General features: G+C 33.2%; 3 protein-coding genes across 7 annotated transcripts; 1 reads left to right on the forward strand and 2 right to left on the reverse strand.

Annotated features, from left to right (window-relative positions):
- Nucleotides 1–30,042: 30,042 nt before the first annotated feature.
- On the reverse strand, nt 30,043–42,548 carry LOC143045547 (stearoyl-CoA desaturase 5-like). 3 transcript variants are annotated; one of them, XM_076218129.1, is made up of 5 exons: nt 42,444–42,548; nt 39,305–39,532; nt 32,947–33,077; nt 31,981–32,186; nt 30,043–30,730 (listed from the first exon to the last, which is right to left on the reverse strand). In XM_076218129.1, exons 2-5 carry the CDS (start codon nt 39,528–39,530, stop codon nt 30,310–30,312), a joined length of 984 nt encoding a protein of 327 aa, XP_076074244.1. In that variant the 5' UTR covers nt 39,531–39,532; nt 42,444–42,548; the 3' UTR covers nt 30,043–30,309. The 3 variants fall into 3 exon arrangements, with proteins under 3 accessions (XP_076074244.1, XP_076074243.1, XP_076074242.1); XM_076218128.1 differs by lacking the exon at nt 42,444–42,548 and adding an exon at nt 42,299–42,443; XM_076218127.1 differs by lacking the exon at nt 42,444–42,548 and adding an exon at nt 42,100–42,175.
- Nucleotides 42,549–42,622: 74 nt separating this feature from the next.
- Nucleotides 42,623–84,166, forward strand: LOC143045544 (spermine oxidase-like). Of its 3 annotated transcripts, none has more exons than XM_076218124.1 (4): nt 42,623–42,747; nt 61,929–62,054; nt 66,516–66,665; nt 83,059–84,166. In XM_076218124.1, the coding sequence occupies exons 2-4, from the start codon at nt 61,936–61,938 to the stop codon at nt 84,011–84,013; spliced, it is 1,224 nt and encodes a 407-aa protein (XP_076074239.1). In that variant the 5' UTR covers nt 42,623–42,747; nt 61,929–61,935; the 3' UTR covers nt 84,014–84,166. The 3 variants fall into 3 exon arrangements, with proteins under 3 accessions (XP_076074239.1, XP_076074237.1, XP_076074238.1); XM_076218122.1 differs by lacking the exon at nt 83,059–84,166 and adding an exon at nt 70,482–73,598; XM_076218123.1 differs by lacking the exon at nt 83,059–84,166 and adding an exon at nt 67,035–68,344.
- Nucleotides 84,167–84,406: 240 nt separating this feature from the next.
- On the reverse strand, nt 84,407–87,999 carry LOC143045543 (uncharacterized). The gene has a single exon (XM_076218121.1). The coding sequence runs from the start codon at nt 87,134–87,136 to the stop codon at nt 84,482–84,484; it is 2,655 nt and encodes an 884-aa protein (XP_076074236.1). The 5' UTR covers nt 87,137–87,999; the 3' UTR covers nt 84,407–84,481.
- Nucleotides 88,000–123,658: the final 35,659 nt, after the last annotated feature.

A 123,658-nucleotide genomic window follows, 5' to 3' on the forward strand; every position in this document is an offset into this window, starting at 1 on the left:
TAGTGTCGACTTCAGCAGTACTAGTACTTAAAGTATAATACTGCACTGTCACTATATTTAAATCTAGTCATAAAAAAATCACCAGTCTAAGCACAATACAAGTCAAGAACAGACAGAGAGATCGGGTTCAATGATTATGAGAATTACAATTTTTGCTTTATCCTACATCTTCCAAAACCAAAAAGTCTATAATTACAAAGAATCTATGTTTTTGCTTTGAGACCAGAATATTGTCGAAAAAAATAGCCAAAAACTAATTTCTTTTCGATGTAAGAAAGAGTCCGGGAAACGCTCAGAATGCACGACTTTGCGTTATTTTTCTCATAGCTTCTGGGGCCTCCAGCGGCCCCAGACCTCTCGCCAAAATTTGTTCGCCTCGCTACGCTCGACAAGGGTGTGTTGCCTCATTATTAAAAGATGCTAGTTACGGCCCTGAGCTGCTCTTAGTCTACAAGTATGTTTTATGATCATGAACTATCAACGATTTGCCGGTTAGATTTATAAAAAATTGTCTAGTCTCAAGTTTTGATAAACATAAATAATGAAAAATTAATAATAAAAAAAAACCCGATAAATTCAAAATAATTTAATTTTGTTAAAAAAAATTCACAAATATAACTCTTGCAAATATACATCATGATTGAAAAATAAAGAGAACAAATAAAACATTATTTACTTTACCTTAATTTTGTATATAAAAAAATACATCTCATAAATGAACATCAGAATTATTATAGCAATTCATGATTGATGTGATTCTGATTTTTTAAAAAGTTTTTGGAGGTATTTTTATGTGTTTTTGTTTTGACAAAACTTCATACCGATTGAAGAATCATTCAGATTGGGAAACAGTGTTCGTGTGTCACCTACTGAATGGGTTATCTGCAATGTCAAAATATAAATAAATACAACAATAATAATGTCTGTAGCAAGTTTTGATATGTTTATATGTTTTGATATATGGTATCTGTGGTAAACATGCATGGTAAAAAGACGCTCTACTGAAACATATTTCTTGATCACAATGCAATGCAAAATGAATTCGAAAGCGTTCTTTATTGGAACTTTAATATCAATATATTTATCTTTTGGTAAATCATTTTTGAAGAAAACAAGACAAAAGAAAATACTGGCAGAAATATTTAACATTACAAAAGAAGATTTTCTAGACTACTGCTATTTTTAAGTATCCCTTACGTCCATGCATTGTAACCGACATTACGTACGTCTCTGAAGCATTGTCGGTGGCTTGATGCTGCATGCGCTCTAAGTGGCACTGAATCCTGGATAACGAAGGTCAGTGCGCAGTAAATTATATCTTCTCGAGGCCATTACTGCCTGGCTTTGTTTGTTCAAGTTCAAAAGCTTTATAAATAGACGAATTCCATGATGCAGAACAGAAACCTTAGCTCTATTGAGCTTTAAATCATCTTATTACAAAACTGGAAACATTCAAAAACAAAGCAAACATACCAATCACACTAAATCAAGACTCGACAAGGGCGACACCAAGCATATATATAGTACTATAAAAATTATAAATATTTCTTTTTTCCAGCATTGTCCGTTTACTATCCATACTTACAAATCCTATGGATAGGATAGAAAACTGCACATTGCTAGAAAACAAAGAAATAGTGATGCCAACATTAAAAAAGTTAATAATGTAAGAAATACGAAAAAAAGATTAAATGAACATTGACAAACAACATTTTTTAAAATCTGCTAATTGAGTCCCTGTAATACAAATGACATGAAAAAAGCAATTACCGGGTCTTTTTTTCTTTATTCTACATTGGCTAAAGTTATAGATTCAAGATTCAAGATTCAAGATTCAATAGTTTATTAAAGTCTCACCACATACAACATGATTAAAACAAGATACACTTATAAAATTAAAAAAAAAATTTATACATTAAACATAATTAAAACAATTAAATATATGTATGTGCCATTCTTAAAAGAATTATGAGAGACTATTAAAATACATATAATACTTATTCATTTTATAAAATACTACAAATACACTGTAGTTAATGATATAAAATACTGTTTCTCATAGGGGAGAGTTGAGATCTCACAAAAAGGTTTAACCCCCGCAGTATTTTTGCGCCTGTCCCAAGTCGGGAGCCTCTGATCTTTGTTTCGTCTTGCGTGTTTTGGTTCGTTCATTCGTATGTTTTGGAGTTTTAGTGTGACGTCAATTTTCACTGAACTAGTACACAATTTTATTGATTTGGGTGCCAGCTGAGGACCATCTCCGGGTAATACTCCGGGTAATACTGTAAGCCATCATTATTTTAATGAAACATATAGTAAATAAGCAGATTAAACCACATAAGCAGTTACGTCATATTATACAGAAACACATCAAAATAGAAGAATTTTAAACTACTAGTTGCTAAATATGTTATGACGAAGTTTGTATTCAAGCTGAGGTTGCGCCTCGTGCAAAGAAGGAGTGGTTAATCATCTGTAGAGAGTAGTTAGAGTTACTGCTCGTAGAAAGAATAAGTGGTTCAGGGCCGTAACTACATTGAGGCAAATGAGGCAAATGCCTCATGTAAAAAATTTCAAAAAAAAAAATGAAACAAAAGGTTGTTTTCATACTCAAATTGTTTTCACGGAAAGTGTCTTGCAAGAAGCAAATTCTCTTCACTCCCTGGTGTATCCCCTGGATGTTTTTTCGTTATCCATGTTTCTATTTTCCTTTTAGTTTTCAGAGTTGATGGTCTATTGTTTGTACTTCTGTGTTCCGGGTTTGTCTTTTGTTCATTTATTGTCCTCCTTTATGACTATAGTCTGAGCGATGATATTCATTTGTAAACGTGGTTTTGCAATGTTACATGTCCAACGATGTCCAGAATTGTTCGATAAATATATTTTGGACACAAAAAAAATGTCCTTTCTGCATGAATAATTGAAATTGATATCAAAGAATACAAAACAGTTTGTTTTATTGTAAAAAAAAACTAGATAGCTGACATGGTTTGAATTAAAGTAAGGTCACATATTTCCCGGTATCAAATAATTTGAAGAAAAAAAACAAGGTATTGCCATATATGACCTTTTACATTGAAAGTTTAAACTTGCATTAAGTCGTGATGAGACCCTTTAACAGATAATAAAGGAGTATGGGGACATAATCGCACATACAGTCAATGCATAGAAAAAATACAAATGATCAATGGTCAAAGTTTGTGTTCCTGCTCTTCATCTTGATAGTTGCCGGATGGTCTTCAACAATACTTTTAAAGAATCATTAATACCGTAAAAGATCGTAAAACAAGGTGAAGATGGTCCCTAGTGTGGACTTAAGCAGTACTAGTACTTACAGCTCTTCTATAAAAGCATGCAAAACAAACCATTGATTAACTTGCTTGCAATATTGGTTTGGATGTTTGTAAACAAAAGGTAGGTAGTCTATTTCAGTCTGTTTACTATTTACTTGAATATGATTGGACAATAAACATTAAATTCATTTCATGTCAATTCTTATTGTCCAATCAAATCCCAGTATGTATAAAAACAGACTGAAACTCCGCCTACCTATTGTTTGCAAACAACCAAGCAATCATAGCAAGCAAGTTGATCAATGCTTTGTTTTGCATGCTTTTATAGAAGAACTGTAAAGTATAATACTGCAATGTCACTATATTCAAATCTAGTCATAGGAAAAAATCACCAAAGTCTAATCACAATACAAGACAAGAACAGACAGACAGATACGGTATTAATAATTATGAGAATTACAATTTTCGCTTTATCCTACATATTAGTCTTTTAATGTTGTCTCTAATACCTAAAAGTCTTAAATTACAACAAATGGAAGTTCTAAAATTACTATTAATATTTGTTTTTGCTTTGGGACCTGATTGTCGAAAAAAATATCTAAAAACTAATTAAGCCGTTTCGATGCAAGAAAAAGTCTGGGAAACGCTCAGAATGCACGATTTTGCGTTATTTTTCTCAGAGCTACTGGGGGCCTTGAGTGGCCCCCAGACCCCTCGCCCAAAATTTTTCGCCTCGCTCCGCTCGGCGAAAATATTTTGCATCACTATTAAAAGAGGCTAGTTACGGCCCTGTGGTTAATTATCTTCAGGCATTGGTTGGGTTACACCTTGTGAAATGAAAGATAAGTTAGTTATCAACCGGCATTAGTTGAGGTTACTCCTCATGGTAAGAATAAGAGATTGATTATCTGCAAGCATTAGCAGGAGTTACTGCTCGTGGAATGTAAGAGAAAATAATTATCTGCAGGCAGTAGTTTGGTTTACTTCTCGTGGAAATAATAATATTTTGATTACCTGCATGCGTTAGTTGAGCTTACAGCTCGTGCAAAGAATTAGGGTGTGTTTGGATATACGCCTGAGGCGGCCTATGGATTTGATATTTTGTGTATAAGATATCAAACCATAGGTACCTATGGGTAACCATAGGCCACCTCAGCCGTATATCCAAACACCCCCTTAGATGTTTTATGTATCTGCAGGTAACTCCTTGTGGAAAGAAGGAGGAGTTAAATATCTACAGGCAGTAGTTGGGTTGTCTTTTCGTGAGAAAGAATGAGTTTTTGATTATCTACAGCCGTTATAGTTGAGGATGCTGCTCGTGCAAAGAATTAGGGACAAGTCCTTGTAACATGTTGAAAGAAGAAGGAGTTAATTACTTGCAGGCAGTGGTTCGGGTTACTTCTCGTTGAAGTTGGTTAATAATCTACAGTCAGTAGTTCTCCTAGTATGAAGCAGAATCGCATAGGATTGTGCCTTTTTTTGAAGAGACGAAGTGATGTTTCGTCTTGAAAAAAAAACCTCTCTGTCGTTATTGACACTCTTTGCTACGCTGTCATACAGAGATGTTATACCTAACTGGCACGATTTTCTTTGATCTTGGGGCTTAGATACTTTGCTAACTTTACATATGTGTAACTACGTCAATATGTAAAGGGATATTTTAAAGTTCAGCGGTGACTGTCGTATTGGATCTGTTTTGATACACATTATTTACCAAATTTAACATTTTAGTTATTTCTGCGTGTTCACAGTCCTTAACTTTACCATAAAATGAAAACCCTTTTTTACTTATATTTATAACACTCCATGCAGTTTTCACGTCCATATAGGATTATTGGTTTTATAGGTCAAATTAATGGTGTAGACTGCTGACAGATAGTGATGATTTAAGACCCCCATATATAATTTGAAGCTAAATTTCAGTCCCTTTTAATAAAGCTTTCAGGCTTTGTTAAACTTTCCAGTTTTATCCATGGATATTCCCAAATATTTATGGAATTACACAAAATCAGTATCATTAACTGTTAAGTTTTCTTTCTTCCTTCTACTAGTTTTGTTAAAAAATATAACTTTTTAGCTCACCTGGCCTAAAAGGCCATGTGAGCTTTTCTCATCACTTGGCGTCCGTCGTCGTCGTCGTCGACGTCGTCGTCGTCGTTAACAATTTTTCAAACATCTTCTCCTCTGAAACTACTGAATGGATTTGAATGAAACTTAGCATGATTGTTCCTTAGAGTATCCTGCACAAAGTGTGTGCTTCGATTTTTGATCCGTCAAAAAACATGGCCGCCGTTACTTAAAATAGAACATAGGGGTCAAATGCAGTTTTTGGCTTATATCTCAAAAACGAAAGCATTTAGAGCAAATCTGACACGGGATAAAAATGTTCATTAGGTCAAGATCTATCAGCCCTGAAATGTTCAGATGAATCAAACAAACCATTGTTGGGTTGCTGCCACTTAATTGGTTATTTTAAGGAAATTTTGCAGTTTTTGGTCATTATCTTGAATATTATTATAGATAAAGATAAACTGTAAACAGCAAAAATGATCAGCAGAGTAAGATCTACAAATAAGTTAATATGACCAAAATTGTCAATTGACCCCTTAAGGGGTTATTGTCCTTTAATGACAATTTTTCACAATTTGTTCATCATATTTGCTAACTTTAAAAAATCTTCTCCTCTGAAACTGCTGAATGGATTTGGATGAAACTTAGCATGATTGTTCCTTAGATTATCCTGCACAAAGTGTGTGCTTCGATTTTTGATCCGTCAAAAAACATGGCCGCCGTTACTGAAAATAGAACATAGGGGTCAAATGCAGTTTTTGGCTTATATCTCAAAAACGAAAGCATTTAGAGCAAATCTGACATGAGGTAAAAATGTTCATTAGGTCAAGATCTATCAGCCCTGAAATTTTCAGATGAATCAAACAAACCATTGTTGGGTTGCTGCCACTTAATTGGTAATTTTAAGGAAACTTTGCAGTTTTTGGTCATTATCTTGAATATTATTATAGATACAGATAAACTGTTAAAAGCAAAAATGTTAAGCAAAGTAAGATCTACAAATAAGTCAATTTGACCAAAATTGTCAATTGACCTCTTAAGGAGTTATTGCCCTTTAAAGACTTTTTTTCACAATTTGTTCATGATGTTGACTTACTTTAAAAAATCTTCTCCTTTGAAACTGCTGTATCAATTTCAGCCAAACTTAGGCTAAATGAGTTTTAGAGTTTCAGAGTATCTAGTATAAATTTTATATTTCATTTCCTTTGTATGTCAAGAAACATAGCTCCTATGGCTAAAATAGAACATAGGAGAAAATGATTTTTTTTTTTGCTTTTGAAGAAAATAGGACGATTCAAAGAACATTTAAATAAATTGAAAAGCCAAAATAATCATTGATGAGAGATTAAACCCAAAAAATTCAGGTGAGCGATTCAGGCTCTTGAGAGCCTCTTGTTTTCTGGCGGATCCACAAATTTTCATAATGTTAATGGGGCACTGACTGCCTAAGAGGGGCTCATTCCAGTCATTCTCCATTTATTCCCTTAATAAACAACCAAATTTTCCCACCTCTGCCTGTAGGCATCAATCTTTACAATTTCTAAAGAGTGTTTAGTTTGTATTTGTTTTTGTCTGATATTACAAGCAATTCATCGGCATATAACATGCAAGGGATGTTTTGTTACAGTTATTTAATGTAAAACATTTAGTTCTAATAACATAGGTGTTTCAATACAGTAACATCTGATGTAATCAACCTGATGTTACTAGCTTTGGAAGGTAGTTGAAATATACAAATGTATACCAGGACTGTTCCTTAGGGTACTCTGAATGCTTTTGTAGATGTTGATTGTTTCTCCGGCTCATTAAATTCGAAAATATTTAGATCTTTCAGATATGAAGACGGTCGGCTACTCACTGGAAATGAAAGTATCGAAAAATTAGAAAAAACAGGTGGCTCAGATTAAGATAAAAAAAAAAGACATTCTGTGTGTGCCTGTCCCAAGTGATTGATTGATTGTTGGTTGCAAGAGCCTGCAATTCAGTGGTTGTCGTTTGTTACTGTACATGTGTTATATATTTGTTTTTCGTTCATGATTTTGTACATAGATTAGGCCGTTACTTTTCTCGTTCGAATTGTTTTACATTTGAAATTTCAGGGCCTTTTACAGCTGACTATGCGGTATTGTGTTGGTCATTGTTGAAGGCTGTACGGTCACGGTGCCATATAGTTGTTATGTCTTAATTTAAACATATTTTATTTTCAAAAGTATATAAAAAAAGATTGAATACAAGTTATAACAACACTAGTGACCTCCTCTCCCTATATGATTGTTAATTTCTGTGTCATTTGGTCTCTTGTGCATGGAGAGTTGTCTCATTAGCAATCATACCACATCTTCTTTTTTGTATATTTATATTATGTTAACATCACAGTAAAGTGTGACATTTAACAAAATAATTAAGAAACAAATTTTAGTGGTTAAGTTTTGTGGTTAAGTTTTGTCTAGTCTAATAGTCTTTGCTGATGTTGTCTTTTGTCGTCTCTTCCTTATTTACAATGGTATTATTTGTTCTCTTCGACTTATGATTTTTGATTGCATCCTTCGTATATATCTTCTGTCTCTTTATAATTCAGCGGAGGACATTTTAGCGCCAAAGTAGAACCCGTGTTGGTGCCCGATTTTTAACCCATTTTAGCAAAAATTAAAATTGTCAATGCACATTTTACCGAAAAATTTTATGATAATAAATAATATATAATACATGATTTTTTTTAATAGACTCAAGACAGCACAATATAAACATATGATATCCTAGATAAAATACAGCACTTAAAGTAAAAGATTATAAATCAAATATTAAAAGTCCGTTCTAAACTGGAATTTATATCCTAGAGAACGTACGTATTGGGTCTGGATATACCCCCTGTACATTAATATTTTTTTAGTGGAATTGCACTATGAACTGTTCTTTCTCTTTACCTTGTCTAGATTGTGGTGCATATTCGTCTGTACTTCGTATTTGTATATATGTTGTTGTTTGTGATAATAGTACCAAGAAAAACGTAAATAGCTGAGTGACAACTATAAAATTGCTCATTATAAAGCCAAAAGCTTATGTGGGAATATAGAATCTTCCGTTACATATAAGTCTGTCTACACATTCACCAGTCTGTTTACATGTTTAGCAGTCTGCCTATGTCCACTAGTCCGTCTTCATTTCTATTGGCTTTGAAATAGCTTTCAGTATAAATCGTGAATACTTTTATTTCGGTGCTTTGTGTCTAATGTTTTTATTTGAGTGATTATTGCACCGTACCAACATTTTAAGTGAAGTCAATTGAAACTGATAATTTAGTTTTTACTTGTGGTGTGCTGTCCCAGGTTGGGGTGTTGAGTTTAAGGCCGCCACATTCTTTATGTGTCAGTTTCTCATTGTTGAAGGCCGTACAGTGGCCTTTAATTACTTATACTACCACGTCTTATTTGTATCATAAGTGCTGCTGGATGGTGGCCAACCCTATGCACCTTTAGTACAGGCTGAATATTTTTGTAGATTTTGTATAGCTCACACTAATGGGGGTAGACTAGTTCCTGTGCTTCCACGTCAATCATGCTGGTTTGTGCGGATGTACATATCTCCTCTAGGTTTGATGAAGTTTCATCCGTATCGGACTTGTTCTCATGAATGAAAGCTTGAAGTCGTGGAGTATAACTCCATCCGTGCTTTCTATGATTATTTTTTTTTACGTGATGGTACAAGTGTGCATTGCATGATTTATCATGTGAACATGTGGAGTCATGTCACCATATCACGTCGGAGACATCATAGACCTCTGTCCAGGGAAAAATATACTAACTGACCTGAAGTGGTTTAAATAGTTTAGTCGAAGATACCAAGGGTTCACGAATGAGAATGGATGTGAACACCACATCAGTATGTGCTTCGTGTGTATAAATTTAACATGATTGTATATATCCATTGCTATAGATAATTTAGCTTATCTGTAAAAACAAGAGGCTGTCACAACGACAGCAAACCGGATTTATTAACATTTATTTGTGTCCCATCAATATCACAAGAACCATTACTGATGAATGGTGAAAGTGAAAATCGTCAATATCAAATTTGACGTCATCAGTATCAACATATTAAAATTTGAAAAGCTTAGATTGAATGGTTCATGAGTAAATGCAATAAAGTGAATGGAAACGCCATTTTACGATCTTTCAAGAACCATAACTCCTGAATGGTAAAAGTCAAAATCTTCATTATTGAACTTGACCTCTATTTTGTCATCAGTAACAACATATAAAAAAATTTCAAAAGCTTTGGTTGAATGGTTAATGAGAAAATGCACGGACACGACTGGAAACACCATTTTTCAATCTTTCAAGAACCATAACTCCTGAACGGTAAAAGTCAAAATCGTCATTATTGAACTTGACCTCCATTTTGCCATCAGTAACAACATATTAAAATTTCGGAAGCTTTGGTAGAACAGTTCATGCGTAATTGCACGGACACGACTGGAAAAACCATTTTTCAATCTTTCAAGAACCATAACTCCAGAACGGTAAAAGTCAAAATCGCCATTATTGAACTTGACCTTCATTTAGTTGTCAGTAACAACATATTAAATTTTTTAAAGCTTTGGTTGAACGGTTCATGAGTTAATGCACGGACAACATGTGATTGCCGCCCGGCCGCCCGCCCGCCGGCCGTACATCCCCAAATCAATAACCGACATTTTTGTTACAAAAATCTGGTTAATAACATCTTCATGCCTTATATATCATGAACTGTAGTACGACGCTAGATTAAAACTGACGTGGAAAGGTAACACCAGGCCACCGAAAGCTTCATTTTTATGAAGCCCAGGTGGTCGTGTGGTCTAGCGCACCGGTTAGAGAAGATTTAGAACACATGTTTATTAATTGTGTCAATTTGTCACAAGTAACTGATTTTTTGAAGGATTTTTTAATAAATTTTATGTGTAATGCTGATGATAACTTTGTAAATATGCTTGATTTTTACCAAGCGATGCTTATGGGTTTTTTTGAAGAGAAGTAACGGATTTAATTTTTATTTCGCTAATTTTTATGAGTGTAGAAAGATTTAGTATCTATAAAAGAAGAAATTTCATATTGTTGAATCCTCAAGCTAAATTCAATTTAGTAGACTATTTTAAAACATTATTAGAAAAATACATCTCTCACTATTTTTATCTTTTAAATCAGAGAAAAGAACATTTCTTAATAGAAAAATATTTTATATTGGACAATCCCGTTATCAAAGTAACAGATAACCATGCAGAAATATTATATTAATTAAACTGTCAATTGTTCTTGAACAATTGAGAGGTCTTTCCTTTTGTAATGTAAAATACATGTTCCAACAGACGTAGAATGTATTGAAAAGGTCAAGGTCAACCATAAAAAGCTCGAAAACACACTAAAAATCCTTTATATAAGGTTAAAAACACTAAATTCGCACTCTGGGACATGACCTTGACCTTTGACCTTTTGACCTTTGGCAAGGTCATTAATCCCCAATGCCATTACTGAAGACCCCAAGGGTCTAGGACCTTTGGTTATATAATAAAAGCTGATTTTGTGTTTTCAGAAACCTAAAACAGGCTTTATGCCCCTTAAAAAAAGGTCAAATCTCTTCGGTCAAAATGTAACAAAAATGCACGGTAATGACCCAAACATTTTCCACTATTTAAAACTTCTGTAAGTATAATGGTTGCTGAGATTATTCCATAACAAGGTGTAAGGTCAAAGGTCAAGGTCAACATACAAATTTGACCTTGAGATATTTTTCGAAGATACATGAATTGAAGATGAATGGTGAAGATTCTAGGTCTCTACAACTTACGGTTTCTGAGTTTTGGTGGTCCACCGACACCGGTTAATTTTCATAGGGGCATAACCCTACCAATGAGTCGTTGAATCTTTTCGATCCAAATGTAACGAAGAACCGGGGTCTGGTCCTGAACAAATTTCACCCTTTGTTTTTTTTCTACCTATTATGGTTACGGTGTTGGAACGATAACAAGGTTTTTTGGTTTCGGAGGGATTACTCCGAACCGACAAAATATTTCGACTAACAGGGTGAGTTCCAGATAGGTATTCATGACACCGATACAAAGTGTGAACATGAAAGCGACACGTCTTACGGTTTAGGCTGCTAACTTCGTCAAAGTTTGGCGGAAGAATAATAATAATAATAATAATAATAATAATAATAATAATAATAATAATAAACAGAAGAAATACAGTAAGGTCTTTCCCTTTTGTAAAAGGAAAGACCTTAATTATAAACATACTAGTATCTGAACTTACATTGAATTTCTATATGTTTGTAACTGATTATATTATGTAACTGTCTGTTTGTGACACCAGGTACTGTCTGGTGAATGTTTCATTGTACATATTTGAATAAAATTTTATCAAGAGAAAAAACGCGCCGGTTACAGTGCAGGCGATTTGGTGTCACGATATCTCAGTAGCATGGGTTCCAATCCCGGCGAGGGAAGAACAAAAAATTTGCGAAAGCAAATTTACAGATCTAACATTGTTGGGTTGATGTTTAGACGAGTTGTATATAAATACGATGAAGCTTTCGCAACTCTAAACTAATAAAAAAGATAATATTTCTTTTTTTTCATAATTTTTTTAAATGACGTCGCCGAAGTTCCATTACAAGGGGGGAATAAGCTTCTCATGCCACTACTTGCAAAAAATTGGCCTGATCCTTGTTATCCCCTAAGGAATCATGCCAATTTTTCCGGGGGGAAATAATGGATCGATCTAGTATTTCACCCCGGAAAAATGACAAGGGGAAAATGGCTATAGCCTATGACACCGGAACGTCACAGAAATCAATGAAAATATCGTATGCAAGTCATATGAGTACGATTTTTGAAAGGTGACAACAAAAAACACAATAACGTATTTACCAGAGTAGTAATAAGTTTTGGAGGCAGCTTTATACCTGGAATTAAATATGCCAATATTTTACCATTATTAATAAATGGGAGAATCCCTTGTCTTATAGTGAAAATGCTTCATAATATAGTGAAAAGGGCTACTTAAAATTGATTTCATCAGTTGCTGAATTTGACTAGGAAGTAGGACCTTTCATAGATTTAATAACAAAGACATATTGGATAAATTGTAATAAATTTATAGTATACGTAGGTCTTTACAGTTCAAAAAAATGTATGCAAGAACGGAAGAAAATCAACAATATTCTGTTGCAAAATCCTAAAATCCAACCGTATTCATCAAACACGTTTTCGGTTAATATTCTAAATTAATGTACATAGTTTTGCAAACTTCAACCATGGCCCAAAGGAAGAATTTATGAGTGTCGTCATGATAAACCAATACAGGATATCCCTGATCATATATTATTATGAATTCTTTGGATACGCAAATACGACACGACATTTGTTACATAAGATACAAGTGCTTCGAAGAAGAGTCGATGTACTTAAAAGGCCTGGGGGTCTTTTCCCAAAAAAAAGTCGTACGATAACAATTGATCGTACGTTATGCTGACATGTTCTTGACCTACGAGTATTATTTTTCTCGTAAGATTTTATGTGACGATGTAGGATATACTATCTGAAGTACAAATCCTAAAAATACCCATATAAAATTATAAGATAAGATAAGAATTGTATCCATGAAATTAAGACACAAGGACGGGCATGTAACACATATTACCGATATTATTAGAAAAATTAGCAGAAATTGAATGTTTAGTTATATACCAGAATAGACATTTATCATGAATGTCCAAAGAGGTCGTCAGAAATATTTATAATATGTTCACTTCATTGATTGAACAGTGTGAACATTCTATATGTATTTAAGGAAAATCAAACACTTCTTATGACAGTTTTCTCTAGATCGACGTTAATTTGTTTTATAGAAGGTTTTGTAAAGAAGGTACTATAGTATACCCTTTAACTTTGGTACGGTTTTGGTTTAGAAGTTTTTAAGTTCGAATTGGAAATTATTTGGTACCGCATTAATTGATATGTAGATCAACACGGTTGTTCACCTTTCAAAAACTTTCTGCACTAAAGACTTTTAATGTAATTTTCGAAAACCAATTCAGTATATCAAATGTATTACACTGTAGATGTCTTTGGTAAAATATATTTAAACTTTTAATTTAATGCTTCACATGCTGGTATTGAGGTCCTTTAAAAAATTGATTAAAATTTACTTGATAAATCACCGAGCTCGTATAAGAAAACATCGCCATTAAATAATTCTTATGCCGAATACAAAAAAAAAGAGCTATAACACTACTTTTTCAAAGAACCCATGAAAATAACTCGATCAACGTAGTTTCCCCCCTGTAGAACCCACAGTGATAAGTGTGTAAAAATCCCCATTTAAAATTCGAACCCCTAATTAGATAAAAGAAGAAGTTGTATGAGTGCCAATCAGACAACTCTCCATCCAAGTAACAACTTATAAAGGTCAGCCAATGCCCATTATAGGTTAAAGTACTTCAAAACGGAGCATTGGATCGACGCTGTGAACGTTCATATAATGCATCAATAAGGAACAAATTAAAAGGCTAAATAGTTCGATTCCGAAAGAATTTTGGAGTGAAATTAACAAGCTAGGTCCGAAAAAGGTCAATCAAAATATTGACAGTGTTATAAAAGAGGATGGTGATATCAGCTACGACCAAGAAGTTATACGTGAACGACGGAAAGAGGAATACTCATAGATCTTCAAATCAGATACAACGCTAGTTGACGATGCTTTCATTAACAATTTACAAGAAATGAACCGCAAGTTGGAAAGTGAATACGAAAATTTAACGACTCATATTGATGAAATATTAAAAGCGGACGATATGAACAGTAACATCTCATTAGAAGAAATCGAATCAGCTATGAAACACGCCAAACTAGGAAAAGCTGTAGGTATTGACAACTTGCCAAATGAAGTATTGCGAAACACCAGCTTATTAAGCGTGCTACAAAAGTTATTCAATGTGTGCTTCCCAAACGGTATAGTACCATCAATGTGGTGCAGTAGTATAATTCACCCAATATTAAAAGACGGAAAAGACTATAGAGATCCCATGGGTAACCGTTGTATAAGTTTGATGTCGACAGTTGCAAAAATGTTCAGCTTTATCCTTAACAAAAGACTTGTAACATTTTTTGACCGTAACAACACTCTTTGTGAAGAACAGAACGGATTCAGAAAACTTCGTTCTTGTCTGGAACATATATTCACGCTTGGTACTATTCTAAGAAATAGAAAAACTATGAAACTAGATACTTACCTTTGTTTCGTGGACTTTAGTAAGGCATTTTACTCTGTCAATCACAACTTTTTATGGCACAAGCTATTGGCGGATCCAGGGGGGGGGTTCTGGGGGTTGGCACCCCCCTTTTTTTGGACGATCAATGCATTTGAATGGGAGCATATAGTTGGAACCCCCCCCTTATCTCTGGGTTGGGACCCCCCTTTTAAAATGGCTGGATCCGCCCCTGCAAGCTCCTTTGCGCAGGGATACATGGGAATATGATTAAGACTATCAAAAGTATGTATGCAAACTTGCAGAGTTGCATAAGATTGAACGGAAATGTGACAGATTGGTTCTCCGTAGATTCGGTGGTACAAGGGGACAATATGGCACCTACACTGTTTGCCCTGTTTATAAATGACTTATCGTTTGATATTAACTCCTTACATTGCGGTGTCAAACTTAATGAAAACTTAGAGATCAGTATATTAATGTATGCGGATGATATTGTCTTGATTTCTGACACAGAGGAAAGTCTACAGTGTCAATTGTCGAAGCTTATGGAATGGTCCTCTAAATGGAATCTATATGTGAACTGCGATAAAACGAAAATACTTCACGCTCGAAAGTCTTCAACTGAACGGTCAAATTACAAGTTTGTCCTTGGCAATAAAACTGTTGACTACACATCGAGATACAGGTACTTAGGATTTACGATATCAGAAACGATAGACTATGCAGACAGTGCGACCGAATTGGTTACTGCAAGTAGCAGAGCTCTTGGTGCCCTAACATCAAAGTATTACCAGATTGATGGACTAGATTATGAAACGTTTACTAAGCTTTTCAGTAGTATGGTGAACCCAGTCATGGACTATTCATCGGGAGTGTGGGGCTACAAGATATATGATAAACTAGAGACCCTTCAAAACAGGGCTATAAGAACTTTTCTTGGTGTCGGAAAAAGTGCACCGAATCCAGCAATTTGTGGTGACATGGGTTGGACAAACTCCCTATATTCGTAGGCGGTGTAATATCATTAGACTTTGGCATCGAATCATGAGAATAAATTCCAAAAGATTGCCACACAATTTTCGTATGGGACTCCGTTTTTTCCAAAACACATAAAAACACTTGGTATAACGATATAAAACAGTTGATGGCAAATTGTGAACTAAATAACCTGTTTAATACTAGTACAACTGTTGGACTAAGCGCAAAGTTCTTAGCTAATTTTGCCGAAAATGTGATGATGGATACTTTCTTCGAAAATTGGAAAAGAGATGTCAACAATATACAAAAGTTACGAACATTTAAACTTTTAAACTCAAACTTCGAAGCCCAATCGTATGTCAGGTCAGTGTTGTCAAGACAACAACGTTGAAGACGAAAAACATTTTCTTATTTAGTGCCCTCAGTACTTATCAAAACGGAACACTTTTTTGCTGACTTTCATAAGATAAGATAAGAATTTTATTAATCTAATCAAGAACCCATAAAGGGCATCATTTTACAACACAATATGATTGGAAAAAGCAAAACAGAAAACTAATACCTTACTATAACGTTATGGACAGGATCAGAGCCTAACACAACATGTGTTTTATATAACTATTATATTAAATCTTATAACAATAAAATACTAAATTACTTCATATATTTTGTTTACATCTGGATCTTATTTCTAAACCTTTAATAATGTAATTTCCTAGGTACATGAGAGTTGGTAAATGCTCATTTGTGAACAGCCAGAAATATTTCTTATCATTAGGTAGTTCTTTAAAATTAGTACAAAAAGTGATTACTTTATCAAATAATAATTTCCTCTGTTCATCATATAATGGACAATTTACTGTAAAATGGGTCTCATCTTCAATGATGACATAGACGTTGAGTTCTCTCTGTGTATTTTTTACTATATCTATCTTTCTCAATTTTAAGATCATGAGCACTTATTCTCATTTTACATATAGCTCTTCTTATACTAAAGTATTTAATTGACAAATAAGCCTCCTTTACCAAGTCAGTCTTGAGGTTGAAATAATTCTCTAATTTACTATTACCTTGTGATAAGGTTTCGGATCTTTTGACCAACCAAAATGTTTTAAAACTATTACAAAGTTTACATTTTACAAATTTAATTAATTTATTGAGCTTTGTATTTAAATTTTGTATATTAAGTGATTGAAGTACATATTTCATTATACATAGATGAATACCAACAATTAATGTTTTCTGCATCTAAAATTTTATTACAAACATAAGCATCATAAAGTAACCCTTTGTCCAACTTGTTAAGCCTGTGTACATATTTTACCATAGATATGACAGAAAAATAAAAGAGGAAATCTTGCAACCTCGGATAACACTGCTTAATTTGAGGCTTTCTTATTTACACCAAGAATATACTTTAAATATCTGAAATGTGATTTTTCCAAATAATCATTTATGTAGATTAATTCAAATAGATAATCACTTTTTTTCTTGCAAGCAGCAGAGTTAATTTTAAATGAACCCCAAATTTCACTACAATATAATAAAATTGGTTTTATTGTGTGATCATATAAATGAATTGGAGTATCAATACTTGGATTACAAGCTGACATGGATTTTTGTAATTTAAATTTTGCCTTTAAGGATATTTTGAATAGCTCTTCTTTCCCCTGTTGAAAAAGACCACTAGAAGTAAAGACTATCCCTAAATATTTACATTTATTAACACATTCTATAGCCTCTTTATCTAAATAAAATGATTCCTTCAAAAATTTTCCAGGCTTGTTAAAAATTAAAACTTTTGTTTTGGACAAGTTTACATCTAGACACCAGTCAATACAATAAGTATGCAATATATCAAGTCGGTTTTGAAGACCTTTTTTAGTGTTTGATAATACAATAATGTCATCAGCGTACATAAGACAATCAATTCTACGACCATTGATATCAACAGCATCTGGACTTGGCTCAAATTTTGGAGGCAGATCGTTAATGAAAAGCTTAAATAAGTTTGGACTTAGAACATTCCCCTGTCTTACCCAAACTAGTGAACCGAAAGATGGTGTTAATACATTGGCAACTTTCACAGACATTTCATTCTTGCTGTACATATCTTTTAAAATAGTATAATATTTTCCAGATATGTTATTTTCATATTCGCAAATCTATCAATTTATCAATATTAAATGACGATGAAATACTCATTCTACTACTTACAACTAACAGTAAATTTGTATCGAATTATATAATTGATATAACACAATTTAGAGAACAATTTGAATTTATAGAACTTAGAAATTACGTTAAATATATGTTTTTTCTTTTAAAAAAAAAAATCTTTTTGGCATTTGTAATTATTGTGTTAGAGTTTAATATTATAGCAGTACATCATAAGTCTTTGAAGGCTGGCTGATATGTAAACAATGCACTTAAATATGTTGGATTATTATGTAATATCAGGTCGCACTATAAAATAAAACATATAAATATAAAGGGCCGCAAAAATGAAGAGTGTAAAACCATTAAATCCATTAAAACGGGAAAACCAACGATATAATCTATATACAAAAAAAACGAGAAACGAGAAATACTTGTAAATCACATCAACAAACGACAACTACTGAACATCAGGTTCCTGACTAAGGACAGATGCAAAAAATTCAGCGTGTTTAAACGTTTTATAGGTACCAACCTCCACCCTTACACGAAACAAAAGTGTAACATAATAACATTCCTGTCTGAATATCTCGTTGGTGGTCAAAATAATATCAAAGTGGCCATACTGTTGTAATTTGTATTTTAGTTATGCCTTGTATCTGTATAGATATTATTATTACAATTATTCGGTGATTTGTCTTTGATATAGACCCTGTTTATGTTCACCAATTTATTCTTGTTTAGCGGACACGGGATGATTTAGTGTACGACATACTTTATCGGCACCTGGTTATTGTTGACGTATGTTGACATCTAGAAGACTTTTGGGTTGTGTATGACGGTCGTCCGATGCATGGCTGTGTTATTGATGTAATATTACTAGTAGCCGCACCATATGGCCCGAGAACACAGTTATTTCGTAGTGCATTTCTTTTAGACAATAAATTCAAATTAAAAAAATCGCACCTGCTCTTTCTCAAAAAGATTTTTACAGTGTAGTGTACTACCAGTGAGACAACTAATATCAAAATTATAGAAACTTCTTCCAGCTATAACTCAAAATATTGACAATTCTGTGTTAAGGGGGTGTAAAATTCAGTTTGACAGCTTCAGACGTGATAAAATTTGACCTTTTTGAACTGGACCAAATCACTACTTAACATAAAGATTCAGCACCCATTTTTTTTAGCATGTAATTACATCCCCCTACTTAATATTTCATGCATTTAATATCAAGAAATAAATTGGGAAAGTGTATTAAATAAAACATGCAATTTATACACTGTTTGCACAAGGGACTATATTCGTCTGTGTCCTTGGACCATATACTTATACACCACAGCTCCTTTCGTTGATAATTATAACTTATGGTTTATAATAACAGTTGAGATAACCTTGCGGTAGTTAGACCGAAGTCACCAATTTACTAACGGTTTACCTATCCGGAGCACATCCAGTTTTTGGTGTGGTCAATTAAAAAAAAAGAGACATGACCTTCATGGACATTGTTGAAGTCGTCAATCGATCCTTTAAATAATCCATGATAAATGATACATGTCACCCTTTCTGTGGTTATAATCTTCAAAATCATACGTTGCTGGTTAGTTATTCAATCAATTTGATATATTTTGAGGTTTTTGTATTTTTGTTTAGGTATACACAAATATGATCAAATATGATAGCATGCGGACAATCTCTACAAATGTGTAATGTATGTGTTCAGTGAGCGACCGGTTCGTCATTCGTTCGATGACATTCAGTGTCCAGTCACCCGCCAGTACACAGTTCGTTATTAGAAAAAAATCAGTAAAATATAATAAATTCTGGATATTTAAAGGAATTTTTAAATTGAAAATAATTCATATTTAAAAAAAATAGATATGAAGAAATAAAATCCGATCGAAACCTTCCCTGGACTCCTACATCTATCTTTACTATTAAACGAGAAGACCTCATTTTGGGTGTCGCTTCTCCTCCTTCCACAATAAATTAATCATCATGCCTCTGTGTCCTATAGGTAACATGTATAGTCGCATTTGTCATCCATTCTTATGATCATTCAGTTGGGGTTATTTTGGGATAAAAACGAAAAAGAATGCGTCCGGATATTTCCCCGTCATTGGACAAAACTTTAAGTCAGATTAGACTTCCGGTTTGTATTTTTCTGTACTTTGAACATACAAAGACTATGAATAAAGTATATAAATTTGCTTTCTGCTGTCATTTTGAGTTCTAGCATGTATCATCCTTGCTTAACGTGTTTCAGTTTGGGTTATTGTGGGAGGAAAACGAAAATGAATAATATTTGCTATTTACTATCAATTAGTTTACAGTGGCGGATCCAGAACTTTTCATAAGGGAGGGGGGCACTGACTGACCTAAAAGGGGGGGCGTTCCTCTCATGCTTCAGTGATTCCCCCTATAATCAACAAATTTTTTCAACGAAAACGGGGGCAGGGCCTCCAGGCCCCCAATGGGATCCGCCTATGGTTTATAATCAACGGCGGTCACTGCGGATATATTTCTGTACATACTTACATACATTTACTATGAATAACTGTATTTGTTATAATTTACTATAAATTCCTTTTCTGTACCTTGAACATACAAAGACTATGAATAAAGTATATACATTTGCTTTCTGCTGTCATTTTGAGTTCTAGCATGTATCATCCTTGCTTAACGTGTCTCAGTTTGGGTTATTTTGGGAGGAAAACGAAAATGAATAATATTTGCTATTTACTATCAATTAGTTTACAGTGGCCGATTCAGAACGTTTCATAAGGGAGGGGGGCACTGACTGACCTAAAAGGGGGTGGGCGTTCCTCTCATGCTTCAGTGATTCCCTAATAAATTCCAATGGTTATCTTGGGGGGGGGGCTCTTTACAGATAAACAGAAGGTATAAAAATCGGTATTTGTCAAAATAGGGGGAGGGCAAAAAAGTGTGCCCAGTCCCTAAGTACCTTTGACTTTTGATACCTCTCCTGAAATTCTCTGTATAGTAATTAAAGTATATATGCATGTTCATAGATTACAGAAAAACAGAAGGTATAAAAATCGGTATTTGGAAAATAGGGGGAGGGCAAAAAGTGTGCCCAGTCCCTAAGTACCTTTGACTTTTGATATCTCTCCTGAAATTCTCCAGTCAGTATATTTTTTTACAGTTTACGTACGCTCTATTTCCCCGCGATTTCGCGGGTGTGTTCTAGTAATACTAAAATTACGAGGTCCAATTTGTCAGCCGTCATCACGTAAAAACGATGAATCAAAGAATTCAACTTTATATATAACTAATATAGTACAAAGGTGTAGATTAAAAATTACACCACTCCAGGCCCTTTGTTTTCCACGTAATTTATATTGCCAATAATTAAGAAGTTCCGGATCGAGTCCGATACCGATACCAATAGTATATTCACCTGTTACCTATTACCTTATCTGTACGTTCCGCATCTGACAGGCGCACCACCAAACGGTGTATTCAGGATTAATATGCTATATACACGGGTCATAATCACAGGATTGACACTACTAAATTGTATCAGTAAGACTTTCTAAGATAACAATACGAATACTAAACATCTGAACTAAAAATAAGGCGTATAGGTACAGTTTTCAATTTGTTAGCGGGCATGACGTAAAACAGCGAATCAAAGAATTCAACTTTATTTATAACTTATATAGGACAATGCTGTTGATTAAAAAATACTCCATTCCAAGACCTTTTGTTTTCCAAATAATTAATATTACCAATAATTGATAAATTCCAGTTCGACGGGTTCAAACAGAAAGATTTGAAAACAGAGAAAACTGTGTATCTTATAATCGACATGACTTTATCAGATGACAATACTAATACTAAAATAAGGCTTGCGCAAAGTTATATACTTTAATTCAGTCACGGACCCGCGATATCACGGGTGTGTTCTAGTATACTGTAAATATGGCCTTCCTCAAATACAAACCCTCTGTGCTGTGTTTTGTTTCGACTTACGAGTATCTTTCGCCTCTCTTATACAGAACACAGTTCCCTATTTATAGTTTATCAATCTTAAACGATAAAAATGAATAGAACAAAAAACAAAACAACCACGCACGAAATTTAGATGAAAACAGGACCAATTCGTACAACGTTTGGAAAACTAACAATGGAAAACTAAAATGGATATTTTAAAAGCGCTTTTATATTAAAATATATTGCAAAAGGCTATCGGGGTTAAACTACTCTGAGAATTTTCTGATCTTTCAAAGTCTTTAAATTTTTGGTTACAGTTAGGATGGGCATACTAAACTATATAACAAAAGAATTCTGAATAATTAGATAAGTTAGCCGTTAACTAATAGTATGAATATTATACCATAACAAATTGCGCATTTGCGCCAATTTAAAAAAAATCCAATCTTTCATTTGCGCCACAAGGTAATATTTCATTTGCGCTAAAAAAAAAAAAACAACTTCATTTGCGCCATTTTACAGGTAAAACAGGTAATATATAACAGAAAAGTTTAATATTCATTGCTCTAAAAGGTTTGTTTCTACAGTATTCCCCCTGGATAATTGAAATTAAGTGAGTTCATACTCTTATTCTGATACAAAACTGAGTCATAAAAGGTTGAAAATTATGTATAGTGTTCACATGTTTGAGCTGTCAAGATATACATTGTCAATTCAGAGAACAGGGCCCGTATGCATAAAGCTACTTAAGTTAAGATTTTCCTTAGTAAACACTTAAGTTAAGGAAACTCCGCCCTTTTTATCTAAGTGGTATGCATAAAAAATCTTAAACTAAGTATTTCCTTAGTAAAATCTTAGTTGTTTTAAGTCCCGCCCACAAAACTTAAGTGTTATGCATAAAACCCCTTATACTAAGAAAACGCTTAAGAATTAACTTAAGTCTAAGGTACCTATAGAGCTACCTTAAATTTTCAGAAATAGTTAAAATCATTTGAAAGAATATTTTTTTTGCAAATCATTAATAGCATAGATAAAATTTAATTGATTAAATAATAATATCAGTAATAAAATACTAATAATTCGCTTAATATTAACGATCATCGTAGTTTTCTTAAAATCACGTATAATAAACAAATCAAGTGATAACAGAGGGTAGATATATAATTTCATCATACCATTATTTCTCAATGTCGTTGTTATCTATACCGAAGAGTACTCAGTTTTTAAACGCATGGACTTCATGCTATTATTTTCTTTTGTTTACTCTGTACGTGCATTTTTACACACATAACTTATAACGTTAATCTGTTTTAAGTACACCTCGTGGCATCAATTGTAACCGTTAGTAAAAAAAAAAAACAGTATGAAAAGAAAGAAAGATGAAGACTGCATGCATGCCAAACCTTGTTTTCTGTATGCGTGTGTGTATGAGCGGCATCGGTTAAATTTTCCATTATTTAGTTTTATTCTAAAGATTTAAGGCAAATTTTCCCAGAATTTGTTACACTTACAAATCGGAAAGTTTTAAGACCTACCCATAGCCAGTGGTGCATTTAAAGAGGGGGGGGGGGGGGGGGGTACGAACATCCCTTTTGAGGAACAATTTGGTTTATAATTTAGGAAATCATTGGAGCTCTTATGGCAGTCAGTGCCCCCCCCCCCCCCCCTTTATGAAAATTTATGGATCCGCCACTGCTAACCCATGCAGGGTCGGATCCAGCCATTTTTACAATTGGGTTCCTAACCCAGAATAAATGGGGTTCCAACTATTTGTCCCCATGCACATAAATTGATCGTCGAAAAAAGGGGGGTTCCAACCCAAGACCCCCCTCGATCCGCCACTGCCATGCGAATCGACGTTCATATAACGTATTTATGGTACCTTAACCGTATTTTTCATGTTTCCTTATATATGCAGTGATAAGTTGCTGTTAACGAAAATATTGATAATCGCACTTAGATGTTGATAATACCTTGCTGTGAATATATCAATCTAATCATGTGTCTTAGTTAAGATTGTAGGACCTTTTTTGAAAATGCCCTCGTTTTTATATGGATTCGTGGAAAATTGATCCTTCTCTTTTTTTTTTGTAAAAAGAAAATGATAAAACTATTTATTTCAAATCGAAATAGATTTTTTTAAACCAATAAATAAAAAGTAAGAAGGAGGTCTGAAAGGGGGGACGACAGTCCAAAAGCAGCTGAATGTTTTATTTAAAAAAAGTTTTATTAATCTATTTGTAAGCACTTGCTTACAATGCTACACTAGTGCTATTACCAATGTCATTTCAACTGATCGGGCGGAGCTTACGTTTTAATTTGCATAAGGACAGTCTATTTGAAGATGTGTGTGATAAGGATGATAGCCGTTATAATTATTACTGATTTCTAATCACCTATCAGTGTCATCAAAGGAATTTAAAAAAAACAATGACTGGACACTTCATTGATAAGTTTATCCTAAAACACCTATCTATAGATGGACTGGTTTACTAGAGGTTTCCAGATTTGCGACCGTACCAACCGTAGTACGAAGTGGGAGCCGTCATTTAACTTTTGAAAATTATTGATGCATACACTTTATATCAACACATGTTTTAGGAATCATATGCAGAACTGTTTTGAGAATTTTTAGCTGTAATTTGGGACTAATTTCATGTGGTTTCTTCTTGTATTCGTAGGAAACAATAGTGTGTGCACTCGATTATGCTTTCAAGCAACCGTTGCAAGTATCCGTTGATACGAAAGGTTTATAGTTAAGAGTTATTTCCCCGTGAAACTACATAGATACAAAGAAGCTAAATTACAAAACAAATTTAAAACTTTATAAATTTTGTTTGTAATAACTTTATGTATCATTATAAAATGTTAAAGTTTTGTATTCATTTTGGTTAGTTTTTAGAAAACATGATCAAATAAAATGAATTTGAACAAAATAAATTGACCTTAATAACAAAAGAAAAATGACAAAACTAATATAAAACCAAATCGTTGTTCAGTCTGTACGCGTGAGGTCTAAAACCTATGTCAATGGATATTGAATCAAGATAATAAAAAAGTCCAGGGAGACATACTTTATAAAAATTAATACTCTGTTACAAAAAACCGAAGGTGTCAAAACGTTTGATTTTCTAATTATTGTACTGATTATCTTTGTCATTATACTTTTAAATAACATTGCCTTGTGATAATTTTGTGTTATATGTAATATATCTGTTGTATATATATGTTGAAGAATTAAATAAAGATAAAAAAAAATCAGACGTCCGGAAAGAAATTATAAAAAATACAAGGTCGTTTACATCTTCAATTCGAACAATTATGCATAAAGATATGGCTGATATCGTATTTACTTGACATCCTTCCTGTTTGGACAATTATCTTTACCGTCGGGCTTAAAGTTTTTCTTTATAAAAAAAACCCTCATAAAATCAATATGCTATATAAATTTTAGAAACAACACAACTGTTCATATATCTTTTTCGCAGTTAGCCGAGAGAGAAAACTCAGAAAAACTGAAGCTATCTATTTTAAGTAGTATCGTATTCATGATACTAGTACATATAAACCTGAACAAATTACATAGAAACCTTTACCAACCGATGAAAATAATCCTTAATTTTGAGTCCATAAATCAGTTTTCAATGGTGGAAAAGACATTATATAGCAACATAGTATTTTCCGTACAACATTACGAAGAGTTAGAAAGACATATTCATATTGCATTAGACTAAGTGTAAATATAGCGTCAAGTTATTGCCGTTATCAGTGAACAAAATGCGCTGTGTTGTATGAAGTTTTTTTGGCAATGCTGTACGACAAAAGGATTAATGGATGGATATTGGTTTAACATTACTCCTCGTAGATTATATTATACTACTCCCAGGCATGTGCAATACACAATTTTACTCGCGACAATATTTACAAATATTAATGTAATAACAATATCTAGTGACATAATGATAATAATAAGCGAACACGATGAAGTAACATCGTGATGATAAATATTTCGACTCAAAAAATGGTTTTCGTTAGTGTCATAAAATTTATATTTATTCTTTAAGTAATTAATATAATCAACAATTTTATTAAAAAGTTCAGTGACAAAATATAAGGAAAAAGATAGATCGATGGTTTTACAATGTGTGTTGCGTTTTATGAAAAAATTTTGCTCCAATGATCGAAAAGATAGTTTAATTAATAAAAAATTATTTTAATGAGAAATCAACACAATTTTGAACTCATTTTTGCCATAAGCACGTGTACTAGTTCAGTGACGCATCTAGAACTTTTCATAAAAGGGGGGCGCTCCATGCATGCATTCAGTGATTCCCTATATAATCAACCAAATTTTTGCCACGAAAGGGGGGGTGGGGGGGGGCCAAGCCCCCTCCTCCTGGATCCGTCTATCTAGTCATTAACGACACCAGTAAGGTACAAGTAAGATATTATTAATAAGTAATTTCTAATTATTCCAATTTATATTTGAGTATTAGAAAACATTCTTTATTCTAATCCTTTTCTCAATATATACAGAAAACAAAAACATAGCCATACAAAAACGCAAATCTATTTTTAGAATATAAAGGTCGAGGCAACTCAGTTCCAGTAAGGACTGTTTGATTCATTCTCTTGTGCACAAAATAAATTTTATCGTATAAAATCACGTGCAAGGTTTTCTAGAAGCAGAGAAATCGTTATAAAATAAAAGATTAAGGTTTTTATCACTGATATGCAATTTTGTTTCTTTATTTTCATCATGATACATACAATAATCTCATGCATTAAATGAAACCTCACAAACAACACCAACGGTTGTGTTACGTACCAACCGTACCTGATACGTAGCAAATCTGGAAACCTCTAGTGTGAGCGAATCGGTTAAACTCCGCCCAGTCAAGTGAAATAAATTGAGTAATACGCCATCAAAAACGTAAATCGTTTCTCTTATGCATTAATGTTTCATCCGTTTTTAGTTATTGAATTGTTTAACATACCGACATCCATTTGACCCAGCTCTTAATAAAAGTATTAAAGTATGTATTGATCAATCAATGTAAATATTCATAACAAACTTTTACACGGATGATCAGTTCAAGCGATGAGCTAAATATACTCATACATGTATATATCATACGGTAATTAAAGAAAGGTTCCGATTTAAGTATTCCTTAGTTAAATGAAGACTTACGTAAGTTTATGCAAACGACTTAAGATTTTTACTCAACTAAGGGAATTCTTAGTGAAATCTTAGTCTAAGGAATACTTAAGTTAAGATGTTTTATGCATACGGGCCCAGACTTGCAACTTTACTATAGTGTACAGTGCTTAGAACGGTATCATAATCTAATCCAGTTTCTATAGTGTACAGTGCTTAGAACGGTATCATAATCTAATCCAGTTTCTATAGTGCTTTATTTTATGTTTTATAACAGAACTGTGTTTTAACAAGGTTTATCATAACTCGTATGGTTTTATGATTACTGATTTCTGAGGACTATGTTTAATTATGCAAACTTTATTATTAAAAGTTTTTTTTTTTTTAAGTTTTTTTGTATACTATTTACCTGTAATATTGGCGCAAATGAAAGATTTTTCTGGCGCAAATGAAATGCCAATTGGCGCAAAAGCAAAGCACCGAATAATATAAAGAAGGACCGGGAAGCTCTAGCCGACGCCACGCCCCTTTTTACCGGAGAGTAAGTAAATCGAAAATTTATTTTTGACTTTCTGTAGTTATATCATATCTATTTATATTTCCAACGAGAATTAACGACAACTTGACTGAAAAGTCAAAAAACGATTCGAATTATACCTGTTAACTCCTTTTAATTATGACTATTACATCGTAAAGTTATCGAATATTTAATGTTTTATTAGTTTCAACAAGAACATTTGAACAATAACGAACTGATTTAAGCTGTGGCTATATTTAAGACAAAATTTAATATTATCATTTTTGATATACATAACCTAATGAACCTGCAAACGATTAAATGATGTTATTTAAACTGTGTTTTTGGTTTGGAATGTTTTCTTACCGGCTTGCATTTTTCAAAGTTGCAAACCAAATATTCAATCAATGACTGAATGTTTGATGTTAAAAATTTGCATTTAGATTTACCTTCACAATATTGGTTGTAAGACAAGATTCATCCGAAATAATTCTGAAGGTATTAAGTGCTATTCATTTGCCCTCCTACTTTATACGGTATGGTTTTACTCATTGTTGACTCCCTGTGGTATGGCCTGTAGTAATTTACACCCTCGTTTTTCAGTCTTTAAAGAATAGACAACGATACCACATCTCCATATTTTAACATATCTTGAAACGGATGGTCCATTGAAAGATTTTTTTTTAAAATTTGGATTTTTAAAACTATCAAATGGTTTCTAAATTGAGAAGATTTTTTGAAAACGTGCAATTAGAATAATTCAATTGGCTTGATGTGAAGGCTAGCTAACATGTTTAAAAAATACTGAATAAGTTGTGGTGAGACCATAAATACTCAAGAAGCAACCAAGTGGACAACACCAAGAGATCAATGTAGGATAAAATCTGAATTCACATAGTTTGGGCGAGAGGGATAACTGGTTGCAAGTTTAGTCTTTCATAGATGTTTCGTACTATTTAAATAAAATGCTCCGCAGGCGGCAGCTTGATACGACCGCAAATGCACAGTATTGTCCCGTTTTCAAATTGGTCTACATTAAGGTCCAAAGGGTCAAAAATTAAACTTTGTTAAATTTCAACAAAAAAATGAATATATGGGGTTCTTTGATATGCTAAATCTAACCATGCATTTAGATTTTTGATATTTGGGCCCCGTTATCAAATTGGTCCACACTGAGGTATAAAGGGTCCAAAATTGAACTTTATTTGATTTTTTAAGTTCTTAAACCACATTCAGTCTGTGTCAGAAACCTATGCTGTGTCAACTATTTCATCACAATCCAAATTCAGAGCTGTATCAAGCTTGACTGTTGTGTCCATACTTGTCCCAACTGTTCAGGGTTCGACTTTTGCGGTCGTATCAAGCTGCCGCCTGCGGAGCATTTTATTTCAATAGTACGAAACATCTATGAAAGATATTATGAAGATTTGGACCAACTTGAAAACCGGGCCCATAATAAAAAATCTAAGTACATGGTCAGATTCAGCATATCAACGAACCCTAAGAATTCAATTTTTCGTTAAAATCAAACTAAGGTTAATTTTGACCCTTTGGACCTTTATGTAGACCAATTTGAAAACAGTACCAACAATTAAAAATCTAAATACACAGTTAGATTCAGCATATCAAAGAACCCCAATAATTCAATTTTTGATGAAATCTAATTCAAACAAAGTTTAATTTTGGCCCCTTTCGGCCCCTAATTCCTAAACTTTTGGGACCAAAACCCCTAAAATCCATCCCAACCTTCCTTTGGTGGGTATAAACCTTGTGTTAAAATTTTAATGATTTCTATTTACTTATACTAAAGTTATTATCCGGAAATCATCAGTCTTCGGACGACGCCACCGCCAACGACGACGTGATACCAATATACGACCAAAACGAAAATTTCGAATTTTTGCGGTCGTATAAAAATATGTAGTTCGGTCCTGAATGAGTTTTGACCTTTCATGATGATATTCAGATTATTTGGCTGAATGTCTCTGTTGTGTAGACGTTGTAACGTTTGAACCCTTATTAATTTGTAACTTCCATTACAGTTACATTACATAATTACAATTTATCTATTATATTACATGCTGAAATGCATTTAAAACAGATTAATGTGCGTATTGTTATGCGTTTACTTTTCTACATTGGCTAGAGGTATAGGGGGAGGGTTGAGATCTCACAAACATGTTTAACCCCGCCGCATTTTTGCGCCTGTCCCAAGTCAGGAGCCTCTGGCCTTTGTTAGTCTTGTATTATTTTAATTTTAGTTTTTTGTGTACAATTTGGATATTAGTATGGCGTTCATTATCACTGAACTAGTATATATTTGTTTAGGGGCCAGTTGAAGGACGCCTCCGGGTGCGGGAATTTCTCGCTACATTGAAGACCTGTGACCTTCTGCTGTTGTTTTTTTCTATGGTCGGGTTGTTGTCTCTTTGGCACATTCCCCATTTCCATTCTCAATTTTATTTCGTTGCATTTACCATTACTTTTTCAAGACTTTTTTTTAGAAATTAAGCTAAGAAGAAGAAAGGGGGAGGGTTGTCCAGAAAAAGAAACTATATGAATTAAGTTTTTCAATTCTACACTGAACATTCGATGTGGTTCCTTACTCCATAAAATATTGCAATATGGAGAACACAATTTTAGTATTTCAGTTCTATCAATAATTGTTCTTTTGTCACTTTTAATCAACTTATGATAAATAACATAAAATCTGTAACAATTTAGCACTGTCCATGTTCACATAATAATACTTTTTACAATTTAAATTTTTGACGTATTTGTATCTTTTAAATACTTGTTAAAATCAAACATTATAACAAGAAAGATCTGATCATAATCTCAACATCTTGCAAATAACCATCAAACATTGTTTTTTTTTTAGCAATTACAGTACAATAGATAATGTTAAACACAATAACGGACTAGCATTGTCAGGATCCGTCTCCAGTTCTTGCCTTTCTCCTTTCTACTGTATCATGAGATATCTTCCTCCTATCACTAACTTGTCCTAACATCGCGAAGAAATCAATAAAGGCTGTGGTAATGTTTAAATGCCATCCAAACTCACTAGTACCATAGTCATGTGGGAATGTATGGTGATAATTGTGAAATCCCTCTCCTACAGCACTAAATGCCACACCCCTATTTTGTGCTGGGTTAATGTTTTTATCATAAGGACGATTTCCCCACATGTGTGCAGCACTATTGACTAACCACGTGGCGTTTAATGTCAGTACGTATCGGAGTATACTGGATATAAAGAATGCATTCTGAAAAGATTCTCCCCAGAAGTAATACGGTACTGCTGTAGGTAGTAAGAAACACATAATAAGAACACTCAGTCTGTAATACCTGTGAATGAAAATATAAGAGATGAATGGTAATTTATCACATTTATAAAATGACAATGCAAAAATATGAATTTGCAAAGGAGACAAAAAATAAGTTTTTCAAAGAATTTTTTAGATATTGCATACTTAGTACATCTTGACGTTAGGTTTACTTGGTGTATAAAGACTGCTAACTTTTGGCAAAATCTGTTTTGTGTAGTTGACCGGAAACAACATTTTCTACAATTCAGATTATTTTAAGTTGGATAAAATGTTTTTCATACCCAGACTGAGAGTACACAACCGTTACTGTATTTATGATGATTTGCATAAATAGTTAACCAGTTTATTTTACCTACCACAGCAAAACTGGAAACTAAATACAGAATAGTCTACACTTGTACAGTGTCCCAGTGCGAAGGAAATGTATCCGACTCCGTTATGTAGACCATCTGATATACATAAATCCATCATATTTGCCATATATCTACAGCAATCACCCCTATTAGCTAGTGTCAAAATGTTCTGCCACTTGCACTTTATATTTCCGAACAGAAAACTAGATTGTTAGTCTGTTCATCGTATTAATTCCGGTAAAATGATTTTTTCCTAAAATTATACGTTTATTTTAAATCTTGATATTATAAACGTCCCACTTCATAGTTAATTATTATATTGACCTTTAAACCTAAACACCTAAAAAAAAATAAAGATGTAAAAAAAATAACAGAAACAGCATCTGTTTAATATTTCACTTTGATCATGTTGATATAAAAATATTTAAAAATCAAATGTATATGTTATTGTAATAATATATAAACAAACTGAAGTGAATCTCGAAAAAAATCAAAAAGCAACACTGTAACTTACGAAATTTTAGAATATGCTGTTTTCGTGTTACCTAGTACGGATAGTTGACGCTATAAAACACCTTCAATTTATGTGACTTTGTCAAAGGTTTGAGCATGTAATTCTGAAGAGTATTCATTTGCATACATTTAATGATTAACAGTTACCTATTGTTCATTCTAATGCAGAGTTCGCATTAATAACTAATTCGAATTACTTTAATTCGCATTTGAAACGTTTAACGTCCTAACGTCAATTCTAATTTGAATTAAAATGCGCGTCAAATTCGCTTTGCTGTATATTAGTATACAACAACAAAAATACAGACAAATAACTAAGAATATTAACAACATCAAAAATAAGAACTATATGAAAAACTCCAACAGCAACAGTTTACAACACAAAGTCAATAGTTGTACTTACTTTCGCTGTATCATAACTACTTTGTCAGCGTAGAGATCAGACAGATCTAACTGCTTGCCTTTCCTGGCTACATCCGGGTGTTTTCTGACAAGAAGCCATCCAATATGAGAAAAGAAGAACCCTCGTCTTGCATTATGTGGGTCAGCATCTGTTTCCGAATACTTATGATGAACTCGATGGTCACGAGTCCATTCCAATATGTCATTCTAATAAAACATGTATAGTATTTAAAAATTTATTTTCATATCTTAATACTTTGAAAGAAATGATAATTATTTACAATACTTACTTTTATTTACATAATGGAACGAACCAAATATGAAATAAAAAACTTCCGTCAACTTATTATAAGCCACAAATATAACAGATGGGTTACATTTGACGTAAAATTCGTTTTTATGACCCCTCAACACAGTTGTCGGGCTATATAGTTTTACCTTTGTTTGATTATAGTTTAGCACTGAATGCAGCGTATTTAACAGGATTTTATCATACAGTTAACCTATGGAGCAGGCACTGTTTACCGGGGGGGGGGGGGGGGGGGAGGGGGGGGGGGGTCTTTACCGTCTCAGACCAGGCTAACCTCACTTTTTAGTAGGTTCGTATTGCCTGGGAATAGTATATACCTATGGTCAATATATATGTTCCTGGTATTGCTCAATCTTAAAGTTTCCATGGAAATGTTTATTAACGGCCGTTACAGAACTATTAAACGAAGATTATACAATTAACTTTACAATTTTCAAATATGTATAGTTGCTTGAAGCAAAAACAAGACCAATCACCTTTAAATAACCAATAAACCAGAGGGGGACTTCATGACATTTCGAAGTAAATGTACCTGTCGATTTTTAAACTCAAGTTTAGTAACCATGGGTTTGTCTTTTCGACTTCCGAGTTTGTATTGTCTATTTGGTATCTTCTGCCTCTTTTTTGACAATATTTATAAATAAATAATTAAATTACCTGAAGTGCTGCAGAGTTCATTATTGCAAGCAAGATACGAAAAGGAGTCTTTGCCTTATAAGATCTATGTGACCATAGACGATGTGCCCCAGCTGTTATCCCTACGGCTGTGAATACGTAGTAAAATGTTGCTGAAAATGTAAAAAAAAAGATTGCTTTAAACAAATAGGTCTGATAAGCAACATCATTAATTTCTATTGTTATATAATTCGGTAAACATTGAGTGCGATATTCGAGATTACCATGCTTTTTTAAAATAGGAGGACACCGCACACATTTAAATTTACGCTTCAGGCCAAAATGTGCGCATTGTAAACACTTTTTAGTTGTACATCATAATAACAAACATTTTATTCTCAAATATTACACTAAACGTCTTAATATAGTTAGCTAAAACTATATAATAACAAGTGAAAGCAAGTTTTACCGTTTTTTTTTAAATTATTATAAAAACTACTTAAATGCATTGTTGTATGTTAACTGTGAGAGCTGGAACAGTAATTGTTAAATCCAAAACAAGGCCGACTTATTTTGGACCGGGGTATACAAAGCTAGGTATTTCGGAATCAAAATGTCACCGATGCTTCCTCCCCCTAGAAAAGCAGAAGTATATAGAAAACTCTTTAGGGGGCACCCAATTAAAACAATTGGACAGGGATCCCTTGACGTTGCCCAACAATCAGGTATGGTTACCCATAGCAAAGAATTTTGCTACAAAAATGCATTTAAAATATTTGGTTATATAAGTAACATTTAAATCAAGCATGATTGATTTAAGTTCCAATATAAAAGCCGTTTTTACGACAATACATGTATTATCGTTGCAAAATTTACACTGTACACATTTCTTTAATTCTAGATATAAATTATCGTTTGATGGCATCTAGTGCAAATACTTATTTATACAGTCAGGATTCTACTTCGTCAAAATTATCTCCCCATTACGCCAGTTCATTTTTACAATCGTAACCAGATGCTCCGCAGGGCGCAGCTTTATACGACCACAGAGGTTGAACCCTGAACAGTTGGGGCAAGTATGGACACAACATTCAAGCTGGATTCAGCTCTAAATTTGGATTGTGATTAAATAGTTGACACAGTATAGGTTTCTGACACAGAGTGAATGTGGTCTAATGAACTTAAAATATTTTTTTTGCCTTTGAGCAATTCACTTTGCTGTTGAATATTAATCCTCTTAAAAAAATATTTGAAGAAATTTTCTTTTTATTTATGAAATCTGAAATGAGAAAAATTTAACCTCCCCCCCCATTTTTTTTTCACATCCTCCTTTCCCTTTTTCCAAAACTGATCTCAATTCAAATTTCTAATGGAGTTTGCAACAATAACTACTCATTTAAATACATCATAAAATATAAAAATGTAAAATAAAGTGCTTGTTATCACTGAATAGTAAAGATTGTTTTAATTTATCAGTTGGTAGTAAAAGTGAATATACATTGTATATTGTATAAAACAATGATTTAAGTGCCCAAGAATTCAATTTTTGTTAAAATCAAACTTAGTTTAATTTTGGACCCTTTGGACTTTAATGTAGACCAATTTGAAAACGGGACCAAAAATTAAGAATCTACATACACAGTTAGATTTGGCATATCAAAGAACCCCACTTGTTCAATTTTTGATGAAATCAAACAAAGTTTAATTTTGAACCCCGATTTAGACCAACTTGAAAACTGGGCCAATGATCAAATATCTAAGTACATTTTTAGATTCAGCATATCAAAGAACCCCAAGGATTCAATTTTTGTTAAAATCAAACTAAGTTTAATTTTGGACCCTTTGGACTTTAATGTAGACCAATTTGAAAACGGGACCAAAAATTAAGAATCTACATACACAGTTAGATTCGGCATATCAAAGAACCTCAATTATTCAATTTTTGATGAAATCAAACAAAGTTCAATTTTGGACCCTTTGGGCCCCTTATTCCTAAACTGCTGGGACAAAAACTCCCAAAATCAAACCCAACCTTCCTTTTATGGTCATAAACCTTGTGTTTAAATTTAAAAGATTTCAATTTACTTATACTAAAGTTATGGTGTGAAAACCAAGAAAAATGCTTATTTGGGCCCCTTTTTGGCCCCTAATTCCTAAACTGTTGGGACCTCAACTCCCAAAATAAATCCCAACATTCCTTTTGTGGTCATAAACCATGTGTTTAAATTTCATTGATTTCTATTTACTTATACTAAGTTATTGTGCGAAAACCAAGAATAATGCTTATTTTGGCCCTTTTTGGCCCGTAATTCCTAAACTGTTGGAACCAAAACTTCCAAAATCAATCCCAATCTTCCTTTTGTGGTCATAAACCTTGTGTCAAAATTTCATAGATTTCTATTTACTTATACTAATGTTAAAGTGCGAAAACCAAGAAAATGCTTATTTGGGCCCTTTTTGACCCAAAATTCCTAAAATGTTGGGACCAAAACTCCCAAAATCAATCCCAACCTTCCTTTTGTGGTCATAAACCTTGTGTTAAAATTTCATAGATTTCTATTTGCTTTTACTAAAGTTAGAGTGTGAAAACTAAAAGTATTCGGACGACGACGACGACGACGACGACGCCAACGTGATACCAATATACGACCAAATTTTTTTCAATTTTTGCGGTCGTATAAAAATGGAAGCCATTGTAGAGATGACGCGCTGCCAATTTTGCTCTTGAAAACCGATAAATTTGTCCGCATAGCACCATTACGTGGGGAAGAATGGGTATGGTGTTATAAATGAGAACGGAGAACTATTTCGGGATTATTGTCAGACTAACAACATTGTAATTTGCTCCAGCATATTCCAACATAAAGATATTCATAAATATACATGGACGTCACCAGACGGAAACATCAAGAATCAGATTGATCACATCACGATTGACAAAAGGTTTAGAGGATCTATGGAAGATGTACGGTCATATAGAGGTGCTGATGTTGGTAGTGACCATGAACTACTTATATCCAGAGTTAAGCTTAAACTTTGTAGACAGAGAGTAAATCAGGGACAGAAGAAAAGATATGACACAGATAAGCTAAAGATACCAAAAGTTGCACAAGAGTTCAAACTTGAGTTAAGGAACAGATTCCAGGTATTGGGAGAAACAGAAGGCATAGAAGAACAGTGGATAGATATTAAACAAGCAATATGTGAGGTTGGTGAGCAAACATTGGGATTTAAAGACAGAAAACAACCAGAATGGATTACTACCAACAGTATCCACAAAATACAAGAACGTAAACAGATAAAACAAAAAATTAATGCTACAAGATCACAAAGACAGAAAGAAAAGCTTGAGAAAGATTATAAGGATAAGAACAAGGAGGTAAAATTTAGTACCAGAGATGATAAGAGAAAATATATTGATAATATTGCAAAAAGTGCAGAAGAGGCAGCAAATAGAGGAGAGCAGAACAAGCTATATATGCTGAGTAAGAAAATTTCCAACAGCAGCATGAGAGGGAACAGACCTGTAAAGTCAAAAGAGGGACATGTTATAACCAGCGAGAAGGAACAGTTAGAGAGATGGAAAGAACACTTTGAAGAGATTTTAAATGTGAAAGATCCACCAGTACTAGCCGATATTCATCCTTCAGATGTTGTCGATATGAATATTGAACCACCAACCATAGAAGAGATAATAAAGAGCATAAAGGCACTCAGTAATGGTAAGGCTCCAGGTATTGACAACATACAAGCTGAACTATTGAAAACTGATGTAGGCACAATAGCAAAAGTCTTTTGCCATTTATTTACCAAAATTTGGAACAGGGAAGAAATACCAACAGACTGGCAAAAGGGAATTATAATCAAACTCTCAAAAAAAGGAAATTTAGAAGAGTGTGAAAACTGGAGAGGAATAACCTTACTATCTGTACCTGGGAAGGTCCTCTGCAGAATCATCATCAACAGAATTAAAGATGCTATTGACAACATACTACGTAAAGAACAAGCTGGGTTCCGAAGAGGTCGAGGCTGTATCAACCAAATATTCATCCTTAGAAATATTATAGAACAATGCATTGAATGGAACAGCCCCCTATTTATCAACTTCATCGACTTCAGAAGAGCATTTGACACTATCCATCGAGAAACCTTAAAAAAGATCATGGCAAACTATGAAATCCCAGGTAAAATAATCAGGATGGTACAAGCATTTTATGATAACTTCTGTTGTGTAGTAGAACATGAGGGTAAACATTCGGAATGGTTCCACATTAAATCAGGAGTCAGACAAGGTTGTGTAATGTCTGGATTCCTTTTCTTACTGGTTATAGATTGGACAATGAAGCAAACAACACAGAAAAAGCGTGGTATCAACTGGGGAAGATTACAGGTATTAGAAGATCTTGATTTTGCAGATGATATTGCTCTCCTATCAGCAACAAGAACACAGCTGCAAGCTAAAACAGATGATATACAAAAGATAGCTCAAACAACTGGCTTAGAAATAAACAAGAAAAAGAGTAAAATAATGTGTGTAAAGGCAAACAACATCCAGCCTATTACATTGAACAACGAAGAAATAGAGATAGTAGACAGCTTCACATACCTTGGATCGGTCATAGATACCAACGACAATGCAACAGCCGACATAAGGAATAGAATTAAAAAAGCAAGAGCAGCATACTATAAGCTAAGAAAAATATGGACATCAAACCAATACAGTAGAAACACCAAAATGAAAATTTATAAAAGCAATGTTATATTAGTGTTGCTATATGGGGCAGAATGTTGGAAGATAAGCAAGAGAGATGGAGATAGACTTAACACCTTCAACACCAGGAACTTGCGTAGAATCTTTAAGATATTTTGGCCAACTACGATATCCAACACAGAACTGCTACAAAAAGCCAACATGTGCAGCATAACCAACACCATTAAGATCAGGAGATGGAGTTGGATAGGTCACATCCTGAGGATGGACCCATGGAATGATTGTAGAATCGCCTTGACATGGACACCACCAGGAAAGAGAAATGTAGGAAGACCAAAAGAAACTTGGAGACGAATGGTAGATAAGGAAAGAACAGAGTTTGGATGGAGAACATGGGGAGAAGCACAACAAGCAGCAGCAGACAGACTCAGATGGAAGGCTTCCATTCGCGCCCTATGCGACACATGGCGCTAATGGGAGTTGTAAGTTGTAAGTTGTAAGCACCATTACGATCCTTATATGTAAGTTGTATTTTAAAAGACAAATGTATCTACTAGCTATATATATATATAGCTAATGAGCATCAGTTAATGATCGTGTTTGCATTGATTCAACTTAAAACCTTTGTCTAATCGGTTGTCAGGTGGAATTTTTGAAAATTCATAAACATTTAAAAAAATTCTAATTAAATATTTCGTGGAAGGGCAAACTAGATTTTTTTAGTAGTTGAAGACTATAAACCTTTAGTTATCACACACAAAAAAAAATATTTTTTTTCGAAGATATGCATTTTCATCATCCAACTTGAAAGACTGTCGTCAAGTACTTTTAGTAAAAAAATAGCTATTCGAACACACCTACTTTTTTTGATTCATTAGATAGGTATTTCACTTGACCCATATATTTCATCTTTTAGTACTGTGATTTGTGTATGTCATAAAGTCAACCTGTAGGTTTGATATATAAAAATGATAGAATCTGAAGCGAGATGATGTATCAAACATTCTTGCTTTGTACGTTTTCTAGACAAAATATTCAACTCAAACACGCCCTAACATAAAAGGTGCACTCGATTTTCTCTTTTCGATACAATTATTACCCATTTTTTTAGAATTTTTTCTTGAGTCACATAATGGAAGGGCAGACACGAAAATTACTGAACTATTAGATTGATATGTTCTCCGTCCGTGGTAATTTTTTTAAAAAAAATCGAAGGTTATGCATTTACTACATCCAACTTGATAGATACCCATGTCGTCGACTTGATATCTAATTGTTCTGCTTAACTATGTAATAGATAAATTGAAACCTTATGCAAATGGTGTTTTTATAATAGAACACTTCGTAATTGAGAAGAAAATTGTCATTTTATTTGTTTCTATTAACTTTTAATTTTTTTGTAACTATAGTAAACATTACAGTAAGCATTTATCGCCTTCTCTAACAAAGAGCTTCGATTTTTTTGTTCTATTTCAACCGGGTTTCCGCCTGTATAGTTATACAATTTCAGAGTCAAATCAGTGTTATAGTCACATGACCTCGAATATATACCCATGACCTTGAAATACTGTAAAAATTTAAAAGTATGTATAGACTACAAATTTCGGAATTTCCGTCCGCATATTGCAATTTTTCTTGGTGTTTTAAATGATAAAGTTAGCAAAAAAAACAAAAATATGCTATACTTACTCCATAGCCATGTTAAAGGATGAGACCAAGGTATTCTAATCAAACCATACAAAGCTGCTAGATGAATTCCAAGTTGAATAAATACATTTTGCCAAACTATCTTTAATGGTAGTTGTTTTTGTTGATAGTTCTCTTCCGTTATAACTGGCGATACTTGATCTAAACCTAGACCGTCTCCATCATCTGAGCCGGGAATCACGTCTGTTATGGGATTTCTAGGTGCCATTCCTGATAAAACAACCATATTTTACATATATATATATTGTAAATGCCGGAGGTGTACACACTTTTCCAATATATAGTATACAGACTAGATGTCGTCGCAATATTATGAAGACTGGGTCACCGGTGTCAACTCAAAAGTAAATCATTTTTTTCCGTCCGTCATATATTTAAGTCTTTGAAACTTTTTTTTCCATGCAGAGAGAGAGTAAACATTCCTCCCGCAAGATATTACCAATCTGTTGACGGTGATAACTGGCATTTTCGAATTTCAATTTGACTCTAAAGTTAAATTATTACTCCCAGTTACAAAAGGAAACGTGCCTTATTTCATTCATGTTATTCATACGACTTCATTTTTTGGCATGTAAGACTCAATTTTCATACAAACGTACAGATGTGCAGTAAAGGGGGAACTTGTTGTTTTATCAAAAACAAACTTTTACATTCTTTAATATACATGAAAAAGACAATATGTAAAATCTTGAAATGTATTTGTAAAATCCGTGTCACCACGAGTTTCAACATGAGATTAGTCTTGGTTTTTTAAAAGAAATGACCGGAGCCAGGGATCTGACCGAAGAAAGTCTAAACCCAATCCGTCATATCAATCTTGGGGTAGGGTGAATAGTGACCTGTAGTTGTTCACATCCTTATTATAGCCATTGGTGGATAGCGGTTTCATTAACAATGGCACCACATCTTATTTTGCAAATGATACATGAGAACATTGTCCTTCTTTCATGTATGATCCGGAGAAAGAAAATACATTATTATACCAATAATGCCTTTAGTTTGTGGTTGCCAATTATTATTAGTCGATAGTCGAATTTTGGTAATGTTGACTTTTTTGTAGAAACTTTTTGTGGATAATTTTCGCAGTGTTATCTATCTGTATCTTCTTTCTATTATAGAGTTTAAGATTATAACAAAAAACGCAAAATGCGTGACTTAATGATACGAAAGCATTATTTGAGTGATATGTTTAGGAAACAGCAACTATGTGACCTTACGGTTTGAAACGAATAAAATTCGCTTTGAAGTTTCTACTCTACTTGACAAAATGTGAAGCTATTTAAACGAAAAAACAAACATAATACATATTAATTGCTCTACGGAATACGAGTAAGAATATATTGTTTTAATTTAGGGGTCTTGATTGACAGCATGACATTTACATTCAGACAAATATTGAAATGAAGTATACAAATTTCATAGATACTTATATGCTTCTTTTTCATTTAAATCACAACCAATTTATTCAAGACAAGAACCATAAAATCATACACAATTTGTCTTACATCTATCGTCACAGTACACATTGGTCCGAGTGCCCCAAATAGCACTCGTTTAGCAAAAAAATACTGTGGAAATTTTACAAGTTTTCTATTTAAAATCTTGAAACAGCCATGCTACAAATGAATAGTAAGCATGGACAATTATTGTCGAATTGTTCAAGCAGGGATGCATTCGAATACTCCTAAATACAGAAACATAGATTTTGGAGGTCGGTTCAAACACAATTTTCTATGGATTCAAAATGAAATGGTGGAACTAAATAATAAATAAGGATACACCTAAACTATAAACACAGAATCAAACTTTTGTCCGTAGAAACGTGTAGGTAAGAAAATTGTAATAATAAGTGGAATTTGGATACCCCCACGTGAGACGTTGATATTATAACTCCACAAGTATTCGAGTACGGACAGATTTTCGTGAACAAATAATTTTGCCTCATTTGAGAGATCTGAATCTCTTTCAAAAATACATCTCTGTTATTGTATTCTTCAAAGCTTTAACTTTTTTGTTCTTTCCATCAGTCACGCATATGTATGTCGAGATTTCCAGTAAAAAAAGTCCATTATTATATATCCAGGAGTATTGTCAATGTTAGATAGACTAGTGTAGAGTGTAAGTGTGTGTGTTGCAGGTAATCGAACAACCAATTATATATATATATATATTTATTTATCGACCCCTTTACTTAATTCTACATTACAATTATTTTTTTTTCCTGTATATATTTTCAGTTATAGAATATTGGTATACGTTAGCACCTCTTGCTTCACGCGCTAGGTGCATGTTCGTTGAACGTCTCATATACTCGGAGATACGATTTAAAAATATAATATGTGTGAACAGACGAGGATAGATATTTGTATGCAATTGTTAGGTTAAACTATAATTAGGCATATTTATTATTGTGTATGATGTTATGTGAAGGATTTGTGAATAATATTTGCTCTGTGAAAATACAAGTTCAATTTACATAACATTATGATCTCTCCCCTGGGAACCTAATTTGGAAATAAAAATCTAAACTGCATTGTATAATATATATTTATGAAAACTGTATTAAGTAGGCATTAATATATAGCCGACTATGCGGTATGAGCTTTGCTCATTGTTGAAGGCCGTACGGTGACCTATAGTTGTTAATGTCTGTGTCATTTTGGTCTTTTGTGGATAGTTGTCTCATTGGCAATCATACCACATCTTCTTTTTTATAATAATATATTCTCTGTTGTGTCCATAGGATACCTGTCTAGTCAGCTTAAATTCATATCAACCTTGTCCTACACATGTGGTAACAAGTTGGGTATTTAAAAAGGGAATTCGAAAATCATTCATTCATGAATCATGCACCACATTCATGGTATTAAATGTAGCACCATGACAATAGTGGTGATATATTAGATTTCTTGAATACATGTGACGTGATTTTTCGTCTCAAAACATCATTTAACAGTTGAAAATTTATTATCATACTTATCATATCGCTTCTTTTTCTCCTCTGTCAATAAACATACAGTACACATAGATGAGGAAGCTGCGCATCATTGCTAATTAACTATGTAGAGTACGCAACATCCCTTCAGTAATAACATTAAAGGAAAAATGTAATTATACTCACGGTATATAAGGGAAAGCTAGAGGTTTAAGACCTTCCTCAGACTAGATTCAACGAATTTAATGTTTTAATTCAATTATGAGCTGATGGCGTGATATATACCCACGTGTTTTGTTATTTATAATCAGCTGATATTTTTTATGTTGTCGTCCAATAGAAATACAGCTCTATTTATAGAAAGGAAAACCATATTTTCAAGGTCAATTTTGTTTATAGTTGAGTAAGAACGACCTTTCTTTGAACTTTGTTCGATCGCCATCCTGTCACACTGCAATGATTCATTTTAATGCAACGTATTTTTATTTTGGTGAGTGTTTTTACGTCAGTTATCAAGTGTAAAATGTAATCAACAAGACGCACGACCAGTCCATTTTATGTCATAATATTACATCAGGTTATATTTATGAGGGGGAGGACAGGGGTAAGGGAGACAGGGAGAAAGGGGGTTGGAGAAAGGAGAAAGGGGGTAGGAGAAAGGAGAGGAAGGCTGGGAGAAAGGAGAAAAAATAAAATATCTCTCCTTTAAAAATTTTTCTAATATTTCAAGAAAAAATATCTCAAAAGGAGATGTTTTATTCTAATGGGAGAAAGGGAGAACGGGGGTAGGAGAAAGGAGAAGAGGGGTGGGAGAAGGGAGAAGGGTACCCCCTGTCGTCCCCCTCATTTATCAAGGAACATGAGGAATTGTATATGTAAATCGTATTTATTAAAGTTCAACAATCAAATTGATAATAAATTTATGGACAACTATTATAAATTATAAATAGAAATATGCGAGCGAGCTCAACGGAATGCCATCGTACAGTTACATATTAGGGAGCTACCATTTGATTTTTATGGGGGGGGGGGGGGGGGGGGCGGGGAGGGGCTAGGATGAAAATTTTGTCCTGCATTTTTTTTTAGTTGTAATCTCTGTCCTGCCTTCTTATTTTTCACTCTATTCGGTCCTGCCTTTTTTTTTAAAATATCCTGACTTTTTTTACCTAAATTGTCATCCTGCCCTTTTTTTTTTTGCAAAGTGTCTCATCCTGCCTTTTGTTTTTTACTCAAAACTCCTGTCCTGCCTATTTTTTTCAAATTTCATCCTAGCCCCCCCCCCCCCCCCCCCCCCCTCATAAAAATCAAATGGTAGCGAACGACGACCACTTAAATTAATTTAAAAAAGGGGGCTGTTCTAAAAAATGATAAATAATTATGATCCTTATAATAATTTGATGAAAAAAAATGTGCGGTCAAGTAAAAGACAAAAACATATTCTAAATTCAGAATTTCCCCGGACCATATACATAAATATAGTGTTAAATTTTGAAGAAAAAAAACCAATTTGATTGAAGACATTGAATGATAGCGTCAGTCCAAAAAAAATCTGGCTTGGACAAAAAACACCAACAGCCCTTTAAAGTTGAAAGGTTGCTCCCGTAGTGATCATCATACACCTTATCTCTAATTCCGGCTGACCCGGTCGCTTGAACTTTTGACGGATACAATAATCACTTTTCCATTGTGGCATCAGATATTTTGTATTGTGACGCAGTGATGAGAACATTATATGTATGTGTGTATTTTGTTACCAACGTTTATTTGCTGTACTTACAAAATCATATTGTATTGTAATTTTTTTACTTTGTTTTGTAAATTACGATGATTAAAATTGAGAATGGAAATGGGGAATGTGTCAAAGAGACAACAACCCGACCATAGAACAGACAACAGAATGATTATGCTTAGTAATACCGCAGTCCCACTAGGCCACCATCGCACTACGATCTGTGAAATAAATACAAATTTTGATGATCGTAGTACGATCGTGTAGATCGCAGTAAGGTCGTATCATGGTCGTGGTGAGGTCTTCAAGATCGTGATGAGCGTGGCCAACTTTGAACATGTTCAAAACAATCGTGGTGCGGTCGTGGCGAAATCAGGTCGTAGTAGAAGCGTAGTGAGAGCGCACTAAGATCGTAGTAAGATCGCAAAGGTCGCTGTACCATCGTAGCGAGAGCGTGATCCTAAGCCGAGAAACTGCGTTACGATCTTATAACGACGTTATTATGACCTCACTACGACCATCACGTTCTCACCGCGACCCAACTACGCTTTCACTACGACTATATCTCGCTGTTCACGACCATAGTACGATTCTAGCACGCTCTTGCCGTCCTGATCACGCTCTTCTTACGACCTGACTACGTTCATACTACGACCATCATTTTCATTGTCATTTTCACATAAAATATATTCTGTTTTTTTAAAAAAAATAGATTTTGTTTGTATGTAATTGGGACTTCTTGTCCATTTTCTCTAACGGCTCAATCATGCTTCTCGTTTTATAGATTAGACCGTTGGTTTTCCCGTTTGCATTGTATTACACTAGTTATTTTGGGGGCCCTTTATAGCTTGCTGTTCGGTGTGAGCCAATGCGTCGTGTTGAAGGCCGTACATTGGCCTATAATGTTTTACTTTTAAAAATTGTTACTTAGACGTAGATCTAGAGTTGTCTCATTGGCACTCATACTACATCTTCCCATTTAGGTCGGATTGGTCGGTCCGACATCTCTACTTGAACAAGATTCGTTACTATCAGAGCTCCCTCTGTCTCTACATCAGCCCCTACCACCACGCCCACATGTTCTAGTAGATTTTGGTGGGATGACTGTATTGTTTTTGAGAAATCTACGTATTAATCAGAAATAGAAGGAATGGAACTGTATTGACATGGAACACGATGTTGACGTTATTGCTGAGAGTGTAGTAAGATCGCGGTATGAACGTAGTATAATCTTGGTAACAACGTGCTATAATCGCAGTAGAAGCGTGGTAAGATCGTGTTGCAATCGGATAACTCCTGGTATGGTCGTAGTGAGAACGTAATGCGCGTAGAAAGATCTTGATAAGCGTAGCGAGGTCGCAGAATAAGCGCGGTGAGAACGTGTTATAATCGTAGTGGGATCGTTGTAGAAGCGTAATGAGGACGTAGTAGCATCGTGAATGCAACGAAAATTTACATTTTCATGCCGCGACCTCACCACGATCTAAATTTATTTTAGATCGCGGTGAGCGTGGTGCGATCGTGGTATAGTGGGACTGGGCTTAATGGGCGCATTAATTGGCACAATAACTATCTTTTATCTTGTATCTCAAGAGTCTATCCTTAATTGAGGTAAATTATATGGTCTTCCAAATACCGTTTCTTTTTCCTGGCATATCTGAAGAGACATTAATTATCGAAATCCGGATATGGTGTACACATTTTTGCGCCTGATGTTTGCGATATACCATCTTTTCCTTAAGTTTATTGTTTTCTGTTGGATAATAAATTAATAATAAGATCCATTTTGTTACATCTGGTGCTCCGTTTATTTAGTAATTGCTAACGGCAGTCAGCAGGGTTTAGGGACATCAGTTGTTCGACCTGCTAGTCAAATGCGTTTTGTTAACATATCCTTTTTCACTTTTTTTGTCTTTTGGAAAATGTTGTTTTTGCTGTATTTAGATCCCTCTACCAAGAAATTTGTTTTGCATGCACTAGCATATATAAAAATTGCGATTTTAATCCAACGTATTCATAGGTTTGAACGTTATCAATGTAGACTTGTATCTTAATTTTGTAAATATATGCAGTTCTTTCATCAGTATATACAGTACTTTCAGCAGTATATGCTGTAATTCAAGCAGTGTATACAGTACTTAATTACCATATCATATGCAGTACTTGCAAACACCATTATATACAGTGTTCACAGCATTATATTTGTCACAACATTATATGCCGTGAACACAGCATTATATATGTCACAACATTATATGCCGTGAACACAGCATTATATATGTCACAACATTATATGCCGTGAACACAGCATTATAATTTTATATACTTGTTCACAGATTTATTTATGTAGTGTTCAAAACATTATATGCAGTACTGCAGTTGTCACAACATTATATGCAGTAATGCAGTTGTCACAACATTATATGCAGTAATGCAGTTGTCACAACATTATATGCAGTAATGCAGTTGTCACCACATTATATGCAGTGGTCAAAACATTATCATATATGCAGTCGTGAAAACGTAGTATGTCTCATGTTGATAAAGATGATGATCTGTGATAGTGAAGATAAATAGCCAATACGATTAAAATACAGATCCTGTATGTCCATGCTTTGCTTACAAGGTTGTGAGAAAAGCTTCGACACATGATCTGTATTCCAATCCAATTTGATATTAGTGAAGGTGGTGGTTAAAATTTTCTCAGATCCCGAATCCGATCATATCAGAAAGATAAAAAATGATAAAGCACCGCTAAAAATAAATATGGAACAGTTACTTATATACTGTAATTTAGGCAAATCGGACGAAAAAAATTTATCACAGACAATAATAACACCAGATTTTGTATTTAAATTGCTCAACCATGATTTTATAAATTTAGGGGTTGGTGGAAACGATTAAACTACGTGTTGCATGCATCAGTTATAGTTCTGTTCGTCCTAATAATGTTGAGAAAAACTAACAAAAAAATCATCATAAGACATCAGCCCAGGGTGTATTTACTGACATACAGAGTAGTTCATGCTAAAAAAAAAAATAGCGACCCACGCTTGTTTGGAACTTTTTTGATGTCCAACATTTAGCAATACAGGAAGCTATATTCTCGAAACATACTGAACCGTCCAAGCGTCTCAATCCCCTAGGTCTATCATTACTCGCTTACGTCGAATGACAAAGCGAAAGAAGGTTGGATAAGTATAGATTATCGGGATTTCTACACATTGATATCGTAAAATATCAGCCGCAAGCAACGCTGTGGTCCTTTTTGACGAGTGAGCGCAGCGGCTGATATTTTACGATATCTATACGAAGAACCTATATTGAGTTGTAAACTTCGACGTCATTTGGTCTGTGGTGGAGAGATGTTTCATTGGCTGTGTTCACATATCGTTGTTAAAATATAATGGAATTTAATGCGATTGCCATACAAGAGAGGGGTCTAGCTAGCTATAAAACGAGGTTTAATCCAGCATTTTCTACTCAAGAAAATGTCTGTACTAAGTCAGGAATGTGACAGTTGTTATCCATTTGTTTGATGTGTTTCAGCTTTTGATTACCGACTTTCCGTTTTGTATTTTCCTCGGAAATCGCTATTTTTGTAATTTGACTTTTCCTACAACATCTTTTACACCGCGATGACCGTGAAATCATTCCGATGTATTGTTCTCACTGAGATTTCACTTTCGCTTTGACTGGTCAAAGATTGTATAAATATGCGGACCGTGATTATCGAATGCAAAAAACAAAAAAAAAACATTCCTCATCGCTTGTTATAAATTCATTTCTTAAACATTGTTAAATGAATACTCATAAACATATTTTTTTAGAACATAAATTAATAATATGAAAATGTTTTGTCGTTAGAAATATATATTTAAGTAAAAAAATAATAATATATATTAACACGTACAGAAAAATTGTGTTCACGCATGTGGAAGAATATCTCAAGAAGTAGAAACCATACTCCATATCTTATATAAAAAAAATGCATTTAAACCGTGAAAATTACGACGAAATTTAAAGACACATTTTTTATCTGTGTTTAAAGCACAGCAATTATATGTATTATTATGTAATATTGAAACAGACCATACTGAATATGCGTGTCATGAAATTTTGCCTCCGAACGTTGAATATACTTTAAGAAAAGAATATGATGGCAGGTAATTCGTGACGAAATCAAAGTACAAAATCAATATAATTTATTAACATAGATATTTACGAATATCAAATAAATAAATCAGTACAGCTGACAAAATACAAATAAAACAATTAACCTGTGTGTCAGTGAATTTTGCCAAACCCGGTATTAAATATTAATAACATATAGAATCATATTCAAAACAGTGTAGCTGTGGCCATTGATTGACAACCTTAAATTATCCCATTGACTGGGGCAGATTAGGTGAACGTGTGTCTGTAACGAAAACTGCTCACTACTTACTTATTATAGAATTTAAACTGTGGCGTCACCAAAGGTTCTTATATAACGTCTTTAATATTAATATAGTTCGAAAAATTAATCAGGAATAACTTTATGTTTTGATTTATATTATTGATATAAATCAAAACATCGTGTTATTCCTGATTAGTTTTTCTAATTTCTTTATTTAGGTGTTGAGAACCTTTTGTGACCCCACAGTTTAAGTGCCTTTAACAAGTACATAGTGGGCAGCGGTTGTTACAGACAAACGTTCACATAATCTGCCCCAGTCAATGGGATAATTTAAGGTTGTCAATCAATGGCCACAGCTACACTGTTTTGAATATGATTCTAAATAACGGTAACAACAATTTTAGCTAAGGACAAATTCCCGGACTCTAAATAACTTTCAACGTAAGATCCTAGATTCCGTTATTTCCAAGTCGCGAACTTCATCGATTAATGACTTAAAAATATATAAGAATATATGCAATAATTGTCGTAATTTCTGCTTCTTGCTATTATAAAGCCAGCAAATACGAATACTCATAAAACTAGTAAATACACGGGGTAATAAATAAATACAGCCGTCAAATCTGTTGTCTGTTCTCTCTCGTCATTGGTAGCGTGAATAAATAGTCAATAGTGATCAATAGTAAAAATGATACTTTTATTAAACTTCTAGACCAGCCTATATAATTCCATACAAGTACAATATTCCAACAATGATATATAATTTACCTATGGGGCAGAGCTACTAAAATAATAAGTCTTACTTGTATTTTCGTATGGACCAAACGCCGGGGTTATCTTAAATATTACAATGACAATATAAATAAAATGCAAGGCATACAGCTATCTGTGCTGCTTCTTACCTCTAAACTAGAAAAGTCAACAATGCAAAACAAATGTTTCTCATTCCTCTAAAGAAAAATAACCAGAATTTGAATTACATGTCAAAACACATGAAACAGCTAAAAGTAATTACAATACAAAAATTATTCATAAATTATATCATATTACAATATAAAATACAAATTAATGTTAAAATAGTTTCTTCACCAAACTCTTTATTTTCTTGGATGATGGTGAAAACGGCTCCAAATTTTCCTTTCCTACTCTTCCTCTCCTCCAATCCTCTCTCTTCCTGTCTTTTAGTACGTTCTTCTCCCTAACCTGATCTTCCCACATTTCGTTAAAACCTTGAATGAACGGTTCGTTATTCTTCAGTTGCCTTTTTAACTGCATAATTTCCTGGTCTTTTGTTGACAGCTTCCTTTCTAATCTGACTATATAATCTGCCAAATTATTCATTTCTTTGTAGTGTTGTTTCTTTAAATTTTCATGGTACTCATATTTGTCATCAGTTTGAGTTGCAGTGGTTTGAACAACAACTTCATTATACACGGTATAATCCTCATTTAACTCTAACAAAACTGGCACAGCTGTTGGTTCTGGATAAAGGTATTTTTCCTTTTTTAAAGTTAAATCACAACTACGGTTACCCCAAGTTACATTATAACATTCCCCAGCTGTTTGTAGATGGTCCTGTTTTTTTTACATTTTCTGTTTCTAATAGACGGTATGGTCTAAAAGTGGCAATGTGTCTTTCAAAAGCTTTGAAGTTTGTGGCTCTGAATTGGCATTATTTGCAGAAAAAACGGTACTTTATCTGGTGGAGCATGCGTTAAAATGATGTGACGAATGGCGAAATTCATTTGACCATCAAATTCACAATAATCCCAATTGCAGATGTAATCAGACATCATAAACTGTAAAAATATATATACATCTATAAAATTAATTCTGTTATCACCTCACTGACAACACAAGGTCACTGGACCTTGAAGTTGCCCAAGATTGATTATAAGTCTACAGGTTCTTCTTGATATTTACAATCCAAGCTGGAACATCTTCAAAAAAATAAGGTTTCAACTTATTATGGTGTATAATTTCTGATTTTGCACGACCTCTGATTTTATATAAAACAGAACTTACAATTTCTGTAATTACAAATGGACCTAACCATTTATCTGTTAATTTCTTGCAAAATTGGTTTTATCTATAAACTAAGGACCCTTTACTACACTGATTCTGAGAAACTCGTGTGTCATAGTCTTTCTTTTTTCTTTGAGGACTGGCTCTAAGATTTTCACGTGCAAGATGATATATCTCTTCAAACTGTGATTGCAACTTTTCAACATAATTATTGTTTGTGAACATACTTTGTTCAAGAAATGGGAAAATTATATGATTAGGAAGTATTACTTCTCTACCTAACATCATCATATTTGGAGTAAATCCAGTAGCGGGGTGTATCATACTTCTGTAAGCTGTATACCGATGTAAACATCCCAGTCATTTACATTTTTGTTAACAAAATTCTGAATCATTTTCTCAAATGTAGCATTGAATTTTTCAATGACACCATTAGAACAAGGTCTGTAAGAAGTTGACCTTGTCTTTTTAATTTAAAATAATTTACAAATTTCCTTGAAAATTATACTTTCAAAGTTTCTGCCTTGATCTGTATGTATTTCTAGGGGTGTACCAAATCTGGAAATGAACTCGTGGGCCAATTTCTCAGCAACTTGTTCTGCTTGTTGATCTGGAAGTGGGAACGCTTCCATCCAACGTGTAAAATGATCCCCAATGACTAAAATAAATGTGTAACCACCTTTTGTCCTTGGTAAAGGACCAATTAATCTAAAGCAACCCGATCCATAGGGCAACCAGCTATGTATGTTTACAGAGCTGCTTTTTGCCTTTTGCCTAAAGCTTTGTTCCTGTTACAAACTGAACAACCTTTTATATGTATTTTGATGTCTTCATTCATCTTATATTAATGAAAATTAGATTTAACCTTCTCACCTTCTCAAGAGTTTTATTAGCTCCAAAATGAGCTGCATACAAAGTATTATGACAACTACTAACAACTTCTTTTCTCAAAATCTTAGGTACTAATAACTGATAAGAAATCCCATCATTTGGTAATAACCTTTTTGATATAAAACTCTATTTTCTTTATGTAAAAGATTAAAATTTAACCAGTACTTCCTAACAGATGGACTGTTTGCCATTACTTCATCCCTTTAAGGTACAATATTATTATCAGTCCACTGATGTATAAATTTCAAATCATTATCCTCTCTTTGAAATGTTTCAATTTCTCTAGTTGTATAACCATCTAACCAATTTGATTGCATCAGTTTCTTATTTTGACTTGAGTCACTGCTCTTACTCCACAAGAAAATGTATTTTGACTGATATTTCCAACATTATCCACCGTACAATTAAATTCAGACCAGTCATTTACAATAGATTGACAAGTACTACAATCTTCTTTATATTGGCCATCTTTCTGATGTGTACATAATGTATTTTCACCATCTTTACGAGATAGGGCATCAGCATTCTGATGTTTTACTCCTGGTCTGTGCTGTATTTCAAAATTAAACTGAGAAACAAACCATCGTGCAACTTGACCCTGTGGATCTTTAAATCCAAACAACCATTTAAGTGAGCCATGATCAGTACGTAACATAAATTTCTGACCAGACAAATAATGTCGATACTGATGTATGAAAGTAATTACAGCTAGAAGTTCACGCCGTGTAACGCTATACCTTTGTTGGTGTTGATCATGCAAGTTTCTTGGAACCAAATGCAATAACCATTTCTTTTCCATTTTAAACTTGAGACAATACAGCACCAATTCCAACATTAGAAGCATCAGTATCCAGAATAAAAGGTATATTTGGTAAAGGATATGACAAAATTGGAGCTTTACACAAAGCATTTTTTTCAGATTTTCAACAGCAGTCTGACATTCTGGATTCCATACAAAAGAAGCATATTTTCTAGTGAGTCTGCTAAATGGAGATGCAACCTCACTAAATTTTAAAATAAATTGTCTATAGTAATTACAGAGGCTAATAAACTGCTTAACCTCCTTCACAGTGCTTGGAGTCTTCCAATTTTTACTATGAACAGTTTCTCCATTTTTTGAATTAAGATGAACACCTTTATTGGACACGACATGTCCGAAGTAAAGAACCTCATTTTTCTAAAAATCACATTTAGATGGTTTCAATTTTAACCCTGAGTTTTCCAATCTTGACAAAACTTCATCAAGTCGCTTAAAATGCTCTTCTACGTTTGAACTGTAGATAATAATGTCATCTAAATAAACGAGCAATGTTTTCCACTGAAACCCGCGAAAAATCAACTCCATACACCTTTGAAATGTACTAGGAGCATTGCAATGACCAAAGGGCATTTTTATATACTCATACAATCCGTACTTTGTTTTAAAAGCAGCTTTATGATTATCTTCCTCCGCCATACGAAGTTGCCAATAACCTGACTGAAGATCGCAGACTGAAAATAAACTTGCGTTAGCTAAACAATCAAGGCACATAGATATTTTAGGAAGTGGGTATGCATCCCGTACACTAAACTGGTTCAATTTTCTGTAGGCCACAGACCAGCGTACTGAGCCATCTTTCTTTCTCACGAGAACCACCCCTGATGCCCAGGCTGATTTTGAAGGTCTGATAACACCTTGCTCAAGTTGGATCAGATCACCCTGACTAATACCTTTACCGATTTCAACCCAATTACTTATTCCTTCAGTTGAACTGAAAACATTACTACTATGTCTATCTTCATATACAAAATTGTCATACTTAACAACAGGATGAATTTCCCCTAACAAATAATTCTTACGAATCTTCACAGGAGAACTGTCTAAATTTACTAATCTAACAGGATTTTTTTCCTAAAAAGGATCCACATCTGGTTACTAAAATTTTTCTCTCGTCCTCCATCACTGGCTCAATACTACCACTCCTAGTATGTATAGTCTCACAATTTACCCCCAAATGACCTAAAATTACTTCTGAATTAGGAGGGATAGTTACAGTCTCTTTTGATAAAATTCTAGGTACATTGTTTGATCTTCTCTGCACATCACAATCAATCCAGACCCCTTGAATTTCTAATCCCCTTTTTGTATTAATAGTAATGTCTTTTTCATCAATAACATCACAGCCTAATAACAAATCATCACTAATGGGAGCCACATAAATTGACCACAACAATTTCAATGGTCCTATTTCAACAGAAACTTTTGCTACACCTAAAGTTTTCATCCTTTTACCCGTTTCGGCAACCACCAAATTACGTTTAGACTCTTGTAATGATGGACGCTTAGCTTCCGGTATTTTAAAAAATAAAGATTCACTCATCACAACTTCTGGACCTGTATCAACTACAGCCTTGACTTTTTCACCTTCAATACTAAGAGGAGCCCTCAAAGTTACCGACCTGACCCTATCAATTACAACATCCACCATCGCTGTGTCAAGATCAGTGTCAACTATTTCAAAATTATTATCAATACATTTATCTATAACTGGATTTGAATTTAAATCTTCATTCCCCCTTTGTTATTACAACTCAAAATTTTAACAATCAACATTTCAGTTGAAGTGTCACTGCATCTCCCTTCAATTTTAACTGTCTGGGTTAAGTCTTGGCTATTAGGCTAAACCCGTTCTAGATTAACTCTTCTTGTTCAGAAGAAACCATGTTACTTTTTATTCTATCTGTACCTTTATACTGTATATTATCACGGTTTTGGCTTTCCTGTCTCCCCTTATTAAAATCACAGTACTTACTGATGTGACCTTTTCTCTGACAAGTAAAACATGTGGTATCTTTCAAAGAGAATTTTAGACTGTCATTTTGTTTTTTGTATCCAGCATTTTTATTTGGATAATCTCCCTTTATTGCTGTGGAGAGCTTACCAATTTCATCTTTAAAATCATTTCTCAATTGTGAGTGACCATCTTTAATATCATGTTGAATTTCTTAAGCAAATACACCTAACCGACTTTCTAATTGTTCCTCTGTAACAAACCTTAGTCTACCTCCATTTACCTTCCTTACTTCTAGATCTGTGTATTCCTCAGTTTCCTCAATTTCTAACTGCCTAACACTAGAGGTCTTCTTACCACTGTTTTTACAACATTCATGCCACGTGATTAGTTTTATAGCTTCATCAACTGAATTTGGACTCTTAGTACGTACCTCATATGCTAAAGATTGATCAGGTAAACCCCTAAGTAAATTCTCAATGGTTAAAGTGACAAGTAACTCAGGAGGATTAAGTCCAGGAAATGCCTTATAAACTAAATCGTCTACCCTGGCAGCATATTCAGTTAATGACTCCTTGTACTCTTTTCTCACCTGATTCAATTTTTCTCTATATTGTTCAGGGAGTAAATGATCTCCATATCTCCTTTCCAATAACTCATAAGTATGCTTTATACTCCGTCTTACATCAGAAGGAAGCTTACTGACATAAGCCAAAGCATCATCTTTCAAACAACACATAAGTTGTTCTACCTGCTTACTATTGTCCCAATTGAACTTCCTTACTCCAATTTCAAAGACACTCCAAAAACTCTGAAAATCGCTTCTTCCGTTGTAATACGGTAATCTAAATTTAGGCTCATCTGGATGACTACCAGAGCTATTAGTACCTGTAATACTCGTGACTGGATGTTCATACTGCAAGTTGTAGTTTCTATCAGAAACATTATTAACACGATATTCTGAATAGCTATTACTTGTTCCCTGTCCATGATTGTATTCATACATAAAAGAACTTCTATTTGCTTCATGCATACCTGTTTTTGATCTCTCATTATTATCATTTATGTCCTTCTGTTTTGCCAAATCTTTTCGGAGTTCTTCTATTTCCCTTTGATACTGATAATTTACCTGTTGGTATTTTTGTAAGTCGCTTCTTAATTTGGATAGCTCATATTTATTATCTGCAAGCTCATTATTAATTGACTGTAAATTACCCTTTCTCATACCAAGTGTTCGTTTAACTGTTTCAAGCTCATGTTTGCTTTATAAATCAAGTTCATGAATACTTGAATCTACCTGCTTCCTTAAATGATAAATATCAAGCGCTAGTGACCTGTTTTCTGTCTTAAGGGCCTCAAGTTCTTTATCAGACCTTCGAAAATCATTTCTTATCGTACTTGTATGTAAACCACTTTCACTTCGACATCTACTTTGTGTCATTCCCTTTTCTGTGTTTTCCTTACCCTTTATTTTGTTGTACTCAATACGACCCATATCAGAATGTACTGAACGACAATCAAAGTTATCATCGTCCATGGAATCAAACGTACCATGAAATTGCGCTTGATGGGAAACTACTTCTGAATATCTCATAACATTTTCCCCCATTTTGCCTCCGAGCGGTTTGAATATACTTTAAGAAAAGAATATGATGGCAAGTAATTCACGAAATCAAAGTACAAAATCAATATAATTTATTCACATAGATATTTACGAATATTAAATAAATAAATCAGTACAGCTGACAAAATACAAATAAAACAATTAACCTGTGTGTCAGTGAATTTTGCCCAACCCGGTAATAAATATTAATAACATATAAATAACGGTAACAACAATTTTAGCTAAGGACAAATTCCTGTACTCTAAATAACTTTCAACGTAAGATCCTATATTCCGTTATTTCCAAGTCGCGAACTTCATCGCTTAATGACTAAAAATATAGTCCGCCAAAAGTTAACCACCACCGAAATATAACTGGCAATATTTTTTTAACTATTGCAAAAAAAGTATTAATGTTTGGTGTTATGAATTACCTTTAACATACACTAAGAAAATTCATTACGACCAAAAAGATTGAACTCCGATAAATCAGTCAAGCAACCTTTTATCAAAGGTCATCTGCGCGTTTACAAATACACTGTTTCTCCAGGTGTTCGTGTTAGTGTTCGTATATTGGTCCGTCGACTTCATAGAGGCAAACAAAGAGCAAGTCGTGGTGTATAGAGACCTGTACCTACAAGCAGGCACTCTACCGTCAGGTTAAAATGGGATAATGATTATCTATGCTTGAACATAAGAAACTAACAAAAAACTCATTAGTCAGATGGGAGTCAGTTTCCTTTACTGCCAATAGACGCCATTATACGAATTTCGCTGGGGAAAAAACGGCCTATGACAAAAAAAAAAATGTTTGCACAAGGACTGCATTCAGTGCTGGTGGTGTTCCAGTACGGGGTTGCTTCTAATACCGTTATAAGCTGGGTATGCATATTCTGCAGGGTAACATAAACGGACAGACATACAGAGATTTGGTGCCTTAAAACACTGTAGTCCCTCATTTTAATAATTCCCCACTTGCGTCAACATTGTCAAGACCCTTGTACTTGAATGACAACGCTATACCACACAGGGCAAGAATTTTAACCGAGTCCAAAGAGCAACCAGCCATTCACACTAATGTTTGGCCTTCCTTGACTCCATACATAAACCCAATCAAACATGTCTGGGATGCCATTGTCGGAAATCGCAATCACAGTGATCCACCTTTACAAAAGTTTGTCGAATTAAAAGTGGCATTTGTTGTTTAATGCAACAGATTACCTCAACTAAAGTTTTAAAGGCTTGTATCGAGAATGATACGTCGTGTTATGAAAGTGTACCGGAAGAAAGGTTGTTACACATGCTATTGACCCAAATATTGACATTAAATTTGCCGAACATACCAAAGATTATGTGTAGAAAATTTTAATGATATTGGGTGATTAATTGTTGTAAAAAAATAAAATCACAGTGAAACTTAAATTCCGTTTCTAAATTGTGTAATTTACACTATTTCTATATGAACTAAAAACCTATACATGCATAGAACCTTCATAAGTGACCAAAATTATATTTGTGGTTTGTTTATGATATACATTAGCAAAATTGCTATATGTCAGATTGTTTTCTATTTTTCGAGGAATAATTGATTTTTTAAATTTGAAAAAAAAATCGATGCAATAAAAGTAGGTGGTGCTTAACTTTTGGCGGACTGTATATATAAGAATATAGGCAATAATTGTCGTAATTTCTGCTTCTTGCTATGTTTTGGTATAGTTATAAAGCCAGCAAATACGAATACTCATAAAACTAGGAAATACACGGAGTTATAAATAAATACGGACATCAAATCTGTTGTCTATTCTCTCTCGTCATTGGTAGCGTGAATAAATAGTCAATAGTGATCAGTAGTAAAAATGATACTTTTATTAAACTTCTAGACCAGCCGATATAATTCCATACAAGTACAATTATATTCCAACAATAATATATTATTTACATACGGGGCGGAGCTACTAAAATAATAATGTAACGGTACCCAAATTGCACCTATTTAACAAAAATATCAGCGGAAATCTTACAAGATCTCCTACATACTAAACAATTTGTGTTTTTATGATTTGATACTGTGCATGTCTTTCAAAATATGCAAAAATATTTAGATATATACACAAAACATTCACAGTATTTATCAACAGATGAAGTGTTTACTGAAAAAGCAAAATCTACCGAAACGTCGCCATGCGACGTCATTAAAACGTCATCTTTTTAAAATTAGCAAATACAATACAATATGTTACAAGTATCAATTTCTTTAAAAAAAAAGAAGAGTAAGCAACGACAAATATCCAATTGTGCAAAATATTTGAAAAAATAAACAAAAGCTTTGTTATTCGACTTTTGACGATTCGAATTTAAGCATGGATGCAATTTGGGTACTCCTCATTACAGAATCATTGATGGTTTGGAGCTAAGTTCAGACCAATTTTTCTATGATTCCATATGAATTGAAAATCAAATTGGTGTACCTATATAATAAGGAAGGATACGGCTACAAAATAAACACAAAATGGAAATTTTTGTCTTGATCATAAAAAAAAAACGTAGTTGAAAAAACTGTCAAAATAGGTGCAATTTGGGTACCGTCACGTTAGTTTAACTTGTATTTTCATATGGACCAAACGGGATTATCTTAATTATTACAATGACTCTATAAATAAAATGCAAGGCATACAGCTATCTGCGCTGCTTCTCACCTCTAAACTACGGCCCTTACTTGTAATATAAACTGCAAGGCATACAGCTAACGCGCTGCTTCTTACCTCTAGGAACCTCCGGGATGAGCCTTGCTGCAGCCAAATGTAAACACAGCAAAGACTGAGTGACGAACGTGGTATTCTAAGCAGGAAGAAAAACATAACGTCAAACGCTGACATAAAATATACGAGTTCTCGACTTAAGGATGCACTTAGGTGAGGTTTTGGAATTTGTGTCAAATGTTCGGACTCCTTGGTGATTTTCCATACAATACAATGTAAAATATTTTGCCCCATAACACCCATTTATTTTTTCATATAAGACTTAATAGCTCATGAAAGGTCATTTACCAAAATTTTAGAAGATTCTTGATTTGCTTTCTTTTGTTTTGAGACCCAAATAATACCAATGCAAATATAAGGTAAAAGTCCGAGTCAGCCTTTTCCCGCCATATTTTAAATCTCAAATATCTCGAAAAGGAGGTCCATGACCTATCAATATTTTTAGCTTATATTTATCCTTAATTGATGCTCTACCAGTTTAAAGTATCAATTTTAATTTCTTAATTTCTTAATTTTTACCTAACCTCACCTAAGTACATCCTTAAAATGCTTATAATGATATAATCTTATGAATAAACAAATCTAGACATATTAATTCTTCCAGTTAAGAAATCATAAATGTACACTTTCGGGTTCACGATTAGAATATTGACCCAACGGTAACGTTCTGAACAATACATGACAAAGTTGCGCCATATATGACGTTATCGATACAGCTAATAACTTAAAGTAAAACGTACGTAAATTACTCATTCAATACACTTAATGCTAGAAATAACTTCTGACAACTTATACATTTATATAAACTCTCTTATTACAATAATAACAATATTCCTTTTACTTGGGAATAACCAAAACACACATTTACAACAATGCAAAAATGAAGAAGCTGGTGGACAATTTCATGTCCAACCTTAAGAATTTTTTGGGGGATTATGTCAATATATTTACAATGAGTTGAGGCAATATAATAAATGCATAAGCGTATTAAAGGGTATAGTTGACAGAGACAGAGACCGAGACCGTTTTTGGCAACAAGATAGGACACTATCTTTACGGATATGTTCCTCATGTCGTACCTTACAATCCCGTTCCCTTTGCACGAATTTGACCTACCCAATTAGACTATTTACCGGGTTGGTAATAACATAAGGTAGCAATACACAGTTAGGAGTTTAGTTTCGCATTTTGGCCCCGGTGGATTTTTCAAATATGAAAGTTATTGTGTAATAAAATTCATTTTTAGACAGCTGAGTACTAATTTAGCCTTTAAAGATGGTTTATAAGATCATCAAGATGATTTTTAACAAGGTTTATTGGCTATTTTCTGTTTGACTTTCCGTATTTTTATAGCTATACCAGCCATCGGTCCATAAATTAATGTAATGTTTACAAACACTTTTTTCTACACGAAGTTTTTGACGCAATTTTACAAAAAAATGAAACAAAAGACATATAATTTTCATTCGACATTGGATTAACTGAAAGATATATGTAAACAGTTTCAGAAAAAGTATTACTTCAAGTGATTGAAATTCTACTTTTAGCCAAATTTTGGGGAAATACGTGACATCTTCTCCCCCCCCCCCTTTTGCAATATTTTATAGCAAATAAATGCAGATTGTTGCCATGGATACACACAAAAAAAACTATTTTTTCCTAACTGTTTATTGCTACCTAAGCAACACGACGGGTGCCACGATCTTCTAAGATAATAGAAAAAACTGCAAAATGTCTGTAAAATTACTAACTCAGGGGCAGCAACCCAACAACTGGTTGTCGGATTTGTCTGAAAATTTCAGGGCAGATATATCTAAATCTGATGAACATTTTTGCCACCAGTCAGATTTGCTCTAAATGCTTCAGTTTCAGAGATATATTTTATTAATAAACCAAAAACTGCATTTTACCCTGTGTACTGATTTTAGCCATGCCTACCATTTTGGTTCGCGAGCAGAGTCATTGGACACATTTTTAAAACTAGATACTCCTATGATAATTGTGGACTAGTTTGGTTACATTTGTTTTAATAGTTTCAGAGGAGAAGATTTTTGTAAAAGATCACAAATATTTAAGAAAAATTGGTAAAACTGACTATTAAGGGCAATAAGGGGTCACTCAACTGACCATTTTGGTCATGTTGACTTATTTGTAGATCTTACTTTGCTGAACATTATTACTGTTTACAGTTTATCTCTATCTATAATAATATTCAATATTATAAACAAAAACGGCAAAATTTTCTAATAAATTACCAATTAAGGGGTAGCAACCCAACAACCGGTTGTCCGATTCATCTGAAAATTTCAGGGCAGATTAAATTAACAATTTTAATCCGTGTCAGATTTGCTTTGGTTTCAGAGTTATAAGCCAAAATCTACATTTTACCCCTACGTTCCTTTTTTAGCCATGGCGGCCATCTTGGTTGGTTAGTAAGACTTACAAATAATTCAACATGATCAAAATGGTCAATTGACCCCTTAAGGAGTTATTGCCCTTTATAGTCAATTTTAACAATTTTCATAAATTTTGTAAATTTTTGTAAATTTACAAAATATTTTCCACTGTAACTACTGGGCCAAGATCATTATAGATAGAGACAATTGTAAGCAGCAAGGATGTTCAGTAAAGTAAGATCTACAAACACATCACCATCACCAAAACACAATTTTGTCATGAATCTATCTGTGTTCTTGGTTTAATATGCACATAGACCAAGGTGAGCGACACAGGCTCTTTAGGGCCTCTAGTTCTACATCTTATAAAAAATTAAGTAAAAGTCATGCTTCTTTTATAACAATTATCTTATATTACATACTAAACAGACATTTAGGTTTACGATTACATTTTTTTTTGGTCATGAATATTTTGCGTTCATATGCACAACATACACACGTATATATAAAGCATATTATTATCAAAGTAATACATTTAATGTAAAGTAATCTTTATTTAGAGTCGGATTTTTCGTATGTACAAATAGACATAAAACGTAAGCTGTTTAAAGGGGTTTAATAGTCTGGTATTTAATAATCTCGTAGTCAGGTCAAGGCCTGTCTACTTTGCAGAAAAAAAACCATATAAGGCAGAGATGCACTCTCTTTAGTGACCTTTGTTTTGCAGAAAAACAATACGGTAACGGAGCGCTCTCATATGTGACCTTTATTTTGTAAATGAGACTTTAAACTTAACAACTTAGGTACGAAACATTTAGTTTAGGGGGAAATGTGGGATTTCTTGATAATTCTTAAATTTCTTTTTACTGTCATCTCTAAGATTTAATTTCTTTTGCTATAAACGTCGAGCATTAAGAATTAGGTTTGCCTAAAGTATTAAAAAAAAATTTTTGAATCGGGAGAGGTTGGTTTTTTTTTCTCCAAAAATAAACTTTCCCTACATATCATACAGCTAAATTGTTGAATCCTTATCACACCTGTTTAGTATCAAACAGATAATGAATACACATTTATTGAATTCCTTTCCCTTATTTTTAGTGTGACAATGTCGAGTACGGATGCACGTGTAGTAGTTGTTGGTGCGGGCGCTGCTGGTCTGTCTGCTGCTCACCACCTGGTACAGAATGGATTTAGTAATGTTATAGTATTAGAGGCTACAGACAGGTAAAGTCATTTATTCATACTTATCATATTCTCAGCTGACTATGAGGTATTCGTTTTGCGCATTGTTGAAGGTCGAACAGTGACCTACAGTAGTAAACTATTATACATCATTTGGTCTCTGGTGTTTCCGATTTCTGGACCGACATTTTAGTTTTACCCCGACTATATTAGAGCTGAACGTATGCCATTTTCAACAATCCAAAATATGGTATTCGGTATCCGCACTTTCATCAACTTCAATCTTATTCAATGACGAAATTGGTCTATTTCAGGGATTGCTTTTGGTGTAGAAATGGTTCCACCCTAAGACTTCTCTCGACGTCTTGTAGTTAAACACTCACTAAAGTTGAATGTACAAATTCACAGGCAGACTAGGGATCAAAAAACCGACATCTGGTGTACGATGATTTGCTAATTCTTTGAAATCATATCCATGCAACACTTTTCAGGAGTTCCACATGTTCCATAGGTGGCAACACATCTGCATCTATTCATCCTACGATGTATACTCTGATTTTGCAGTGGCAATGCAAAATTTACCGTCGTGCTGCACTTATAGTGTCTTTGCATCGGAAATAAACATATTAATTCTAAAACCAGTTGTTTGCATGATACGGGTGATGTACTTTTCATATATTTTTTGATGGTATGATACTAAATCGCTAACGGGAGGGATTGTGCTTGATATTCATCTGATGAAGACATAATATTTCAGTCAGTTTAAGTGACTGGTAGTAGTCCTTTGTTTATTTATGTATCATTGTCATTTTGTTTAGTTTCTTTTGTTATCTATTCCAGCATCGGACTCGGACTTCTTTTAAACTAAGTTTACCGTGCGTGTTTTTTTTCTTTTCTATATTGGCTAGATGTATAGGGGAGGGTTGAGATCTCAACAAACATTTTTAACCCGCTGCATTTTAGCGCCTGTCCCAAGTCAGGAGCTTCTAGCCTTTGTTAGTCTTGTATGATTTTTAATTTTAGTTCATTTATATTTTTCGGAGTTTTGTATGACGTCTATTATCACAGAACTATATATACATTTTGTTTATGGACCAGCGGAAGCATCCGGGTGCGGGATTTTCTCGCTGTATTGAAGACCCATTGGTGACCCGGCTTCGCCTGTTTTCTGCTCTTTGATCGGGTTGCTGTCTCTTTGACACATTCCCCATTTCAATTCTCAATTTTACCCTTTGTATAATTTGGTAGAATAATGGAAAGTTCTCTCAAATAGCATATTACATTTGACTTCATGTTTCTATCACAAAGATATGCCTTGCACATTTAAGACATGGCAGTTTATCCTACAACAATTTTTTTCATCCTCTACTGGTCTTATAATAGAAATCAAGGTGCAGTCAACACAACCAATTACATTCAGCTGCATCAAGCACATACCATGATACTGTAAAAATCTTATTTAATTCAGCTGAGTGCTGGTTGGTCATTGGCGAAATTTAACTCGGTCAGTGATGCACATTGATTCTATAACGGAGGATATTGAACAACTCAGATTTTCCCAAGAGTATCTCCTATTTCGAACACGAAGCTCCCATTTTCATAATACATTGCACTGAGGGGAGTGGACACAACGCCTGCATAAATATTACTGTTTTACCACTTTATATATGATGTTTAATATGTTAATTTTTCCATTGTGTATACATTGTATTGTTTGTATATGCCTTCAACCCCTAGGGGTATAAATGTGCATTTCATAAATAAATAAATTGTTATGCACAAGGTTGCCAACATTTGTCAGAATGGAAAATTTGCGAAGTTGACCTTTCAAGGCGTAGGAAAAATTTATCTGCAAAGTCAAATATGCTCTGTCTAGTTAAGACGGTAGCAAGATATAACATCTGTGTCTTTTGTCCATGATATAAATCCTTTCTCAGAAACACTTTTCTCGTCTAAAGACTCGGCATCGGTTGTGTCTTAAAATATGCAAGGCGACGGCCATATATTATCTACGGTGCAGTCCGGTGTATCCGCGCACCTAAGACTTATGACTACAATATTATCGAAAATAAAACAACACCTACCTAAAAAAAAACGCCGTTTTGATGTGCTTTTATCCAATATTGAATCGTAGAAGTAGATCTAAAGAAAGTACCTTCAGCTTGTAAGTTCGTATGACGTCATGTTTAGCCATGACGCCTTTGTGCTCAAATCATTCATTTTGGCGGAATTTTATGTTATTTCAAATTTATACATTTTTCAAGCTCTAACGTATTATTTCTTTTTGTACATTTACAATCGGATTCTATTAGAATCCGATTGCAGTACTGTAGTTGAGGGAAAACGGTACTATTTATTCTGCCATAGGCGACAATACTAACATTTTCTAAGTTTACCACTTTTTATAATAAAAACCTGGATAAAACAGTTATGTGTGGTGTTAGTACTTTATTACTCTATTTTAAAAATTGAAGCCAAATAGTATCATGACCAATTTCCAACGGAGCTTGTTTATGTTATCCATGCCCACCGTCATTTTGCAGCAAATTTATAAAATTTTGAAATCCTTTTCGAATAATTCTCTAGGAAATATTTCAATAGGTTTTAAAATTTATATTGTAAATATAAACACTGCAGTTAGATAAATAAAAAAATATATTGTACCCTTACATCCAATCACGGCGCTCCTAAGTTGACTTCCTTCACCTGTCTTGGGTACAAAAAAGGCCAACCTAATGCTAGGAAAATTAAATACTACCGTTTTCCCTTGAAGAGTTGCCACCGTCAATTTTGATTTTCTCCGTTTTACTGTCTCCGCTATGCGTCGCCAGTAAAACTGCACTTGTGACCGTCAAATCGCCAATTGAAATGCACAAAATGACACAGAAATTAACAACTATAGGTCACCGTACGGTTTTTAACAATTATGTCTATTTTAAGCTTATGCGATGCGTTCGACTTAGTCCATGATAAAAACGACAAAACCCATTCGTAGCTACATTCTTCCTCAAACACGCATATCTGTATGTATATATATATATATATATATATATATATATATATATATATATATATATATATATATATATATATATATATATATATATATATATATATATATATATATATATATATATATATATATACATGTATAATATCAGTAACAACCCGTTAAGACATAAGAAATGAAAGTATGTAAATTGAAATAAAAATCACTTTAAATGAATAAGTATTTCGGTAATTGAATGGCTTAAATAGGCAAATGCAAATAGTTAATAAAAACACCGAAATATTAGTTCAAATACAATATGTAACTATGCAAAATCCTAGGAAGTAATAATTGCAGATGAAGTAAAAAAATAAACACCCAACTTTTTGGACCGATTGGATTCCAAAGCTTCCAATCATTATAGGTATTTTGGCCTCAGGCCCAATCTTGATCTTAAACGCCTTAAATGATGAAGGCTTATATAGAAAAAAAATACGTTGTCTTTGCTGTGAGTGGTATCATTTGTTTATTAGTCTTTATTTGAACTCGCAAAGTGCTGCAGAATCAAAATAAAAATGTAAATTTACAAGCAAAATCTAGCTTAGAATTTTTTAAATGCAAATTATTAAAAAATTGACAGGCTTTTAGGTATATTGTATTTTCTGCATAATTTAACTAGTGATTGCTATCTTGAACACCAAAAACAAAAGTCCGTTTTAAATGTGGAAAAGCTTATAAAACTACCAATCTGCAAGTGTGCGGGTTGTCAACAAAACCTTGAATTAGTCGGATGAAGGTCAGTAGAAAAGTGCAAATTGTACATTTAGCTTACACGCAATCCGTAATAGGACATCAATAGTCACAATAACGTAACCCTGTGACCCCTTCTATCACTATTACCGTATCATAACTAGCCTTCACAGTCTTTGACATCGAGACGTTATGTCATCAACAGACATGAACTTATATTTGACCTCGTCTTTTAATGTTCAGTAGACAACAAGAAACAAATTCAAAAGAGGCAACTGAACACTGTACGTGTGCCTAGACATCATTACACCGGTCATCTCATTTTATCCTACTTAGCCTTTCCTTGGAAACTTTCAACAAATAGGCATCTCTTTTATATGTTTTCCTAAACCAGTATATAAAGTTCTATCAGAAAATTAGTTTTTGGGAATTTATCATCTGCAAGGAAGCAGGCAATATGATTAGACGTTCATTCTAGACATTCCTATATTCGACTCTAGTTCGTAAACCTGTTCACTCATTTGTTGGTAACACATTTCGCTAGATTTTTTCCACTGCAAGTGTGTCACAATTTTTCAGACACAAAAACTATTTTGAAATATCATCGCAAGAAATAACGATTATAAACAGATGTATTTCAGCGGAAGGTATTTGAACTACTTATTATTTTTTAATCTTCGTTGCGAACAGGGTTCACATTGCACCCTGTAAATTGGTATATTTTTTTACTGGTATTTGATAATATACGTGAATATATTTAACAGAATTGGAGGAAGAATTCATACAGTAGAGTTTGGAGATGGTATTATAGAACTTGGTGCGAACTGGATACATGGGACTGGCAAAGACAATTCCATGTATACACTTGCCAAAGAGAAAGGGTTGATCATGGAACCATATGTTTTCCTGGACAGGTGAGATGTAGTTTATTCACAGAACACCGTACTGTCACAACAGTACCCATTTATTTTATAATATTTAGCACTTTAATGACACTGAATAACACGATCACCTAGCATATATCATATTCTGATGTCAACTCAGAGTTGCTTTACCTACCTAATTAGATAATGCATAGATTATATTCTACAGTGCTGGTACTATACACTTGTAATTCGCGTAGATTAGACTCCTTTTTCTTCATGTTTAATAAATTTTTTTATATCCATTTGTGAAAATGTGCTAGATAAATTCTTTTTTGTCTTGTTTTCTTAGATTTTCGTATGCTAATGTAGTATTAGTAGTGCGCTCGATAGTAGAAGTCATTCGCAATTATGTTTCAGGATTGAAGGTGATTGGTGTACTGAAGACGGGTCAATCATTCCTAAACCATTGATAGTTAAAGCTTGGGACATCTTTTGCAATATTGAAGACACGCTAAGTACATTTGTACACAAAACGGATATACAAATTAGTCAATCTGAATTTATGGAAAGTAGTTTGGAAACCGCACTAAACGAATTTAAACCCGAGGACCAGGATTTGGTTAAGGCTGCGTTCCACTGTATGATAAACTATTTGGGATTTCATGAAGGCGATTATTTAGAGAAGGTATCATTGAATCTAAATGGATTGTTTGAAAACATTTCTGGTGGAAACGTTAAGATTCCACCTGGATTTTGTGAAATTTTACGAACCATCACAGCAGAAATAAAAGATGTCCCAGTAGAATTTAAAAAGGTTGTTAAGTCAATTGACTACTGCAATTCGTCCGGTAAGGTGAACATTTGTTGTAATAGTAATGCAGCAGACGAAAAATATGTAGCGGACCACGTGATACTCACGTGTTCTCTTGGTTATATGAAAGCCCATCTCAATGACCTGTTCACACCTACATTGTCTGTAGAAAAAAAGGAATCTGTTAACAGAATGGGTTTTGGAAAAGTAAACAAAATATTTTTATTTTTTGACAAACCATTTTGGAGTAAAGGCGACGGAGGAATAAAACTTGCTTGGAAGCAGAAGCTAGATAGTTTTGATAGTGATCAATGGTATAGGTCAATATTTGCTTTCGATGAGGTCCTTAACAATCCAGATGTATTAGTAGCATGGATACACGGAGATGCCGCAGCATATATTGAAACGTTGTCAGATTCTTTTGTTTTAGAAACTTGTAAAGATATACTGCAAAAATTCACGAAGAAAAATAATATCTGTCCAACTGGTATCAAGAGGTCATTTTGGTGCTCAAATCCTTTTACTCTTGGGTCTTACAGTTATTATGCTGTTCATTCACAGTCAGCTGACATTAAAAATATAGCTGAACCTTTATATAATGATGGGAAACCAGTCGTGTGCTTTGCAGGAGAAGCAACAGAGGAAAGATACTTTTCAACAACACACGGTGCAAGGTCTTCGGGAATTCGTGAGGCTGAAAGAGTTATAGATTATTATATAAAATGAACAAAATAGACGTGCAAAGCATTGACAATTTTTGTGATAGTTTGAACCTATAAAAGAAAGAACTTAAATAAAATCATGAAATAGGAATGAAACATATATTTTGCTAATGTTTTATGCATATGACCGTTTATTGGGGTATTATGGATACAAAAATATATAGTGTATAAATTCATAACACAAAAACCTTGAAGGCTTTTACTGATTCTTTTCCGCCCTATTAGCAAACATCATCGAGAAGTAAGATTTATGACTGGTTGGCACGAAGTACGAGTGATGATACCGGGATAGTTGGCATGCTCTCCTGCAAACTTTTTACTATAGTATTTATGAGCAAGAATATTAAAAATCAAACCTAGTGTGTTCATATCATATAAAAATATGATCGTGCTGATAATCTAATATGCATGCATTATTTATCGCTAGAAGTAAAGGCATCCATTTACTATTATCACTTATTTCAATCCACCATTATCACCTATTTTCATTCATCCTCATCACCCATTCCATTCATCATTACAACCTACATTCTTTTCAGTTTGAATGCCCTTATACATTAAATAATAATAATCTGTTTCATAATTTTTTTTCATGAAATATATTTTGCTGACTGTCCATTCATTTCGTAATTATTATAGTCATTGTAAAGACCGACAAATACGTCATAAATATTTAGAACGAAAACTGTTTGACACATGAACAACGTCTCCATTCACCATTATCACCTATTTCCATTCACCATTATCACCTATATTCTTTTCAGATCGATTGCCCTCATATATAAGTTAATATTATGTTTCATATTTTTTTTCTCATGAAATATATTTTACTGTCAGTCCAGTAATTTCGTAATTATTATAGTCACTGTAAAGACCGGCAAATACGTCATACATATTTAGAACGAGCACTGTTTGACATATTAACGATTAATCGAATCAAAGTGAATAAAACTTTGACGAAGATTCTGAACGGCACAAATGTCTTCTATTCAATTCCACTTGTTTCGAATGTACAAAATGGTGCTGTAAGCGTAAAATGCATTGTCGTTTGTTTATGTGTTACATATTTGTTTTTCGTTCATTTTTTTTTTACATAAATAAGGCCGTTAGTTTTCTCGTTTGAATTGTTTTACATTTTCTTATCGGGGCCTTTTATAGCTGACTATGCGGTATGGGCTTTGCTCATTGTTAAAGGCCATACGGTGACCTATAGTTGTTAATGTCTGTGTCATTTTGGTCTTCTGTGGATAGTTGTCTCATTGGCAATCATACCACATCTTCTTTTTTTATACTGTTTCGAATAGAGGTAGTTAGTAAACATCCACCCAAATAGACTTAATAAATATAAGAAGATGTGGTATTAATGCCAATGAGACAACTCTCGATCCAAGTCACAATTAGTAAAAGTCGACCAATATAGGTCAAAGTTCGGCCTTCAACACGGAGCCTTGGTTCACACCGAACAGCTAGCTAAAAAGGATCTAAACATACAAATAAAATGGTCCGAGACCACAATTATTTCGTAGTGCATTTCTTTTAGAACATAAATGAAAATAAAAAAAATCCCACCTGCGCTTTCTCAAAGAAACTTTTACAGTGTGTTGTACTACTTTTGGGACAAATTATATCAAAATTATAGAAAACTTCATCGTCTCTAACTCAATATATGGACAATTTTATCTTTAGGGCGTCTTGAAATCTTTTGACAGCTTCCGAAGTGCTATTTTTCAACCTTTTTCACCTGGACGAAATCACTACTTTCCTTTAAAATTCTGGACCCAATTTTTTTTACAGTGTAATTTCACCCCCCTACTTGCAATTTGAGGCATTAAACATGGAGAAATAAATTTGGAAGAGGTATAAAAATTAATGGCAAGTAACCCACTGTCAACACTAGGGACTATATTTCCAATGTGCTGTTGATGAATTGTATAGAATTTTGATGGGTTCAAAACAAATTATGTTATTTTGCTTAGTGTCTCATGTAAAACCTCAAGTTTATATAAATTCTACTTTTCATCCTTTCTTATTTCAAAATATAACATCATATTAATCCATAATAATCCATCTTCACGACATAGATCTAATTTACGGAATAATTGTATGTACTGTAAATCAAAAGTTGCAAGTAAATTCGTAACTCCGCTGGACACTGAAAAATTTACCACACCTTTTAAAATGTACATTTAAAATTATCTTTTGTAAAACTTGACAGGACTTTAATGATCAGCGATTTTTACCTCCTCCTGTGAGAAATGCCAACAGTCGTATAACGAAGAGGTAGCGAATCCGATGTAACATATCACAATATTTTCTAGTAACTCATTGCAGGAAGGACAACCCTTGGCTAACCCAGTGTGGTAGTAGGATAGATAGTAAGATAGTACAGCTAGCCACGGAAATATTTGAAGATATTGAGAGAGAGCTTGATGAGGAAATTGATAACAGTAAGCAGCTATCCTGTGAAGATTACTTTAAAATACGTTTTCAAGAGAAACTTAAACAAAGAAAAGAAAACGAAAGCGTACAGATACAAACTGTCCTTGATTCGTTGATGAAAGGGTTTAGTTTGTTTACAGGAGACGAGGCCAGATTTATTTCTGCCAACCTCTTGCACATGAGCGAAGAAATCGATGGCGTAGATATCACTGTTCCGCAAGGTTTGTCTGGCGTTTTGCAGAGTCTAGTAGATGAGCTTCCAGTTAACACAGTCAGATACAAACGATATGTGAACCAAATTCAGTGGAATAGTGGTATTGACAACAAGGAGGTCACGATATATTGTGATTTTGATACCTCAGTTGACGAATACGTTGCTGATCATGTTATCATAACATGTCCACTTGGTCATTTGAAGCAAAACCATGAACAACTTTTTGAACCATCCCTGCCAAACGTTAAAATCGAAGCTATTGAAAGGTTTGAACCAGGAAAAGTTGAAGCAATTTTCCTCCATTACGAAAAGCCGTTTTGGAGCAAGGGGAAAGGCAGTTTCTTTATTTCACAAGAAAGGATTGATGGTAAATCATCTGGAATCTGCTGTGGATACGAGTCAGCATACTGGATTCGTGAAATTCCAACCTGTTCAAATGTTTTGTTAATATGGATTTATGGAAGCGATACTGACCATATTAAATCCCTTACAGATACCGCTATTGCAGAAAGATGTACAAACCTTTTACGGCAATACTTGGGCGACAAGGATATCCCGGAACCAACATCAGTTAAAATAACATCGTGGTGTTCAGATCCATTATTCCATGGAGCTTATAGTTACTTGTCTACCAAATCAAATGCAACGTGCGTAACGGATATTGCAGAACCACTTTTTGTTGGCGAAAAACCAGTTTTATGCTTTGCAGGGGAAGCAACTCACGACAAGTGGTTTTCATATGCACATGGGGCAAGAAGTTCAGGAATTCGCGAGGCAGAACGAATTCACATTTTTTATTCCAAATGAAACTCAATTTCAGAGATAAGTTCTCCAAACACTAGTTAACGTATCATTTAAAAATGATATCTTTCTACTTTATTAAACGTTAACCCTAACTGTGTCATGATCAATGAAAACAATATCAGAGAACCTTTTTTTTATATATTAAATTTGAGGCTAATTTCAGAAGAAAAAGAAAGGGTAATGACCGGCTCTATCTTGATATTTAACTAAAACTTAAATCCAGCAGTAAAATTGTTTCAAAACTGGCATTCTTACTAATACAGGAATCATCACTTGTTATACGCATGAATAGAAAATATAATAAACAGACTATCTTTTTTCATGATCTCTATGCTTCAAAATAAGACTGGTGTTTGTACAGAGAGGGCTATTGTATTCATTTGGCGAAATATCATCAAATATAATTATGGATTTGTCTATTCTCCTTATAGGTCCCATTTGGTCATACAGCTCATTCAATTCAAAAATTATTCCAGTATTTATACATTGTTGATTTCAAATGTTTATGGTTTGGTCGGTCTTGATTACAGGCAGAAAAATGCTAGGGCGCACCAAGGTCTTAACTTGTTGTTTCATAATAAAGAAGTTACTACGCCCATAGACTACCCAACTCTTAAGTACATAAGACTAATAAAATCAAACTAAAGTTCAAATTGAATACCCACACGACAGTGCCATGTGCTGATTTTAATTGTACAATATGATACATAATATCATGTCGAAAAAATATAGTCAAGTAATTTATGATTACTACTGAAATCAAAACATTTCATATAACATCAAATAACTTCACATAAGCAAGACAAAACAAATAAAAATTAACTGAGAAACACGTCTAGTCGAGTCGGCCCTGTCGTGCTGAATGGCTATATCCCATGAAGCGCGGGAATACAAATAACGGTCTATGAGCAGACAACTAGAAGAAATTAATTTCAATCTTATTCAGTTCCTTCAAAGGGTTGAAATTACATATTCAACCCGAACCATTTAAAGTACATCTACTTGCAAACCATTCAAAACCGATTAACGTGACCACCATCTAAAAAAATATAATATTGCTAATTTTCTCTGAACTACTACAACTTATTGTCACAAACATTTCTGTTATCATCTTACAGATTAAAAGTATTCTCACTATATCATATAGACTGGTTCATATTACAGCCATTCAAATATTTTATAAGTACATGCATGTCCAGGACGAGAACAAGTTAACAATAAATGCAATAGGTAGGTTTTGTAATAGAGGCCATGCGGAATAAATGGACTACCACTAGAAAATGAGGGTATATTGGATATTGTTGCAAGGGTTCTTTTAACATGCAAAGAGCATGGCACTCTCTTTACACGAGGCATCGGATGTAACGTCCCCATTCCGACTGGACATGGCTGTAATCTTTATACATTCTGCACAGCCAAATGGACGCCCCACTTTGGCAAGCGTTAACTTTTACTGCCGGTCGGAAGAAGACCAAGTTATCATATTTCGTTTCCCAAGTCACCCTTGGGGGATTACATATAGGGAGTCATGTCACAATGTGTATTGATTATGTAGACAAATCAAGCCATCTAGCAAAATAACCTTTGTAAAATATATGCAATCTTTTAAAAATAATATCTTCTTGGAATCCTAACAGGGGAGTGAAATCTAAATTATAAAATGGCTTTTACTGCAGATTGACGATTCAAACATTTAGTTGCGTACTTTGTGGTATATTTTATTAACATGGAGAGCATTATAAGATACTAGAAAATGTGAAAGTTAGTAAGGTAGCCTGATGTTCGTGTTTTACTTACTGGTTACTAGTATATTATACTATTATGAAATGATCGATATTTTACATGTGGACGATGACCATTTTGTTTGAAAAAAAAAACAATACCAAAGGTGTCGAAGAATAACCATCATCGTAAAAAACGACTATATGAAACACAATACACATAATGCCAAGTATTGAGCAAGGCGAATCCCCCCCCCCCAAAAAAAACAACCCAACGTTTGTGAAGTCAGAAGTTCCAGATAGGAAGGAAGTTTCTATTACATGAATTCGTGGCATCCGATACCCTAATGAAAATCCTGTACTGAGTCTTGTCCGGAGGCAAGTGCCAAAAAAAAAAAAAAAAAAAAAAAAAGAGACCGACTGTTTAAAACAAATGATTATCATTAGTCATCTAAGTCATAGATTTTCCGTAACGATTAAAATCGTGAGAAAAATCCGAAAATCTTTCTTAATACATAGATGATGTCAATGTTATAAAACTGTTATGATATATTAAAATACAATTTTTTATCGGTTAAAGCATAAGTCAGGCAGTTTCAAATTAAGTTGAAAAAAAGTCGATTTCGATCTGAGTTAAGATTGAAAAGTAAATGACCGGTCCTTCGGAATATAAAATCACTGTTTTTGTTTCCTAATCCAATATATAAATATCTGTAGTATAAGTTAACAATTACTCGTACTTAGTATTTCTAATTATGAATGTGAAATTTATATATGAAATATATGTACACTTATTTTCTTTTTATCATAGTTATATTGAATATAATAGAATGTATATACAGTTTTTCTTATAACCTCCATTTTGAAAAGATTCTTGTATAAAATGATACCTAACGCACAAACAAAGAACCTCATTTATTTGCCAATCAGGGTAACGAGCAGAAATAATGATAATTTATTTTATTAGGAAAATATTCTTATTTTACTTTTATTTATTAACCATCTATGTACATTATAGCCAAAAATGATTGTTTATTAAAAATTACATATTTTCTGTAATGGCCCTATTTTTCTGTAATGGCCCTGTTTTTTCTGTAATGGCCCTGTTTTTCTGTAATGGCCCTGTTTTTTCTGTAATGGCCCTGTATTAATGCCCAGTTTGTCTGTATTAAGCCCAGTAACACTGTGTATCATCGCCACCGGAAATTGGGTACTAACGAAGCGGAGAGAAATAGAAAAAAAAGTAAACAAGTTAAGAATTCATCCAATTTAAAGCATTTCCACTCATTTGATGAGGGTGCCGCTTAAGAAATGATTTTCTGATATATAATTCTTTAAATTATTAGGCCGATAGGAACAAAATTAATTCAAGATTTTGTGTAATACCCCAAAACTTGCCACTTAGTACCGGAAAATTTCGAGGTCGATCGTCCTCTGTCGCTCCATTCTCAAGATATTGAACTGTTTTTCATTATTTTTCTAGACACATTTTTAGATTATTATAGTGTGGCATTATATTTACTGAAATTTGTTGTCAAAAACATGTTTTTTAAAGAATATGGACAAAAACATTGTTTGTTTGTTGTACGGCGAATTGCAGGACGTTGTACGGCGAATTGCAAAATAACAACTTTTGTGTGTACGGCGTCTTGCAATATATCATATTTTTAAGAGGAAATTAATCACTGTTTAGATAAAATCAGGTGACGATATTTTGTTGATATCAAAGCTTTACAGGCTTATAAATATACAAAATGTCCAACTTATCAAATATTATTAAATACATGCCGTTAATTCAGTTCAGAAGGCCTCTGTTGCGTACCGCTTTTCGATTTTGTACAAAAAGGTTTTTTCAACCATATTATCCTAAATACATTTATATATCGTTATACTACTAGCGACTGTTGTCTTTTTGTTTTAGTGTAAATTCAATAAAATAAACCGTCCATTCATCGTTTGTTGGTGCTAGCTTTAAAAAAACAGTGGAGATGTGGTATGATAGCAAATAAGATAACTATCCATCAGGATAAAATAAAGTATATGCTATCGTACGGCCTTCAACAACGAAAACTCCTACGAAAACTCGTACCTTATATAGCTGAGACTACTATAACAGTTATAGTAGTCTCAGCTTGTAGTCTCAGCTTGTAGTCGGCTATAAAAAGCACTGACAGAAAAATGTGGAAGGACTCAACAAGAAAACTAACGGCCTTACTTATATACAGTGTAACACTGAAACAATTTATGAAAACAACAAATAAGATAGAGATGAAGCAACGAAAATCACCGAACCACAGGATCGAAAATTCGGACAGACAAAATTAAGAAAATACTTTGTTTTCATCGAAAGTAAGGAGAAAAAAATCGTGAATTGCATTTCGAATTAATTTTCTTGTCTGTTTCTTTTTGAAAATATATAATTTGTATACATCTTAAATGCTGTGAAGCAAATGGTATTTCTATCTAATGCATTTTATCTAATGCATAATTAGATATGGGGGGGGGGGGGGGTGGGGGTCCGTTAACATGTTAACAACACCTCGATTTTGGCAAAAACTGTTAACAACAAATTTTAAATGCTGATAAGAGTTAACAGCAACTTTAATTTACTTTTTCCAAACGAACTCAAAAGCAATGAAAAGGGGAAGTGCATATATTTTCAATGTATACAAAAGTTTGAAAACCACTGTACAAAGTCGCAGAAATGCCAAGCTCCATAAGGAATCTTATATGAAGCTGACTAATTTTCAGAAGACACACGCAAGTACCATATTTTTTTAATTGACACATGGACAGACAATTGAACGGATGGAAAAACAGACGGAGTGATTGACTCCAAGAAAAAGGACTATTTCATGAATAATCGAAAATGCTTCAAAAATCAAAAGGGAGGCTTCTTCTGGTTATGTATATTGTTGAGTAAATGTTTTATGTCAATCAGTCGTAGCAACTTGGGTTATCTTCATGACGTAGGAAAGTAAAACACACAGAATGAGTGAATACTATAGGGCGGGGCTCTTATAAATTATGGTTACATCTCAGTCAGGGTTTTTCATACGACTCATTGCTTACATGATTCTATTAAAAGGAATTACATCTCCAAGTCCTAATTAAGAACTGTGAGCTGAAATAAAAATCTCCATCTTTACATTTCTGAAGTCTTAGACTAGCAATTTGACATCAATTTGAGAACCAAGTCCTCATTTTTCGGCCTCTTCTACCAGGCCACACTGTTCAGTTATTTTGCGAATTGCAAATTGAAAAGGTACTTTATTTTTCACAATTCCGTCCAGGTACTCTGGGTCAATATAACTTATCAAACATTTCATATACATCTCAATTATTTTCATCATAGGACTGACCAGGGTTTCAGCTGGATAAGAAGTGCCCTTTCCTTTTAACGTTTTGGATACATTACAAATAGAAGCCAGATATAACTACATTGGTTAGACGTATAAAGAGGGGCATGAGATATCCCTAAACATGTTTAACACTGCCGCATTTGTTGCACCTGCATGTCCGTAACCTTTGCTACATTTGTATATAGTCTTGTATTTATTTCATTTTTTAAATTTTGGTTCATTTATATGTTTTAAGAACAAACATTGAACTTCTACCCCCTTTTTGTAGTTAAATGATTGCTCACTTAGGAGACAGCTTCAGGTATCAGGGCCGTAACTAGGGTTCGAATTCAGGGGAGGCAGGGGTTTAGGACCGCCGATTGAGGCCCCTTAGAGATTTTTTTCTCGCAGTAAAATGGCTAAAAAAGACCCGTTTTCCTTCGATTTACTTACTTTAAGAAACATCAGTATTGCTTGAATCTGGAAGCAATTTTTATGCAAAAACAAACTGAGATTGCTGTTCGGGGTAAGCCAAGGCTCCGTCTTGAAGGCCGTACTTTGACGTACAATTATTAACATTAAATACATTGTGACCGCGGATTTTGTTCTCAATTGATCCTTGAAGCAATTTATTATAAAAACAATTATTATCTGTATTTAAAGATATTTTTGTTAGAAATCAAACTGGTAAGTTAAAAAAAACATATAAAGCAAGATCATAGAAAGCAAGATATTTTTTTGTCGAGGACCTTGACTTTTAATATTGTTGAAAGCTGAACAGACATGTATATAACTACAACCAGGGACTTTCTAAACTAGTATAACTTTCTAAACTAGTATATACTTAGTTTAGAAAGTCTCTGCTTCAAAAAATGGGAGTGTTTAACTACTAAGGTATGGAACATAATGTTCTCGTACGATCGGCCGGGAGACTTTAAAAAAATGACACAACAGCTGATTCAGCCGGTAACGAATTTCCAATATCATAAAAGATTCACAATACAAAGGGAACTTCTTCTGCTTAATGGAGCCCCTAAATAAATGTGAATAGTTAAGTTTTATTCAAAATTGTCGAAAGCAAAGTTTCAAATGTGTTCTCGTTCGAATACTGAAAACAGACGGACGGCCACACGAAAAATAAAATACTGAAACGGTTCACTTTCGGTAAAAAATCCAGAAAATGACAGATATATCACGTATCATGATAACACTGTTAAAACTGTAAACTTGTGTTGTTTATAATATAAATTCAAGTTCTTCGTGTACATATTGTCAATATTTCATTTTATTACATATATATCATTATATTAATATTTATATAAAAAAAATTTGGTGTAGAAAATTCAGGGGAGGCAATTGCCTCCCCTGCCTCATAGGCAGTTACGGCCCTGGGTATATCAATACACAAGTACAAGTTTAGTTTCGCATTATAGCCATGGTGAATTTTCTAAATATGAAAGTTTTTGTACAATTGAATTGATTTTGGATATTTGGATAATAGTATATCCTTCCTAGTGGGTTTATATGAACATTTAGATTGTTTTTAGCATGTTTTATAAGCCATTTTTCAGTTTGAACGTCCATACGTTCCTACCCGTACCGCCATAGATTTAGAAATTTTGTAATGTTTTTCAACAAAGATTTGACGCTCGATCTTTTCAATTCAATTTTATGGAAAAAAAACAGCAGAAATGCATATGATTTTTTTTTTACCTTTTGATAGATATATGTCTATGGTTTCAGAAAAGGTATCACTCTTATTGATTGAAATTTTCCTTCGGACCAAATTTTTGAGATCTTTGTGACATGTTCAATCCCCTATTTTGCAATATTTGGTATCAAATAAATGCTGGTTGTTGCCATGGTTACACAAAAAAAAGAAGATTATATTTCACCATTATTACTATTGGAAATCAAATTTATGGACGATTCTCTTTCCATAAATATACACATGCATAACTCAAATAGTAAGCCTTATTTATTAGGAAGGAAGGGAAAGAGGGTGTTTAAAAATTATGAGTGTTAATTCTAAGTTTTTTGTCCTATCTGTGAATTAACACCACACCCTAGTGCATAATTTTCTCGTTGCGTTGGGTTGTTTCTTCTATATATTTGGTCGGGCTTCTGTTTATCTGACATTTTCCTCATTTCCATTCTCAATTTTATCAAGGATTTACTATACTCAAATATTTTTTAAAGATATGTACAGTTACATATATGCTGTTTGTCACTCCTTTGTGAAAGCAACAGAGATGGACAGCACATTTTAATGTAAATAACAGTTAACAAATAAACAGTTAACAACATTGCAAATTTTAACAAAACAGATTACAAACAGTGGGTTAAAAACAGTTAACAGTTTTTAAAATTTATCAGTGAAATAACAATTTAAAACAAATTAAAACCTTGAAAAGGACAAAAACAGTTGAACATAAAAGGGTACCCCACCCCCCCTTAAATATTTGAACTTAATACTTCATTTTCTTTGAAAGGACGGTAAATAACTATTCTATAATTAGCAAGTTGCCATACAGTTGAAAACAAGTTGCCATACAGTAAATTTGTCAACACGAGCAAGTTGCCGTACACTAGACTTTATTTCTTATGGTCTATATTCTTTAAAATACATCTTTTTGACAACAAATTTCAGTAAATATGATGCCACACTATAATAATCTAAAAACGTGTTTGGAAAAATAATGAAAAACAGTTCAATATCTTCAGAATGGGGCGACAGAGGACGATCGACCTCGAAATTTTCCGGTACTAAGTGGCAAGTTTTGGAGTATTACACAAAATCTTGTATTAATTTTGTACTTATCGGCTTAATAATTTAAAGAATTATATATCAGAAAATCAATTCTTAAGCGACATCCTCATCAAATGAGTAGAAATGCTTTAAATTGGATGAATTCTTAACTTGTTTACTTTTTTTTCTATTTCTCTCCGCTTCGTTAGTACCCAATTTCCGGTGGCGATGATACACAGTGAGTAAGGGTTTTTAATAAAGTTAATAAAATTAAGTTGTAAAGAGTATAATACCTTTTTGTATTTTATTTTATTTAGTAACCAGCAACCAACATTAAAGAACCATATTAAGGGATCACTGTTCATCCTGTTTTTCAACACATAACTTGTTTCAACTTTATATCTTGGATATTTGGTATATTTAAAAGCTTTATCATGGTGAAGTACAAATATTTTTTTTCAAACTAAACTGTCATTAAAAGAGTAAGAGGGTACATCAAGTTGGCAGAAACGCATACACTTTTGTTCAGTTGGTTAATAAATGTATTAAGAAATGGGTGTTTTTATAATGGCCCTTTTATATGTCCTCAGTCAGTAATAATGGCCTCGGATGTCTGTAATGGACCTCGGCGTTGCCTCGGGCCATTACAGACTTCCTCGACCATTATTACAGACCTTGGACATATAACAGGGCCATTATAAAAACACCCATTCATTAATACTATAATAATAATGGTTAACAACGAACTGAATTAAACATTATATAAAAGTAAAATAAATAAAAAAAAATGGTTAAACAGAGTTTACACTGTGAAACATGATAATGGTAGTTTTCATATATTTGATTAATGTCTAATATCAAAGTAAATGAGATTCGTAATTTGTAATATTTAAAAATAAATGGGTCATATAAGTATGACCAATTGTGTGTTACTCTGGACCATTGACTAGACTGCACACCTCTATGTATTATCATTATTTATTAAATTGAAATAACGTAAATGCGTATATAATCATATATATCTATTGCTCAATACAATGATAACCTAATTCAATATTTTATTTCTGTTTTCATTTAAAACACCCAATTATGGGTAAATGCCAATAGCAGTCCATCACGTGTTTCTAACAAACACGTCATAGGGTCAAATCGACACTAAAGCTATGGGAGTCATATGCATAAATAATTGTGGGTTCATCAAAAGTAAAATGGTCTATTTAACGTTCACTGTTCAAAACCTTTAAGTCTAAGCATATCGACTTGATTTTGAATAGAATTTTTCATTGAAATCATATCCATACAGAAACAGTGGTATGCTATACTTTTAATTTAGTGGCTGACAGAACACCAAAACTTGTACCAACCAAGTTCTAGATATATATCCAAGGATACCGATTTCATACTGTGCGGACTTCGCAGTACGTCTGTTAGGAATATTTTTCGTTAATTAACACAGCACCCCAACTGCAATAACCACATAAATGTAAAGATAATATGTTTGTAGGTGTCTAAAATGTATAAAGGTCTAAATTGTTCCAAGTTTAAAATAAGTTTTGAATAAATTAAAACAGAAATTTTCAAAGAAATGTAACAAACACAGAATTTCTTCAAATAGCAAAACACTTTAAATAAGACATATTAGGCAACCATAGTTTGAGATGTGTGCCTACTCTATAATCCTTGCCTTGGAGTATGACAGTATCTAAACACTTTGTCTGACGTTTAACGGACCTTTGAATTTATTTATGCTGATATTGGAAATTTGTCGTGGTCTATACACCGGGGGACATTGTAGATACCCTTCTGCAAAACAAACTTTTTACTCTATCAACTCGCTCTGCTTGTTTCAAAAACGTGAATTTATTTTAATAATTATATTAATAATTTGTTTCCATCTGATATTATTATTCGACTCTGATAATGGTCATTTGGTCGTTGTGTGTAAAAGAATGAACAAAAACTTCGGTAAATACCAACAAAATAAATGATACCTTTGCACCATAATGTCAAATCCGAACTGAATGATTGGTTAAGAAATTAACTAAATGCTAGAGATTTTAAAAAGTTTCTCTATAAAAGATAATAGGCATATGTCAAAGAGACAGCAAAGCAACAACAAATGTTCACTTTACAAAATACGTTCTCCAACTAGGACCATCGCAAATTCTAAATTCGAAAAAAATTGGTACCCTTTACTGTAACAATATAAAGAAAACAAATAGTGCCATGAAACATCACCTATAGCCCCAAACTCCATTAAGAAAAGCCGTTTTGGAGCAAGGGGAAAGGCAGTTTCTTTGTTTCACAAGAAAGGATTGATGGTAAATCATCTGAAATCTGAAATCTGCTCTGTCTTCGAAATTGCTCCTTTACAATATAATACTGGTATATAAATCTGCGGTAAGATTGACAAGGACGAAAAGACGATTATATGAGTCAACGAGTCCCGATGAGTTCTATCGTAGGTATATACTGCTGAAGGTACTACAATTGACAAGTTTATAGAATAAATAAATAAACAGAATTTTTATTTTTATAATGTTTGTTTAATTGAAATGTGAAGGGTTATTAACCTTTAAAAGGAAATATTTCGGTTATCAAATTTAGATAGATTGTAAAGTTTTTCTTTTTCACATAATTAGACTCTTGTTTATTTACTTTGATGTGACTGTTTTATACAAGATCTCTTCTTTACAATATCAGTGTATAGAAAAGGCAGAATTATTTCTCTAAGATTGATGAATATTATTTGCAGGTCGATTATGAGTTCTGTCGGGAACATCTTACATTTTCTAGTTGTACATATCTATTTTAAAGACGTATACATGTCTATCCACTTTTTCGTTATTATCATTTGTTTAGCTCACCTGGCCCACAGGTCATGAGATCTAATGCAAATACTTCGCGTCTGTCGTCGTCCTCGTAATTTTTTTCTATGATCTCCTCCTATGAAACTGTTGATTGAATTTCAACTGAACTTGATGTGAATGATCCATATGGTATCTAGTGTAAATTTTTGTGTTAATTTAATAGAATTAGGGGTAAAAAGCAGTTAATGGATGTTTTAATCGACCTTGACTGGATATACAGCCCTTACACGGTCGATTACGGTTGTTCAGGGGGTATACCGCCATCTTGAATTATACAATTACAGTAAATAATAGGTAAACATAATTTAGTTCTATGCACATTTATTGGTTACACTGCTTATTTATATAAAGAAAACTTAAAAAGTCACTTGATAAAATTTAAGCAGATTCTTGATTTTCTTTCTTTTGGTTTGAGACCAAAATGATACCTTGCAAATATAAGGGAAAAGTCCGAGTCAGCCTTTTCCCCGACATATTTTATAAACGAAATATCTCGAAAAGTAGCTCCATTATCTATCAATATTTTTAGCTTATTTTGATCCTAATACTCTTCCAGCTTAAAGACCTTAAAGTATCAATTTTGAATTCTTGATTTATTTAACTTCACCTACGATCACCTAAGTACATCCTTAATATACATTTAACAGAAAAGTATTTATTGATGAAAGATCCACACCAAAAATTCCAGGTGAACTAATCAGGCTCTTAGAATCCTCTCGTTTTAAGAATTATTGATTTTACTAAATATATCTTATTTCTTTCTTATTTAGCGAGAAAGAAAAGACGTTAACTGAAAGGGGTACCGAAATAGACAAACTCACCGTGAAAAATGCTTGGAAAATAATTGAAAAAATCGAAGACGAACTTGAGGACGGTATCAGGTTTAAAAAAGATTTAAGTTGTCAAGACTACATAGAAAAACGTTTTACAGAGGACATAGACAAAAGAAAGTTAAACGACGAAAAGAAAACACATCTGCTGATGTTTTGCAAAATAATGAGCGGATACTTAGGTTTATACGTAGGAGATGATTTGAAATTAGCTTCAGCAAATTGTTACGAGATGGGAGGTGAATATGACGATGATAATGACGTCATTCTGTCACATGGATACTCTCTTGTGTTAAAGGCTTTAAAAGAAGATTTAACAGATAGTAGTCTAAAATTTAAGAGGAATGTTGTAAGCATTCAATGGAAAAGCGAACAATCGACGGTTAAAGTCATCTGTGAAACAGAAGACAAAAACGTTGAAGAATACTTAGCAGATCATGTGATTGTCACATGTTCACTTGGACATTTAAAGCAATTTCACGACAATCTGTTTCATCCATCTTTGCCAGAGAAGAAAATTAAGGCAATAGAAAAAATGGGATTTGGCAGTGTCGGAAAAATATTCCTTTATTATGAAATTCCATTTTGGCGCAAAGAAGAAAGTGGTATTGTACTTGCATGGGACAGCTCAGATGATGATGCATGGTATAAATCAATATTCAAATTTAGCACAATACCGACATGTGAAAATGTACTATTAGCTTGGATACATGGCAAAGCTTCAAAACATATGGAAACACTTTCTCTGAATGAAGTTGCACGTACTTGTACAGATATCCTACGAAAGTTCTGGAAAAATAAAGAAATTCCGGAGCCATCATTAACCCAAACGTCTTCCTGGAGTAGGGACCCCTCTTTTCTCGGAGCATATAGACGTCGCGCAAAATACTGGTGATAATAACGTAACGTCGGAAATATAGCAAAAAGCCGTCTTATTTTCTTGTTTTTTACGTAACGTTTTTCTAATGTGATTTCTAATGTGTAAGCATTGATTCATTCAGGTTTTTTTTCATGGGAATATTTTTTTTCAGTAAAGATATTCATGTATATTTTATTTAACGAAAAATATATATATACATACAACTCGTCTAAACATTATGTTTAGACGAGTTGTATATACATTATGTACACAGCCATGTATCACCATCATTGATGGCGATCCGATGGATACATCTGTTGTAGGGTTGTCACTGACTCAGACGTACTTATATATATATATATATATATATATATATATATTTTATATTTTTTAATTATAAGCAGAGCCACGTTGAATCATTTCATTTGAATCGGAAAGGTCTACTAAAATATTTTATGAGTGGCTAAACAACAGTGCATGATGTTTTATAATTTAATTCTTATTTCAATCCAAATTGTCCAATACAGAAAGAATGTCTAGATGGGTGTCCTCTGAAATAGTTATACTATAAGAGGCATCTACATCAGCAAGTATGTATAGCAGAGATTTCGTCGGTACCAAAGCAGTCTTTGTCTTTAAAAGTTTATATTTTAACGGATCATTGTCACTGATTTTGTCATAATAATGACCCCGGAAAACCTCGAATCCAGGGGGATATGTAGCACCCCAGCTGTCACTCTCTGCTGAATTCAATACGTGTGAACCTTTGGAAATTTTCATTAAATAATAGTCAAAATTATCATCGTCGGTTTTGACAGCCACAACAGAGTTTATGGATACCAAATCTGATATGTCTTCTGAAAGAATGTCAGTGTCTTGTGCTACTTCTTCTTCGTTAGAAGTTTGTGTTATTTCGCGTGGCTTAATAGTTTTCTTTACCCCGGTATTTTCTACATTTAAACAGTTAAGATAATTCCCCAAAATGCATTGATCGCACGTGTAACAAGAGAGATCGGAAACAATGATTTCATTACATGTACTAGTAAAAACATGATGTATTTGTCTATTTTGCTGGATCGGCTTAAATATTTTGGAATTGTGTCTATCAATTGAGTCCACATATCGAAATACCCTTCTTTTAAATAATGCACTTCTTGGCTTTTTAAGGCTACTTTCGCAGAACGTAAATAAATCCTTCGCATTCTGAATCACTGTATTGCCACGTAGAACAGATATGTCCGCCTGTCTTTTTATAAATCCCCCCGCGGCATCTTGAGGCCCTTTTGCATGGCTTGTTTCAAAGAAATTTCTATGGAATGTTTTATATCCGAAATCAGGGATGGCAGTAGATAAACTTCCTAAACAGTGCCGCGATTTATATTGGCTAGAACAACCGTCTGTGAATTCATGCATATGATCAACTGTGTATGATATTGAATCTAAATATTCCTTAACTTTCTTTTGGACATATTTTGTAAAATCATTATCATGTTGCAGGTCCGGGGAAATTACGAAAAAATGTTCCGTAATTATTTCCGGAAATTCTTCTGTACTGTCTACACCATCGTATTCTAAAATGGCGTGTCGGTGCATGACGGTTACATGAATGCTGCATTCAGTTCTTTGGAAGTAATTGGATTGGATTTCTTCTTTCTCGACACAGCGATAATTTTCCGAATAATCGTGGATGCATATGCAATGATTGACTGGCAAGTTCTGAACAAGACTTTTAAGTTGATTGCTTTGCCAGTTTGATCGGTGCTGGTGAGCGGGGAAAGTTTCGAGAAGCTTTTTTAAATTGAGAAACATTTCGTTTACGCTAGTTTTCTTTTTTATCAGGGTCAGTCGGCGCCTTACATTTTTACCCTTCGATTTTTCAGTTATATATTCATATTTTTGCCATTCAACAGTTGAAGACGACTGTGATTCGTTGGGTGAAAGTTTGAAATTACCAACTCCGCAAAGGCTACATTTTCGGTCAAGACAATTTTTTCTATAAAATCCATTTACTTTTGGACATAGCGTAATATGTATAAGGTCTGACATTTTCTCAAATACGGGATAGTCACTTTCTTGCGAATCGGTTTCCCTGTCACACGATTTTCTGAACTTCATACATGCTTTGAAAACAAGGTTTGCTTCCACGTGATATCTACAACAGCATGTATTTCTATCTTTTTCAGATGCAGGTCTTACGAAAAACGGTCGAAGTTTCTCAAATGCTCTTTGTCCAATTTTAATTTCCGGATATTTGGCGACAAAATCTAAATACGCATCAGTTTGTGTTTTTTCCAGCACGTGTGTCATATGCGAAGTATATAAGTTTGGTCCCAATCGTTCTCTTTTGATATCGGATTTGTTGCCGGTCGGGTGTGATATGCCATCAGAGAGCCAAAAGTTATAAACTGTTTTCTTTGTTTCTTCTGAAATGGAATCTTTTCTTGTTTTCTGTTGCGTAAGAGCCCATGCAGACGATTCACTTTTAAGAATTCTAGACCTAATACGCTGGCCTTCAGCAACCCTTCTTGCTGGCAAACCTAAATTTTTACACAGTTTAATTTTACCTCTCGAGTTTGCTAAATTTTCCCCGCTGATTGATGCAGTAACAGAATTCATTACCGAACGTGCATTCTTAGATCGCTTTAATTTTGTAGATTTTATTATTTCTTGAATATCTGCAACGACGGCCATTTCAACTGGCGAAACTGAATGTTTCAGATTAGCTATTGTTGGCGATCGAGGGGATCTGCGGGCCAAATAAGTCGATATAACTGCGCATCGTTTAGATGGAGATTTTGGTAAACCTTCTTTAAATTTTCTTAGGGCTCTGGCCTTTTCCATTCTGTTTTTGAAAACATTTGAACCTTCTGGTACAACAAGTGACATTGATGAAAGTTCTACATTTTTTTTACCTCTGTGTTTACGGACATTCATTTTATTTTTCAGTTTTCTTTCATTTATTTTCTTAGATTTCTCCCTTTGTTCTCTCTTTTTTCTTGCATTAATCGTTTGACTATATGTTTTTGTCTCGCTCTCTTTATTCTTGTACAACTTTCCATAAGATTTTCTACTCGTTTCATTTTTCTGAAGCCTTTTTCGTTCTCTGTTCCTAATAAGTATTTCCTTAGCCGAAAGTTTACTTTTTTTTCTGTTATTCATATTTCTGAAAGCATATTTATATTTGAATGTACACAAAATTTTGGTCTGATTTTTTTAAGTCCGATTATTTTAATTGATTGTTGGTTTATAAATACATTCAATAATTAAATATGAGTCTTTTTTGTCTCGTGTTTTATTTTTTTGGAACTAATCATTCTCCTGAAACACCAGAGATCATTTCGGTTGTTTGAAGGGATTGGTGCCTCTTGTTTTGTCTACGAAAATTATCTAATATGGTAACTCTTCTTTTAGATTGTTCCAGAACTTCCTAAAGTCAAATCATTTTTTACGAATTTTAATATAGAATAATATTTTTATTTCATTAAGGGAGCAACCATTTGATTTTAATGGGGGGGGGGGGGGGGGGGGTGTGCTAGGATGAAAAATTTTGTCCGGCATTTTTTTTAGTTGTTATCTCGGTCCTGCCTTTTTATTTTCACTATATTTGGTCCTGCCTTTTTTTACAAGTTTATCCTGGGTTTGTTTGCCAACTGCTCATCCTGCCCTTTTAACCCCACCGCAGTTCGCGCCTGTCCTAAGTCAGGTACCTATAGCTTTTGTTAGTCTTTTATATTTTTTTACTTTTAGTTCATCTCTGTGTTTCGAAGTGAAAAGTGGCGTCCATTTTCTTGATCTAGTATACATTAGGATTTCGGGGCCTACTCAAGACCTCCTCTGGGTGCGGGATTTCTCGCATGTTGAAGACCCATTGGTGGCCTTGAGCTGTTTTCTACGTTTTGGTCGGGTTGTTATCTCTTTGACATATTCCCCGTTTCCATTCTTATTCATTATTTTTTTACTCGAAACTCCTGTCTGCCTTTTTTTTACACTCAAAACCCCTGTCCTCCCTCTTTTTCAAATTTCATTCTAGCCCCCCCCCCCCCCCCCCCTTAAAAATCAAATGGAAGCTCCCTAAGGCAAAAACATGCCCATATCGTTTCATGTTTGGAGATCGATTCTTTACAAGTTCTTCTTATAATTTCTTTTGCGTATTGACTCTGTGTGAAATATGACGTTTCATTATTTTTCGACGTTTTTTGTCTCATTGGACATTTTTTCTGATTTTTCTTTTCTTTATTTGCGAAAAGGATAAAATATAAAAACAGCCAGTATTTATATTATCATGTTCAGTATTTGTTGTAATTTTTGAAATCTGTATCAGTATTTTTCTTCTGATTTAATCGCGATACATCGTAGATCCCGAAATCGTCAAAATGGAATATTTGTTTGGATTTCAGATGATACGGGACATTTTTTCTGATTTTAAATTTTTTCAATAGTTTTTTTTTAAAACAAGTAAACTCAAAAAGTTTGGTACCAATTTAAACAGAAATGTTTGTAATTTATAAATTATAAATATAAACGATATCCTTTTAAAATTACCTTCAGTATATGAATTTGATCTTCAAAGTTTGCAGTTGGAGTCTAGATTATTTGTCACCATTAGATCAAAAAGTTGCTATGACGTCATTTTTCTACATGTATGACGTCATATATGTAAGTAAAATTATGTAATTCAAAACTTTACATATGGTTCTTAATTCCTTCCAAATGAGAACTACCTTTGGCTACTCAATCCATATTTCATTCTCAAAAATGTTTGGAGATCTCAATGTTCAATGTTACGCATTACACGGCAAAATTGCCTATTTCATAAAATGTAGCGCTTCAAATCGAAACCTATTCGTGAAAAAAATATCATGAAAAACAGATATTTTGTTGCCATTAGATTGGGTAACGAAAATTATTTAGCGATTCTGCAAATTGTTGCGTCCTAAACGGACAGTTAGCCTTTCCGCCGATTTTTCTCGAATCACCTTCAAATTGTCACCAGTATCTTGCGCGACGTCATAGTTATTTCGCAGTCGATTCCCATAAATCATGTATATCAGATATTGCTGAACCGTTGTTTGTAGCAGATAAACCCATTGTGTGTTTCGCCGGAGAAGCAACTGACTCAACATGGTTTTCGTACGCACATGGGGCAAGATCCTCTGGAATTCGAGAGGCTAATCGAATACTCAAAATTAACAGCACTTCGAAATAAATAATTATATCCGGATCGAGTCTAGAAAAGTTGTTTATAAATTAAATAGAAGTTGATATAAGTTGTTAAAGATTAGACATAGTCAATCAAAAATCTTATATCAATGCAAAATTCCCGTAGCATCAAAACACATTTAAATATTTGTTTTATTTTTGTTTTTCATCCCTTCGTTTTACAATACTGTCCTCAATCTTTGTTTTATAAGGCTCCTCACCAGTTTTCCATTGTATATGCTCACTCTTTGAAGGGAAAACAGACCGACATTAATAGACGATTGACAGCTGCACCTGATTCAGTCTTTGTTCATGTGAATCCGACTTTATCAGGTTACATGACCATAAATCGTTCCATTCTTTCGACTATATAATGTATTTAATGCTTTAAAAAGTTGACCAAGATTCATAAGGGCACATTTTCATACAAAAATAAATTATCACAACCCACCGTTCTACTTATTTTAAAAATTAGTCGGTATGTTCGTTTAAAATTTTGCACTTCCATATAACGCGTCTTGACGACTTATAATCTTTTTGAAAATCATAAAATTGAGAATGGAAATGGGGAATGTGCCAAAGAGACAACAACCCGACCAAAAAAAAAAAAAACAACAGCAGAAGGTCACCAACAGGTCTTCAATGTAGCGAGAAATTCCCGCACCCAGAGGCGTCCTTCAACTGGCCCCTAAACAAATATATACTAGTTCAGTGATAATGAACGCCATACTAATTTCCAAATTGTACACAAGAAACTAAAATTAAAATAAAACAAGACTAACAAAGGCCAGAGGCTCCTGACTTGGGACAGGCGCAAAAATGCGGCGGGGTTAAACATGTTTGTGAGATCTCAACCCTCCCCCTATACCTCTAGCAAATGTAGAAAAGTAAACGCATAACAATACGCACATTAAAATTCAGTTCAAGAGAAGTCCGAGTCTGATGTCAGAAGATGTAACCAAAGAAAATAAAAAAATGACAATAATACATAAATAACAACAGACTACTAGCAGTTAACTGACATGCCAGCTCCAGACTTCAATTAAACTAACTGAAAGATTATGATTTCATCATATGAACATCAGGCACAATCCTTCCCGTTAGGGGTTTAGTATCATACCATCATAACATATATGAGAAGAACATAACCCGTGTCATGCCAACAACTGGTTTTTGAATAAATGTGTTTAGTTCCGATGCAAAGACCCTATAAGTGAATCAATATTAACGCCAAAATATGCAATCTTTAATGACCTGACAACAGTATCGTAACTATAGCCCTTCTTAATAAGTCTATTCAAAGGTTTTGTTAGTTTTTGAGGTGAATACTGACACCTTTGTGCTTTATAAAGAATATTTCCATAAAAAATTGGATGTGAAATACCTGAACGTATAAGAAGTCTGCACGTTGAGCTATATTTACGAATGATGTCCTTATACCGATGATAAAATTTAGTAAATGTTTTGACTAGTTTGTAATATCAAAAACCCTGGTGTAATAATTTTTCAGTAATACATAAATTTCTCTCGTTAAAATCTAAAACATTGTTACATACACGAGCGAATCGTACAAGTTGAGATATATAAACACCGTAAGATGGTGACAAGGGAACGTCACCATCTAAAAATGGATAATAATAATAATAATAATAATAAATTCTTTATTTAAAGAGGGTAACTCAATTAGAAATAGTCTAATTTTCATTGAGGCCCTCAAACAAAATACATGCATGCAGTTAACATTCATACATTCATACTATAATTTACAATATATATTACTAGTATATACACAATTCAATCATTGAAATATACAAAGGGTAATAAATGACAATATTTGATATAGTTTTGTTAGAGGAAAACAAATTAGTTGACTTGCATATAATTTTCAAGAAAATGATTATAACTATGTTTCCTGAATAATTCCACATTAGGACATTTCTTTATTTCGAGTGGTAAATTATTCCATACTTTAGTTGCAGAATAATGAAAAGATTTTTTATAAAAATTTGTATTTGGTCTTGGAACAAAAAGATCATTATTAGAGACAGATCGTAAGTTGTGGCGTTGCACATCATCAATATTTAGTATTGCTAAGTAATCAGGTGTTAGCCCATTTACAATTTTATACATTAGAATTGATTGTTGGTATTTTATTCTTTTGGTAAAAGATAGCCATTTTAAAGAAGAAAACATGAAATTAGATGGAATAGAAATATCGCATTCCAGTATAATTCTTGCTACTCTTTTTTGAAGTTTTATGATTCTATCTGAATCTTTTTGTAATAAATTTCCCCAAACTGAACTACAATAGTCTATATATGGTAGAATATATGCATTATAAAATAGTTGCCTTGTGTGTATTGGCAAATATACTTTAATTTTATATAAAAGTGATACTTTAGATGAGATAATTTTACATATACGATCAACATGATCTTCCCAGCTTAAATTTTCATCAATGTCTATTCCAAGTAATTTGAAAGAATGGACATTCTCAATACATGTTTCGTTGACGGTAATACATAATTCTGATAGTTGTTTAAGTTTTTGTTTTGAACCCAATTTCATACACTTAGTTTTTTGTGCATTGATTTTCATACTGTTATTGTTACACCAAGATTGTATAGCATTTAAATCATTTTGCAATATGCTGTTTATTTTTTCAATGTTTTTATCATGAAAATGCAATGTTGAATCATCAGCATATAAATCCATATTGGATTGTTTAACATGAAGTGGTAAATCATTTATATATATTAAAAATAACAGCGGACCTAAAATAGAACCTTGAGGCACTCCATACTTTACAAACGATTTATCAGATTTAATGTTAGCGTATTGGACTTCTTGTTGTCTGTCAGACAAATATGATTTTATCCAATCTATTATATGTTTTCCGATATGATAAAATTTTAACTTTTCTAGAAGTATGGCATGGTTAATAAGGTCAAAAGCCTTACTGAAATCTAAAAACACTGTACCAACTATTTCTCCATTATCTAAATATTTTAACCATTCGTCAATTAGTTTAGTTAGCGCTGTTTGGCAGGAATGACCTTGTCTGAAACCTGACTGGGCGATATGTAACAATTTTTTATTGTTAAGGAATTCATATAACTGTGTACATACATGTCTTTCTAAAATTTTAGATATGGTATTCAAAATAGAAATTGGACGATAATTTGAGGGAATATCTCTTGGTCCTCCTTTATGTATAGCAGTTACTCTTGCAAGTTTTAATTTTTGCGGAAAACGATTTGAAGTTATACTTTTGTTTATTAAAAAAGTTAATGATGGGGATATTATTTCTGCACTTAACTTTAAAAATTTGGGACCTATTCCATCTAAACCTGCGGATTTATTAATATTAAGATGTTTTAGTTGAGAACACACCTCTCCAATGGAAATGAGTTTTAAATGAAAATTTTTAGTTTTCTTTAATTTTTCACTAGTAAAATTTTGTAGCATAGAAAAATCCATATCTGAAGTATTATTTCCAATAAGTTTTTCAGCTACGGATGAAAAATGAACATTAAGAGTATTTACAATATCTTGGATAATTAACGATAGGAAATAAAAAATCATCTCTTTTATCATAAATTTTAGTATTCAGCTTTCCGTTAGTGATATAGATATCAAGATCGAGGAAAGGGCAGTGGTCATTGTTAGTATTAGCTTTATTTAAAGTAAGTTCAACAGGATAAATTTCTTTAATATACATACTGAAGTCGTCATTATTGAGAGCCAAAATATCATCCAAATATCTAAAAGTATTATTAAATTTGTTTATCAGATGTTGTTTCGATGGGTCTTTGCTTATTTTTGTCATAAATTGTAACTCATAGCAATACAAAAACAGGTCCGCAATAAGTGGTGCACAGTTAGTCCCCATTGGAATTCCGATAATCTGACGATATACGGAATCCCCAAAGCGAACAAAAATGTTATCTAGTAAAAAATCAAGGGCATATATAGTATCAAAGCATGTCCAATTGACATAGTTTTTTTGTTTATTGCTACTAAAAAATGACCTAAAAGAGTTTCAACATATATATTCACATTCTGACTTTTTAAATGCCCATTTAATTAGGTGTGTGAATTTTTTCTTAATGAGAATGTGAGGCAATGTGGTATACAGGGTAGAAAAATCAAAACTTTGAACAGATTTAAAATCACCAATATAAGCATGCAATTTATCAAGTACTTCCAACGAGTTCTTGACACTCCAAAAGTAATTAATTCCACTATTTTCGAAGGCCTTATTTGAACAATTTATTATCAGGTTTTTAATTGTACCAAGTGTGCTGGTAAGAAGAATAGACAATTTAGTAGTGGAACAATGGCTTGAAGACGAAATAAATCTATATTTGTAAGGTGTTTTGTGTAGCTTCGGAAGCCAGTACATAGTTGGGACTTTCATTGTATTTGGCTCTGCTTGTAAAGAGGTAGCTAAAAGTTTATGTTTGTTACAGATGTCGTGTTCTGAAAATGGAGTCAGTTGGAATGTGGGTGAATTGGTGATTTCTTTTTTCAGAACCTCAATGTAAAATTTACGTCAAACAATAATAATATTATTAGCAGCTTTATCGGCCGGGACAAAAACAAATTTCTTGGCTAGTTCTTTTAGTTTATGTTTGATACGAGAAATAGTTTTTTTGTGGTTATTATTAATAGTAAAATGTTCTTTAAAATGTTGAATACGTATATCAACTATCTTCATTACTGAATTAAAAAATGAGTCCAAAGATTTTTTGTCAGCTTTTTCCCGTTTTATCCATTTCATACAGTAAGTATGGAGTGAATCGTGGATGATATTACGACACTCATTCCAATTAATAATTGACAATCAACATGTTACCCTTTATGGGTCATAAAAACAAAGTATGATCTGTCCGAATCATTATAATCATTTCTTTGTTGGAAACGTCTTAGGAATTTGAATTAAATTTGAGAATACCACATGTATATTTATGGAACGCCATAGCTGTCTTATGTGTCTTTTTTATTGCTTTTTTATTATAAGATGGTGGTTTTCTATTATAAGATGGTGGTTTTCTATTATACGAAGGTGCTTTTCTATTATAAGATGGTGCTTTTCTATTATAATATGGTGGTTTTCTATTATACGAAGGTGGTTTTCTATTATAAGATGGTGGTTTTCTATTATAAGATGGTGGTTTTCTATTAAACGAAGGTGCTTTTCTATTATAAGATGGTGCTTTTCTTTTATAAGATGGTGGTTTTCTATTATAAGGTGCTTTTTATTATAAGGTGGTTTTTTATTATAAGGTACTTTTTTATTATACGATGGTGCTTTTCTATTATACGATGGTGGTTCCCGAAAGACGCGCAGCAAAAAGACTTGCACAATTCAATTGCCAACTCAGCGTCCTTATAAGTTAGAAAAATTGGTTATAATGTTTTTTTACTTTTCTACATTGGCTAGAGGTATAGGGGGAGGGTTGAGATCTCACAAACATGTTTAACCCCGCCGCATTTTTGCGCCTGTCCCAAGTCAGCAGCATCTGGCCTTTGTTAGTCTTGTTTTATTTTATTTTAGTTTCTTGTGTACAATTTGGAAATTAGTATGGCGTTCATTATCACTGAACTAGTATATATTTGTTTAGGGGCCAGCTGAAGGACGCCTTCGGGTGCGGGAATTTCTCGCTACATTGAAAACCTGTTGGTGACCTTCTGCTGTTGTTTTTTTCTATTGTCGGGTTGTCTCTTTGACATATTCCCCATTTCCATTCTCAATTTTATAATAAATACTAAAATAGTTAGAGGATCTACAGATCTGTACGTTGTTCGTGTACTATCCTCTACACAAAATGATACAGTTATATATAACCAATATACCACTTTAAAGCTTAAAGTTGTTGAAAGTCATGGGGTTTTATAAGATTAAGTATATAAAGAAGTTATGCAGTTATCCATTTACGTTCAAGATATGAAGGCAATTTAGTAAATTACAAATAAGTTTTAATAACCAGTTTAGTTATTTCTTTCAATGACTTCCAAACATTCAAGATAATAATCTATTCCAAAGTTAGTATTGCTTCTTATCAATTGTTGAGTTAAATCCAGCCTGCATTGATCACTTATCATGTGTGCAAGGGGTCCAAATATTGGACTCTCGCCCTCTTCTACATCATTTTGATCCACATAGCCTTCAATTCCATAGTCTTGCAAATTTGCTTCTCCTTCGGCATTTTGAAGTTGACCTGAAGTCAACAAGCTCAATGGAGATGAATTAACAGTGCGTAGTCTATGACTAGCCCATGCCTCTGCCCAAAATTGCAACTTCCTGTTTATTTCGTCCATGAAAAGAAAGTGGAGAGCAGCTAAGTTTGTCAATTTTAGTGGATCTAGATAACCTTCATCTTCCATGAAGTAAAATAAGTTGTAAAAGTAACTAAGCACACCTTTATACACATCTCTCCATAGTCTTTCAATCGGTTGATTATGAGTGCTTTTCCCCGTTACCATACTGTTTGGGCCTTTTTTGAATCAACATGTAGTTTGCCACAGAAACATTTTCCAATCCTTTGTCAGACCTAACTTTATTGGGTATCCCATACTTTGCAACACCGGAGAAGAAACAATCCAAAACTGTTCTTGATGTGTTGTTGTCGGTACATTTTAAAAATGTTATCAATCGACTAAACCCGTCAATGCCACCTACAATTACAAATCTCCACCGGACAAGTTTATTGTTTGTATCTATGTGCCAGAGGTGATTTGGACCCATTACATTGTAAACACCCTATGAAGCCTACCCGTACGTCTCGCATGTACACCGGCGGTATTTAATCGATGCATGCACTCCCTCAGTCTCCATCTCTGTACTCTTATGCCTTTTAATAGAAGCATCTGTTGCAATAGTGTTTCGCCACACAATGGAAACTCTTTTATTATTTGTCCAAGTGTCAAGTCTAAATCACTGTCATCAATTTGTGTAAAATTCATTTTGCTTAATCCGAACTGTGACATTCTTCGGTAAATGGTGCTTTCAGACACGGACAACAATTTAGAAATGTCGGATATTTTAAATCCATTTTCCAGAACACTTTTTAGAACAGACTTTGGAATATCAAATTTCGGAGGGCCGCATTCAGAATTTATTTTATTAAGGGCGGACGTTCCATATTTTACACATTCAGTTCTTAACTTCATCATATCTGCCCTACTAGATACACCTAATATTTCCATTTCATGTGTCGAAAGCCTACATACAATGTCTGGAGTGATTTTCTCTCTCTCAAAGTTTGGAAATGCTTGCTGCAAGTTTAATTTATGTAAAACATTTAACATTTTAGTATTCACAGCCATGGCCGCCATGTTGGTTCGGTGAGATTCAAATACACGCCACGCTTCCGGTTAATCACGGGAACCACCATCGTATAATAGAAAAGCACCATCGTATAATAAAAAAAGCACCTTATAATAAAAAAGCACCTTATAATAAAAAAAGCACCATCTTATAATAGAAAAGCACCATCTTATAATAGAAAAGCACCTTCGTATAATAGAAAACCACCATCTTATAATAGAAAACCACCATCTTATAATAGAAAAGCACCTTCGTATAATAGAAAACCACCATCTTATAATAGAAAAGCACCATCTTATAATAGAAAAGCACCTTCGTATAACAGAAGACCACCATCTTATAATAAAAAAGCAATAAAAAGACACATAAGACAGCTATGGCGTTCCATATATATTTGTACTATTAATAGAAACAGAGAATCAAGGCGGATCATTCAGACAGACACGAGACAATAAAAGTTTTCCAAAACTGATGTAAAGCCGTCAAAAGTAGACACGACGAATAAAACACATTTATTAAAATAAGGAGATGTGGTATGATTGCCAATTAGACACAAATCTACAAAAGAAGAAATTAAACCAGCTGCATTTGTTTGCACCTGTCTTGAGTCAGGAATCTGATGTTCACTAATTGTCGTATGATGATGTGGTTCATGAGTGTTTCTCGTTTCTAGTTCTTTTTATATAGATTAAACCGTTGGTTTTCCCGTTTGAATGGTTTTACACTAGTAATTTCTGGGGCCATTAATATCTTGCTGTTCGGTGTGAGCTAATGCTCCGTATTGTAGACTGTACTTTAGCCTATGATAGTTTACTTTTGCAAATTGTGAAATTGTCTCATTGGCTCTCATACTATATCTTCTTATATCTATAATCAACACACGCTTCAAAAGGTCCCGGAATGAAAAAATATACATGGAAAGATGGCTTCAATTAGGCTTTCTATATCTTCCTATATCTATTTGAAAAACTATAAAAGAAAAACTATTTTACGACATAGTCAGGATCATTTCTTTACAACCCAGCGTCCAACATATTTGATTAAGTTTGTTGATCCCTGAAACGGATTGGTCCACAAAAAGAGAAGGTGAATGATACCAAAAGGAACATTTTAACTCGTAAGTCAAATATGAACTGAAAAACCTATGACAAAAAAAAAGAAAAGAAAAAGACTAAAACACAAAATGCAAAACACAACATAGAAATCATAACGACTGAGCAACGCGAACTAAAAGAAACCAAAACATTATTTATAATACAACAGTGAGTTAATGGGAAAAGAAAAACATGAGAACCTTCCAATATATTTCCTGTTTGCTGCAAAATGGAGCAGCAGCACAGTCGAGAGATGTGGCCAAATCTAAACCCTATCAGCGAGACGCTTGATTCTGTGATTGATTGTTGATTTGTATTAATTAAAACCATGAAGGCGTCTATCGTTGATTTAGATATTTACCTTCTTTTTCTTGAAAATGTATGCATGAGAAAGCTTTTGATCTTTCTTTTCCCTGACATACAGACATTTCCTTATGTAGAACATAGGGGGTTAACCCTGTTTTTATAACAAGCTAACCCTCTCACGTGTATGACAGTTGACATGGTATACATTTGTTATATAACTTTTATTTTGAACATTTTTACTTACAATGTCTGTTTTGTTCCCACATCGTTGTCAATATAATAGAATTCGATGCGATTGTTATACAAGTGAGAGGTTTAGCTAGCTATAAAACCAGGTTTAATCCACAATTTTCTACATTAGAAAATGGATGTACCAGGTCAGGAATATGACAGTTGTTATTCATTCGTTTGATGTGTTTGAGCTTTTGATTTTGCCATTTGATAAGGGACTTTTCGTTTTAAATTTTCTTCGGTGTTCAGTATTTTTGTGATTTTAATTTTCACATGCAATTATATTGACAACAATGTATAAACAAAAAAAAAACCCAACTTTATCGGTAAAAATGTCAAAATAGGGATATATCAGTCAACATTGTGTTATAATCTCGTTCATATACTAACAAAGAATAACAAAAGTAGCATATAGACAAAGAAAATAAGGAAAAATAAAAAACACGAATACAAAAATGACCATACCAAAATACTATAATGGCGGGACGTACCGAACCACGCCAAACAGATATTACCAAAAGTGGACTACACCAATGATCAAATTCAGGGGAAGGTGACATTTGATTTCGACATATTGTTTAATAAACATTTTATTGTTTTTACCAATAAGATATTGTTATTACTAGGTTCAACCCACCATTTTTTCTTAAAATGTCCTGTACCTAGTCAGGAATATGGCAGTTGTTATATAATAGTTCGTTTCTATGTATGTTGCATTGTCGTTTGTTTGTTTGTTTGTTTTTTTTTTTGTTGTTGCAATTCCGTGTTTCTGTTATTTCAAGGTTTCCCTCATTTTTGATTTTTAACCCGGATTTGTTTTCTCTCAATCGGTTTATGACTTATGAACAGCGGTATTCTACTGATGTCTTAACCCACATGATACAGCCAATCTAACAAAGTATAATGTACACCTATTCACATGTGTACACCAGATAAAATGACGAATGCTTAACCACTTAATGACAATCATAAATTAAAACAGAAAACTAATACAGGAAAATTAATTACATTTGAAGAAATTGATTCATCATCATACAAACCAAAGTTAAACTGCATGTTTCATCACACTCAACAGTAGAATACATTCATGAATTACAGCCATTTCATAAGTTATTTATATAAAAGAAGGTAAAGGGATAAAATACGAGTCGAAGACTGACAAAACAGATATTATATTTTTATTTCTGACAAGAATACCTCATAATCAAAAGGAGTCGACCAAGGTGATTTCTTATACAAGATTTTTATATATCTAAGAACCGGCAAAAATAACAAAAAAAGACTTTAGGATTCATTTTGAAATAAAATATTTTGAAAAGGCAAAGTTCTCGCTTCTTAGTTGAATTCATACGTTTCTCAGAAGTCTTAATATAGTTATGGTTAAAAGGTACCAGGATTAAAATTTAATACGCCAGAGGCGCGTTTCGTCTACATAAGACTCATCAGTGACTTTCATATCAAAACAGTAAAAAAGCCAAACAAGTACAAAGTTTTAAGTTAATAATTTGATTTGAATTCTTTCAACATCAGTTGTTAGACATAGTGTTTTGAAGTTCTATCAGCAGAAACTAAACAAAAGTGTATTATGCATAAAGATAATTCAAACATACTACTAGTAACACAAGATGAATTTCCCATAAAAACAACTCGGATCATAACCACTGCTGATGTACAAAAACAATTTGATAGTCCAAATGAATCGATGAAAGTTAATTCACAACGGTTAGAAAAAGAACCAGAAAAGTTTCATGATTCTGAGGATATTACTACAAAATCATACTGTTATTCAAAATAGAATTGATGTCAACGAGGAGTCACCGGTCAAAATATCAAAACCCTATCGAAATTGTTGACATTACATTTAGTGATTCGAAAAATAAGGTTAGCAGTGAAGTACAAACCCAGATCAAGTCAATCAAGTGTTCTCACAACCCACCTGATACCAAAATCAATTAAAATTAAAAAAAAATCAACTCTTAAAAAACTTTAAAAAATCTAACTTCTTTAATAAAATATTGAAAAAGATTAAAAATATCATAAAAAGGGAAGAGAGAATGGAAACTTGGACATTAAAAAAACAACTCACATAAATAAAAAAGTCAAAAACAGAATCTGGACTATGAAAAGCTAGTTTTTCTTATAGGTGATCCCAATAAGATAATAAAGAACTAAGGTAAAATGCAACAGCAAAAGTTGAAGTAAATGATGTTGTTATGAAGGACTTGCAAGACAGCATATATCCCTTTTCATATGACACCCAGGGTTAGCCAGTTGATCCATGGAATTAAGTCAATAGGCAAAATCAGCAAAGTGAGAACTAGTAATGCAGCTAATCACGAATACAAAAAAATGTCGAAGACATTTCGACACAAGATTGTACATCAACATATTTAAGTTAAACCGACTCTGTTTTCAAATAAAAAATCTATCTCAACCTGACTCAAAATCTAACCATAAGAAAACAAACAACACCAATCAACCTGACAACACAGATGGCATCTTCATGCATGGCTATGTTATTATGTAGATATATAAAGACTTTAAATATCAGGTAAATATGGTATAAAAGGCCACCTACACAATTGGAGATGATTCAGGTAATTAGACAGAGTCACTCGGTAGAGACTATTATTATATTCATGTAGGAATCAATAACTTGTAAAATTTAAGAGAAGAACGTTTGGTTATATACCGATTTGATACGAAAGGCGTAAGAAAAAGCAGAATTTTTATTGACTTCACTCGTACTGCCCACACAACTTTCATGGTTTAATGTTAAAATCCAAGATTATCATGGAAGAATTTTGCCAAAAAATGACACTAATATAATCACTAATATAAAAAGTGGAAGAACCAGCAACACATTTATTTTTGGATGCATTCAGACTAATAAAGGTATATTAGCTGGGAAAGTAAGGAATGATTTCAAATACTCAGAAAACCTAATTTTGAGGCTCCAGCTAGTAAAACCTATGAAGGGCCACTTAACATGTACTATGATAGAAAGCCAGAACACACTTCATGGCATCATTTTGGTTTTAATCCTCAAACTTTAGAAGCTGCATCGGAAGAAACCAGTGGTTTCACCATGACTGATTTTACCAAATAAGCTGAATTTGGACTATAACGTATCTTGTATTAAATATGATACATTATAATACTAGTATATATAATATATTTGGAATTCATCATACATTTTTATTATTGTTGTTTTGAATCAACGCGACCTGAAAAAAAGTATGGGTAATGCAAAGTACATATTGGTAACATCTTAGCTAAGTGCATATTTTTCTCAGAAGTAATGATATCTTGATTTTAGTTCTTTAACATCAGTTGTTAGACATAGTGTTATTTCAGAAGCACAATATATATTCCGTAAATTTATGTCCGTTTTGGTTGCTCACCTATTTTTTGGCAATATACTGGAACTATAAATAACTTTCATACAAGAGGTAGGTTAAGATAGCAATACTACCAGGTTTAAGACCAAAAATCCCTGTACCAAAAACAGATATACGACAGATGTTTTTAGCTCGTTTCATTGGTATAATTGTCGGTCCTCGTATGGACTCGTTTATAAATTTACCTCGGATTTTTTTGTTATACATTTTTACTATTCATAGAATAATGACATCAATCAAAAAGTAGATGTTTTTCCTGACGATAAACATAGATTGCATTATGTTGATTGACCGCAACTGTTGTGTAATAACATGTTTTGATTGGTTAGTAATTTGGTATTTTATGCTTTTTATCTGTTTTATATTATTGCAGGTGTTTGAATTATATTCCATGTACCTTTGTTGACTTTTATCAGGTTATTTACATCAAAACGTAAATTTAAATACCACTTATAGATTGAAATGTTATAGTTCGCCACATCTGCATTAACGAGGATTACAAAAATGAAATGATTATATATCTTAAAACATTGTTATATGATATTGTAATATCCAATCGTTGTCCTGGTAACATAATGAACCGATTAAATCGATTAAATCGATTTCCCTGATTTTCTACATACTACAAACATGGAGAACACAACAAGTACTACAGCTATCTACAGAAACAATGTTCGAAACTTTAATTTCCTGTTTGGATCTGTGTGTTTCAGTGATCAACATAGTTTGCATGTTTATCTTGTTTAAATCGAAAAAATTGCAAAAAAGTAGATTTCATTTTTTAACACTTTGTTTAAGTATTGGAGACTTTTTGACTATGATTTTCACATTCGTATTACTAACAAACGCAGCAATGGAAGTAATGCTTTTACACATAGACTACTTATGTTTTTTAACGTCTTCAGTGGTGTATTGCTCAATACTATTTTCACTTTGTCAAACATTATTGATTTGTGTTGAAAGATCATTAGCAACGTCAACGACAAACAAAATGCGCCGCGGTATTTTAGCACAGAAGAAGTTTATACCGTTAGTGTTTGTTTTCTGTGTTATGTATACCATCTTTCTGTTTGGGATAACCGGTTTTAGTTTTCAATCCGGATGTCTGGGAAATGATTACACATATACATACATGGTTTTCAAAGAAGTTCCATTGATTTCACTTTTAGTAGTTATTACAATAATATATATAAAGACAGCGATAAAAATAAAACAACTTGTAACAAAAGTGTCGTTTATAAATAATGAGATTCCACCACTTTTACTGACAAGCAGACGACTTAAACGTTATAAATTGAACCTAGTTACTTTACTATTAATCCTCCTGGTGTTGACGATATCTATTGTACCAAGGGTACTTGTGGCTTTAATAGGACAATCGCAAAGTGGTAACCTTGGAAATTATACGTTAGTTTTACCACCAATATTCAACCCGATAATATATGTTCTACGTTTCGTTGAAGTTAGAACCATGCTGAAACAAAAATGTGTGTGCTGTTTTAGAAATGATGAATCTCTACAAAATAGTACCAGTCCGTTTCAAATTTCGTCTAACCTTCCCATTAACGAAGGAAATAGTACTGACAGGGAAAAAAAGACCGATAGAACATTTCAGACAGATTCATCATTTAACGAAGGAAATATTACTGACAAGGAAAAAGAGACCGATAGAACATGTCAGACAGATTCACCATTGAACGAAGGAAATAGTACTGACGAGGAAAAAGATACCGATAGAACATTTCAGACAGATCCACCATTGAACGAAGAAAATAGTACTGACGAGGAAAAAGATACCGATAGAACATTTCAGACAGATCCAGCATTGAACGATGGAAAGAGTACTGACGAGGAAAAAGAGACCGATAGAACATTTCAGACTTATTCACCATTGAACGAAGGAAATAGTACTGACGAGGAAAAAGATACCGATAGAACATTTCAGACAGATCCAGCATTGAACGAAGGAAATAGTACTGACGAGGAAAAAGATACCGATAGAACATTTCAGACAGATCCAGCATTGAACGATGGAAAGAGTACTGACGAGGAAAAAGACACCAATAGAACATATCAGACATATCCAGCATTGAACGATGGAAAGAATACTGACGAGGAAGAAGAGACCGATAGAACATTTCAGACAGATTCACCATTGAACGAAGGAAATAGTACTGACATGGAAAAAGAGACCGATAGAATATATCAGACAGATCCACCATTGAACGAAACAAATAGTACTCACAAGGAAAAAGAGACCGATAGAACATTTCAGATCGATCCACCATTGAACGAAGGAAATAGTCCTGACCAGGAAAATGACACCGATAGAACATTTCAGACAGATCCAGCAACAAATTGAAAATAAACGTTTGATGCAATGTTACACGGTATAAACGACGAATAATTAATCTGTTGCATTTCCGCTTATCATTATTATTATTAATTTGTCTTTGTTGATATTGTGTCTATTCATTTATTTGGAACGATGAATTTGTTTTCAAAGAATGATGACAGTATTTGTTTTCAAATAATGATGACAGTATTTGTTTTAATATTAGGAAAATTATGTACAGTTTTTTGCATAATACCACTGTTCATAATCATGTTTTATAAACATATTTTCCCATACGATTATCAGGCTTAGTGTTGTCATATTCCTATACTAGATGATTTGGAATAATCTGGTTTTCTGTATAAACCTTATATGTGGTAGAAAGGGGAAAATGAAGAATTCGAATGAAAATTGTTATGAAGAATCATAATGCAACCCGATAAACCCGCTAAATTGTCTTAACCTAGTCCATTTATATTGTATGAAAATTAAGGGTGTATTTTTTTCTAACACAAACGATGCAAACGGCTAAGCGGGCAACTGTTTTGGTTTTTTGTTTCTTACATACGTTTTCAAAGTTTACATAAACTTTGACAAACTATGCACTCGCTAAAAAATGCGTCTACAGTTTGTCGTTCATCGTTTGTTAGAACAAACGCTACATCTGTTTCAAACTTTACCCTTATTAAACGATGTTTTGATTTTACGTTTGTAAAAGTCTGTTCACCAACAACATAAACATGCATTGTTGAAAGTTCAAACATGGTCAGTAAACACTGTTTAAACAATGTATTTGTTTCTACTTTTGTAGCGTTTAGAAAACAATAACAAATGCCACACAACGTTTACAAAATTTTGGTTTGAAAGACATGTACTCTAAGGCTGCATTTCTTTCTAATCAAAATTTTGTAAACGTTGTGTACCGTTTGTTATTGTTTTCATACAATATAAATTAAATGGACTCTCTTCATCTCTTTCCTTTTTTTTAATACTTTATCAAAATCGTTTTCAACAGCAAAGTTCTGCATCGGTTAAAATTTTTAAACACGTACGAAAATTGTTTCAAAATTCCTTCTGTATATATAATTCGTTTTTTAAAAAGTTCCCATTCTTCTGTGATTTATCTTTTATTTTTAATTATTTTACCCGCAAGTGAAGCAATTCACGGGACAAATGAGTAGGTGCAGTAAGACCCCTTTTTTGGCCCCAAAATATAGCAGTTTTACAAAGTTGTTAAAATGTAAATTTTTAGTTATTTGTAGGAAAGTAGAATGCTTCTGCTACATAAATATCAATATGGGCTGTTTTTGACAATACAACGCAGCTATATCGGGTACAAGCATCATCAAGTCATGCTAAGTTACTGAAATCTTCACAATTTAAGCAATTTAGTTAAATTTTAGAGGGTTTCCGTCTCAAATGAAAGTGACCGCATTTGTGTTCTTTCTTAATATTGAAATGTAAGTTGTACTTGATGATAATACAAGTACATATATAAAGGTTGAGGATGAACAGTTACACGGACACTTTCATTTTTGACAAAAACCATCTGAAAAGTGACATTTTTGGCTTATTTGTTAGATTTTTCATATTTAAGCTTGAATCGGAGCGTTTTCAATGAATAAATGAAATAAAATCTTTCACATAAACTGATTGAATCAACTGAAATAGGCACTTAAGTGTTTAAAAAGTGTCCAAAATCTTTCGTCAGATGAACCTGACATTTGAGGCCAAAATCGGCCCTTATCGGACATACTCATGTATACCTCTATGACAAACATTTCCACAGGTCACTTTCAACACCAAACTACTTAAAGTAAAAGTCAAACGTCTAAAACAATCAATGACAGATACTCTACAATTGTTCATGTTTCACATAATATTATTATTAAATTAATAGACAAGACATCATGATTTTTATTTAAATAAATTAAATTGAGAATGGAAATGGGGAATGTGTCAAAGTGTATGAACTTGATGGACATTCTAATATCAGATTTTAAAAATGATTTAAAAATACAGAAAAATACGTATTACGCTTATTATATTTTTTTAGAATAAAAATAAATAATTATTCGTACAGTGGTTTGTGTTGATTCCGGCTGAAAAAGCAGCCAACAATGCTCAGAATATATCTTAAGTTGTAATATGGTTATGACTTGAGTGTTTACTATCTGACTCTCTGTGGAGCGCTCGAACTTAAATGTAAATAACATTGTTCTTTTATTCGTAACAACCTCCTTGTGTTTACGTTATATTTAACCACAGTGTTGACTGCTTTGTCTATTTTTTTTGAAAATTGTAACAAGTTGATGTACCAAGGTCACAGTTTAAACATAGAACAGCAAATCATACTAGATAATTGAGTGCCGTCAGCTTAACACGCGATGGCAATTATTTTATATCAAATAGGGATGAACCAAACCAATAACATTTAAGAGGTGGAATGAACAACAAGAAAGTTAGAGTAACACTAAAAAGAATATTCAGGTATGTTGGACACGAATACAGATATTTCATTGCGCCAGGATGTCTCTGGAATTTTCAAATTATTAGTGCAAGTGTTTTAAACACGCAGAAAGCGTTCACTTTCTCTACACAAAGTATTGATTTTAATGTTTCCATTCCGACTGTTGCTGACAACGTTTTAGTAGATATTTGTTTTACAAGCACACAATCTTTGAACATGTTTGAATTGAATGAAAAATAAATTTGAACTTCAAAAGCAGTAATGGTTTCATTTTTCTACATCAGAAGATACAAGATACTTTAATAATATCGCATTATAAATTTATCTTTGCGTCATTGAAGTAATCTCCTAAATCTTCTTACATATTATTACATATTTACCGTAGACGTATTTTCAATCATCGGCGACATTCATGCATACCTGCCAACTGTCACTATTTGCGGGGGATTTCCCCCATGGAGGCTCCTAAATTGAAATTTTGAAGGAGCAATTTTGTCCACAATTTAAACAAAACAATTAATTTTACAATGACTTTAGGCTTATAAAAGTATGAAGAAGTTAAAACAACATTAAAATGTATTTGCAGCCCCCTTGAAGGGGTTTTAGGGCTATGACAGCCATTTTGCACGCAAAACCCCCATGTGCATTTTGAAACTGATAATTGTTTTGATATTGTTCATTCTAATATGACGTGCTTCTTTCGCTTTATGAATAAACCCATGCTCTAAATCCAATAGAATTTGTTGGCACATGCGTACATTTACTACTGCAGAATAATGAATTTTATCAAAATGGCATGCATTTAATATATTTCATTAACTCCAAACACTTCCAAACTCTTCAATGATGCACATGTTGTTACTAATTAATTTATTATGACTGTAATGTGTTGCAATTGGAAATTGACATATTTGACCTAGATTCGACAACCGTTCATGCTGGCTGTTCAAACTCCTCCCTCTGCAAAATCACATTGCCAGTCCTTTCCTTGTTTAACTGAAAAAAGGGAGATCCGTGGAAGAGCCTATACAAACGATCTACACTTATACACATCGGATATAGAAATTACCTTAATTGTCCTTATCAGAATCGAAATAATTGATGCAAGCTATACTTTATTGTAGTTTTAACATGGGTTTACATTATATTCGTGTTATTTTAGCCCTCACTATCGCTCGGGCAAAAATAATCACGAATATAATGACTACTCATGTTAAAACTACAATAAAGTATAGCTTGCATCAATTATTTCTTAATTAATATCATAATCAAGCAAATTTGATATGAATTAAATGAGAGTTTACCTCAATGAAACAGCAATGACTATGTGTAACAGCATATTTATATTTAGAAATGTTAGATATAAACGGTTCTTTTATAACGACATTAACTTCATACCCTAATTAATTTGTACTTCTTACTTTGTTAACCTTAAAAAAAGTCTTATTGGACATTTTCTGTTAAGAATTTTCTCAATCTAGAGCTTCAAATAAGTACCCGTTTACATTAGTTATTGAATATCTATGGAAAACTATTCAATGAAGTACATCTATAAGTTATATTAATACATTAGACCATTTACCGAGATATATTTACAAGTGTTTTATTTGCTGACAAAATCTGTTAATTTATAAAAAGTTAGACTGAGTATAAAAATTCTTTTCTAGTTTACCAAAAAGTGTTTACTCTTTTTAAAACCAACCATTACCTGAAAGTCTCTTGTATACATTTTATGAAAACTGCAGGCTTAACCTGTATGATCTGGGGTTTTTCTTAGTTCTGTCTCAACTTGAGCACCATGATCTGTAGGTTATTTACGATATAACTGAACCTTATTCAGTATTAAAGGAGGGATTTTTATACATTAAAGGATAACAACAGTTACCTGAAATTTTGGACAGAACAATAGACTTAACAAACCACTAAACCACGACTTCTCCTCCAAACAAAAAGCAGATGTTCAATCAAAGACAAACTCTAAAAAGAACTTGACTGTATATATTTTCAAATAGTTGTGGGGTTACTATAAAGAAAAGATGTTGTATGATTGCCCATGCGACAACTCTCCTCAATAGACCAAATGACACAGAAATTTACACTTCGTGTTGAAGGCCGTACATTGAACTATAATGGTTAACTTTTATAAATTGTTATTTGGATGGAGAGTTGTCTCGTTGGCACTCACACCACATCTTCCTATATCTAATAAAAAACAAACCCTACACAGTCTAACTACCAACAAGATGACCACTAACTTGCACAAGGAAATGAAAAAAAAAAAATCATATATATACTTTTTAACATGCTTTTTAAAATAAATTTCTTATCACATGTTTTTATGTATTCATTTACCAAAATTTCAATTTATAAATTAACTACGTGTTTTTGTTGATAAACATATATTCGAGTAAGGCTTGTTACTCTGAGATGAAATTCAATTTGAGGTAATTATAAGTGGTTTGCGGTATATGTGTGATGAAATTAAATATTATAATGATCGTAAAATCTTAATGGTTCTCAAATTGTTGATATAAATTAAGGCTGCAATTGGATATAGATGTTCAAATTTCGTCAATCAATTAGACTAAAATCAATCGACTTAACTGGTATGATCAAATACAAGCCAGGCCATGAAAGCAGGTCACTAGAGAATTGAGACTTTTACAACGAACGAACTACGTGATTTCTTTTAAACGTTTGTGACTTTATTTGCATACTTGTATTCCGATTAGTATAATTTAACTTATTACTCAAAATGTCCAAATAGCTTTAATGATAAAGTCAAAAAAAATTTGAACCAAACATTAAAAGAGGGACGAAAGATACCAGAGGGACAGTCAAACTCATAAATCGAAAATAAACTGACAACGCCTGGCTAACAATGATAAAGACAAACAGACAAACAATAGAACATATGACACACCATAGAAAACTAAAGAATAAGCAACACGAACCCCACCAGAATCTAGGGGTGATCTCAGGTGCTCCGGAAGGGTAAGCAGATCCTGCTCCACATGTGGCACCCGTCGTGTTGCTTATGTTAAAACAAATCCGGTAAATATACTAATTCGGTAGGTCACATTCATGAAAGTAGAGGGGATTGAAGTTACGACGTAAGGAACATATCCGATATCATCTGTAAAACGGTTATTTCATAACGGTCAACCAACTCGTGATGGCGTCCGTAAAATTTACGAAGGGGTGATTTCAACTTCACAATTTGGAACTCTTTGTTTAAAAGCTTCCTTGTGAGTTTTGTTTTCAACCAACCCTCATTGTCAATTTCTAGATATGAGGCTGACTGAACTGTATCTGTGGTATCCTTTATCTCTAGTTCCAATCGATGGGATAGATGTGTTTAACATAGTCACCAAATTTTGAATTATTTAATGAAAGAATGTCATCTATATAGCGGAAAGTAGAGTTAAAGGATATTGCTAACTTCTTATCTTTATTTCTAAGAAGTTCCTGTATGACGTCAGCATCATAATAATAAAGAATCAAGTCGGCAAGAAGAGGGGCACAATTGGTTCCCATTTGAATGCCGACAGTCTGTCGAAAACACGTCCCCCGAACGTAACAAATATGTTGTCAATTAAGAAATCAAGCATCTTGATAATGTCAGTTTCAGAGAATTTTTTGTTTGAATCAGAGTGATCCTTTACAAAGTAGGATTTATCCCTCCTTAAGACAAGATACTTGTAAACATATGTTTATCGATTTCGTGATGTATAATTTTGATATCTTGTGTAGCCAGAATATCTTTTCATTTATAAAAAAGGGGTGGAAGATACCAAAGTTGAAATTCGTATCATATCGAAGAGACACAGAAAAAGCGAAAGACAACTCAAACACAAACAACCTTGATCTTTAATGGTTTACTTTTATAAAGTGTTACTTGGATGGAAGTTTGTCTCCTTGACACTCATACCACATCTTCCTATATCTACAAACAATAATCTACAAAACACTAATCACTGAGCAACACAAACCGCATTAAATACCAAAGGTAGTCATAGGTACATGACACGTGTAATGTATTTTTCGCAATGCTTAAAACTCTGTATACACAAGTTCCATAAATAGAATGAAGTGTCAGTTACATTATGATAGTTCTTTTCTCACAAAAATACTGAACTTCGAGTACAATTCAAAATGGAAAAACCCTAATCAAACGGTAAAATCAAAAGTATAAACACATAAAACGAATGGATAACAACTGTCATATTCCTGCTTTGGTACAGGCATTTTCATATGTAGACAATGGTGGATTTAACCTGGTTTTAAAGCTAGCTTAACCTCTATCTTGTACAACAGTAGCATCAAATTCCATTATATTGACAACGATGTGTGAACAAAATGTAAACAGACTCAATTCTATAAGGTAAACATGTCACTAATAGGGCTACAGCAGCAACTTCTCCTCTTCCCCTAAACCTACCAAACTTGATTTCAATCATCACAACCGTGCTAATATATTTACGAAATACTGGAAAGACACACAGTAAAAGAGCAAAACCAAATTAAAGTAAAACTTTTGCCCGTCACTATCATAATTAACAAATGTCTTTTAAAAATGAAGTTGAACTAGAACGCACATGGGAAATCGCGGGCATTAAGAGCGTGGTAATATATGTAAACTGTTGTAGAATGAGTTGATTCATATGTTCATAACTATAAATTAACCTAACAAAATTATGAATTTTTTAAATACTAAGGCTTTTCTACCTCAGAATAGACTACCTTAGCTGTATTTGGCAAAACTTTTAGGAATTTTTGCTCCTCAATGCTCTTCAGCTTCGTACATTTTTTGGCCTTTTTAACAATTTTTTATTCGAGAGTCACTGATGAGATTTCTGTAGACAAAACGCGTGTCTGGCGTAAATATGAAATTTCAATCCTGGTATCTATGATAAGTTGATTTTGTAAAATATTTTATGACTTGAGAATTTCAGGAAAGGTATCAAAAGTAAAAGGTATTTGCTATTCATGGTTTTGTTATTTATCTTTTAAATGATGAGTGAACAATCATGATATCTTTAGTTCTATATCGTAAAGAAAATTTCTGACCGTCTAAATAAGTTTTTCATTTTTGTTTGCTCATTGTGACGTCGATGAATTATGATTTTGTTATGTGTTAACATGCTACTTAAATTACTTATTAAATCTTTATATGTATTGCTTTACCAAGTTTCATATTTCTAAATAGATCTCGTGTTTTTTTTATTGATAAACACATATGCGGGTTAGGTCTGTCGCATTAACACTTTTAGATTAGATCCTATATATAAGTAGTGTACTAAATATGAGTGATGAAATCGAATATTCATACTCACATGTAAACCAACCATTTTCCTTTCTTAATGACTCGTTTCTTTACTCATATGAAGCTGGCTTCAAGTAAGAGCTTCATAACTATCAAAGAAAATAAGTTAGCAGTATCTTTCACTTTTTCCCGCTCTTTAGATGATGTGCTCATAATCAATTATTCAAAGTTTGGTGGCTATAATAAACACATCTATCTGATCAAACTTTGGATAAGGGATACCATAGATACATTTGAGTATGCCATATATTTTGATATAAATCTAGAAATTACAATTAGGGTCGGTTGAAAACAACTTTACCAAAAAAAAGAAATAATTTCAGCTTCCAAATTGTGAACTCTCAATTTCTATGTAGTAACATTCCAGAACTGTTGAAACGAAATTCCAGGGTTTGTATTCCTATCATGATTTCTTTGATAGAGGGTTGCTGTGCTAAATTAATAGATATAGGGAGATGAGGTGTGAGTGCCAATGAGACAACTCTCAATCCAATAACAATTTATAAAAATAAACCATTATAGGTCAATGTACGGTCTTCAACACGGAGTCACACCGAACAAAAAGCTATAAAGGACCCAAAAATTACTAGTGTAAAACCATTCAAACAGGAAAACCAACGGTCTAATAGCTTTTAAAGCAAGATTTCCGAGTGCTGAAGTTGAAATCATCCCATCGTAAATGTTACGGATCCTTATAAAAAAATGATATCCATTACTTCGTTTACAAACTAGCCCAGAAAAAGATAAACACACTTGAAAACCAAAATATTTCCGAGAGCGATTTATTTCCGTGACAAATAAAGCGAATATAAATCATCGCTTATTATGTAAAACTTGGATATCTCCTTATTTAACTACATCAAAAAATTTGAAGATCGCAAAATCAAATAGCTGCAAAATAGGGCTATTAATAAGAGATAAACGCCAAAATAAAAATTTACAAAAATATTGAGCTCCAAGGAAAATTCAATATGTTCAAAACGGAGACTCCCTTATCAAATGGTAAAATCAAAAGCTCAAACACATCAAACAATTTGATAACAACTGTCATATTCCTGACTTGATACATACAATATCTTTACATGTAGAAAATGGTGGATTTATATAATTTATACAAAGTATCCACAAAAGATACGTTATTTTACAGTATATTATCAATTTCATCAAAATATTTGTGACCATGTATTCATTGGTTGAAATTTGAGCGCATTGGCCCTTTCTGATATATCGGCGATTACTGTAAATGCGTGATGATAATTAACATCTGGAATCATTCATTCTTAATGGTTCTCGTATTGTTGATATTAATTTCTCTTCGAAAACGCATATGATAAAAGTAAAATCACAAAAATACTGAACTTAGAGGAAAATCAATTCGGAAAGTCCATAATCACATGGCAAAATCAAATAACAAAACGCATCAAAAACAAACGGACAAGAACTGTCATATTCCTGACTTGGTACAGGCATTTTCAAATGTAGAAAATGGTGGATTGAACCTGGTTTTATAGCGCTAACCCTTTCACTTTGATTACAGTCTCATCAAATTCCGTTATATTTACATTGATGCTTTAACTAAACAGACACAATAAATAAAACAGTCAAAATATGGTTACATCAGTCATCATCGTATAACAATTTTAAAAAAAGAACAATTTAACAGAACACAAAAACATCTATCTATCTACATACACATTCATTGATTTGTGTGTCTGACGTCAGAAAATTTTATACATCACATATATTTGTCGTTCAATATGCATACAAACAATTTTAAAATTTACCTAGGCAATGTTAGCATACAGGGTTAAAAAATCAAAAGTATGAAAGAATAAATTTCAGAAATAGACCGAGATTTAAACTAGTCCAAACGTTATATATAGAATTTATAAGAATCCACAAATAGTTAATTCCACTGCGCGATTGGATGATTTTGACGTTTGTGGTTCAACGTATATTGTAATTCATAATAGAAATATATCATAATGACATAAAATAGAATATCATACTGACGGGATCTTTTAAAGTCCAGAGTCACGTTATAAGAACCAAAGAAATACATAAAGTCGCATATACAAAACACCCACCAAAAAATGAAAGACAATACAAACACATTGACGAGCCACGTCAAACGGATATCACATAAAACCATTCAACAGTAAAAGTAATATTAATAATAGAACAAAGACAAATGAAAGAACCATAAAACACGTTGTTAAGATGATAAACAACATCAGTACGCAGAATCTATACATCAAGACCATCGTGTATTATTTGTGAAGTTGATACGGAATATTTATTAACAAGGTCTTGGTACCTTCCGATGAACTTTTTTAGAAAAAGGACGAGACGTTCTTTGACATACCCCTGGTTCATAAACTTTCTACTCAGACACTGATGACGTTTTACAAAGTCTGAGTAGGAGCTGCAAGCTCTTGAATATCGAATAAGTTGGGAAATATATATCCCATATGCAGGTGAAGCATGTATATTGCTACTAAGGTGGGGGAATTTATAATTTCAAAATTAAAATCGTCTCTTTTGTCGTAGATTCTGGTACTGAGATGACTGTGCAAGTCAAATTCGTGATATAAGTCAAAAAATGAGGCGGATGAAGCCATGTCTGTTGTTTCTTTAATATCTAGTTCTGGGGGATATATTAATGGAACCCAATCAGAAAAGTTCGGATTGTTTATTGAAAGAACATCATCAATATATCTGAAAGTGAAATTAAATATCTGGCTTCTTTGATCCTCTTGTTTTTGACAAGTGTCTGGATGAACTCCGATATATATGAAAATAAGAAGAGGTCGACAAGAAGAGGCGCACAGTTTGTTCCCATAGGAATGCCGACAATTTGTTGGAAAAGTCTACCTTCAAACTCAACAAGTATGTTGTCGATAAGAAACTCCATCATACTGACCACTTGTTCTTCTGTGTAGAATGTATTACCTTTTTGTTTGTCACTATTAACGAAATATGCCTTATAACATCCCAAAGTAATAAATTTATAGCGTATGCTACCATTTTTATGTTGAAAGGCATTGTGGATTATTTCTTTTAGGCGATTTTTCAATTTAACATGGGGAATGGTGGTATACAGGGTTGAAAAATCAAAAGTTTTGATAGAACTAATTTCAGAAAAAGACCGAGATTTAAAATTGTCTAGAAGTTCTTTAGAATTTTTAAGAATCCACATATGGTTAATACCACTACGCGAGTAAACAGTTTAACAGTATTTCTGAAGACCCTCTTTCACTGCGGACAGAATTTTAGTCAATCTAATGGACAATTCTTTAGTGGAGCATGAAGATGAGCCAGCAATATACCGTTGTTTGTATAAACCCATTTAATTTATCTGTCAGAAATTATTTATACTTTCTCAGTAGTAAATTTGACACACAATAGAAAAATATTATTTTGAAAGCTTATACGCTTAGGGTATCATTTTTGATACTAGTAAATAAATAGATTAATTTACTGAAATTGGTTCCGTGTTTTGGAACTCAGCCACTTTACTCAAATCTAATGGTTTTAAACATCTTAAAGGAGCACTAGCTGTCAAATTCATGTTCACCGATTTTACTCAAATTTCTTAATTTGATTCATACCATACTGAAACGTATACTCAAGTTACAATGAGTCTGAAATAAACAGTTAACAAAGCATGAACTCGATAATATAAATCAGAATTTCGTTTTTTTGTTAGTGTAGACGCCATCTAATTAAAATTGAGAATGGACATAGGGAATGTGTCAAAGAGACAACAACCCGACCATAGAACAAACAACTGTAGAAGGTCACCAACAGGTCTTCAATGCAGCGAGAAATTCCCGCACCCAGAGGCGTCCTTCAGCTGGCCCCCAAACAAATATATATCCTAGTTCAGTGATAATGAACGCCATACTAAACTCAAAATTGTACACAAGAAACAAAAATTAAAAATAATACAAGACTAACAAAGGCCAGAGGCTCCTGACTTGGGACAGGCGCAAAAAATGCGGCGAGGTTAAACATGTTTATGAGATCTCAACCCTCCCCCTAAATCTAGCCAATTTAGAAAATTAAACGAGTAGCAATATTTATTTATCGAAATGATCACCGAATACCATCGACGATCCCATAACCCGATATAAACATGAACATAATTATAAACAGATCGCAATCTCGTACAATTGGATATTTATAGGTGTGATTTATTACATGTTATAGGTTTGAAAAATAAATTGATTCAGGCTTTTGTATAAGATGTTTTTGTTTGTAGATTGAATCAGTAAACGAATTGGTTCACCGTTGTTTCACTTTCAATGTTGACATTATTTTCTTTTGAATGGCTGAATACACTTTATGCAAGCGTATCCAATTTCTATCGGATATGTTAAATTGAATGTTCACATGAATATTTCATGAGGTCGATTTATTCACTTGCAAGTGAATATAAATTATTTACTTGCAAGTGAATAATTTTAAAATCAGTGATATTTCTTTGTCTATTTTAAACTTTTTTGACTGCTAAAAACGAATTAATATTTCATTATTTCACTCTTAGTAATGATTTAACCGAACGAAATCATATTCTATTATTTTTATATATCGTAGCTTCTGCCTCTTTAATACCAATTGCATGGGTCTTATTTCTTTGCACAAGTCATGTCTTCTCTGACTGTTCATGACGTTAAAATACTAAATCCCTGGGATGTGTTTTAGTTGATTTTAGTCTCTGATGCATGACTTTTAACTAGCTGTCAGTAACTGCGAGTACTCTCAAATCGTATTTTCGTGTTAATTCGACCTGCTACTGTTTATAATGCTTTTTTTGTTATCTTATATTAATATGGATCTATTCTATATACCAGCTTTGATTATTTGGAATATCTTATAATTTTCACTTATTCGTACTACATTTGTATAAACTTTAAGATTTACCTGTATTATTAAAACCGGGTTTTTTCAAAAGTGATTATTTAAATAAGGGTTAAACATTTCGCAGTGGTGTCTTGCCATGGCTTTGTTTGGACTTGTTTGTTTGCTTTTTGGCCTTGAATAATTATCCCTAATATTTTATTAACTGCGCATTTGCATTCAGATATCGCAGATCATATTTATTCGTTCATAGTGTGTTAATTTACGTTTTTTGATTGAGTTCAGCCTGCCAATTGATATTTTATCGTGTGTTTTTCTAGAATTAGACTAAATTGTTCTATGCTGTTTTCAGTATAAACGATGGTATTCAAGCTGGGCCAGTGGCTTTATGTGGTTTATGATATTTTAACAATATGTAAACTCCATGTGTGATAATTTTGATATCCTTTACGGTGGAATATGGACTTTTCCCCTTTATTTCGGAAGTGTTTATGGTTTTATTTGGTAAATAATGTCTAAAGTTTATCATTTAATATGCCATCGTTACTCTTATTTGCGAGTATGGTCTTGAGAAACGATGATAGTCCGTCGGAAGGGGACGACAAATGGCTGACCCGTGTTAAGAGAGTCATATCTCTTGCACGTAAACGAAACCCTTGTAGATTTCGAAAAAGAGTAGGCCAATGCCGCTACAAGGCAGCTCTCGCACCTGCAAAGTGGAAAGGGTTTATATAAGTTGCAATAACTTGTTTCCCAATCCGCTATAAATAAAATTATGTTTGTATTCTTATTGTCACTTTGGAAAAATCACATTTATTTTTTTTACTGGACCAACTCCTGTCCATTTTTAGCTTCTACTTTTGGTGTATGACCATAATTGCTTAGCATTGTCTTTAGAACCAGAGCTGATTTCATCGATTTATTTCTTATTTGCTTTACTGATTTCCCGTTGTATTTTTTTTACCTATCCATGATTGTTCTTTTCTTTTTTTTTTCTTGTTTTTACTATTGTACTCTCTTCTCTATGGTGTTTCATATCGCGGTTTTAAATGCTTGCCACAAAGATTCAACATGTCTGTCTCTTGTGTTTTTGAATGTTGGTATAAAAGTTTGACGATCTTCCTTAATTTGGTGTATTACGGCTTTTTTCAAATGTATATTTTCCTTCTGACTGGTTTTAGATTTTTTTAGGGTTTACATGTCATATCTAGAAAAACAATTTCATGGTCGTTATTTCCAATTGAAGGTTAAGGTTTGCTATAGGTCCAAAGTGTTCTTTTTTAAAAACATGTTGGGAAGTCCACAATTTGTTCTAGCCCGCTGTCGGCTACGCTCTCTTGGAAAGTCTGAATAGTCTTGGCAGATACTGCCTATGGTCTTGTGTTTGTTCTAACCAGTTAATATCTAGTCTTACTTCAAAAAATTAACCAAGCAAATGGATGCTCACCTGAAATTATACCAAACAAAATGATTGAATAACAACAATAGTATTCATGTTATCATAACCTTTAACAATCCGTAAATAGATTATTCTCTATTTCATACTGAGTTATACCGCTTTGTACAACCATAAAAAGTTACAAAGCTATGCATTTGATTTTTAAAATTGTCATCAAAATGAAAGTTTTAGAAATGTGAAGATGTGGTATAAGTGCCAATCAGACAACTCTCCATTCAAGACACAATGTGTAAAAAGTAAAACCCTTATAGGTCAAAATACGCTCGTATAAGCTAAAACACAGTACAGTAGGATATAAAGGATTCAAAATTACTAGTGTAAAACAATTCAAACAGTTTTATATAATTTTGTTGCATTCTTGGAATTATAGAACGAGATAAGACAAGTATGTATTTCGTCTTTTTTGCTTATATGCTTTGTCTATCTGCCTTTTTGTTACATATTTTTTTTTTTATAGTAATTAAGATTATAACACAATGTTGACTGCTGTTACCCTATTTTTGACATGTTTACCTATTATGCCTGTTTGTTTTGTTCACACATCGTTGTCAATATAATGAACTTTCATACAAGTAAGAGGTTTAACTAGAAAAAAATGTGTGTATTCAACCATTTTCTACATAAGAAAATGCCTGTACGAAGATATGAATGTAACAGTATTTATCCATTCGTTTGATGTGTTTGAGCTTTCGATTTTGCCATTCGATTTCCGTTTTGAAATTTCCTCGGAGTTCAGTATTTTGGTGATTTTTTTTCGTATAATGTAAGGTATTCGTAACTGTTAGTATGATTTAGTAGCCATTAGTCATCGGGCAGTTTATAATTGTTATCCAAAATAAGTACTGATTTTTAGAAGTTAAAAAAATGTTTAGAAACCTATCATTGAACACCAATGTTACCCTCTATATATGTGCTTATGTGGCTTTTGTCATTTGATGATGTTGGGTTTTGTTTTTTTTTGCGTTTAACCCACATCTCCCACAACATGCGCAATTTTAGTTCTGTTTGGTGTACTTTTTAATTGTTGCTTTACTTGCTTTTCTTTCCCTGAAGAATATAAAACGAGGAAGATTAATTGAAGAGAGATGTACTTTTATCACTAGCAAACTAAACAAAACAAAAAAAGTTTCGTTTTTAATCTCCCGCCCCCTCCCTTTCTCAAATAATTTTTCATCTTTATTAATTCCGAAGACATGCTTTATCTAAATGATGTCTTAATGATTTCAACTTTACTAGTATAATTTTGGTGTTGCGGTGATACATATTTGAATATAAACCACATTTAATTCGATCTAAAAAATAGTCACTATACAGGAATTTATATTCAAAAGGTCTTTAAAAATAAAAAGTAAAATCACAAAAATACTGAACTCAGAGGAAAATCAATTCGGAAAGTCCATAATCACATGGCAAAACCAAATAACAAAACGCATCAAAAACGAATGGACAAGAACTGTCATATTCCTGACTTGGTACAGGCATTTTCAAATGTAGAAAATGGTGGATTGAACCTGGTTTTATAGCTAGCTAAACCTCTCACTTGTATGACAGTCGCATCAAATTCCATAATATAGTCACCGATGCGTGAACAAAACAAACAGACATAATAGGTAAAAATGTCAAAAATAGGGGTACAGCAGTCAACATTGTGTTATCATCTTAATCACTATAAAAACAACAAATGTAACGAAGAAGCACAAAAAGGCATACATCAAATTAACATCCTCATTTTGATTATATTATACGATTATATTTGTCTATGTAAAATGCACCCATCAAGGAAGGAGGGTATGGGTACTGGTGTAAAATTGCGCGTTTGAAATTCGCACAGGTAGACATGAAATAATTTTGTCGTTCAAGGTATGACGGGATGCATAAATACAGTCACGCAAAATAGATATAACAAACACTGACTTAGCAGTTAAAGTAATAATAATAAATAAAATAATAGTGTGGTTCAAAGTATGACGTGATACATAAGTACAGAGTCACGTAAAATGTATATCACAAAAAAAGTTGGTTAACAGTAAAAGTAATATTAATGAATAAAATAATTTTGTCATTCAAAGTATGACAAGATACATAGGTACAGAGTCACATCATAAAATAATTTTGTCATTCAAAGTATGACAAGATACATAGGTACAGAGTCACATCATAAAATAATTTTGTCGTTCAAAGTATGATGGGATACATAAGCACAGAGTTACGTCAAAAGGATATCTCTAAAAAACATAGAGAGAACAAATTTAATCCAAATTGGGTTTCAGTTATTTGGATATTTTCATGTAGGTTGACTGAAACCCTAACTTAAGATTTAAATTGTTCACTCAATTGTACACATAATATTATAAAGTGTTCTTAGAAATGAGAATTATTTTCTATTTCATAGTTAATGCACACGTTAGGTCGACTGTGAAACACTTATTTAAGATTTAAAGTGTATACCTCAGTATACACATAATATTATAAAGGCTATAAAGTGTTCTTAGAAATGAGATTTTTTAAAAATTGAATAGTTAATGCACACGTTAGCTGTGGTTTAGTATTAGATAAAATACAAAGGTAACAAAGAAACATGCCGGTAACAACTGTTGCCGGATAGTTTTTCTGCACGAGTAGTCAGGTCAAGGTTCGAGGCGATAGCCGAGGACCTTGACCTGACTACAAGTGCAGAAAAACTATTCGGCTGGTTGTTACCGGCCTGTTTCTTTTGTTACTTTTGTTTTTTATCTGACTTGTACGACGTTTCAATAAAGTAATACTACATTTTGCAAGACTAAACACTCGAGAAACTTAGAAAGCCATAAAGCAGTAAATGTAAGTTATAGTATAAACAATTTTTTTTTTCATTTCCCTTCAAAAAAAAGTCAGGAATCTCAGTGGCGGATCCAGGGGGTGGTCCCACGGCGCACTGGACCACCCCCATGACGAACCTCAAAATTTTTTTAAGTGTCTATTTTTTCAATAACTAGATTATTAACAAATTAATACTTAAGATTAATCCTTTCATCGCACTAATTGGTTATGGATTACCTGGATACCTAGAGGTGTCACAATGATAGAATATATACGGATCAATGCGTTTCACCTGTATACATCTAATTAAATTGTCAAAACAGCTCGTCAATATGAAGAAGTTGACTTCTTATTTTGAAAGGTAAATACAAATTATTTTTGTATTTTTAAGTGAAATTTCCATATATAATAAATAGCATTGTCCAACTAACGGAGTCTCGGTTTTAAATTTCATTTATGTACATTTTGAAAAAAACAACCATTATGAATGAATTAAATTTATTTATCTATCTCTGTGAGCCCCACCCCTTTCCCCCAAAATCAACAGCAATTCAAGCACTGAAGTTGGTACCGGCATTTGTACAAAGCGCAACATTTGATGAAATTAAACATTTTGTAGACTTTTACCATACTGATTTGCCGAGTCCATCTGCAATGCCGTCCGAACTGCGTTTGTGGCAAAAGACTTGCGAGTCAATGCTTTCAAAACCAGAAACTGTAGACGGTGCTCTGAAAGTATGTTACAAAACAGACTTTCCAAATATTTCTGTTATCTTAAAAATCATAGCTACCATGGGGGTGACGAGTTGCGAATGTGAGCGATCCAACAGTGAGTTATCACTTTTAAAAACCTACATGAGAACAATTATGGGACAATCGCGTTTAAACGGACTTGCGTTGATGCATGTGCACTACAGTTTGGAACTAAACATAAAACAAATTATAGATAACTTTGCAAGGAAACACCCGCGACGCATGATGTTGAATGACCTGATAAACGACTCTTTGTTAAATTAGTAAATTTTGAACAATTTACTATTTTTACCGATTCGGAACATTTTAGCTAAACTTTTTTTACAGCTTGCCTCATTCAGATGACAGTTGCATGTACATGTATGTTTTGCTATTTTAGATTGCAATATATTGTCTATATATATAAGCGTCTTAAATAAAAATCAGTTTTACATGTCTTTAAATTCCTTTACCTAGGAATATGTGCATTGCATGGTGTTGTCCAAATTCATGATCTTCCATAATGTCAAAAATAATCATACCATTCAATATTTATTTGGGACCACCCCCAATTTTTTTTCTGGATCCGCCACTGAATCTAATAATTTGATAAAACAGAACCATTTCAAGTATAAGATGAATGTTGTACACATTTAAGACTTTTTAAAATGCAACTTCGTAAAAAAGTAATATATTGAAGAAGTATTTTAGTGGTAAGTATGATAACGTTTGATTTTTATGGATGAAACGGAAAGCGGGGAAGGGGAGGGGGGGGGGGGGCTAATTAATTTTAAATTAAACAGGCTGTGATCTTTATTTTTGATGAAAAAATGCAGGATGTGCCATTCCATCCCCCATCCCGCCTTAAAAAAATCGTAAAAATCGCGCGTTTGTTGCCAAATACATGAATTTAATATTCAGTGGTGGGGGGTCCCGGGGGTTGGCACAACCCTTTTTTGGATGACCAATGCATTTAAATGGGGACATAAAGTTGGACCCCGCCTGTTTTGTTTTGGATTTGGACCTGGATCCGCCACTGATGTAAATTCGATAACAATATAAATGTATCAAAAGAATGAATTTCCTACTTCATTAGTGAATGAAATATAATGAAAAAATGGATTTTGTCTTAATATTATATATATTCAGGCATATACTTTATTTTTTTTCAATTCATGCTCGTCTCTAGATCTTCAAGTGTTGATCGGGAATAAACACGTGTTACATTATGATCCAATCGCAGCTTACCGCCCAATAATGATGACATAAGATGAATGATTTTTCTTTTAGATTTGCTGCTTATTTGGACGTGTATTACATGACCACTTTTTGTTTATAGGATCAATCGTGCATTGGTGAGTTCATATAATAGGGATTTTATCTTTTCATAAGATTTGAATTTTATTTACTTATTTCCTGGCTTATTTTTATTGAAATATACACGTCAGTATCGGTCCGTGTAACACTTATCAATTCAAAGTTTTAAAACGTTTTGAAATTTTAGATTTTTGGAATTTTGATCAAAGTTTTAAAATATCAAAATTTCAAATTGCTTAAAAGTTTTGAAATTTAGAAAGTTTATCCAAATAATTAAAATATCAAAATTCTAAATATCGTTTTTAAATTTGATAGTTTAAAAATTTGATCAAACTTTTAAAATACTAAACCTAACGTGCAATTTTGATTATTTCACTTTTTGAAAGTTTGATATTTTAAATTTTTGATTAAAATATCAAAAATAGAAAAGGGGCGAAAAGAGGGAAACATATACACACGGCACCTATTTAAACCGCCATCAAAAAGGCCAGAGGCTCCTGAATTGGGACAGATGCAGGCCCACAAATGCACATGTTTCGTGAGATCACAACCCCCCCCCTTCTACCTCTAGAAAATGTAGAATGAACTAACATTCACACAGTTAATTAAACACACTTTAAATGAAATCCAAGTCCTATGTCAGAATAGGAAACATAAGAAAGTAATCAAAATGACAATGTTAATAAATTAACAAAGGACTGCCATATATATATAAAGCCAGCTCCAGACCTCAATTAAACTAATTGAAAGATAATGTCTTCATCAAATGAATAACAAACACAAATCCTCCCTGGTGTATTTATTGCTATCATTCAT

The sequence above is a fragment of the Mytilus galloprovincialis genome, chromosome 9 (genome assembly GCF_965363235.1).
Source record: "Mytilus galloprovincialis chromosome 9, xbMytGall1.hap1.1, whole genome shotgun sequence".
In the NCBI taxonomy this organism is placed as follows: domain Eukaryota; kingdom Metazoa; phylum Mollusca; class Bivalvia; order Mytilida; family Mytilidae; genus Mytilus; species Mytilus galloprovincialis.

What these genes read in the sequence shown, in the direction of transcription:
- LOC143045544 (XM_076218122.1), top strand. Translation starts at nt 61,936, where the DNA reads ATGTCGAGTACGGATGCACGTGTAGTAGTTGTTGGTGCGGGCGCTGCT. An exon ending in GTATTAGAGGCTACAGACAG is followed by an intron (nt 62,055 to 66,515) that starts GTAAAGTCATTT and finishes TATATTTAACAG; the next exon opens with AATTGGAGGAAGAATTCATA. An exon ending in CCATATGTTTTCCTGGACAG is followed by an intron (nt 66,666 to 70,481) that starts GTGAGATGTAGT and finishes AACTCATTGCAG; the next exon opens with GAAGGACAACCCTTGGCTAA.
- LOC143045543 (XM_076218121.1), bottom strand. Translation starts at nt 87,136, where the DNA reads ATGAATAACAGAAAAAAAAGTAAACTTTCGGCTAAGGAAATACTTATT.
- LOC143045547 (XM_076218127.1), bottom strand. Translation starts at nt 42,160, where the DNA reads ATGAATGATTTTCGAATTCCCTTTTTAAATACCCAACTTGTTACCACA. An exon ending in TACCACATGTGTAGGACAAG is followed by an intron (nt 39,533 to 42,099) that starts GTTGATATGAAT and finishes TTGTTTTATCAG; the next exon opens with GAATGGCACCTAGAAATCCC. An exon ending in TCCTTTAACATGGCTATGGA is followed by an intron (nt 33,078 to 39,304) that starts GTAAGTATAGCA and finishes TTACATTTTCAG; the next exon opens with CAACATTTTACTACGTATTC.